The sequence below is a fragment of the Syngnathoides biaculeatus genome, chromosome 2 (assembly GCF_019802595.1).
Source record: "Syngnathoides biaculeatus isolate LvHL_M chromosome 2, ASM1980259v1, whole genome shotgun sequence".
NCBI lineage: Eukaryota > Metazoa > Chordata > Actinopteri > Syngnathiformes > Syngnathidae > Syngnathoides > Syngnathoides biaculeatus.
The window spans coordinates 3,281,150-3,399,207 of record NC_084641.1 but is presented as its reverse complement, the minus strand read 5'-3'; the positions used below and the strand labels follow the sequence as shown (position 1 = coordinate 3,399,207).

General features: G+C 42.7%; 4 protein-coding genes across 10 annotated transcripts; 3 read left to right on the top strand and 1 right to left on the bottom strand.

Annotated features, from left to right (window-relative positions):
* Positions 1–10,956: 10,956 nt before the first annotated feature.
* Positions 10,957–17,903, top strand: commd7 (COMM domain containing 7). 3 transcript variants are annotated; one of them, XR_009795999.1, is made up of 10 exons: positions 10,957–11,124; positions 11,277–11,330; positions 14,037–14,139; positions 15,201–15,257; positions 15,551–15,588; positions 15,707–15,797; positions 15,862–15,944; positions 17,246–17,295; positions 17,557–17,605; positions 17,709–17,731. XR_009795999.1 is itself a non-coding variant. In XM_061826794.1 (9 exons), exons 1-9 carry the CDS (start codon positions 11,041–11,043, stop codon positions 17,783–17,785), a joined length of 537 nt encoding a protein of 178 aa, XP_061682778.1. In that variant the 5' UTR covers positions 10,957–11,040; the 3' UTR covers positions 17,786–17,903. The 3 variants fall into 3 exon arrangements, 2 of the variants coding, with proteins under 2 accessions (XP_061682778.1, XP_061682769.1); XM_061826794.1 differs by lacking the exon at positions 15,862–15,944 and having other exon boundaries at positions 14,037–14,073; positions 17,709–17,903; XM_061826785.1 differs by lacking the exon at positions 15,862–15,944 and having other exon boundaries at positions 17,709–17,903.
* A 579-nt stretch (positions 17,904–18,482) lies between these two features.
* Positions 18,483–78,056, top strand: LOC133504481 (nucleolar protein 4-like). Of its 5 annotated transcripts, XR_009795971.1 has the most exons (14): positions 18,483–18,840; positions 21,621–21,692; positions 21,811–22,142; positions 25,683–25,820; positions 27,042–27,147; positions 29,942–30,066; positions 41,849–42,002; positions 58,780–59,195; positions 59,331–59,522; positions 59,595–59,783; positions 59,979–60,092; positions 61,271–61,526; positions 61,772–62,722; positions 62,806–67,578. XR_009795971.1 is itself a non-coding variant. In XM_061826753.1 (12 exons), the coding sequence occupies exons 1-12, from the start codon at positions 21,683–21,685 to the stop codon at positions 61,987–61,989; spliced, it is 2,250 nt and encodes a 749-aa protein (XP_061682737.1). In that variant the 5' UTR covers positions 21,081–21,682; the 3' UTR covers positions 61,990–67,578. The 5 variants fall into 5 exon arrangements, 2 of the variants coding, with proteins under 2 accessions (XP_061682737.1, XP_061682748.1); XR_009795969.1 differs by lacking the exon at positions 18,483–18,840 and having other exon boundaries at positions 21,081–21,692; XR_009795977.1 differs by lacking the exon at positions 18,483–18,840 and having other exon boundaries at positions 21,081–22,142.
* A 170-nt stretch (positions 78,057–78,226) lies between these two features.
* ptk6b (PTK6 protein tyrosine kinase 6b) lies at positions 78,227–85,971 on the top strand. Its single transcript, XM_061826777.1, has 8 exons — positions 78,227–79,352; positions 80,023–80,141; positions 80,248–80,417; positions 81,047–81,206; positions 81,276–81,437; positions 81,820–82,001; positions 85,072–85,225; positions 85,296–85,971. Exons 1-8 carry the CDS (start codon positions 78,838–78,840, stop codon positions 85,490–85,492), a joined length of 1,659 nt encoding a protein of 552 aa, XP_061682761.1. The 5' UTR covers positions 78,227–78,837; the 3' UTR covers positions 85,493–85,971.
* A 1,431-nt stretch (positions 85,972–87,402) lies between these two features.
* On the bottom strand, positions 87,403–92,882 carry urp2 (urotensin II-related peptide). The gene is made up of 5 exons (XM_061808412.1): positions 92,834–92,882; positions 91,782–92,075; positions 90,760–90,794; positions 89,217–89,361; positions 87,403–88,358 (listed from the first exon to the last, which is right to left on the bottom strand). Exons 1-5 carry the CDS (start codon positions 92,880–92,882, stop codon positions 88,327–88,329), a joined length of 555 nt encoding a protein of 184 aa, XP_061664396.1. The 3' UTR covers positions 87,403–88,326.
* Between the last annotated feature and the right edge of the window lie 25,176 nt (positions 92,883–118,058).

The following is a 118,058-nucleotide window of genomic DNA, read 5'->3' as shown; positions in this document are numbered from 1 at the left end:
GGATGTAATGCTTCACATTTCTATTGACCTCTTAGTAATTCCCTTCTCTTTTCTGAAGTTCACTGATTTATTTTTCAGGAAGTTTCTTGTTATTTTTTCTTTTTGTAGGGATGGGCTTGTACATTGGTGGTGCTGATACAGGTATGGAGCTCGTACACCTACGTCATAAAATCACGTGACATTGCCATATAGCAGGTCAAACAAAGCATTGTTGCAAGTTAATTCCCTTGACACGAAACAAAAATGTGTCTAACAGCATGAAAGAGTTTTGTCCGATATCGTTAAACAATTAGAAGGTAGTAATAAACGAGGGTACGTGGAAAAATTTGAGATTAATGCCGAAGTCAATGTTTTCGCCGATCCGAAATATGACTGTTAATTGGCTTCCGCTTGTCTTGGACAACTGGATCTACACATGTATCTGGTGAGTCTGGACGCACACAAATACTTTGTTGCTTGATCTGTTCTCAATCAGTAATAAATTCCACATAGTGATGGACCCACTCATATTTTTTCAATACAAATACCAATATTTAAATAAACAACACCTAGTTTTACACAAACTCACATTCATTTACCATGATTGGGAAAAAAAAATCTAGGACAGGGAGTCATCTCCTCCATACACGGAAGCCTATTGCTGCCACATGCTTACCTCTGTAAACCTCCCTGTGACAGATGGTTTATTTTCTTTTTTTTAAATGTGCATTGTTCTCAAACTTGGCATTATAAATACTTCTTGAGAATTCAAGCTTGAGAAGAATAATTCCAACCTGAAATGAAATGATCGCTACACAGGTGTGTGTATTTTGTTTGGGCATTATCCATCCCGTTGAATTGCCGAAATCCATCGATCTTTTCTGGTCTTTTCAGCTGGTATTTCGTAGAATGATCTATTTGAACAACTGTGTCGTCTATTGTGACAACCAACAGTACAAAAGATCTCGAGCAATTTGAAAAATCTGCTTCGGTGCACTGCTGAGCAGCCAGGTTTGACCGGCAATATGGCGCTGTGCAAATTGTGACGTCACGTGCGAGAGCTCTTTTGCCACCAGGGCAACGGTGGGCGCCATATTGCCCGCAAGGACCACGTGAATAGGCCACTGGGTTGTGCGAAAAGGAGCTCAGCAGTGACGGAACATTGTGATTACTATGGAATTTTGTTTAAATGATCATCTGAAAATGTAGACACTTGCGGAGGTTTGTATGAATAAAGGACATCATTTTATTAATAATGTTTACCACCTTGGTAAATCCATCCATCCGTTTTCTAAGCCGCTTATCCACACAAGGGGCATGAGAAGGCTCTAGCCTATTCCGGCTACCTTTGAACAGGAGGGTAGAGCCTGAAGTGGTCGCCAGCCAATCGCAGGGCACATATAAACAAACAACCATTCACACTCAAATTCACACCTAAGGGTAGTTTAGAGCCAGCACTGCGGCGCAGCTGTAAAGCATTGGGCTCACAGTTCTGAGAACAGGGGTTCAATCCCGGCCCTCCCTGTGTGGAGTTTCTATGTTCTCCCCGTGGCTGAGTGGGTTCCCTCCGGGCACTCCGATTTCATCCCACATCCCAAAAACATGCAACATTAATTGGACACTCTAAATTGCCACTATAGGTTGTGCATGTGAGAGCGAACGTTGTCTGTCTCTATGTACCTTGCGATTGGCTAGCAACCGGTTTCAGGTGTACCCCGGCTCTGTGACAGTTGGGATAGGCTCCAGAACTCCCGCAACCCAATGGATGGATGGATGGGTAATTTAGACTCCTCAATTAACCTACCGTGTATGGAAGCATATTGCTGCCACACGCACACACACACGCACACACACACGCACACACACACACACACACACACACACACACACACAAAAGGGGTCGCTTCCAGAGCATTCATCTATTTTTTGAGCCGCCTATCCAATTGGTATTGAGAACACTGAATTTTTGTGAGTTTTTGAGTCTTGAAGACTATTTTACTTTTATTGTACTTTCATTATTTGCTTAAATATGACCTAGGACCGGAAAGTTACCATCCCGGCCCAGGATCTGACTGCGGGGTTTGGCGAGGGGTGGGGGGAATTAGCCACTTCTACCATGGACCCATACATACAAAAACCGTGTGTTACTGGGCAGCTTTTGTCTTCTTCTTTGGCTATCCTGACAGAAAACACACGTCTCGTGTGCAGCAGATACCTAGATAACACCCGGACGTCTGTACTGCACATTCCTTTGTAATAAATCCATTTGCTGTTAACTTTTTCTAATCATTCGTCATATCTTCCTCGATTCGTGAACACGCATAGAGTCCAAACTCGCAAATCCCTACAATTTGGTGACCCCGACCGTAAGTCGAGAGAGGTAGACGAGCGTTGGCCGTCGACAGATGAGATAAAGAGCGATATATGAGAAACACAGGAGTGTTATACGAACAAGTCGAGCGTGGTCGTCTGTGCTTCTGACTTCTCCAGGTCGCGGCCAAAACCAAAAGGTAAGCAGGAGCCTGTTTACTGTCAAATTCTGCATATTGGACTGCCTAAATTTGAGAAGTCATTGGTATCAGATTTTTCATGCCTCATATGAGTTATTGAGAATAAGAGATAAAGAGAAGTTGTATATCCCGTCGTAGCTGACGTATATTGTAGACGTACAATTGCACTGTGAGGTTCACCTGTTACACCTAAGGGGGATGGGATCACTTAAAAACAGAGGGTTTGCCATCGGTTTGAGCCTGGGACGTCACAAGGTGGCGTACGAAAAAAAACGAATAGTATAGGCTAATTTGTTGCGTGATAGGAATTCGGTTGGGTTTAGTCGATGAAGAGTGACCACTAAATTAAAGAAATAATCATGGATGGTGAATTTGATCATGAATGTGCTGAATATAATCCAACTAAAGATGAAATATACATTGAAATTGAGCAGCAAATGATGCTTAATGTTGACAAAAAGAAACAAAATAAAGAAAGGAAGTGCGGATTAAAATAATGGCAAAAGCACAACTTGGGTAAAATTCGCGATTCAGACAAACTGACGATGAACTTATAGGACATTGAGAGAGACTTTGTAAATGTAATATAAATATAAATGTAAAAGACTATGAAAGATGTAAGCGACATATTAGATAAGGGCTCATGGAACTTAAAGAGGTGAACAGAGAAAGGGCACTGCGCATTTAATGATGGTGACGGTGACGGACGTTGGAACGGGACCCGGAAACTACCCGGTGCTGATAAGGTGGCATGTGACGTTGAGGGCATCAAGGAGCCCATGAGGAAAAGAAGATGGAGCTGAGAAAAGTTGTATTTGATATGTGGACGCGAGTGAAGGACTGCAAAAATGAGAAAGGAGGCACGTCGAAAATGCACACACGCACGCGCCCTGAATCACACGAAAGTACGCCACACACACACACACACACACACACACATACACACACACACACACACACACACACACAGAGGAAGCGAGAGGCGCTAAAGGGGGGGTTAGTGAAAAACTGTCTTGTTGATTTGATGTGAAGCATCCTCTCGCATTGGAAATAACACAATGATTATATTATATTATGTTATATTATGGAAGCACGGTGGCGCAGCTGGTAAAGCTTTGGCCTCACAGTTCTGAGGTTCCAGGTTCAATCCCGCACCTGCCTGTGTGGAGTTTGCATGTTCTCCCCGTGCCTGCGTGGGTTTTCTCCCACATCCCAAAAAGACGCAACATTAGTTGGACAATCAAGGTTGCCCGTAGATGTGATTCTGAGTGCGACTGTTGTCTGTCTCTATGTGCCCTGCGATTGGCTGGCAACCAGTTCAGGGTGTACCCTGCCTCCTGCCCGTTGACAGCTGGGATTGCCTCCAGCACTCCCCGCGACCCTCATGAGGATAAGCGGTAAAGAAAATAGATGGATATTATATTATATTATTATATTATATAACAAGCAAACAAACGCTACAAGGTTGAAAACTCTTTTTTTTCTCAGGCTTTTTAGAATACATCCACTTTTTGATCATATTACTTGCACTGTATGCGGTTTTAATTGCTTTTTTAAAATATTGTGTTTGTCATTTTTATTGTTTTTATCCTGTTTTAAATGTTTTATCTCTTTGTTCTCAAATGCCTTTAATCATGTAAAGTTACCTCGTGTATGAAATGCGCTATACAAATAGATTTGCTTTGCTTCTCTTTGCTTTGCTTTACAATGATACCTATGACAGAGGCTCTGGCAGGTCCAATATACAAGCCGTTTGATCTCAAAGATGTTGATTGTCTTGCTCGCTTGTCTCATCTCTCTTCTGGTGGCAATGCATGGGTGTCTGGTTTTGTGGAAACTTTACAGGGGTATACACTCTACATGGTAGACTGGAGACAACCAGCATCTAGATCATGCACTAGTATTGAAGACCGAGAAATCGAGACAACTGCAGGTATGCTTAACATACCCAATGGAACCATATTGAGAGCACACTGCGAGCGTCTGGCCGCAGCTATCACTGAGAGGTTCCCCACTCCTGTTATAGCCGCACCCACTTCTTTCCCCTATGTTAAACGACCCACTTGAGCACTTGACTAACTGTACTAAACTTTGGACTGAATCGACTGGACATCACCCTGGACAGTCTGGTTAGGAGGAGGATATGTTCAGGACCGGGATCCTGGCAGGTCTCCCTGAACCAGTACAGACTACTCTTAAAGCTGACCCTGACCTCCTGTCCAGAGATGAGCCTAGATTTAGACGACACTTAGTGCATCACCTCAAAATTTATTTAAGCCAACAACAGGGTGAGGATAATGAAATTACGAAACTCCAAAAACAACTTCTTAACTTAGAAGTAGCACAGGCAAGAAGTAAAGGTCCAAAACCACACCAGATGTAATTTTTTGGCGGACACAACCGCCTAGACAGGCAGGTGGGTTTTAGGGTAATAGCCGGGGTGGATACGCAGGAAGGCGTGGAGGGGCCGGGGGAGAGTGCAACATCAACGAGATCAAGGGTGTTTTGGTTGTGGTTCTCTCGATCACTGGATTAAAGACTGTCTTACAGCTCCTCCACCTCAAGCTCCAATGCTAGAGCGTGGTGGCTGGTCCAACAATTGAGGGCGCCAAGGCGGAGGCAAAAATGACAGCTTTAGCAGCCCACCCTGGCAGCAGAATGGACAGCAGCATTTTGGACAGTACCACTAGGGGTGTCCAGGAAGCCAGGGGTCCAGCGATGCAGGTGCCATGATCTCCATCTCTGTTGCGGGGCGAATGTGAACATTCTTGTTGACACAGGGGGAACCCACTCCTTACTCAACATCTCGCTCCTGGGCACTTTATTGTCACAACACACTGTGCAATTGATGGGCTTCTCAGGGACTCAACAGGCCTTGCAATCGACTCAACCCCTACCGACAATCTTGGCTGGACAGACCTTCCACCATTCGTTTATAATGCCAGCAGCTGGCACCGTTTGCCACTCTGGACAATGGCTTATGACACCTGTGAGTGAACCAACTCCAACTGTGGACATTTATTGGGCCCGACTTGAACCAGAAATACTGCTCAAACCTGGTCTCATACATCAATTTCTGTTGTGGCAGCCCTGGTTAAACACTCTTAGGGCTTACCTGCCTCCATTAGATCCATACCATTACACACTATATTACGACGTCAACCACGATCTAGTACACATGGAAAACTTTGCATGGATACAAGGTGATGCTTGGGACATTACATCCGCACATATATACACAGCAAGAGAGGGTGTAGCAGCATCCTTCTCTCTTACACCAGATAAAATGACATGGTTCAAAATGCAAAAAGAGTCAGTACCCCACATTTCACTCTCTCTCCAGGACACGAGGCCCGGCAGCTAGGACCTATGGCGAAACGACTGACTCAAATGACTGACTGGGAGGACACACCACTCCCTAACGTAAAGATCTCCAAATCTACAGATGCACACTGCATCATTGTTCCTGACGCACCTCCGACAACTAATATCACCATATTAGAACACGAGACCCTAACTAGAGTACACGGACGTGAACTGATCTGACCATTCCGACGCCAAGTCAATGTTGAACAAACTGCCTAAATTAGTTTGGTCCTCCGGACCCTTTGATGTTGGATATTGTACTAACCCACCAGGCATTAAAAGTCTGTTTTTCTAGGATCTCATTTTTACAGACCTCAATATCCTTGACCCGCAGCACCTAACCAGGGGATGGAGGACACTCTCTCTGGCCTGTGGAATTCTGGAGTCTTGGAAACATCCACCTCCTCATGGTGTACACCACTCAAGCCAGTTCTAAAAGCAGATGGTAACACATAGCGTATGGCACATGATTTGAGAGCCGTCAAAGATGTTAATGACCACACCATTGTTACCTCTACCACACCCCCGTAGAATGCTGTGTACCATCACACCTGGTTTGAAATACCTCATAGCAATTAATTTGGCAAATATATTCTTCTGTGTCCCACTCGCACTCAAGTGCAGACACTTGTTTGCATTCAAGATATCAGGGACGCAATTTGTAATACACCAGGTTGCAACAAGGCTTCCAAAATACACCTGGAATTTTTGATCAATGTTTGAACTCATTGCTGCAGGATCTAGATCTCCCAGATGGATGTAAACTCCTGATGTATGTTGATCTCCTGTTGGCAGCCCCAACAGCAGAGTTGTGTTTTTCTCTAACTAAGCTTTTTTTGCTTTGTTTTCACGAGCTGCGATTCAAAGCTTCCAGAAAGAAACTTCAGTGTTGTCGCAAATCAGTGACCTTCTTGGAGGGAGTGGCAACCTCTGAAGGATCCACTATGTCCTCGGAGCATCGTTCTTTTATTCTACAGATTCTATTCATCCATGTGCTGATCTCTCTGTCCAACCTCTGACTAACGTCAGGGTTCTGTTCATTGATGATTGCTGTTACCGTAAGCCGAATGGCTGCGGTGGCTGCCGTAGTGGAGCAGCAGCCCTCAGGTGAATTTTTAACTGTTTCCTCTTCCGTACTAACATCTGTTCCCTCAGCCCAGTCAGTGGAAGTGCTCGCACTCTGTCTCGCAATGGAACTGGCGGTCGGACAATCTGTCACTGTCTATTCTGACTCATCTTACACTGTCTCTGCTGCTGTGTTGGACCTGTCTGCCTGGAAACTGAATTATTTTAAAACAGCTAAAGTTTCTCCTATTGCATATTCGACACTGATCCAACGATTAGAGAAAGCCTTGGCCAAACCTTCGGCGGTGGCTATCGTCTAGGTCCCTGGCCACTCCAAATCCACTTCAACCACAGCCCTCGGCAATAATGTTGCCGACTTACCTGCCAAGCAGGTTGCGGGCTATGTGCCACAGATGCTTGTCCAATTATCTGACAAATCCTCTCCTGACCAGCCCGAACCTCCGTCTCAGAGTAAATTAGTTAAAATACAGCACAACCCCTCTCCTGAACAAAAGATATTTTGACCGAAATTCACTCTACGGCTCATATTGGCCCACAGCCATGCTAACCAAACTTCGCATGTGTTGGCATCCTAAAATGTCTGACTTGTGTCATGCCCACTGTTGTGACTGTAATATTTGCCAGCTACACAATGTTCACCCCATACTTAGACCGTTGTCAGGTTCATTTGACCCACCCACCTGGCCTGGTGTGGAACTGGTCATGGATTTCACAGACATGATCACTCCTGTTCAAGGTAAGCGCTACCTTCTTGTTTTTGTTGACACCTTTTCCGGATGACCTGAAGCCTACCCCTGCGCTCACGAAGGCGCCATCTCGGTAATGAAAGCTTTGGTGAACCACTGGATTCCAACGCACGGTTTCCCTGCTCTCATCCGCTCGGACAACGGTGCACATTTCACATCCACGCACCGAGCTACTGTAGAGAAGTGGTTAGTGTTAACTCACAACTTTGGTTGTGTGTATCACCCCGCCAGTCAAGGCTCAGTTGAACATATGAATCGCACGTTGAAGGAAAAACTGGCTAAAGTATGTACCTCTTCCAGCATGAATTGGGTTCAGGCTCTTCTCCTCGCTCTAATGTCTGTGAGACAAACTGTGTCTAGCCCTACTGTTTTCTGTCCTTATGAACTTCTTACAGGTCGTCTGACGCCTGGCCCTTCCTCCTCACTCCAACCGCTAGAGGAAGGCTGTGTTTTCCAAGTTTTCTCATAAACTGTTTTGGACACAACTGCATTCTTTTGCTTCTAATTTCCCTTCATATATCCAGGACACTCTTCCAACACCACCTCCTGCACTTGATCTTCCTGAGTGGTCATCTGTCTACCTTAAACGACTCTCTCGTAACTGGTCAGAACCCGTTGGTCTGGCCTCCACAAGGTGACCTCCAAAGCCGTCCACTTGGAGGAAAAAGAAAACTTTTATTTTATTGTTTGTTGTTGTTTTATTAGCCATGATTCCTACAGATGGTCCGATTGCTTTTCGGACCAAGAGGGAGAGCAGGAATCTATGGCATTCTTATTGGTGTTATTGTTTTTGGTATTTTTATCTGGGAAATCCCTCATAAATACCCCATAGCCACAGCCACATCAGTGCCAGCTGTTAGCGCAACCCACCCGGAAAATATTTATCACAGAGAAGAGTTTTATTATAAACAAAGCCCTATCTGTTGATGAGTGGTTTGGGTTTTGACAGGTGTTAGTGCAGTAAAGAATAATTGGTTACTAGTGGCAGAACAACCGGAGAATAAAACCCCGAGTGATTGTGTTGTATCAGTGTGCAGAGACCCAGGAACCACCTTTCTTCCAACCTGTCAGCCGTATTGATGTGTGGTGGTGGTGCGGAGGGGACCGTATCTTCGACCGCCTCCCGCACAACAGTACGGGCAGATGTGCACGAGTAACTTTACTTTTGCCTATTTCCGTTGTTCCTCTCACCTAGACGATCTGGCGGTTGCTCCTGAACACTTCAATGAAGCTCTTTGCCTATCACACCGTTCAAACCAAACCTACCTGGCTTGGTGCTGACGACCCCACCTAAATTGACGCTTTTGGCGTCCCCAGTGGTGTCAGGGATGAGTATAAACTGACTGATCAGGTAGTTGCCGGTTTTGAAAATATATATGTAATTTCCACTCTTTCCCCCGTTACTCCTAACGAAAATGTCGACCATATCAATTATATACATTATAATGTGCAACGTTTGGGCGATTCCATCATTGAAGGACTTGAAGCTGTACATGAGCAACTTAAGGCTACATCTATTATGACTTTCGAAAATAGAATCGCATTAGATGCACTGTTGGCCGATAAAGGAGGTGTTTGCTGAATAACACACAACCTGGCAGATGCCTCACTAAGGCCGTAGGTGGACTTTGAACCCTTGCTAAGAAAATGAAGGAACACTCTGGTGTTGACACGTCGATGTGGGATAACTGGATGAATGTGTTTGGTAAATGGAAGGGTGTCATTTCATCAATCTTCATCTCTCTGGCTGTCTTCACCTCTATTTTCACCCTCTGTGGATGCTGTTGCATTCCTTATATTCCTTCTCTTTTAACTCGTCTGATTGAGAAGACGACTGGTGCCCCAGCTGATGGCCGTGGTAATTATGTCCTCATTAGACCCCCGCCGCCCCCTGAAAATGATACTAAACTTCCACCGCTTCCTGATTGTCATGATGTTAACATGCCCCGTGATTACATTGCCCTTCTGTTCTACTGATACTTTTTGCATGATATTACTTTTTTAGAAATGTTTTGCTGTTTTTGAGTTGTCTAGTACTGTCCTGCAGGTTTAAAGCTTATGGCTATTCTGAACCATGAGACTATGCACTTGTTAAAAGGTATACTTGGACTATTAGAGAGGGTTTTATGTTTTCCATATTTCTTGAAGGGTTACTTTGGGAATTTTCGTGATTGTTTTTGTGATCTATTTCATTGATCAAGAGAGGGAATGAAGACTATTTTACTTTTATTGCACTTTCATTATTTGCTTAAATATGACCTTATACATTTGATCAACAGATAAAGTGTTGTCCATTTGCTAATCAGACAAGGATGTGTTGTGGAGTCGGTGGTTGTCCTTGATCTTTGTACGCAGAAAACCGGCTGGCGCCATACTCCTCTCCCAGGTGTTGCCGTGGAGACGAAAGACACCAGATAAGGAGGGGAAAGTTACCATCTCGGCCCTAGATAAGACCCGGACGTCTGTACTGCACATTCCTTTATAATAAATCCATTTGCTGTTAACTTTTTCTAATCATTGGTCATACCTTCCTCGATTTGTGAACACGCGTAGGGTCCAAACTCACAAATCCCTACAGTCTCAACGACTGCAACAAATCATTCCAGTCATAATCACCCTCACACAAAAGAGGGATAAAGACCAATCTTAAAGTAGGATGTCTAGATAACCCTAGTTCACTTTGATTTTCAATGAAATGTATTCAATTTCTCATATATTGCATTTTATCAAATGGGACAGGATAAAACTGAGAGCTATTGCTTTGGTACTGATTAATGTGAATATCTACTAGTTTGATTCATGAACAACAAATTTTCTCAAATGACATTTAGTTATGTGTTATCATCAATAATTAATGCAATTCATTTATCTGAAGACGTAGTTGTTGATAACGTTTAATAATAATCATGGGAGCCAACTGGTCAGCGTCTGCCTCACAGTTCTGAGGACCAGAATTCAAATTGCCTGTGTGGAGCTTTCATGTTCTCCCTGTCCCTGCGTGCATTTTCCAAGGGGCCTCCGGTTACTCTTCCGTAGGATGGTGTTCCTAGAATGGTTAAAAAAAATGAAAACGTTTTCTTTTCTTTATACTTCTGACAACATATTTTTTCATACTTCTGACAACATAACTCCCACATTCCGACTGCCATTTCAGTTGTCATTCTTGTATTTTTCACCGGTTTCGATTACTTTGCCACATCAGATATGGCGTTGAAAATGTCGTACTAATCAGAGGTAAAAGGATATTTTTAACATGTCTATGTACGCAGTGTTTAACCCGGAAGTGGATCTACCGAGGTTCTGTAGTCTATTCCGGGTTTGCAAGCGAAGTGTGGATAAAAAATTGTCTTTAAATGATGCAGCTTCACTTTACGAAAGATGTTTTGCCAAATTCTGTCAGCGGCGACTTCCAAAACCTCAACAAATTCAACGAGCAGGTAAACAAACGCGCGACATTTGAGGGGATGTCTGCCTCATTTCGCCAAAGGTTGAAGGAAGCTAGCGGATGACGTCAATCACTCAACGTTCTCCTACTAAAGTTTCTCAACCGTTTTGATGTGATTTGTCACAAACTTTTGTTGATTTGCAGCAATTTCTTCGTCTGATGGAAATTCTCTTCCAGTTTTTGTTGAACCCAAAAGAGGTAAACGCACAGACAGAAATGATATGGCAATTTGGCTGCATTTTCCCCCTCACTGGATCTGTAGAATATTTCAAATATTACAATTATTTGTATTCATAAACTGGGCTACAGCGAAAGTAGATTGTGCATACTATGGAACCTCAATAAAACGGACCCCGATATATCTTCCTTTAGATAAAATAGATTGTTGGGACGGACCAATGTATCCAAAGATGAGCTTCCATTTATCACTTAAAGTTGCCGTTCCAGAGTGAGCCGCTGTTGCTTACTGGCACTGTGATGCAATGGAGGCATAGAATGGGACTGGCACATAGAGCTCGTGCACCTTCGTCATACAATAACATGACTCGCCATATTGCCGGTCAAACAAAGCATTGTTCAACGCTAAATCCGTTGAGATGAAACGAAAATACGTCTTATAGCACTCCATCTAGGGTTTGTCGGATACCGTTAAAAATTTAGAAGGTGATGATAAACGAAGGTGCGTGGAAAAATGAGAGACAGTTTGCATACGGGATCCATTATTAAAGCCGAATTCGATATTTTCGCCGATAAGAAATTGGACTATTAATTCGCTTCCACTTGTCTTGGACAACTGGATCTACACAGGTATCTGGTAAGTAAGTCGTCGAGATTTACACGAAAAAGTTTGAAAGTGTATAAGAGTCTGGAGGCATATAAATACTTTGTTGCTGTTCTCAATCAAGAATAAATCCCACATACTGATGGACACACTCAGATTTTTTTCAATACAAATACCAATATTTAAATAAATGACCCCTGGTTTTACACAAACTCTCATTCATTAACTATGATTTAAAAAAAAAAAAAAGGAAGGGGAGTAGGCTCCTCCGTACACAGAAGTGTATTGCGGCTATTTGCACACACACCCCTCTAAACCTCTCTGTGACAGATGTTTTTTTTTTTTAAATACGCATTGTTCTCAAATGATTCAATTTGGCATTATAAATACTTCGTAATTTGAGATTAAGAATAATTCCTACTTGAAATGAAATGATTGCTACACAGGCGTCTGTATTTGGTTGAGCACAATCCATCACGTTTAATTGCCGAAATCCATCGCTCGTTTTTGGTCTTTCCATCTGGTATTCAATACAAATACCAATATTTAAATGAATGACCCCTGGTTTTCCACAAACCTTATTCATTAACTATGTTCGGGGGAGAAAAAAAAAAGTCGGCTCCTCCGTACACGGAACCGTATTGCGGCCACACATACACCTCTAAACCTCGCTGCGACTGATGTTTTTTTCTAAAAATATGAATTGTTCTCAAATGAATCAACTTGGCATTATAAATACTTCTTGATAATTCAAGATTGAGAAGAATAATTCCTACCTGAAATGAAGTGATTGCTAGAGAGGCGTGTGTGTATTTTGGTCGGGTACCATTCATTCCGTTGAATTGCCGAAATCCATCGATCTTTTCTGGTGTTTTAAGATGGTATTCTATAGAATGATCTCTTTGAAAATCTGTCTTGTCTGTTGTATCTACCAACAGCACAACAGGTCTCGGGCAATTTGGAAAAATCTGCTTTGGTGCAACGGCTCCTGCAGTCTAGAGCACCTACGTTTGACCGGCAATATGGCGGCGTGCAAACTGTGACGTCACGTGCACGAGCTCTATATCCGGTTCACAGATATACAACAATAAAAATCATATCCAATTTCAGAAGATGTACTTCCTGTGCTCATGTGGAGACCAATTGACGTGGTGGCCTTGTGATGGATATGGTACCACAAAAAGAGAGTGGATAGAAGCAGTGGTAATTGTGAGGATTACAAAACACAAGTCTCTGGAGTCTGGAACATACTTTCTGTGGTACAGTAACATGTATTATGGCGGCAGATGAAGCACTGGTTCGAGCGTTGGGCTCACACTTCTGAGGATCAGGGTTCAAATCCCGCCCTCCCCCTGTGTGGAATTCTCATATTCTTCCCGTGCTTGCATGTGTTTTATCTGGGCACTCTGGTTTCCTCCAACGTCCCTAAAATATGCATTAATTGGGGTCCCTAAATTGCTGCTAAGTTTAGGTGCGATGTTGTTTATCTCAATGTGCCCTTCAATTGGCCGGAGTGTACCCTGCGTCATGCCTGATGATAGCTGGGATAGACTCCAGCACTCCTGCGATACCCTTGTGAGGATAAGAAGCTCAGAAAATGGATGGACGGCGAACATGTTTTGTACGTCAAGGTGTTTGCCCATGGCAACAGATTTGGAACCAGGAAGCACGCTAATTTCTTGTGGCTCATGAAATCAGCTCTCCTACAATGAGTCCTGTACATCAACGGCCCCACGTTGACCAAGCACACTGGTGTGGTAGATTTGGATTAAATGTTACACTTTTGAAGATTTTCAAACTTTAAAAAAAAAATACATTTACAACTTTGTACTAAAAACTTGGCTTTTTAGAACATGAAGAAAACTCATTTTGTACTGTATTGTATGATTATATTATTGTCATTATTATGATTGATTATAATAGTCTGTTCGATTGAGGTTCCCCTGTTTACGAGATTAAAATTAATGCAACAAAAGTTAAAACACAAAAAGCAAGCCCAAGTATTTCAAAACGAACCATTAAGGAATAGATAGTACAATATTGACCCTTACATTTGTAGAATATTACTGCTCTAGATAATTGTGTGTGTGTGTGTGTGTGTGTGTGTGTGTGTGTGTGTGTAGACAGAGAAGTTAATGGAGCAGCTGAGTGACTTTGCAGGTGAAAACAGGATGAGTGCAGGCCCACTCAAAAACCTCATGAAGAGCGTCATCGTCGTGCCACAGGGTGAACTTGTCACACGCGTGCGCACACGCGCAGAACCAGGATCCACAGTTACACCCGTTCCATTCTGGCATGACCCTCGCCATCCTTTGAAGGAGTTTCTAGCCCACACTAAAAAGAAAAAAACATACAGTTACAAAATTTAAAAAATAATTTTGAGACAACTACAACTTCATCCAGAATTTACAACATTAATCCTGAAAATGTACAAGTTTTTACCACGGAATTGTGACTATTTTTTGAAAACATCAAACTTTTTTTTTCTCCCAAGAACTATGTTCTCTTGTCATTTGAATCTCAAAAGTATATAATTTATCTGGAAAATCAAAATATAGTGCTTTATTCTTATAATATGACTTTGATTTAAAAAATATACCACATTATTCTAACTTGATAGGAATAAGTTCTTTTTCCACAAAAGCAATCCACTCATTCTCGTAAAAACAACAATTTTAATCATAGAAAATACACAAGTTTTCATATGGAAAATATCCCACTTTATATCTAAGTCTGACTAAATTGAAAAAATTTAGAAAATGTACTTTTTTTTCCTGAAAATGTCTGCCTTACTTGTAATATTACAACTGAAATCTCAAAAGTACGTCCCTTATCTTGAACGTTATTTTAAAACAAAATATTCTGAAAAAGTCAAGTTTATTCTTGTAATGTGATGACTTTAATTATGAAAATATACCATGTTATTCTTCTAATATATTTTATATATAGAAAATTACCACTATTCTTCCAAATACAAAATGTTTTATACCTGTAAATATACACCTGTTCTTGTAACATTCCATCTTTAATTAAAAACTACTCTCAAATATTCTAACTTTTAATCTTAAAAGTATGGTAGTATAACAATTTTAGTCTGAAAAATGTAAATTTTCATCTTTAAAATAATTGCAATATTTGTCTTTTAGTTTTTTTTTTCCCCAACACTCTTCATTTTACCACTCCTGCACACCATCCAGTTTTAGATGTCGCACAAACATAAAATGAAGTTGAGTCCTATTATTGATTAAAAACCAAAACAAAACAGTTTTTGGTTCCTTTCTTCTTAGGTGCGATGAAGCGAAACCTGACAGCTGAGCAGCTGAAAGAAGATCTTCAGACTTTAGGTATGTCATTTACCTATCATATACCGCGTTATGTTGACCCTGAACAAAGTTCGAAACACCCAAGAATCAATATTTTTGAAATATAGTTTCTCGTGATTAGTTGACTATTTGCCCTTCCCAAAAATCACAGCCATTTGCATTTTTTGGTCATAAAACGCCTTTTGATGCTGCCACAGCTCTCTATAAATCGGAATTAGTGTCAAAGAAGTACAGTATAATGTATAAAATTCATGTGATGGCCTCATGTGTCAATCAGATGTTGTTTTTATTTATTTATTTTTTTGCCGCTGCAGGACTTCACGAGGACAAGGCGGCTCACTTTTCACAACAGGTTTCACTGTTTCTTATCTTGTCATGGACGTTGTGAATAGTCGCAATTTTCTTTGACCTTTGAAAGCCAGTCCGACCCCCAGGGGTTAGTCCCACTGATCACAAGTCATCCCTTCCAGTGGGCGGAGCATCGCACGAAGCTGTGCAGACTGGCCGTGCAGCAGACGCTCACCGTCAACCGACTAGTAGACATGGAATGGAAGTTTGGGGGTGAGAGGAATTGTGAAAAATGACATTTTTGGATAATGATTCATTCATCCATTCATTTTTTGAGACACTTATCCTCACGGGGGTCGTGGGAGTGGTGGATCCTATCCCATCTGTCATCGGCCGCGACGTGGGCTACACCCTGAACTGGTCAGCAGGCAATTGCACGGCACATAGAGACAAACAAGCATTTTGTACTCACTATCACACCAAGGGGCAATTTAGTGTCCAATTAATGTTGCATCTTTTTGGGAAGTGGGAGGAAACTGGAGTGCCCAGAGAAAACCCATGCAAGGACGGGGAGAGCATGCCAAGTCCACACAGGATTTGAACCGTAGTCTTCGGAACTGTAACAACCTGTAAAAGATTGATTTGAAATTATTTTTACATGTATGTACTACATACAGAGGGGTGCAATTTTTTTTTTGCAATACGTTGAAGGGTGCCACTACTAATAAAAACACAGGACTATCATGTTAGCATTTCTGGAATAAGAATTAATATTTCGTCCATAGGCAAAAACCTCCCAAAATAACCCTAGTACAATATTTTTGGGATGGCGCAACGTCATGACAGGATTGGGGGGTGTGGACTTTTTCATGGCCCCCAACCTTCGATTGACAATCGTTCAATTCCCCACCCCGGTAGGGAGCGCGGGAAAAATTAATCTCCCAAAGGGAGGGGCGTTCAAAAAAAGTTTGAAACCCACTGCCCTAACCACAAGTTTGCTGACTCCATCCATCAATTTTCCAAGCAGGTTATCCTCACAAGGGTCACAGGAGTGCTTCAGCTTTTCCAGCTAACTTTTTGCTGAAGGTGGACAACACCCTGAACTGGTCCCCTGTCAGTCTGACTCCCCACGTATAATTAATTGTTCACGTGACCAATGCTAGCCGTCGAAGAAATACTCTATTCTATTGTACTTTAAAAAAAAAAAACTCGAGTAGTGATATCGTTAAATATAATGTCTGAAATTAAAATTAAGATTTTTACTTTTCACATGGGTTAGATGAGTTATGCCCAAACTTTTTGCAGCGCCCCCTTTTTGGAGATGAAATTTTAAGCCCCCACCCCACCTTCAAACAATATTTCTTGGGAATCAACAAAAAAATTAACAGCTGGGTGTAACTTAATCATGACAAATCTTCATGATGGGGGCGCGCCCCACAGTTTTAAAGTCACAAGGTTAGATGAACATTGTGCTGCTCCTTCTATTTGCATCTTGGCCACCTGGGGGCGTTAAAATACAGATATCTTGTCAAATGTCGGGATAAAAAGTACAAAGACGTCAGAAAAGAAAATAATTGAAAAATCTGTAAGTGCAGGAGCAAACTTTGCTTTACTTAACTTCTCATGGTTGTCGTGGAGGTTGTTTGTACATTTCTGAAATATTTTCTTTGAATTGTTGCATTGTTCCTTTGGTAATGTGATCAGTGTTTGTGACTCGACAGTGACCGTCGGCACCAGCGAGATCCACAAGATGAGCAACATCTTTTTACAGGTAGCAACCCACACATGCACGTACACATTTTTATGTCACTTTTGAATGAGTGTGGGTGACCAGAGGGCAAATATTATATTTTCTAGTGTAATGTTATCATTTCAATCTTAAAACAACACAGTTTGATACTCTCTTGTCTTTCTCTCTCGTCTCTATCTCTCTCACTCACTCACTCACTCACTCACTCTCACTCACTCACTCACTCACTCACTCACTCATTAATCAATCCATTAAAGTTTTGTTGGTCTTCCTTGGTTGCAGCTGAAACTGGTTGTCCAAAAGGGGAGTTCCACGGAAAACCTCTACATGGGTGAGGGAATTGTGATGAAGGATATTGAAGTACATTGTGGGAAATATTGGTGTCTTTGGTGTGTGATTGTTTTGTTTTTTTTTTCCCCCTTTGAATGTTTCAGAATTAAGCCTTCCCCAGTTTTACAACTTTCTGCGCGAGATGGAGAGAGCCAAGGCGAGCATGGACTCGTTCAGCTGAGTGATTGTGTGCATTTATGTAGCCTTTTCTCTTTGTGTTTTTATGAATTATGTGTGAGAACATTTGTACAAGCCACAACAACACATTTAAATCTAACAATAAAATTATGTCAAGAATGTGTGTGAATATGTATGCATACTTTATATCTAGTACCAATCGGCAGAGGTGGGTACTAATTTGTGCCAGGGAAGTGTTGTACAGGGATTCTGGTGGACTTCATTGGGGAGCTTCATGCTCAGGAACTTGCTGCTGCTGACGTCTTCCACGGCAGCGTCATTGTTGAGCTGTGTGTGTGACTGAGTCGAGATATCCTAAAGTCTCTGTTTATGTCCTTTGTCTTGTCAAGATTGAGGATCAGATTGTTGACCTTGCGCCAGTTCACCAAGTGCCTCAGCTCCGTTCTTGTAGGCCAGCTGTTTGTCGTCGTAGATGTGGCCCGCAGCAGCCGTCATTCGCAAACTTGAATCAGTGTTTGGAATTGTTTCTGGGACAACAGTTGTTGGTAATCAGGATGAACAGCAGGGGGCTAATGGCGCAGCCTTGCGCTGTAGAGTTGTGTCCCTGATGTTGAGGGTGTTGTTATTCATACACAGGCAGACTGGGTTCTGCTGGTCAGGAAGGCCTGTAGCCAATTACATTGTGGGGGTGCTGGGTACCAAATGACTGCACGCCAGATGCTGAGGGATGACCGTGGTGATTGAGGTTAGTTTAAGACTAAGTCGTCCAGAGGTCCAGTAGCCCCAGGGACAGCTGGGATAGACTCCAGCTCTTTCACAGCTGCAATACAAACAAGTAGTTTAGAAAGTGGATGGACTTGCTTCAGTCTTCTGATTGACTGAACTCAGGGCTTGGATATAAATTTGAACCATGCTGGCGAAAAGAAAGAAGAACCCGACAGAGGAGGAAGAGGAAGTGAGAGCGACGTTCCTCTTCATAACGGGCAGCAGACGATGCTGCTGGGCTGGCGGAGCCTGGACTGCCGCCAGCTTCCTTGCTGCCATCATGTGATTGACTGCTCTCCAAAGTGTTGCTGGATCCATGGCCTCACGCATACCGTACGTACTATACTTTTTTCCCCCCCCCTTATACTACACCGTTGACATTTCTAGCATATGTTTGGCATGGATGGCGCTGAGCTGAGCTGTCACTGGCAGAAGCAGATGATGTAATTTGTGCTACATTTATTTTTGATGCATCTCATTTGTAGTACTTGGCTGTAACTGTAAATGTACTTTTTCCATTTTCCGTCGTACACGGTAAATGATTCAAATTCACTCAATTCATTGGAAAATATTTTTTTTAATAAACAATGTAATTGGTCATCTATCGATGCCAGGACAATTAAATACTCTTCCACTTGATGGCAGACGGTCCAATTAAGAAGTGTTCATATTTACGTGTTAGCTTTCATACAACAAAATAATACAAAAAGTGAAAATCATAACTTGTACAGATTCATACATTCAACTTTTCAGAAGGCCAATTTCAAGCTATTTTCCATGTTAAAATATTTTTTACCTTTTTTTTTTATGTAACTTTCTAACTTCTTGGCATTTGTTAGTTGTAAACCCAAACCAAAATAATACAATTCAGAATCACGATTTCCTCCGTGTGCTAAGTCCAAGTGAGTCTATGAATTGAAGTTCTAATTTTTCGAGTTGCACCAGTAGCTTTGTGTTCAGCTACTTAAGTATGAGAGTGTACAGTATTGTCTCCAAGCGCCCAATTCACGGCGAAGATTTGCAATCTCTTCCTGACCAACTTTCCGTCATCCGCCCATCTGCTTGTAGTTGCGTGACAACTACTTTTGGCTGCTTCGGCCTTGTGGATTTAACCAAATTGGTTTATTTTTCCGCCATGTCAGTTCGTCACTCACTACGCCCCTCACTGTGCCACCTTAAAGGATGTGGCAGGAGCTGCGTTGATTGGATGAGATCGAAGTTGGCTGTAAATGCCACTTCACCAACACTTTGGTACCTCTTTTAAAGACCAAGTGTCATCCCTATAAACATTCTAAAATAGATATTGTAATGAAAGATACATATAACATTATTGACTTCAATGTCTATATGAAAAAATAAATGTGAGCGGAGAGCGTGTCATCCATGCGCAAAGTTGCAGAAGTGTCACTCTACGATATCCAAGTGGTCGCCGTATTAGCTGTGTCCTCCGTCCGTGACGTCACCGGGACATTCGCCACTGAAAACATGCGGTGCACCCTAATTATGGGAGACGAACACATCCCTTCTGACACGGAAGCTCTTTTTCGAAAAGGAGAACACCACACCGACACCCTAACGCACCAACCGAGTTAAGTTAATGGGGCAATATTACACTATTCTTTCAAGCCCTCAGGGCAATATTACACTATTGTTTTGAGCCATATTCAGATAATATGCGATCAAGGCCAAACCGCATCCCCGTCCGATCCACTTCCGAGGCGGAGATGAGCCATTGCGGCTCATCGCAGCCGGCCAGTGTGGCTTATGACTGAGCCGAGCCATACTGCTTTAAGGGGCGTGTTCAAAGAAGCCGCAGTACAATGAACAACACAGTCAGCCGGGGCGCTTTACTGCGCACACGCGGCTGAGTGACGTATTCTCGGCTGGATTCTTCAGAGCCGCCTCCGTCCGCAAAGCCCGATGCGCAGGCTTCGCAGAAGCTGTGACTGCCGAATGTGGCGCCTCACCCGGTGTGGCTGATTTTGAGAGCCGTGCTGCTTTTATGGGGATGTTCATAGCCGCCGGAGTACTCTGTGAACGCCGTCGAGCCGGGGCGCATTACTGCGCGCACGTGGCTGAGTGAGGCATTCTTGGCTGGGTTCTTCAGATTCACCGCTGTCCGACGCGCACATCTACATATTTCATACGCAGATCTTTTGTTACGTTATGAGAGACCAATTACGTGGTCTCCCCCAAATTATTATTTTTTTTAGTAGCTGAATACACACCTACCTGTGATTTGGAACCCACAAAGCTCTCGTCCCCGTGCAATCCATTTTCACAACGAACCGGGTCTCTTGGAAACTTACGAAGGGTAAAACCATCCTCCCGAGTGTTCAAGCAATGTCCAGCAATTCAACGAGCCGGCATTTTGGCTAACACGAAGAAACAACGATCTACCTTCCTGGAGGTAAAGCTGATGGAAACAAACGAGTCCACTTGGGGGCGCCGCTGTCCTTTACATCACTTCCTGCTTCTTCTCGAAAACAAATCCCTCGAGAGGGTTTTCATGGCGGGAGTTACAAAAAGCTGCATACGTCAAAATCATGTTTTGTGGTGGGGAAAAAAAAAAACGCACGGGCCCATATTGGCTGACGTTTTTTCATTAATAACATACTAAAAATCATCCATTTCATGACACTTGATGTTGAAATACCCTAACTGACACCAGTCCACGAAATGACCAACAGCGAGTCTCGCCCTGCCTCCTCACTGAGTGACACCAGGCGTGAAAACAGATGTCTTATATCTTGCTTTGTGCATATACCAATGCAAAACATGGACAGGACGTACATTTATTTTTATTTACTTGGGGTGGCCAACCTCACTTTCCAATGTATGATTTGTGACTTTGAAAGTATGCAGCTGTAAAACGAGGGTGCACCCCGTTGAATGACGAGAGAATGAGAAAATTACATTTCAAAATACTTTGGGTAATCTTAGTAACAGAGATGATATTTTTATTTTAACGGACAGGTGCTTGAGCATCCCCTAGTGGCTTGTGTACACGTGCCGGGCGACGACGATACAGTATACTGTATAGATATTTTTTTGGTGAGATTTGTTTTGGTGGTGGCCCGTGACATTCTTCTAATGACGTGTGCCTTGGCTAGATTGGAAGAGTTGGGAGACAGCGGCGCACACGGCATTCAGCATCAACCCTTCATTTGGGCAAATGACTTTCGGTGAGCCGTGGAAGCAAACAAATGTTCACATCATTTTGACTGCAATTTTGTCCGGCGTCGCTGTCGCGCAACGTGCACGCGCACATTAATGACCGCACTTCGTCTTTCCTCCCTCAAGAGAAGTCAACAAAGTGCACGTGCGTCGGTCCAATCATGTCAACGAGCCGCACCGCGCAGCACCAGGACAGGGACCCCGGCCTGGGCCGGACCTTCCGACAGTGGTGCCTGCGGACGTACGCGGAGTCTGGTAAGACGAAGACGGTGACGCGGCGCAAGTACGACAACATCCTGCATGCTCTGTTGCACGACGACCACCAGCATCAAAACCCCAAGAACGCCAAGTTCAAGGTCTGGATCAAGTCCAAAGGCTTCCAGGTCGGGACGCTGCGAGACGCCTGTAGGACAGGAAGTACCGACGCCAAAGTCCTCCTTGTGCCCGTCAAGACGATGGTTAGTGGACCCGCTTCCTCTTTGCTCTCGCAGTACAGTGAACACCGTGCGCGTGTGTGCGTGAGAGCGACCCAGTCCGCACGTGGTCCAGCAGCCAAAACCAACGAGATGACGCTCATTTATTTTTGCATGTTGGATTACTCAAAAAAGGAAGAACGAAAAAAAAAAAAAAGATAATTCATGTCCGAATTACGTATAGCGTTTATTTCTAGATTTGGTATTTATTAAATTACCATTGATTTTAAAATGTTGTGTGACGTGCTGGATAATTTTGGGGGATTGCAAATCGTGTGACACTTGCTGTTTTTGAAATTAGACCATTGGTTTCTCATTTATTAATTTGTAAATGTTGACAAAGACATTTCATAATTTACTTTTTCCATTTAGTCTCGTAACTTTTTTTTTCGTTTTATCTAACATTTTCCAGTTTAAGAGTAAGAAACGTGATTGTTGAATTAATTTTTAAATGCACAAAATATTTTTCATTTTTTTTGAAGCTCTAACTTATAGTTGAATTTTTATATATACTTATTTCAGTTAACTTGTAATTTTGTCTCTCTTTTGAGCTGCTTGCTTTCCCAACAAATCTTTTACATCAGAAGTGAAACTGAACAATCAGTCCCGAGTGGTGCTGTTATTGGACTTCTGTGCTCGTCACGGGTTGCCCATAACGAACGCCATGTTGACCCGTAAGGGTGGTCCACACATACACATGGCACCAGGACTCCCTAGACCGCAGTTTGATCGACTTTGTGCTTATGTAGTCAGACTTGCGACCGCATATCTTGGACACTCAGGTGAAGAGAGGGCCGGAGCTGTCAACTGATGACCACCTGGCCGTGATTTGGCACCAGTGGTTGGGGAAGATGCCAGTCCGGCCCAAATGTATTATGAGGGTCGGCTGGGAATGTCCGGGAGAATCCCCTGCCAGACAGAGTTTGAACTCCCACCTCCAAAAGAACTTTACTACAGTTCCGGGGGATGTGGGTGACATTGAGTCCGAGTGGACCATGTTCCGTTTCCTTCATTGCAGTGGCCGCTTAGTGGTCAATGCCTGTCGTGGCAGCAATGCCCGAACCCGTTGGTTGGGATGCCGTGAAGCTGAAGAAGGAGTCCATTTCTGGCCTGTGGGACTCCCAAGGCAGCTGGTTGGTACCAGCTGGCCAAGTGGAACGCTGCTTTGCTTGTCGCTGAAGCAAAAATTCGGGTATGGGAGGAGTTCGGTGAGTCTTGGAAAAAGACTTCTAGACAGCTTTGAGGAAATTCTGTTCCACCATCCGCCATCTCAGGTGGGGACAGCAGTGCACCGATGACACTGTGTGTAGCGGTGAAGGGATGCGTCGGGTCGTTATGAGTCGGTGAGGAGAATTCTTTGAAGACCTGCTCAAATCCACCGACACACGAGAAATCAGAGTCTGGGTTCTCTGAGCCGGGCTTTCCTATCTCTGGGGTTGAGCTCACCAAACTGGTTAAAAAGCTCCTTGGTGGTTAGGGATCAGGGGTTGATTAGATTTGCCCGGAGTTCCCAAAGGCTCTGGATGTTGCACTGGGTGGACATCGGGGATAGATGATGATGATGATGATGCAAATTATTTTGATATTTTCCACTTAGATTGAATGTAATTGTTCTTTAGTCAGTGAACTAGTTGAGTGTATAAGCAACGCCTCAGCTGGTTGCAGTAGTGCACTCCATTTTTCTGTCTTTGCATTAAATCATGATTGATCAACACAACTGATCCATTCCTACAATCATGTCCATAATTATTATTTATAATTAGCCTACCCTTGCAAAAAATAAGATAAACATTCGTAATGGAGGACATTTAGCGCAGCATTTTACAAATTCTTTGTACGTTACAGTGTGACCCTGCTGTATCGGGGTTTATAATTTTTCAGACAGTCACTCTAGGGGGGTTGTTGGTTGTCGTGGTGATGATCAGAATCCTTGCACCTTGTCCTTGCCATGTTGAGTCTTTCATCTATCTGAGGGTAACTTATTTGGTCTGGATAGGAAAGGCGGAAAAACATCGGCGACTGCCTGTCTGAACTTTCACATTTTTGGCAGGCGTGGATCAGAAAAAACAAAACACGAACCTTTTAGCCAACGTTGGCCACCTGTTGCTCGGCAGGATTCATCAGGCTCGATCATTTCGTGTTCATCAACTAGTAAGCTACCTAGCGTGGCGACATATAGGGGACACGTTATTAGAAAAAGCCTCCTTGTTATAAACTGCAGCTGGTTACTCTGACGACCTGCACTTACATCTGCGTGTGTGAGTGAGTTTGTGTGTTTGTGGGTCAAAAAGGTGGACATACAGTCTACAGTAATAGCTTGAGTTGAAATGACACACAATGAGGTCAGAGGTGGCCCTGAAAGTGCTCGTTACCACGTGTCTCGTGTCTGTCTTTGATTAACGAACTGACGAATGCGGCAATGTTTCGACACATTTTATCCATACTCATACGCCTAGCGGTTAAGCCTCACACGCATACTCACTCACTACAACAGAGAAAAACCACTGCTCTATTCAAGAGACGTTTTGAGGTGCCACCCACATATGGTACTTTATACTGCTCTGTATTATTTTGTCATTGAATCGCAACCAACATGGCGCTATTGTCGAGGAAGGAGCAGATTGCGCATGTGGAAATTCACGAGAAATAAAGTGCATTCATTGATTGCACTAGTGCATTTCTGCAACGGAGTCTCTCCACGCTTTGCTTTTTAATCATGTGTACCTGTTTGTACAGTCACTGTTGGGCAGAAACTTCTTGCATCCCAAAATGTAACTTCTTGTCACAAATCCATAGTACTGGTCAGTCCCCACGTGGGCCTGTTATGTTTCCACACTATTGTTCCATCTAAAGCATTGTCAAACTCATTTTGTAGTGGGACACATTTGTAGTTACAGTTTCCCTCAGTGGCCCGTTATGAAATCATAAATAAGTGTTTTATCGTAGTATTACATACAACCAGCAAATTGTTGAGTAACCACTGGTTTCGAACTCAGAAGTCAAGGATAATAGTTTGTAAAAATATTGCTGAGGTTACTATACAAAAAAAAGTTCGGTAGATGCTTGCAATATCTCAATATTTTCATTAAATATGAAAATTTCAGATTTGGTACAAATTTTAGCAAATATCACTGAAATTGACACTCATGATTTGCTTTTGCGGGGCACACAAAAGGATGTTGGGCCAGACTTGGCCCCCAGGCCTTGAGTTTGATGCATGTGATCGAAAGTGTTGAAAATGCTGTGTGCCGTTTGACGATGCAATGCTAATCACTCAGTAAACATGCCCCCCCCCGCCAAAAAAAACCCACTGTTAGTCAAATCAAGTTCCAACTAAATGACTCATCTTGGAAAAGACATAATTCAAGACTTTTCGCTTCAATTTTTAGTTCCAAGAAAGTCCAAAATTTCCAACTTCAGATAAACATTTAGCGTACAGTGTGTTTTGAAAGCTATGTGTGGGCTATGCTACATGCTACACGCTGCGTGCAAAAATGCTAAATGAAGGTTTTGTGGCATCTCCAGTGTGCGGACGGGGCATCCCTGAAACGAGTGGCCGTGGTGGAGGATTTCTACGACATCATCTTCGCCATGCACGTGAAGGAGGTCGGAGAACCGGGGAAAGCTCCCTGGCACGTTGGCCAGAAAAAGACCTACAAAGCCGTAAGTTCATTTTGTCCTTCTTTAGCATAATTTGGTAAAACACGCGCAATCATTACTTATCAAGGAGGCAAAAGCGTCTCACACTCATCAATATGTGTTGGAAAACATCCAAGAAAAATGAGCACCAGTAAAGAACATCAAAATATTTTCCCTTGTGGCGGGAGCACTTTGGGAGGAATGATGGACAACTCGTTAGAGCGTTAGCCTCACAGTTCTGAGGACTAGGGTTCAAATCCCAGCCCCGCCTGTCTGGTGTTTCCATTTTCTGCCCATGCTTGTGTGGGTTTTCTCCGGGCACTCCGGTTTCCTCCCACACCCCAAAAAGATGCAACATTAATTGGACACTCTAAATTGCCCATAGTTGTCAATATGAGTGCGGCTGTTTGTCTTTATGTGCCCTGCGATTGGCTGACAACCAGTTCAGGGTGTACCCTGCCTCCTGCCCGTTGACAGCTGGGATAGGCTCCAGCATTCCCCACGACCCTCGTGAGGATAAGTGGTGAAGAAAATGGATGGATGGATGCATGGATAAATGGAGGCAGCACTTTGCACGCTTGACAATTAGTGAGTGAATCTGTGCATGTGGCGCATGCAACGGACGTATCGGCAAACACAAATTTGACTCTTTAATACTGTCTTGGAATAAAATGATAAATCGCAGTGTTTTTTTTCATGAAATGTGAAATATCTCTTAATGTTTTGAACTGGTTATTAATCTTTAAGCCATGATTAAACAACAACCAATTCTATGCAACTTTACCCCCTGACGGATGTATTGGACTGGCATTCTTAACCCCCCTACCAAGATTAAATCTCCTACTACATATGGTGGCCAACAACACTTATCGGTTTGGTTTTGGGTAGAAGAAGCGATGATGTCATCGTTGTGACACTGCCCTCTACTGGCCTCATGGAAGCACCGCAAAGATGATTTCTTTTGGGTGCGTGCTGAGTTGGAGCCTGAACCTTTTTGGGCGGGAGACGGTGCACACCTCAGACTGGCTCCAAGTCAATAATAATGTATAATATATTAGATCAAGAACAGACACTCAGCCGAGATCCAAACTAGAAACTACTACATGGTGCTTTTTCTTCCTCGCTTTCAATCTTCTAAAAATTATTTAAATAAATTTTTCTTCACATGTTCATAAAATAGCGCTAGTTTTATATTAGTGCTGTGATTTGTATTAATTTGGATGTTTTTAAATCCCTTTGGCTCAGATAGCAGAGATGTACGCCTTCTTGCCTCGGGAGGCGGTCACGCGCTTCCTGATGAGCTGCGGCGAGTGTCAGAAAAGGATGCATGCCGGCGCACAAGGCTCTGAAGGTAAAAAACCCCCCCAAAACACATACCTACCATCCGTCCATACATTTTCTTTGCCACTTACTCTCACGAGGAGTGCTGGAGCCTATCCCAGCTGTCATCGGGCAGGCGGCGGTCTGCACCCTGAACTGGTTGGCGGCCAATCGCGTAGCACATGGAGACAGACAATAATTGCACTCACAATCACACTCAGGGGCAATTTAGAGTGTCCAATTATGTTTTTGTGATGTGGGAGGAAACCGTGGTGGCTGGAGAAAACCCATGCAGGCACGGAGAGAACATGCAAACTCTACACGGGCAGGGCCAGGATTGAACCCGGTCCTCAGAACTGTGAGGCTAACGTTTTACCAGGTGAGCCGCTGTGCCGCCCATACCTACAACCAATAAGTAATAGATAGATAGCGATACAGTGGAAGCTCGATTTGACCGACACCAATTTAACAGACTTCAGATTTATCCATCCATTCGTTTTCTTAGCCGCTTATCCTCACGATGGTCGCGGGAGTGTGGGAGCCCATCCAAGCTGTCATTGGGCAGGATTTAGGTTACACCCTGAACTGGTTCCAGCTAATGGCAGGGCACACAGAGACAAACAACAGTCACACTCACAATCACACCTAGGGGCAAATTAGAGCCTCCAATGAATGCATGTTTTTGGGGTATGGGAGGAAACAGGAGTTTCCGCAGAACACGCAAGCATGGGGAGAACATCCAAACTCCACACAGGTAGAGCTGGGATTTGAACCCTAGTCCTCAGAACTGAGAGGCCAATGCTCTACAACTGCTCCCCGCTATCCAGTTACAGTAACACTAATTTTGTCATGTATTAGGCCATGAAAAGAGGGTGAAGCAATGATTTTGTATTGATTTTATACAGAAAGAAAAAAAAAAAAGACCATTAATGGGCTGGGCTTCTCCCTCTTCATTAATCAACATTAATGGCCAATATGATTTAAAGGACTACCACTCATCCCCCATTCGTCAGGTTACAGCATATCGAGCTTCCACTGTATATTGGGCATTCCTCACCCAGGTGTGTTATTTGAACAATTAATTGACCAATTTAAAGTGTTGAAAAGGACTAGTTTCCTGTTTTGCTGATGGTTCAACCAAATTGCTGTCTTCTGGGTTTCCCGAGGAATTTGAAGATGCAAGGATTCCTCCACTGGTCAGAAGTGATTTATGTACAACTGTCATATCACTTTCCGCATGCAATGATCCATAGAAATCAACCATTCTATTCAAAAGATATTGATTTTTTTTTTTTTCCTTTGCTTTGTGTTATTCACCCTTCCAACACAATTCCCTCACCCATCCGAGCATCCTACACCCCCACCCTCCCGAATGGTGCACAGAACAGCCCCTCGTTAAGGACGCCGCCTCATTAAGAGCTTCACACAAAGAAACCTGGCCAGGAAGCGAGCCCATATTTAGAAGGGGAGGAGTGGGGCTAAGTCACAGACGGGCACCACCGCATGGTTTCGCATCGACGCACAAACATACATGACGCAAATATGTGTGTGCGTGTGTGTGTGTGTGTGTGTGTTTGTGTGGACCCAGGCAGGGGAGCTAGGTAATTACTACCAAGCTCACACACACTTAGACACACACTTTCCATGGTGATATGACTTCTGTTAAAGTTCATCAGTGAATTATTAAATGCAATTAATCAGCATGGAGCTGGGGCAGTTGAATAACTGTTAGTATGGGAGGGGGGATGGTTGTATATCTCTGTGTGTTAGCAAGGAAAACTGTATACCGTAAGATGTTGTGTATGGATGTGTGTGTGCGAAGGGGGGGGGGGCTTACGTACATGTATCTACAAGATGTACGTACACCACTCGCCATATCAGGGTTCACTTTTTGCAATTCCCCTTTGAAATCGTACATAGCTAATTTGATATCGCAGAACAAAATTGAAAATATACATACGAGGACACTCTGCCACTACTTGCCCAGCTGCAGCATTCACTTCCACGACTTTAAAAGCCGCAAACATTCAAAGTCACAGATACTACACCAGGGCTCAGCAACCTTTTTGAGGCTGAGGGCTACTTCGTGAGCATCGATCGTATGAAGGGCTATGTGACCTGTTTTTGGCATATTTCTGACTCCGTTCATTACACGTACATAAAATATATTTGTTTTAGTTTATTGTAGTAAATGACATTACAGGTATTTTAAAATTTTAATTCACGTAAGCAGGTCAGAGTCACAATTTAAAGCACAAATAATAATAACAATTTGTGGCCTATGGTATTTTTAGAACATACCTCACGGGCACCTTATATGGTCCTTGCGGGCTACCGTTCGCCTGCGGGCATCGCATTGGTGACCCCTGGAATACACTGTAGAACATGGGGATGACAACCCCTAGTGGACAAAAATAATATTTGTACTTTACATGTAGATTTTGCATTGGTATTATGGATTAAGCATCCAACTACAGCATATAGAAATGATGAAATATGGTTGCTACTTCAAAGATTTTGGTCAATGGAGTGTTAACTGAGGAACTATTGTACAGCAAATCCCTATAGATTTGTAGAATTTGCAATTTTCTTTCTGAAATGTGCCAATTAAGGCCCCGTCTACCAGGGAAGTAGTACTAATCACATTATATGTAAGTGATACATCTTGACTGACAGACAAGCATTTTATGTTAGGGAGTTGCTCAGTTTAGCCTGGGTTGTTAGCAGGAGACGTTACGAGTCTTGTACCTCTGCATGTACAGTACACACCCATTTCTTATGAAAAAAAGCAAAAGGCCTCACCTTTTACACTTGTGGTTTTTCAGGTCATGTGACCATAGGGCGACTCACTTGTGATCCTATCTCGTCGTGCCCCTCAGAGAACGACATGCCCGAGGGCTCGTCGTCAGACGCTGCCGACTGCTGCGATCGACGTGACGACGACAACATTGTGAGTGGAAACGCACACTAGCACGCGCACACAAACTCACTCACTCATTCACACATAGCATGAACTCAACATGTTGTATAAAACTAGACAATTTAGGGCATGGGTGTCAAACTCAAGGCCAAGTGTCGGAGCTCAAGAAAGCAAATCATGTGTGTCGACTTCATGTTCCTTGCTAAAATACCAAAACCCCAAAGTAACTTTTAGTAGCTTGAAAATATTGCATGTATTTTTTTTATTACTAATCCCCCATTTAAAATAAATTAAATAGTATAGTAATATACCATTTTTAAACCAGCTTTTGATATCAAAATAAGTTAGCCATCAATTTGTCATGTGTAACAATATGAGGCAATCTTACTGTTACACTGTACATTTATATGGGTTGAATTACAAATTTTAAATAAGGACTTACTTTTGCTTATGACTTGATATTCACGAGTCTCGAAGTATACGAAGTTTTGAACTTGGCCATTGTTGACCAGACACTGTGCCGTTTTTGTTGTTCATAGTCGACTCCTTTTGTCTTGTGCGATGTGGCCAAAACTGGAAAGCCATCAGTTGGCTCCGATATGAAGTGCAGAGGAACACATGAAACCCCCCCCACACACCCACAAGCACCCCTCTCCCACACACACAAACTGCAGTTTCATCCATTAGTGCTCATCATCAGCCCAAGTCCTCTTCCTCATCTTTCCCTGCACCCCCCCCTCACATCCCAATTCAATAAAGGGAGGAAATGAGTAGCAATGATTCCTCTGTTCGTGTGTGTATGCCTGTGTGTGTGTGTGTGTGTGTGTGTGTGTGTGTCATGTCTGGTTCTAGCACACTTCCACACTTGACGTTCACCACATTGCGTCTTTGCTTTGAGAGATTAGTGGTAGTAATAGCACTCATTTTAGTGTGCATGTTTTTGTTTTTGTTTTTTTAACTAGCACATGTGCGAGCGTGTGTGAGAAAACTATTTGAAACATTAGAAAATTCTCACAGTGTGTGAATATTTTGTTGTTAAGAAAAAAAAAACCTGAAAGCAATTATAATAGCTATCAATTTTGTGGCCCGGACTTATTCTCCACGAGTAAAGGGGAAGGGGTTGGGGGTGGCGGAGTTGTCCACTGCACACCCAGATTTGCAATCCAGCATTCCCAGAGTTACCTTTTGTTACATTTTGGGGGGGGGACTAATGTTGATTATTCACAGAAACCGTCACTTATTCACCGTGGTATTACTACGCCCTTTTGCAATTTTTTAAACACGATTTTCTACTTAATTTGCATTTTTTTCAGGGGTGCACACATAAAAAAGTTCGATTTTAATTGCGACTATAATGAGCATCAGCTATTCCGAGGGTTTCGCAATTTGTGACTCAACTGAAAATAAATTGACGGTTAACCAGTTTTGAAAAGAATTAAAATGGTTTCTTCAAGTATCCATCCATTTTCAAGCGCGCTTATCCTGTACACTTCAGGCGAAAGTCGGACTTTACCCTGAACTGGTTGCCAGTGAGTTGCTGGGGACATTTAGACATGGACAACTATTCAAACTAGCATTCACACATTTTGTGTGTGTACATTATGTCATTGTTTATATATATTTTTTTATTTTAGCAAGAAACATGAAGTAGATTTACACGAGAAGGCCACATAAAGGAGGCCTACACTTCCTCGTTATACCAACAGGTGGCAGTGTTGTCCCGACATATCTGCTCGATGCACTATCACACGTACAATTTATAGAATAATTATTTTTCATTATTGAGTTTATAAACTAGTTTATAAAATCCCACTTTTTAATTAATCGTCATATTAGTGTAAAAAGAAGTGTAGGAGGACTTTTTGAGAATGAAATCAATATTTTACTTTCATTTGCTTCCATAGTTCAAAATTCATCCTTGCTGACATGCACGGCTTGCACGAACAACATAGCCACGAGCAGCAAGGAGCTAGTTGACAAAAGCGCAGCCAGTGTTGCAAACTTTTCCACTTTTCTAAGCAATCCAGTGACAATTTAAATAAGGGCCTTATTGTCTTTGATTTCCGCTAAGAAATCGACAAAATGAGTGGTAGTATTTTGACATTACAAGAAATTCGCCCAGTTGGAGACAATTGCGGAATATTTCCTATTGCAGAACATGCTGCGAATGCTGTGACATCTTGATTTTTAACCTCAGTTATGTGGTTTTGAACCGCAAATATTTTTCTGAGGTCACCTTCTCTAATTTCATTTAAAAGTCATTTTACAACATTCAACCATAAAAATATTTTTGGGGGGCGGTGGAGCATGTAGAGATACATTTGCTGGAGAACGTCCACTAGCAACCCAGGTTAAACTTCCCAACATAGTTTGCCTCTCTTTTGAGAGCTATCATTTTAACATACTTCCTCGAGACCAATTGTTATTTAGGCATTGAGTACCTGTACAGTGTGAAGTTAATGCCAGGGAAAAAACAGTGAGAAAGCTTGCATTTATGTACATAAGATATCAAATCTAAGAATTTTCCTAGAGGAAGCACTTGTTTTCAGGCTATCTCTAAAGAAAACATCATGATTATATTTTGGGGGGAGTGGAAGCAAGCCAATGCTGGCAGGGTGTGTGTGTGGGGGGGTGGGGTGGGGGCGCAAATAGCTTGTTCGCTATTAGGAAAAATAAACCAAATTCCAGAAGGGTAAAAATATAAAAAACATAACTTGCTGTAAATTATTTGCTGTTTTTTGTTATATAAGCGAATGGGGGAAATAATAGAAATCGAAAAAGAGATTCAATATTTTAAGGCCATATTCCTCTCGTATAGAAAACAAATATACAGTACCACCACCCACCCCCCCGCATCGAGAGTGACGCTGGCATGGTGACCACGCCCCCTTGCCAGCCACGCCGAGTGTTGGGGGGTCGCGTGCATCCTCCCTCCTCGCGCAGGCAGCACGTTCACGGGTCGGTCGTCGACTTAAAATCAACGATAATGCACAATCCCCCTCATTATTATCATTATTATTATTATTAATAATAAAAAATAACACTGGAGGAATTGAAGAGGAGCCCGAAGGAACCAGCAGACGAACAAGAAGACAAAAGTCTGTTTTCTAATTTCTTTGTCGTAACGGAGTGAAGGTAAGCACGATTCTTCATCAGCTGTCACGATGTATTCACGCGTTCGGGTCCATCACGCTTGGACGTGTTTTGAAATTATTCTTGTATTTTATTTGATCGTATTGCGATCCTCTGCGCGTGCGTGCGTCACGCACGTGACAACTGACGCTCACTGCGGCTCCTTGTGCGCCATTATTGCTACATATTGTGTTTGTGTGCGCGGCGCCTGGTGCACGTGGCCTTGGGACAATTGTCAGTTGGGCAACCTAGTTTAAAACGGCCATCGTTTTTTTTTTTTTTTTTTTTTTTTAGCAATCAGCACTAGATATCCGTAGTAACAGGACTCGATCTTTCTGTCTGGACCCCCCCAAATCTCACTCAGCAGCGCCCCCTGGAAAGTTAGTTAAAAAAAAGAAAGAAATGAAAGCCTTATACCAGTTTGACTGATTAACTAGAAATTCAGAAGATGATGAACAGAAACATCAGAAGAAGGCGTGCCCCAAATGGAAGCAAATTTCGTGCGTTTTGCTTTGAAGCAGACATTTTTGGCCGCCCAAATTTCAGCGTTTCTTCTTTGCCCGACTTGAAAATTGACCCAATCGGGAGCGTGTATCCTCGCTGTATGAGCGGCGCCGAGTTGACTCGCCTTCTTGCCTATGCGGTCTAATGTGGGCGGAGCTTCCTGTCAACCTTTGCTGATTGTGTCAAGGTTTGAAGCAGAAAATGATATATACATAACTTTGCCGTCTGGTGAGTCGGTGACAGCAAGTCAAATTTGTGACCTGAGTCTTTTTGTTTTTGTCGCATGCGTGAGCCGATGGGTGGGCCTCGTTGAGATAAGAGGCATAAAGTTCAGCGTTCAAGGGTTTAATGGGTCCGACGGCACTAATTTATGGGGTCATCGGTGCTTTATGGGACTTATTCTCGGAAATTGACTTTTTAACTCCTTATCTGCAAATATTTGATTCTCTGGAGTGCCTCGTGCAAACTTCAACAGGCAAATAAATGTTTTGTTCGCGGTGTTCGCCCCTTTCTGACAAGAGCTGTCAACGCACGACCTGCAGTGCACGTTCAAAACTGATAGTGCAATACTGTACATGATAAAGTCTGCTCATGAAATTGGGTTTAGGCTAGACTTAGGTTTAAATTCATTTTAGGTATATAAATTAGCATAAAGCATCCACAGGGATTTTTCGAGTTAGCAATCCCCTTCATTTACTATGCGTGCCGATTCGAATGGTCTGAGGCTTTGTTGTGTCCTTTCTCCCCTTCTATCAACACCAAAACTCTTGAAAATGTAAGCATTAACTCCTTTGTTAGTGCAAGACTGTCAATCAAATACTGAATAGCAATATCTCCAGTATGGATTGTTGTCGGGAAATATGTCAAAATGTGGGAGTGTCTGATGGATGTGACCTGAAAATAGCATCACTCCACTTTCTGATTTGAAAGACTTTTATCTCCCATTGTAAATAGAACATTAACACCTTCAACATTAACACCATTTAGAACAAATATGTAGCTTGAATTATTAGACCAGGGATTCTTAATCAGGGCTATGCATAGTGGTTAGAGTATGTGATATAACTTCAGTACATTAGCAATGAATTTTTCAGAACTGTTTGTTTTTACATGTTTATTTTTGTTGGGATTTTTACTTAATTTTAATGTGCAATCCATATTATTTGAACCACTAATTGCAGTTTATTTTCATATATATTAAAACACAGGGTTAATGGTCAAAATGTGAATAATGCTCCAGTGGCTTGCATTAATACTTTCAAAATGGATGGATGTCCATACAGCATTGACAGCTTTACGAGGGACGTTCACTTAGTTTTGTGTCATACAGCACTTACGCAGTCTAACCTCAAAACCCCTAAGTGCCTCAAACCGCTTTGGGTTTTTCGCAGACCCTCACTGGTTGTGCTTTGTTACCGACTTCATACTCAGGTGGTTCCAATGCTGGTTTTGTGTCCGGGTGCACCGCCAAACCATTTTCCTTGTTGAAAATCAAAAGAACCGGCGGAAGTTTTTGTTGGGGGCGCTCACTTCAAATTGACACTGGTAGGAGCTCAAATGTGCCAAATATTGAAGTGTTTTAATATTTTTGATTTTTTTTTTTTTTTTTTTTTTTTTACATTTTTAAATCTGTATGCCTTTTTATAGCCGAAAGATTGGATTATACAACAAGGGATTTTAATCTACTCTTGTTATTATTTTTACCGAGATGTATATGAAATAGGCAAATCAGTCAGACAGAACAATGTTTAGGAAGAAACACAAAAAGACAGAAGACAGAACAGAAAACAGTGACAGTATTAAAATACTATGTGACCACAATTGCATGGTAAAGGAGATGCATTTTTATCTATAAACAGTATGTATGGTAAAGGCAGTGCTACACCCTGTGGGGAAGACAGACAAAAGGTAGCAAAAAAGACAGGACAACAGTGAACCAGACTGTGCTGCATCCAGTGAGGAATGGATGCACTAAGTAAGAAATAAGACAGGACAATAGCAGTTAGTCAGTGCTCTGCCTCGTGAAACATGAGTGCAACATGACAAAAAAAAAACAAAAAAAAAAAGGACAGGACAGGACCTGACAGTAACGGTGAGCAAGGGAATCCTACACTCTGTAAAGCAGCTCTAATGTTCAGGATTTTCTTTGTAGCTAGCAGATAGTTACGCCAAACCGCTGCTTGTGGTGGCTAACGGCAGGTAGCCACGGCTGGTTGAGTCTAGCTAGGTGGACCAGTGAGCTTTGTCAGGTGTAATCCAGTCCCGCGCTGGAAAGGCAAGAGCTTAATAGTGCTCGGGCAGATTTGGTGACCGACTGGATTAAGGCCCGCTCGGTGTGTCAGCCACTCGGCTAATCTCTGACATACACAATGTGTTAACAAACCTCGCATCGTAGTGTTTGTGTGCGTGCTTGTGTGTGTATGCAGCCAAATCGTGTTTTATGGAGGTTCCGCTGTTGATTCAGCGCCTTTGGCCGCCACTCCTTGACGGTTGAGTCAATGATTAGCAGAAGCTGGCAACCACAAAGGACACTTTTGAGGACCCAACAACTCCCAACATTTGGACCTTTTAGAGCAAAATAATGGCCAAGTATGATCATCATCATCATCATACGTGATGTCATCACATCGGGCAGCTCTCAGCGCCACTCACAAGACTTCGTTCCATTGTTTCTACAAATGACTTTCTTCAGGTCTGTGATTAGCTCAAATGCTGTTTCAGTTCGGGCTCATAGCGCCACCTGTTGTTCTAGTATGCACTTGTATGTGTTTTCAGCCGAACAGAGTAGCAATGCGACATCAATCAAGTATCTATATTGTGAGGTATCATCTCGTTTACGGTGACACTGTAAGAATAAAATGGTTTTGGATGTCGCCTTTGTTCTGTATTGTATCGTACCTTACATTACTGTTTTGATCTTGAAAGGAATCAAATGTCCATATTGGCTAGTAGCTTGGTAGTGTAGCATTTACCCTCGCAATGCAATAAATCTATTAATATTTGCAGCTGGGCATTTGCAAATATATATTTTTTTAAAGTTCCCCTAGTAACTGATGGTGTAGTGGTATACACGCCTCCCTTTGGTGCAGGCAGCGTGGGATCAATTCCCGCTCAATGATTGTGTTGATATCTGCCCTGAGACTGACTGACGACCACTTCAGGGTGTAGTCCGCCTTTTGCCCGAAGTCAACTGGGATAGGGTCCAGCTTTCCCGCAACCCTTGTGAGGATAAGCGGCTTGGCTGATGACAAATGACAAAGTTTGCCTATTTGCTGAAAATCTTGTGTGTTTTTGTGTTCAGCGTAAAGCAATTAAAATATTACTTTGGTGCCATCTGGTGAAATTTGTTGCTCATCTTATTTTCTTAAATTATATTAAGATTGAATACTGACTCAGGAAAGGTCACATTTGATCTTGTTGGATCTCAGTGCGGCTTTTGATACCGTAGATCACAGTATACTGCTAAACAGGTTGGAAACATGGGTAGGACTAAATGGAACGGTCTTTAAATGGTTCAGGTCCTACCTGGAGGAAAGGAGCTACTTTGTAACCATTGGAAATGTTCAATTTCAACAAATAGCAATGACATATGGGGTGCCTCAAGGGTCAGTTCTTGGACCCCTCCTGTTCAGCCTATATATGCTACCCATGGGTCAAATTTTCCAGGACTTTATTTTTGATCATCATAGCTATAGAGATGACACACAGTTATATCTAAGTGTCTCCTGATGACAGTAGTTCAATTGAGCTGTTGTGCCACTGGCTAAAGCAGACAAATAACGGGATGAGACGAAATATCCTTCAACTAAACCACAACGAAACTGAGATAATTGTTTTTGGCAATACAGAGAAAAGGATTGCTGTTTGTAAATATCTGGACTCACTATCGTTAAAAACCAAAGACCAAGTCCGAACCCTGGGTGTTCTGATAGTTTCTGACCTAACCTTCAACAGTCCTATCAAATCAATTACTAAAACTGCCTTTTACTATCTAAAGAACATATCTAGAGTGAAGTCTTGCATGTGTCAAGCAGACCAGGAGAAACTCATCTGTCCTTTCATGTCAAATACACTTGACGATTGTAATGGTCTTCTGACTGGACTCCCCAAAAAGAGCATTAAACAAATGCAGCTCATTCAGAATGCTGCAGCTCAGGTTGTGACTAGATCAAAGCGGTCAGAGCATATAACTCCAATTCTAAAGTCTTTACACTGCCTTCCACTCAGCTTTATAAGTTCTGCTACTGGTCTATAAGTCATGAAATAGTTTAGGTCCTGAATAAATGAAAGAGCTTGACTGACTCCAGTTAAATAGTGGAGCGGAGAGTTCAAAGCAAACATGGTGAAGTAGCATTTAGCTATTATACTGCAAAAAAAAAAAAAAAAAAAGAATAAATTGCCAACAGAGGTGACGTCATCCCCAAGTGTGAGAGTTTCCAAATCCAGATTAAAAACTCTTCTTTTTACTCATGTGTTTTAGAGTACTTCCACTCCACACAAGCTCCTTGAATGCAACTTGTGCCCAGTGAAAGTGAAATTGCATTTCTGCTTCTCTCCTGATGCAGCGACTTACGGTCGTGTAGGTGACTTTGCTTTTACAATTTGCCTGTACTGTATCCCTAACATTTATGAGCCACATGTGATGGTGGTATATGTTGAACAATTTAACAACCGAATATGGTTGTTGTTAAAGGATTAGACCTCATCATGATTGCGGACATGCTAGAGGCACGGTGTTGATGTTTTATGGTCCTCTCTTTAAAGTGCTTTGCTCCCATTGTGGGGCATCTGCACAGTATTACAAAAATTATGGGGGACGGTTATTCTATTTGCAGCAGGGCTCTGTCTTGATTCCTTGGAAATAGTAGATGATTACTGTACTGTGTTGATACAGCAAGGGCAAATATCTTGACTACGATGTATCACTTAAAAATACAGTACGGTTGCAACGGGATTGAATGGAGATATTCTACAGTCCCATATCGTCTTATCTCGTGCTACAGTATTGATCAGCAGATACAATTGATATTGTGTTATATTAGATCCCTAACACTTACGTGACATCATTGATACAGTGACTTATCGTCTCCCGCACAAGTAAACGTGACATTTGAGTGGACGTCTGGCTCACTTTGCCAAGGAAAGTTTTTACAAAAGTAGCAGATTACGTCAAATCACTCGACGTTTTCCCAAAGCTTCTCAGTCATTCATTGATTTGTCACAAATTTTTGTTGGTTTGCAGCAATTCATTAGTCTGCTGGAAATTGTCTTCCAGTTTTTGTTAGAGCCCAAGGAGATACACGCACAAACACACTCGTGCACACCCATGCATGCACACACACACACACACACACACACACACACACACACACACACACTGCCTTTCTCGGCGATCAATAATCTTCAGTGCATCTCCCTTGACCGCTACCCCGGTAATCCCTCCAGGGTGTGTGTGAGTGTGTGTGTGTGTGTATACACCTTTATGTACATTTTTGTGCATGTGCTATCTGGAAGACAGAATAACAACCAGTGTTATTTCTAAAACAGCACAATGCAGTTATTTGCTTTAATGGAGCGTAAATCAGGGGTGGGCAAACTTTTGTGAAAAACACGGATAAGACAGGAAATGAGGTTTAAAAAAAAGGCTTGGAAAATACTCCTTTGCGATCAATAGTTGCAACGTAACAAAGCACTTGTACTGTATCACCCCTCCAGGTGGTTACCTCGCACCCCTTTGTAAACCACTGGCTAGATTCCATTCAATGTCAAAATTAATGGAGTCATGACTGAGGGAGAAGTCGACTTTCTCTGCACAAATTCTTGTACTGTATTTATTTATTTGTTTGTTGGTTCCGACCTGTTTTGGAACCTATTTTTGAGACAAGTTCACTTTTAACACATTCCAGACCACATGGCTCGTCATATGGGATACAAGATAAAACAAAAAGATTGCCTTGCATTTGTCATGTTTTTTTGTTTTTGTCAATGAAAAGGAGCAAAATCAGGTTTGAAATTGTATGATTGATTGATTGTACTGGGCCTTAGAGAACGACAGATGGATGGCCTTTTTCATTGATGGAACTCCAAACCTACATTCAGACATAATCAAAGTATTTGAATTTTTTTTTCTTTCTTTTTTTTTTTTTTTTACATTATTTCAGGCAAAAAAAAAATATTTCTTGAAGTGTTAGTGGAATGAAAGCACTCAGCTCATCTCAACTGGCTGACTAGCTAAGAACTGTCATAAAGTGTCCTTTATCATTTTCACTCTTTTCGACGATACTGCCAAGTTTCAAGAAAAGCACACGCATCCAAGATTTACAGTCATCCTGGGAGGTCACTCAATCGGGCCTCTCTGGTGTTTACGGGCCCGTTTACAGGTTACGTGTGGTGGGTGTGGCCAAGAATCCACGTAGATGAAAAGTGCTTAAAAAAAAAAAAGTGATAATTGCGAATAACACTGAATCATCTTGGTTGTAGTGGCTGGTTGCCAAGGTAACATGGCGACACCGTGACAAAGGCGGGCCAGTGTGCGTGTCCGTGCACGCGGAAGCCGCTTGGAGGCCAGGATGCGTGGAGTTGTCAGGATGAGAGGATGCAGGCATGGGGGAGGGGAAGGGAGGCAAAAGGGGGTGGGGTGGTGATGATAAAGGGGGGTGGGGTGGGTTAGGAGTGGTGATTTTGATGCCAGCTTGAGGGTCCAGCAGCGATGCACCATGGCAACAAAGAGAGAGAGAGAGAGAGAGGAGAGAGAGAGAGAGAGAGAGAGAGACCCCCTCCATCCCCTGTTAAAATCCTAAACCTTTATTCATTATGTTCATAAAATGCACAACCACAAACAGCGTTTGCACTCACTATAATGTTTCATATCACCAAGTATCCTATTACTGCTTGTTCAAATATTGATATCGTTGTAAGTCAGCATTATCATCGTTCCGATCCAATGTTGATATGATGCTGGTCAATTCTCTCTTCCACGACATCGTTGATACGACCAGATCAAAGATCCGTATCGCGATGCGTTGTTTTGTTGTTTTATAGTTTCGATACAGGTGGCTCAAATGTCGACCTTGTACTGCGTTGTATAATTATCCTTGGTGCTACTTTATCAACTACAACTGCATCCGGTATTGATGTTCTGTACCAGACAGGCATCACTTGTACCACACTGTCGACACAACTGAACCAAATGGCGATATTGCAATGGGCCGTGTCGTTATCTGTTACTCTGTAGTATCGACACAACTGAATCAAATATTGATAATGCGAGGTATCACATTGTTGTGAGTTCCACAACAGTATGTTGTATCGTGTCACTATTGCCTACTCTACAATGTTGGTACAACTGATACAAATATCATTATCATGATGTATTGTATGTTATAGCATTACCAGAATGTTTATTTTCTGTCAGTATTGACAGCCTTAAAATATTGATGTGATTTTATCACATACACTAAAGTATCAGTACACCTGTGTTGAATATCAAATTTGGGATTTATCACATTGTTTTCACTTATGCTATAGCATCGCTACAATTGGAACGGATCAAAACTCAATATATGGATATCACTTGTGAATACAGTGATGCTACATCTCCTTCAAATATCAATATTGTCTCATTTTTGATAGCACAACAGTATGAATACAAGTGGCTGTGTATCCATCCCGATGTACTGCAACAGAAGCCAAATCAATACCACATGCAGAAAGAACAATATAAATATTTGACCCAGTCGTGTCAACGCTGCAGCGTAAATGGTAGCGATGCATTAAAATATCAATATTTGATCCTGACGTATTGTGATTAGTGTTAGCGATACATGACAGTATTTCAGCTTTTGTAACGATGTTCTGGTCGTGTGATGAGGGCTCAGAGACGATGATCCTTCCGATTGTCCACGGGATAACTTTATTAGTGTAGCAATGTCATCCGGCTGCTGTTCTGCTCAAGCCACACACACACACACACACACACACACACACACACACACACACTGGATCATAATACTTGCGATAAACGAGAGTTAACTATAGAGTACTTTAAAAAAAGAAAAAAACAACTAAAATCAGTATAAATGGAAAAAGATCACAATGTAGCAGGTTGATAACTTCCAGAAAGACGAATGGTTGGGTGGTTGTATGACCACTTCCTGTTTTGTGTGCGCTCACCCAGGATGACGCGTCAGTGAGCGGCGAGGACAAGGCCGACATGAGCGAGCCCTCGTGGCTGGCGGCCGACCCAGGAGCGACGTCGCAGCTGCGGCCGGCCGGCCGGCCGGAGGCCACGCGCCGCAGCCCCACCGTGGCTGGCAGCAGGGAGGACGACGGTAGGGGGCCACGTTCACGTAAAATACAGTGCATATAAAATCGAATTTTTTAACAAATATTTTCCAGCGGCAAAGTCGAAATAAACAACTGAGATCATGTGTTTGCACAAATGTGCACACCCTTTTACAAACTGGGATTTGACTGTTTTCAGAACAAAACAATTCACACGTTAAATGAGAGTCAGCACACACCTGCTTCCATTTAAAATGCCTCTGATTAAAGTTGAGTTGTTCTTGTAGGCTTTTCCTGTCATTCTTCATGCTTTTTAGCAAGAGTCTGACGGTTTTGCTACTATTCGGCACTGTTCGGCATTCCCCATTACGAGGCTTCGTGTTCTTTCCGTGATAAGTAATGTTCTGTTTGTAATGTAACGTTTTGTAATTTTGACCAAAAAGTTCACCTTTGTTTTCAACATTTTCCCAAAATACATTTAAAAGGGCGGCACGGTGGATCAGCTGGATGGATACATTTGAAATCTTCCAAATACATATTGGTACAAACTGTGTTATGGTCCAATATAAGGTAAACTAAGTTCCAAATGAAAGTTATAGTGCTTTGTGATATCCATCCATCCATCCATCCATCCATCCATTAATTTTCTTTGCTGCTTATCCTCACAAGGGCCGCGGAGAGTGCTGGAGGCTATCCCAGCTATCAATGGGTAGGAGGCAGGGCACACCGTCAACTGGTTGCCAACCAATCGCAGGGCACATGGAGACAAACAGCCGTAGTCACAATCGCAATTTGGAGTGTCCAATGTTGCATGTTTTTGGGATGTGGTAGGAAACCGGAGTGCCCGGAGAAAACCCACGCTGGCACGTGGAGAACATGCAAGCTCCACGCAGGGCGGGTCCGGGATTCAATCAGGGATCTCAGAACTGTGAGGCCAATGCTTTACCAGCTGACCCACCGTGCCGCCGCTTTGTGACATATGCAGCAAATATACGATATACACATACATGTCACTGATCGGAAAGTACCTTACTTGTATGTTCCAGGGTTGTGAAGTGGCAACATACAAGCTAGCCTTCTCACATTTTTGTTACTTTTTTTTTCCATTTCCAAACCAATCAAGTAACTAACTTTGAACCTCATCTTAAGTGTTGTGGGAAGAGCTTAGCCATATTTATGAATATTTAATGAGCTCATTCGTCACAATTAGTCGACATACTTTTCACACATTCAATATTAATGATTGCGCACATTATTGGTCCCACACATCATTAGCGAGGTCTGAGCTAATTCCATCCTCACTTTTTGTTTGCATTTGATTTGCTAATTTAAGCTTTACGTTTGCGCTTTACGGGATATGCCGCCCTGCGTCTGAGTTCCCATCCGTGGTTTTTCTTTCTCTTTGGCTTCACCTGCAGAAAGTTTCATCGCTTTGAAAGCAGGAAACTTAACATCCATCCATTTTTCAAGTCGCTTGTCCTCACAGGGGTCGCTTATAGTTTTAACTAGGGATGGGACTCGATTAAAAAAAAAAGTCAAATGAATGAGAGGCTTTGACATTAATCAGTCTTGATCAGGAGTGGATACTTTTGATACAGATTGTGTATATAAATGAGTGCATTTTGAAACATTATTAGTGACAAAAGTGGACAGGCTGAGTGGCGAAGCTTTTCAATAACTGAGAGCTCGCCACCTACCTGCCAGTTAAGCAAAAAGAACACTTGAGGAAAACAACTACAACAAAAGAAAAACATTCTTACACCTTTTCACTTCCTGTTTGTACAACTGGAATCATGTAATGTGGCAGCATGACATCATTATCTGTTTATTTGTTGCTACCGGTGAAAATTTGTTGATTAACTGATATATACATACAAAAAACCAAGAGAAAACATTTTTAATTCTTAAACACCATAAATATTCAACCAAACCACAGGATTTCATTTGACAAATCTATGTTAAAATTCGGCTATAAAATGGGCTAATGTAAATTAGGATAGATGTTGCAGTAATTATAAACCTTCAAGGCACCATGCCACAAGAAACATTTAAAAAAAACACACCACTGTGAAAAAAACAACTTAAAATTTGGCTGCAATATGTTGAGGATGTGAAAGATGAACCAAAATCTCGAACAAGATACTCAAAGATGTCATACAATGTTTAAAAAAAAACAAGTTTGGTGTGCTAAATGCGCACCCCCGTCACCCATGGAAGTGGTTTGCCACGTGGATCCACAAACGTTCCGCTCCGAATTGATTGGCGGATGGCGTCCGGCAGTCCCCGAGGGCAGATGTTGCCATCTGCAGTAATCCGGCTCATAACTCGCATAGTGACCCGGGTCAGCAATTCAACTATGGAAATGGAGAAGCGGCGCACGTGGCTGCGCCTAATCCCGGGATCACGTCTGCCCCGCAGCATCTTCTCACGACATATAAAAAAATGTACTTAAATATATATATATTTTTAAAAGCGTTAAACATCGATCAGTTCGCGCATCCATCCATTTTCTCTACCGCATATTCTCATGCGGGTCACGGGCGTGCTGGAGCCTCCTCCCAGCTATCTTCATTGTACTTAAAAGTTTAAATGCAACCCAAAAGAACAAAGAGGCCACATATACAGTTACAAGATGCGTTCTAATACGTTTGATTTCAATTTCCGAATTTAAATATACTTTTTACTTCCATAGATCCTGACATTTTTGCAAACCAGTTGAAGGAGCCGGCGTACAATGAATGGTACTTGTACCACACTTTTGAAAACTGCGGGAATAGAATGTCAAGTTTGTGGATCATGGTTAATTGATTACGTACCTTTGCCACCAGGGGGCAGTATAATACAGACACAATGTAAATGTAGACAGTCTAGCCGGTCACAACTCATTGGTAAGCTGCAGCGATATGAGGACAGAATACGCCTGTATTGTAATATTTTCTGTCGGCGTGTTGGTGCACAGTTTGTGTTCAAATGCCCATTGCGCATTGCATTTTAACACCACCACATGGATGACATTCGCCATGTTACGGTGTGTTTCGCATTGTTTGTTAAGCCGACTCAACTTTATTTAGAGAGCGCTTTAAATAGAGCTGCAGCTTTACACAAAGTACTGTCCATGATGTCAAACTCAAGCATAGGAAAACACTATAACATGGGACAATGAAAACAAGAACTTTTTAGCAACTCAAGGCAAAGCTTGGTATTTGTTTTAGTGCACGACTCGTTATTCTCCCTCTTTTATGTTTAGTTTGACAGTAGACTTGGCAATAAACAGCCTGATGGCCACTTTTTTATTTTATTTGTTGAAAGTCTCATCAGTCAGTTTATTCGTGACAGGCCACTTTACTGGCTGACCACCAAATTGCTCAAGTGGTGGCACTAATGCCAGTACTAAAGCTACTACGACTTATCCTGGTGTTAGTAGCTCATGAAATCAACCACTAATGTCATGTGACAAGCATATGGCGCCTCGCCACTTGGTGGTTAGCTTGCTAGTGTGAGCTAACCAAGAAGTCTTTTTCGTTTCTGATTCCTATATTTGCTATAGAATGACAAAGTCTTTGAATGAACACTTTAACAATACAATGTGTAATGTAAATGCACTCAATGAAATGTTCGTATTATTTAATTATTAATCGTTATTTAACTATGAGTAAAAACTGAATTTTCCAGTCAAATGATATTGAGACATTTTTTTGAATGATGAATGAATGATATTCCCCATCTGTCCATGTAAAAAAAAAAAATAAAAAAATGTAAATTTAGGCTCTCCAACCCCTGGTCTACATATATCCACACTAGCATCACAAAAAACAACAAAAACGCAAAAAAATCAAATGCACAATGCAAAAAGTATTAGGACACCTGCATTTTCTGCTTGGAACGCCAATACTCACGCTGACTTCCAGTGAATCTCCTCCTCCTTCTTCTTCTCCTCCTCCTTCCTCTTTTTCCTCGTCCTCTTCTTCTTCTTCCATGTCTCCTTCTTCTCTTGCCGTCATCCTTTCCCTTTTTTCGCAGTCTGAACTGCAGCTCAGCGGCCGTCAAATGACCTCCTCCCCTTTTCCAGCTCGACACAGTGGTCGGATTGAAGCGTGGATGAGAATGAGGAGGGTCATGGTGAAGGATAGACCTCGTACAGTGCATTAAAAAGGCAAAAGAGCTTGTGGATGGAGGTTGGAGGTCTTTGGGCAGTCTTCTCAACTGAGCCGGACGGTCTTCCACGCAATTTTGACCCCCCCCCCCTCTTTTTTTTTTTTTTTTTTTTTTTTTTTTACTAGCAATAATCGATTCAAACTGCTAATGAGCTAGGCTAAGATAAGATAAGGGAAGATTAGAAGAGTGATGTGCTGTCGGGAGTCGAAAAAGAAGTTACCACTTGTCTGCGAGCAGTGGCGACGCTGATTAATCCCTCTCAAGTGTTCGTCTGAAGAATGACATTATGAACTCAGCTGAAGTGAAATAAAATGCATCCACTGACAGAATGAACCAGGAACCAGGATGAAGGGCAAAGTTTATAAAACAGTGGTGAGGCCGGCCATGATGTACGGTGGCTCTGAAGAGACAACAGGAAGCAGAACTGGCGGTGGCATGAAATGAAGATGTTGAGGTTCTCGCTCGGAGTGAGCAGGTTGGATAGGATTAGAAACGAGCTCATTAGAGGGACAGGCAAAGTTGGATGTTTTGGAGACACGATTCGAGAGAGCAGGCTTCGCTGGTTTGGACATGTTCAGAGGCGAGAGAGTGAGTGTATTGGTGGAAGGGTGCTGAGGATTGAGCTGCCAGGCAAAAGAGTGAGAGGAAGTCCAAAGAAAAGGTTGATGGATGTTGTGAGGGAGGACATGAAGACTGTGGGTGTTAGAGAGGAGGATGCACGAGATGGGCTTTAATGGAAAAAGATGACACGCTGTGGCGACCCCTAACGGGACAAGCCCAAAGAAGAAGAAAGAAGACTGACAAATTGTGTATTTATTGTAAACGTTTGTTTTATCGCAGGAATTATGTTGTAGAAAAAAATCATTATGGGTGCCAATAATTCCTTGAGTACCAATAATTCCTTGAGTGATATTTTAATCCACAGTCAATGACGTTCGAGTGGTACACACGCCTGACTTTGGTGCGGGCAGCGTGGGATCTATTCCCGCTCAATGATGGTGTTGATATCTGCCATATGACTGACTGCCGACCAGTTTCAGGGTGTAGACCACCTTTCGCCAGAAGCTGGCTGGGTTTGGGTCCGGCTCTCGCGTGACCCTTGTGAGGATAACCGGCTTGGCCAATGGCTGGATGGATATTTTTAATCCGGTACTGTAGTTTAAATGTAGCAAATCAATTTTAACGTTGATCTTTACTTGCAATTATTTTGCATGTTGTTGTTGTACATTAGCTCGTCATAGGGCTAATTTTAGCATTGTGAATTTTCATAAAACTCTAATTGTGGCTTGCGTTTTAAACACTTTAGGTACTCACTCAAGTTGCTTCACCTGCTAAGATTTCTCAGGTGCATGATTACATTACACCGACCTTTCAAACGAACCTGCGATGCACTGAATCAGCAATAAATGAACTGCAGTATAGCGTATACCTGAGTGTATGTAGTGAATAATTGAAGGTCTGCACTAGCCTGCTTAGCAGCTTCCAGCGTTGTGACACAGAGTAAGTCACTGTACAACATGCACTACGACTTCACACTTGAATTATTCTGAGAGACGCTTAAACTGCCTCGCTGGGTACGGCTACAGTATTTTAGCTGGCAAGACAATTGTTATTAGGGTTCCACCATATACTAGTACCAAAATTGAACCATCATTGGGTGCCCTCGTTTTTAACTACCGGTATTTCAAAATAAAATGCAGCAACAGCGCGCAGAATGATTTTGCCCGCAGAGCCAACCGGGAGAGAGCGCGCTGGGCGGACATGCGAAAGTCTGTCTGGCGGAGCGAGGATGCTGAATTCAGAGAGCTACAGCTTAGCACGTGACACATTGCAAAAAGTTTAAACTTGTGTGAATTATTTTGGGGTAATCATGTTTCGAACTGGTTGCATCTGACAAGGCAGCTACGCACTTTCATTGGTAATTCATTAGCAATTCAATGACGTCGCATTACTTTTTTGATGTGAATCAGAATAAGGGCGCCGATAGGAGTTTTATTTTATTTATTTTAAATTATGAATACGTGGCAGTACGGTGAAAGAGTGGTTAGCACATCGGCCTCACAATTCTGAGGTTGTGGGTTCAAACCCAGCCCTGCCTGTGTGGAGTTTGGCTGTTCTCCCCATGCCTGCGTGGCTTTTTTTCTGTGTTTCTTCGCACATCCCAAAAACATGCGTGGTAGGTTAATTGAAGACTCTAAATTGCCCGTAGGTGTGAATGTGAGTGCCAGTGGTTGTTTGTTTCTACGTGCCCTGCGATTGGCCGGCGATCAGTTCAGGGTGTACCCCGCCTCCTGCCCGAAGTTAGCTGGGATGGGCTCCAGCACACCCGCAACTCGTATGAGGATAAGTGGAATTGAAGATGAATGAATGAACCAAATAGAAAGCACTGTGGGTCGTTTTCACATTTATTGCTAGTTCAACCTTGGTGGAGGGCTGCGATGATCTTCGTAGCCATCTATTTATTCAGTATACAATCATAACATTGCTAAAGCATCTTGATGGCCGAAGATGTTGAGTTCAGTACTGGAACAAATAACAAATGTTCAACCTTTATAAATGTTCAAATGTTTAAAAGCGGTTAGCAATATTCAAAAGGTATTTTTTAATTTTATCAAATGTATTCTCATTTATATTCCTATTTCTTTTGTGATCTAATGAAAATAAAATAAGTGTAGTGTTTTTGCTAGCTATGACTGCACTCCTTCCTCGCTACGCGGACGTTATATTTCAAATGTCTGACTGGCACATTGATCCACAGCACTGCAGTTATTCGTCCTGTAGCATCTCCACAGCATGTAATGTGCTATTCTATACCAGGATGTATGTACTCTGTAACCTCCACACCGTCGTCAAGGAAACCTCTCCTCCTGTCTCTCGTGAGACGCTGCGCACACGAACACTCTTTAAGTGATAATGTACTCACAATGCTAGCTGCCTTATTTATCTATTATTTTTTACTCCGAGGTCATTCTTTTTCAGCAAAGAACCCGAGTAAATGAACCAAGGTCCGTCTTTAGAGAAAAGAATATTCCTCACATTGATATCTTCATCGGTGTTGCAAGCGGACTAACATTTCGGCGTAGGAATGGAATGACGTCCATCAAACGGTGCCAAATGTGCAAAGGCATAGGCGTCTTTTACAATTGCTCAGTTGTTATGCTAACAAAAATAAGACTGAGTCAGTCAGAGTGCCGAACTGGGTCCATGAGAACTTTTACATCATCCGGTACTATTCCCGGATCAGTTTGTAAAGCGTTGGCCTCACATTCTGAGGTCTTGGGTTCAATCCCGGATCCGCCTGTGTGAAGTTTGCATGTTCTCCCCATGTCTGCGCGAGTTTCCTCCGGGCACTCCGGTTTCCTCCCACATTCCAAACACATGCAAGATTAATTGGACACTCTAAATTGCCCCTAGGTGTGATTGTGAGTGCGTCTGTTTGGTTGTCTCAATGTGCCCTGGGATTGGCTGGCAAGTTCAGGGTGTACCCAGCCTCCTGCCCGTTGACAGCTGGGATAGGCTCCAGCACTCAACGCGACCGTTGTGCGGATAAGCGGCGAAGAAAATGGATGGATGAATGGGTACTATTCAATGTATACTCTCATAATTGAAGCGACGTGTGCATGGTGACAGTTGGCGGGAAGTGTTCTGTGATTGACTGATCAGGGCTGAGGCGAGTCTGATGATTTGTAGTGTTCAATGTCCAAAGACATGTAGGTGGATGTTGGATTCATGCGCGTCCGTGCGTGTGCGTGGGAGTGGTGAGGCGAGGTCGAGGAGGAGATCAGCTCAACAGTCTGGGTCTTTGTCTTTCTTGCTTACATTGCGTGCATGCGCGCACCTGCATGCAGCACTTTTTTTTTTCTCTCACCTCTCAAGGCCATACACAGATGGCGTAAACACAAACTGTACAATGCACACTCTGTAGACTCACAACTTGCGTGTGTGTTCGGAGGTTAAATGTGAGATGTAGAGTGCACAATGTCAGACAAAAGTTAGACAGTGTTGGTACGTCACTCAGTCACCGAGCATTATGTCTCTGAGACCTGAGTTTCTAGTTAAGTCCCGCCTCCCTGCAGGGTCAGACTGTGGCGTGATTGGCTGGCTGCTCAATGACCGTGCACTTGAGGCGTCATTGGATGTAGCAGCTGCTATTTGTGTTACCTTCTTCATAACGATATTGCCATGTTGTTGACACCACCATGTGAGTAAGATATTATCACCATACTGTTTATTGCCATTTTGCTAGCATGTTAACACAATCCTGCTGACATGTTATCTCCTTATTGATAACATGTTTTAGCTATGTTCCCGCCATGTTATCACCATCCTTTTTGCATCTTATCACCATGTTGCGAGCGCATCACTCTATTTCTGGCATTTTGTCGCCATGTTGCAAGCCCTTTGTCACAATGTGTTAACATATTATGGCGCTGTTGGTGCCATTTTTTTTTTGCCACACCGTTGACATGTTATAGGGATGTTGGTTGCTCACCTGATTGCCATGTTGCCAAAAAGTTGATGACGTTACTACTTCATAACATGAGTGAAGAAAATAAGTATTTGAACACCTTGCTATATTGCAAGTTCTCCCACTTAGAAATCACGGATGGGTCTGAAATTTTCATTGTAGGTGCATGTCCACTGTGAGAGAGATAATCCCCAAAAAATATCCAGAAATCACAATTTAGGATTTTTTTAAACAATTTCTGTGATACAGCTGTAAATGAGTATTTGAAAACCTGTCCATCAGCTAGAACTCTGACCCTCAAAGACCTGTTAGTCCGCCTTTAAAAAAGTCCACCTCCACTCCATGTATTATCCTGAATCAGATGCACCTGTGTGAGGTCGTTTGCTGCATAAAGACACCTGTCCGCCCCATTCAATCAGTAAGACTCAAACTTGTAACATGGCCAAGACCAAAGAGCTGTCCAAAGACACCACAGACAAAATTGTACAACTACACACGGCTAGAAAAGGCTACGGAGAAATTGCCAAGCAGCTTGGTGAAAAAAGGTCCACTGTTGGAGCAATCATTAGAAAATGGAAGAAGATAAACATGACGGTCATTCTCAATCGAAATGGAGCCCCGTGCAAGAAATAACCTCGTGGGGTCTCAATGATCCTTAGAAAGGTGAGGAATCAGACCAGGACTACACGACAGGACTTGGTCAATGAGCTGAAAAGAGCTGGGACCACCGTTTCCAAGGTGACTGTTGGGAATACACTAAGACGTCATGGTTTGAAATCATGCATGGCACGGAAGGTTCCCTTGCTTAAATCAGCACATGTCAAGGCCCGTCTTAAGTTTGCCAATGATCATTTGGATGATACAGAGGGGGAATCTTTTGTGGTCAGATGACACCAAAATGGAACTTTTTGGTCATAATTCCACTAACAGTGTTTGGAGGAAGACAAATGATGAGTTCCATCCCAAGAACACAATCCCTACTGTGAAGCATGGATGTGTTTTTCTGCACATGGGACAGATCGACTGCACTGTATTAAGGAGAGGATGACCGCGGCCATGTATTGTGAGATTTTGGGGAACAACCTCTCTTTCCCTCAGTCAGAGCATTGAAGATGGGTCGTGGCAGGGTCTTTCAACATGACAATGACCCGAAGCACACAGCCAGGAAAACCAAGGAGTGGCTCGGTAAGAAGCATATCAAAGTTCTGGCGTGGCCTAGCCAGTTTACAGACCTAAACCCAATAGAAAATCTTCGGAGGGACCTGAAAGTCCGTGTTTATCGGCGACAGGCTAGAAACCTGTTAGATCTCGAGAAGATCTGTGTGGAGGAGTGGGCCAAAATTCCTCCTGCAGTGTGTGCAAACCTAGTGAACAACTACTAGAAACGTTTGACCTCTGTAATTGCAAAAAAAGGCTGTTGTACCAAATATTAACATTGGTTTTCTTATGTGTTCAAATACGTATCACACAAATAAATTGTTAAAAAATCATACATTGTGATTTCGGGATTTTTCTTTTTAGATTCTCTCTCTCACAGTGGACTTGCACCTCCGATGACAATTTCAGACCCCTCCATGATTTCCAAGTGGGGGAACTTGGAATAAAGCAAGGTGTTCAAATACTTTTTTTCTTCACTGTATATGTTGTTGCCAATTGCCATTATGTTATGATTATGTTGCTTACGTCATCTGGCATCTTGTCACCATGTTTCTTAATTGTTCCTGCCAAGTTGCCCTCCTAATGTTGATGTGTTACTGCCATGTTGATCATGTTTTAACGGCATGTTCCTGGTGTCATACTGCCTGGCTGCTGGGATTTTGTCCTTGTGAATCATGCTGTCACCTTCTCGTGTTTACTGACATTTCTATGCATCCACAATTGTGCGCCCACGTTGTCGTGTTGCTTCCATCATGTTGCCAGCTGCTGCATTTCTGACAGATTTTCGTTGGCTCATTGCCACAAAACAGTAAAATGTTTTTTTTAATTGCCTAAAGGCAGCCACTAATGTGTCCACATGGCTGTCACATGTCCGTCATCCTCAATTTTGACATCATGTCTCGTTGATCACGATTGATCTCACTTGTGTAGTGTGGCGGGAATTCATTCTCAGTGACCTCAGTGCATTGTGGTCATTGTAGTGTAGAGCCTTTTGGAGCAAGTTCCAAAAAAAGATTCAAATATACAAGCAAAGAAAAGTATTGTTTTTATTTTATTGTAAAAACACAAACTAATTTTTTTTGGGGATATAGTGATGGCCTTGACGACTTTCATCGGGTGAAGCGGGTGTCACTTGTCAATCAATCAATTTGTCTGAGAGTCAGGTAGCAGATGGGACCTCATACTGCTGCGTAGAAAGTAGGTCAGGGGGGCAGAGTCGACAAAATTGCAAGCAGTTTAGCACACTCCCTAATAGAAGATATGCACGTGAGCGCACGCACACGCACACACACACACGCACGCACACTGGCAGTTTTGGCACTGACATTCAAGAAATGGTCGTGTGCTTGTGTAGCTCACATTGATGACATAACCAACACGAGTTTCTGTATCTCTAGAAGAAGAAGGCTAATTTATTACTTACGTTGTAACACGGTCCATCACATGACCTTATGATGTAGATTGTCATGTTAATATTCGACTCACTGTCAGTAATGACATTTATTTAGTTTTTGAGTTTCCCCACAGCCACCCGTCATGTTGCCGTGGTTTCCTATTATCATGGCGGCATGTGGTTATATTGTTTTGGAGCCATTGTGTTATTTATGGTCTCGTGCCATGCACGTTCAGCACGTTCCAATGTTGTCAGTTTGTGTCACTTTGTTGATTTTTCAGACGTGAGTGCAAATGAAAGTTGCCTCGCAGTTACCAACATAACATTTTTGAAAGTATGACATTTAATTACCACCATCATCTGTTAGCTGGACTGAGATTTTGAAAAGGTTTGACTCATACGTTCACTTTTGAATACATCAAAGAAACATTGACTTTCAAACAGTTTCATCTTTATATTTGTGGACTTTTTATGGAACTTTCGTTTATCTGGTTTGTTATATGAAGGGTTAACGTCTAAACCGTACACATTTGTCATTAGGTCAACATGGTATCATATTTTCCACATACTGTACACAGGTAATGCAACAATATATTTTTAAATGTATTTACATTTTGTCACATTTTGTGGAGCTGATTATTTGCGTAAGGAGAAAAAATGCGGTGAATTCCCCCCTAAAATGAGCCATACTTTTAATCCACTTTTTCTTTCGAGCAAACACTCTCTTGTTGATGCGTTTATTCCAAATTAAGAAAAGTCATCAAAATCAGGTCAAATGTACTGTAATTATTACTATTACTACTACATTTCCAAAGTTATCTTCCCAACACTGCAAACAGTGGACTGGACACATCAGTCGCAATTGCAGACAAAGAAGAATGGATGGAATGGACTAAACCTGGTTTTAGAATGAGGAATGGATATTTCCTTTTCCAATGAAGACAGGACTTTTGTCTGATAGTCAGAAACAGTAAGCATCCTTTGTTGGGGAAGAACCATCCTGCACCTTCGCCCTATTGACCGTGAGCGTGGGCGATGAAGGGGGAGGAAGCTGCAAGGGGCGGGCGGTGGGTGCTTCAGTTGCCATGGCGATGCCAGGCAGGCCAGGCAGTCAGGGGAAGGACCGCAATGCCTCTCAGGGTGTGGCGTGGTGGACCCAGCGGGTGCCTGCCAGCAGCTCGTGCTGCGTTTTAGTGGGATAATCCAATGTAATCCCGCTTTGGCGTTGGGGGGTGGGGGTCAGGCCCTTCCCGCACTCGTCTCCCGGGATGCGGCGATGGGGGAAAGCAGTGAAGGAATTAGCATCTGTTAGCACTCTCGCCCCCACCGCTGCCGGGCAAAGGGAGGAGGGGCGACGCCGCAAACCATGCGTGATGGGCGCATGACCCCATCGCGCATCCCCCCCCCCATCATCCATGCACACCATCATCCATCCATCCCTCCTTCTGCCTTCTTCCTCTCTCTCTCTCTCCCTCATTACGGAAGCGTCCATCCCTCCATCTGGCAATCTCTTCTCCCATTCCTCCCCCTCATCCCTTTACATTCCCACATACTGAATCTTGAAATCAGTTTTTCTACACCTCTGTCCCGCTATCATTTATCTCCTTGAATATATCCATCCATCCCTAAATTCCGCCCTCCTTCTCTCGCTTCTGCTTTCGTTGCCACCGTCTTCCCTTTTGTCGCCGAAAGCCTTCGGTGCTCCCCGTTTAAATGCGGTGATGCGTTCAGGGGCCTTTGGGCAGGTGGGGCGCGTTGATGCGTTCGGAAATGTGCTTCGAGTTCGAGTTTCTCCTCGGCGGGAAGACGCTCACGTCTGGAGGGCAGAATGGCGTCCGGGTGACGGCGTGCCGCGTGAACGCAGCGGGTGAGGTCACATGACGTGCGCGCCACTCAGTCACAAACACAGAGTGTCCTATTCGCGCACATGCACACACAGAGTCACATTGTGTCACTGAGAGGCCAAGATTCCAGTTGTAAATGACTGTATGTGTGTGTGTGTGTGTGTGTGTGTCTTTAACAAAGTGGGAGTTTCCACTTTGTCATGTGTTGCATGTGATGACCATCTTTGTCCTTTACACTGAGTGCAAAGCCGCCTACATGCAGTTTGCGTTTTTTTTTTTTTTTTCAACTCCCCAATTTACGTTTTTTGTGCGTTTTCTGTAAGGCTAGAGATTGTTGCAAGATGACACCACAGACCTGGCTCGATAGGAAAGTAGTACAGTCGTTGGTGTCAAGGAAGTACACTCCACTGAGAGGTGAGCTTTTGTAGGCCTTTTTAAGTTTAGTCTGGGTTGTTAGTGGAAGTTACTCCTTTGATGGAATGTGCACCTGGGGAAATTAGATGTTTTTTTTTTTTTTTTTTGCTAATTAATACGTATGATAAGAAGTTTCAAGTAATCTTAATATAGTGGTTACGGAGTGTTTGGGACATTTGCCTCTCAGTCCTGAGGTTGGGAGTTCAAATCGCCAATTTGGAGTATTCCAGTTTCCTCCAAAACATGTTTCTAACCCTTCGGTTAATTATCGACTTGAAATTGTCCATAAGTGTGGACCAGTGCTATAGAAAACGGATGGACAGATCCACCGGTAGTTTTTGAAAAGTGTTCCAAAAATGCCACCAATTTGTTAAGAGCTGTCATCTGTATTTGAGTAAACAATGTGCGGTAATGAGCAAATAGATTTGCACGCACCAATCAGACATTGATGAATATGTTGGTACCTGTTTTTGTTTGTCCTCAGCGAACAAATTTCCAACTTCCGCGGACTGCGACAAATAATGCAGGCTCGGCCTTCCGAAACCTGTAAAAACACAAATCCCTTTACCCAAAACATATTGAAACCGAATTCATTTATAAACATCCATCCATAAGCCAAGCCGCTTATCCTCACAAGGGTCATGGGAAAGCTGGAGCCTATCGCAGCTAGCTTCGGGCGAAAGGCGGACTACATCCTGAGATGGTCCCCATTCTGTCGCAGGGCAGATATCGACACTATCACTGAGCGGGAACCAATCCCACGGTGCCTGCACTAAAGGCAGGTGTGTGTACCGCTACACTATCAGGATTTATAAGCACACTAATGATTAAAGAGAGAAATTTCTGTCATTATAATTTTGAATTTCAAATGAACTCTTCATTGTCAACACAACATTACGGTATGAGTACAGAAGTGAACTCAAACACTTACCATTTTTCCTCCACTGCAAGGAATTAAAATATCCAAATAACCAAATCTTTGCACCCGCCTTAATATCAAATCTACACTTTTCCTTCGGGCGAGCCCCAGCACGACACCACAGTGATGGACTCTGACCATCACCTCGCATCTTCTGTTATAAATTTAATCTCTTCATTTTTGGGGACATCTCTCGCAACTTCAAATCTCCTCACCCATCTGGTAAAATTGCCCGCTACAATGGATACAAATAATCAAGAAAAAAATCTCTTGCGAGGTCACAACAGTGACTGTTGCGAACATTAAAAAAAAAAAAAAAAGAACATTGACATCCTTACTTGTTAGGCAAGTGTAAAAAGAAATCAAACCTCTGCAGTGTGACAAGTGTGACGATGTCAACGTTGTCGTGCAGGAAATCGGTGCACTGACGCCACTGGTGGTCAGAAAGTGTAATTGCATTGTTAGGAGCGGAAATGGTGGCGTTCCTTTGTCCTCCCCTTGAAGTGAACAACACGTGACACCCAGGAAGTTCAAGTGGGTGGGAGGGATGTTTTTCTTCCCCTATCTATCCTAATTTTAATTATTTTAAAAAGACAATTAGTTTCTGTTGTCTGTAGAAGAAAAAAAAAAAAAAACAACACATACGCATGACTATACAGTGCATCGTAGTGCACCATCACATTTTTTTTGGGTTTTAGCGGTGCCATAATGTCATCTTTTTGGGGAGGGGGGGTAACTAGAACATCACGCCGTTGAGCACGTACTTTCACCAGACTTAAGCTGCTAATCAAAGTAAAACCAAAACAAGTAGTGCATCATCTTTGTGTTAGTCTCAAATTCATCATCGTCATCCTTCAGTATCCCCCTCTCAGCTGTGACCCCCTCCCTCCACAGCTCGCCCCTCACCCCCGCCTGACCTCCTTCTTTTTCTTTTTCTCGCTGGCTCCTTGCCCCCTCCCCAGCAGTCCATTTGCCCTTCGTCTCCATCTTTCCTTTCCTCTTCCTTCATCCCTTCCTTCTGTGTCCTTGCATTTCAAATCGTGCTGGAAACCAGCTGATGGCTTCTCTGCATTTTATTTCGTGCAGTTATTATGATTTTTTTTATTTTGTTGCAGCACATCATTTTTATGTTGTAGTTGTGATGTTGGCCCTGACTGTACGGTCATCCTCTTCCTCCCATCCCTCATCTCTTCACTTTCCTTCTGTTGCGTTCTTTGCGTTAGCTCTTTCCTCCACTCGTTTCCGTTATCAGTCCTTCTGCCACTCGTCTGTCATCTGTCCTTTTTTTCAGCAGGCCAATTTTCAGCCCTCCGTTATCCCCCATCTCTTGCCAGCACCCACCCATCCACATTGCGCCCATCCATCATCCATCCACGTTTATGGCCATTAAAGTGCATGATGACGACGATTATGATTGAGAAAGAGAACTCCTTGGTGGCTGAATGTCGTCCCCTGCTGGACATAGTGTTCGTGCAAACATGCGCTTAAAAAAACCCAAGAAAACTTATGTCAGACAAGAATCTTACATTTGTGAGACCTCGAAAAGATACAAAAAGGTAAAATGATTTTAATAAAGCACTTCAATCAGTATGAATGTAATACCTTAAACAGATTAATAGTAAATTTAATATGATTGTCGTCACCCTGTGGTGACCCCTAACGGGACAAGCCGAAAGAAACGTACGTATGTTGTACTGGGATCACGGACTCATGACTTCATGACATCAAACGGTCTTCATGAGTCTCTGTACTCATGTCTTTGTGTCCCAACTTTTATTTTCACAAAGTTTGATAGGCTTTTATCAGGTTTGCAAGATCATTTGGGATGGAAATGCCCAGAATGTCCCTTTTCAAGCTGTTCTAGCGGGTCTTTCCAACCTGGCATTTGAGACAGTTAGATTTCTCGTAAATGTGCAACATCTAAATAAGCTTAACCCTGAATGGATCACTCATGTTCCCCAGTTTAAATATCGATAACCGCTTAGTTCTGAGTGGCCCATATCACTGTGTGTGCTAACATCTAGATTAGCAACGCGACGTCCTTTGTCTTACGTTCAACTCACCAAGCGTTGGCTAGTTGGCCCACAAATAGAGAACACTGTCTGAAAGGGGATGTGGGTGAAAATGAAAAACACATGTAAGTTATCCTCCCATTCATTGGAATATGATGATCATCACTGGTGACAATGAACGCAACCTTTGCTATTTCATCTGTTGTTACATCATAAATTATGAATATAATTAAGTATTGTTGCTAAACACAACATGCATACTTTATAGACTTTATTTGGACGGCTGAGACTCGCTTGTGTAAAATCTGGAAATGGGCGCTAACCACCATCCACAACACTATGTCACAACGACAGCAATTTCAAATGTATTGCTTTTGCAAACCGTATACCGTTTATCCCATTTTATTATTAGTAATTAAATGTGTAACTTTCACTCAATAAACTCTCGTATGTGTTTGCAGACGATTCATCATCTGAGAGCGGCAGCGGCCTTCCCACGCTCACGCCGCCGTCCTCCTCCTCCAGCGCTCTCGTCAGGGAGGTGGAGGTCATCAACGGCAACTGTGGGTCTGCCCCGCTCGACTTCAGCACGCCCGCGTCGTCATCCTCCGAGGACCGGCGGCCCGTGAGCCTGAGCGAGCTCCCCCCTCAGAGGCTGGCGCTGGCGGGCGCCTCCCACCTGCCCGTCACCGTGTCGGCGGCGGCGGCTGCCCTGCTGGGGGCCCTGCATCCCAATGTGCCCGAGGAGCTGCGCAGGAAGTACCCGCTGGCCGCCAAACCTCCACTGGCGCCTCACCCCGCGCTGCCTGGGCCACATGCGCGCACCCCACACACGCACGCTGGCGAGCTGCGATTGGACCGCGACTATGGTGGCAAGGTGAGCCAAGTCACATTTTGCCCATTACAACTGTCTTTGCTCTTCCCTCAAGATTTGCATGTGGATGTTGCATTCCCCAATATGGCCAGCATTTAACAGGATTTTACTTCTGCATTTGTGCGGGTGTGAGCGCAGTCTCCCGTGTACAGTTCGGGCGGCAGCTACGACAGCGTCAAGATGGAGGCTAGCGCCGAGGACCTGAGCGCCGGCCGTCTTGGGGGCGCCGCCGCCCCCGACGACGATGACGATGAGCACGACGAGCACGACGACAGCGACAAGATCAACGACACGGAGGGCGTGGATCCGGAGCGACTGAAGGCCTTTAACGTGAGTGGGCGTGGCCACGAGCCTCTTCGGTACACGGCCGCGAGCGATAACGTCCGTTGTGTGCTCCTCCAGATGTTTGTGCGTCTATTTGTGGACGAGAACTTAGACCGGATGGTTCCCATCTCCAAGCAGCCCAAAGAGAAGATCCAGGCTATCATCGAGTCCTGCAGCAGACAATTCCCGGAATTCCAAGAACGAGCTCGCAAGCGCATTCGCACCTACCTCAAATCCTGCCGACGCATGAAGAGGAGCGGCATGGAGGTACCAGTTCTTGACTCACTCAGATAGTGGACCTGCCTGCATAATTCATACGACAACTGTACAATACACACAAGTACACTACTAAAGTGTCTGACTGTACTGAATAAGCGCTGCAAGTGAATGCTGACTGCAAACATTTCCGCTGGCCCCCGGTGGTGAACCGCGTGACTTCACAACACGGTTTTTGCCCCACAGACCCGGCCCACTCCACCTCACCTCACCTCCGCCATGGCGGAGAACATCCTGGCCGCCGCCTGCGAGAGCGAATCGCGCAACGCTGCCAAGAGGATGCGCTTGGACGCCTATCACGTGAGTCGCCACCATTGCACGTCAACCTTTTGGTCACAAGTGACAGGCATAGCGTAATCATCGGGGTGCGACCAACGAGCAGAACTTTTTTCTTTATTCTCACTACATGACTACATTTTATCCTGACGAAGTATTTGTGGTGGCATGTCCTTAGATTTGGACTTTAAAATAATGTCTACACATAAATAAATAAAGAACCCCCCCACCCCCACCTCCCTAAATAGGCTCAGTTGTAACTTAAGCTTGTTTTATGATATTTGATTTTCAGATCAATTTGCCCCCCCCTCCACGCACACAGACACACACACACACACACACACACACACACACATTTCATCATTAGACTGACTAATATGTGTTATGCGCAGTAATTGTTGCCTATATTGAGATTCTGGATGTGATTTTTAGACAATAACAAGTGAAAATATAGAGGTTGGATGCATTTGAGTCGGCTTGTTTTGTTCAAAACGAGCGCTATAATGCTTCATAAGTGAAGACAGTAGTGCGTTCAAATTGATTTCTGACGATATAAACAGTTATTTCATCTTATTGTCACTTCTTGTGTTTTTTTTATTTTTTTTTAGCAAATTAAATTAGCGAACATAGTTTTGGAGTGTGTTGTATGCAAAGTGTTTGCTGGCAATAGCGAACAAAGGGGTAGAAACTCAAGGAAAATGTCTTTTTCTTTTATTTCTTTTATTTCCTGAAAAGTTGTCATTTTAGAGGTGGGAAGCTTTCATAAAATACAAGTAAATACTGACAGTTTTTAGTGTGGTTGATTTCTATGTCCACACTGGTTATGTAGCAAATTTGGTCTTCAGTTAGTTATTTTCCAATGTCAGAAAAGAATTTTTAAAATGAAGTTCTTTTAAATAAAATACCACATACTCAACAGAGATACTGATTAATAAATGTTATTAAGGTTTATGGATAGCTACAGATGGCTTTTCCTAGTTCTATTGGACTTTCTCTGACCAACTAATCAGAAGACAGATAAGTGCCGACATCAGGGGCCCCCGCTCTGGCCTCATGAGGTCGACTGTGAAATGATATTGTTAAAAGAAAAAGTTGTGCCTGAATCCCCAAAAGTGTGGGTTGCTACTACAATTCAAAGTGAACATCATTTTTCTTGTGGTCAACAAGAGAAGCCAATGTGAACTTTGTGTTGGTGTTTCCAGGATGAACCCAACTCGCTGGATAAATTGTCCGGCGGCGGGGGTGGCAGTGGCATTGGCGGTGGCGGTGGCGGTGCTCTGAGAGAGCCGGCGTCACTTGTTCCCTCAACCTACTCCCTGGCCGCCCCCGCCTTCCCCAATCAGGAGTCGCAGGTCTACATCAACGGTGCCGGCCTCAGCTACGGTTATCGTGGATACCTGGGCGCTGCAGTGCAGCATCCTGTTTCCCTGACGACTGGCGCCGCTCCTCAGAGCAACGGTGAGGATTCTGGGTGGCGGAGCTTGTGCGATCACGTTCCTCCGTGTTGCTGCTGTCTGTTTTTTTCACCGTCTTTGGACCCTGTGATCTTAACTGCGGTTGACCTGACCTCTCTCCATTTCCGTCTTTTTTTCATCCCATCGTCATCTGTGGAAGTTGAATAAAAATAAGCAATAAGCCCATTTCGATACTTTGACACCTCTCAACCTGTGTCAAATGATGAATTGTCTCGTCTTTCTCATCAGGCCCTACAGACCTCAGCATGAAGTCGCTCTCATCCAGCAACGTGGCCGCCACCGCCAACCACTGTCTGGGTGGGCGGGGCGGGGGCGGGGCCTCGGCCCAACTCAGCCAACCGGAGATAGCGGCTGTGCGTCAGCTGGTCGCCGGATACCGGGAATCGGCGGCCTTCCTGCTGCGCTCTGCCGACGAGCTGGAGAACCTCATCTTGCAGCAGAACTGAAGAGCGCAGGCAGATGGGCACACACTTGCACACATTTTCAGCCTTTGCCGGACAACTTCTAGGAGAAAATGTGGCAAACGTATGAAATCCTTGGTGAGCACTTAAGGAGGTTATCCTGTTCTTCTGGCAATCAGCGTGAGCCTCAGAGAAAGAGCGACTTTGGCCCCTTTGGGAAGCCCTCTTGGACACTCCGGCTTGTACATAGAAGCACTTTTCCCCACTGCCCTTCCTGCTACTTCATATGCACCTCGGACGCCTGTTGACCAGAGCAGGAAATACCTCAATCATCCACTTCCTGCCCTGCTGCTGTAAATACTCAGCTGATGATGTGAAGGATGAACGTGTGTGTGTGTGTGTGTGTATATGCGTGCATGATTGTGTGCTAAATGCTAATGACTACTCCTTTATTACCTCCCACGCTAACGTGGCCGTCACGTTTCTTCGGACCTCCTCCGTCTCTTCTCGATGGACCTAAAGCTCCTGCCCCTCCTCGCTGGCGCCTCCCAGAGGACGAGGAGAGCATTGGGATTTTGCTGCTAAAACGAGAGGCGGCATTTCTGCCATCGACACACGCGAGACCTCACAAACGGCGGCGATGACGGAACACCAAATGCTTTCTTGTGTTGCGTGTCTCGTTTGGACTATTCCGGATATTCGGCAACAAGTCGCAATGCCTCCGTTATTGGCCAACATTTGTTATCTGGATCATCCAGTGATTTGTTGCGAGGAAAACGTAAGCCTTTTTTAAACTTGTATTCTTTTATTTAAAAACTTTCATTTAAGTCTGACTTTCTTTTTTTTTTTTTTTTTTTTTAGGTCGTACAGGTAGTCAACAAGTTGGTGACGTTACTGGATTTCAGTTCAGTGAGCAGCTTTGATTAGTCACAAATATGACAATAACTTGTCTTAATATCCCATTTTATTTAAAAAGAGCAACATTTTAAGTCCAACGTGAACTTCGTACACACATCGTCAACAAAAGAACTGGATGTCGCTAATGTCATCTAACATACGAGAACTAACTAGCGTGGTCTGGATTAATCAATGAGCAGCCTCGATTTGTCGGGAGGAGAATGTTAGCTTGGTTTAAATTGTTTTTATTTGATAAATTTTAATTTGCCGACTTGTATAGACTTACGGATGAGCACTGCAGGATTTAGTATGGCTAAGACAAGCTACGTTATGGTCAGCTAACAAGTCAGCAGGTAAAGGGGGCAACAAATGAGCGATTATTTGTGTTGACTGTTGAGCTTTTTGTTTGTTTTTGTGAAAAAAGACAAACTAGTATTTTTTTTCCTCTCCTTGAACTAACGTGTTGAAATGTTGCATTTGCACTTGACAAGTTAGCGTCTTATTTATCTGAACTTTCAGTACAATGATTAATGTTGTCGTGAGGAAAGAGTTAGCTGAGCATGAAATCCTATTCTTTTGTTAAAACCGACATCAACGTTCTTATCACACTTTTTTTTTTTTTTAATGGAACCTGAGGTCACATTAAGCTAAGCTATCAAAACAGCAAATGAAGGTTCTGCCTTTGCTAATCGGTTAGTATTAAAGTTTTTCTTTTTCTGTTTCGCAAAAATGACATTTATGAAAATAAACAAGCTAACAGAGAGGCTCGGCCAGAGGGAATTTCCAAGGCGACTTGTTTCCGACTGTGATGATTTTATTAGTGATGGAAAGGGGGCTAGGTGCTGCAGATTGCACTTTTTTTTTCTTTTTACACGCAATGCAGCTGATAATCACAAAGTCCTCACGATGTTAGGCGGTCTCAAACTGCGAGGGGTTAGCGATTGCGAAAGCAATTTGAGTTTTTGTGACTTGTTGGTTTTGTGGAATATACCCGGTTTGAACTGTGAAGAATCTTTTTGTTCTTGTTTTATTTTGTTGACAAATATGCAAAACCGGGAGAATCAGAAGCGGGTGGGCTCTTGGGAGCAATGATGTCACATGACTTGCGTTTCACTGCATTACAATCAGGTTTTAAAGGTTCTAAGCCAGGTTGTGGGGAAAAACACAAACACCCCGCTTTGTTTTCGAATCCAGCCCACTGATCATTTACGTTATCATTAATTATTGCATTAATTTCAGTTTTCCCCCAAAAATGTATCAATGACCATTTTCATCTCATCTAAGAAAGTGGTCAATAATTCATTGGATATAATATCAATTCATAAATCTATACGTGTGTGTGTGTGTGTATGTGTGTGCCCTGAAATTTACTGGTCAGCAGTCCAGGGTTAACCTTAGGTTAGCCTAGCCTCTTGGCTCATGTTATCTTAAATACTCGTGACCCCAAATCAAGACATACTTACATGGTCCAGCTACTTATTGTATTAGTGACTTTGCTTTAGAAATTACCGTTGTTATTTTTCTTTCGTTTTGTTAATATGTCTGTCTTTAGGATTCCAACTGGGATCGACTCCTCACCCTCACTTCATGCAGTTTCACTCATTGGAAGTGTATATGTTTACATGCGCAGAACTTTAACTTTCTCTGCCACAGTTCCTCATATTCGTGTTCTGTGATCGTTATTCATACTCCCCCACCCCCTGCCCCAAACCTCAAATCGACTGCCACGGCGCAACCCCTCCCAAGGGAAAAAACAACAATCAGCTCGAGACACAGTTGTAATTTAAATTGTCCACTTTTCTTCACCTTTGTTTTTGGTACCAGTTTTTCCAAACAGCTTCTTAACATTTAGCCGTGTGTGACTAAAGGATCCTAACAACTCGTGAGCATCTCACATGACTGAATGAGAGAGACGAACTGCTTTTAACGCTACCCTAGAGGTCCCGAGAAAGATACTCCTACTTTTTTAGCATTTAACTACGTGTGACCCAAGTTTGCTACTGTCTTGCGTAAAGCAGGGATGCTAACAGCTTGCTAAGATTTAGCCAAAGGTCATTTTGTTACCCTACGTTGTGCCAAGGGATTGCTAGTTGGGCTTCGTGTTAAACATTTAGGTCAGTGAAGAGATGCCAGACTTTCACAAGTACAACTAAGTGATGCTAACTCATGTTAGCATTTACCTATTGATTTCTGAAGAGATGTCATTAGTTTGTTAGCATTTCTACGTGTGACTAAGTGACACTAAATTCTTGTTACCATCTCAAATTAAGCTATGTTTATAGATAAAATATCATTTTCAGATGCTCACTGCGAGCATTTCAACCACAAGTTGGTGAGACGATGCCAACTGTTTGTGTGACCAAGTGATGCTAACGTCTTACTCACATCTCGTTATGTGCCATATCATCATGAATGCTAAAAGCTCTTTAGCTTCTTGCCATGTGAGGCTAAAGGATGCTCAGTGCTTACTAGTACTTCACCACAGGGCACTGGAGAGATACCAGCTCCTTATTCTGGACATGAAGGAAACTTCGCCTTGTGTTGCTGTACGTCAATATAAAGTCTCTTCAATATCGCAACATGTAACCAGAAAAGAGGCGTGGCTTCCTACGATTGATAGAAACACCATTTCTTTTGGCTATTTTGCAAGCAACCATTGACGACCATTTAACTTCTGTTGTTTCTCTATAGGCCTGCTTGTTGTGGAGGTCCTAAATCTTGGAAACCCAAACACGATCGTGCTTGGGTTCAGAACATCATGCCGATTTCCTCGCCCACCATTCTGAAGGCTTTTTTCATTTCCCTCTATTGCGAGTGGAAGATGCCAAAAAGTGCTCATAAACAGCGACGCTAATCTAATCCTCCATTGTTCTGTTCAAAAACTCCAGAACGTTGTATATGACGGAACATATTCTTGATGCTAATTGGCTGTTGGGATACAGCATCACACAAATTTGTGGCTCAAGTTGAAGTTTTCCAATTTCAGCAAATAGGCGAAGCTGCAAGTTTTCACTTGCTGTGTGGTGAATAGTTCAGTTGTCACCTGGTTGAATGCACCGTTTGTGTTACTAAGTGACGCTAACATTAATCAATATCTCACATGCCTCAGTTAGGAACTGGAACTGCCTGCCAACATGTCATAAATTACTAAGGTCGTGCCAATTGCTTATTAGTTGCTAAGTATGTTCATAGTTTTAGTGGTCACGAGAGACTGAACAAATGGCAATAGATTTTTAGCATTTGGCCACGTGACCAGAGATTGGCTGCCAGCCAATTTAGGGTGTACCCCGCCTCCTGCCCGAAAATAGCTGGGATAAGCTTAACCACCCCCACATCCCTTGTGAGGATAACTGGCTCAGAAAATTGATGGATGGATGGCCATGTGACTAAAGGAATTTAAAGTAGCAGCTAGCTAGGATCCATCTTTTTTAACCCATGAGGTATTGTAACTTCTTTTTAGCATTTAGCCAAATGTCGCTGAAGGGATGTTGTTTGGCATTTCTCCATGTCACTCAAGGATGTTAACAGGCTGCTAGCATCTTTTTTACATTTGGATTGTAACGGCTTGTTTGCTTTGAAACACACTAATGGTATAGCGTCTCTCCGCATGTCACTAATCGATGCTAACAGATTGCAATCATCTTACTGTACCTCAATTAGGGATGCTAACGGTTAGCTGAGTGCTACATGGTGAAGAAACAAAACTGAGCTCGAATTGAAAATCAAGAAAAAAAACACATTGTCTTAGTACCATTTTTTTTTTAGGTGGAGGGGGTTCAGTTGCGTACACACACACACGACACACACCAATCGGTGTAAAAGAATGAAAAGCCATTGAGACCAATTTTAGTGGTCTACTCGTACATAGGCTGCAGATGACACGTTAACCTCAGGAAAAAAAAAAAAACCCAACACCACAAAGTTTTTGTACAAACTCTCATTTTCTGCCCTCTTTGATACCATTTTCTATTTATTGTCTTTCTTATTCCATACAACAGTGGACCTATTGTGTTCATAGATTTGAATGAGACTTTTTTTTGTGTTTTGTCAAAGAGAGCATATCGTCAACAATTTAATGGTGACTTTTTTTAAAATGTGGTGTCACTGCGGACATTTTGTTTTCTCTCGAGACCTCCTGAGATGTACAACAGCTGAATATACTAATGATAATAAAAAAAAAACTGTGCTAATCACCTCAGCTTTTTTTCTTTTACAAGTAAAAACAAGAATATTGACACCCACCCTATTTTCATGATTTTTAGGAACATAAAAAGGCCATAAAAAAGAACACTACCAGAAAAAAAAAGTCATCACATTCCAAAAAGTGATTTTAGAAAAAGTCATGTGGACTACGCTGGGCTGCCACCCGCCGGGCGTCCGGGCCAGAAGTAGCGGGAAAGAGCTGTTGATTGACGTCAAACCGACGACTCAGCGCAACGCGAAGGTGTCGCCACCCGGAAGTAGGCGCGGCCTCGCTGAAAAGTCCGTGTCGGTCACGCGCACCTGTCAGCGTTCGAAGGCAACGCTCTTTGAATGACGCGTGTTCACGTGAGAGCCCGAAGCAAACCGGCTCTCACCTCGGATGTGCTTCCGCATTCCCAATGAGGGAAATAAAAAACCGGCCGGTCCGGTTTATCCGGAGCCCGCCGCCAATGCTCGATCCCGGCCGCCGCGCAGGAGGCGAGCACCGCGGGGCGGCTGCTTGTGCGCTGCGGCGGCCCTCGCTCCTGAGGTCCACGGGTCATGGAGGGCTGCTGCCGTTCTTGCATGCCGTGCTTCAAGCGGCTGTGGGACCGCATCTGGCCAGACGTCCGCTACCCGAGCGTGCCCAACCACGTAATTGCCAACCCGGCCGCGCGGTCCGCCGACATTCGGACGGTGTCGGGCGCCATCCGCGTGCCGTCGCCCAAAAAGAGGCCGGTGCAACTGTACGCGGCGCTCTTCGACTTCGAGGCCCGCAGCGACGACGAGCTGACGGTCCGGGAGGGGGACAAGCTTTCGGTTCTGGAGCAGCGGGGCGACTACGTCCTTGCCAAGAAACTGACCGGGTCTCTTCAGTCCGGACTCATCCCCGCTAACTACGTGGCGCTTCTCCAGGACGAGTTCGCCAAACACAAGTACGTGCGAGACGGCCGATCTCAGGTCGGTTGGAGCGGATGTCTTCAAGTTAAATCCGAGGGGTTCCGTCAGTTGGTGCTGGGTCAGTAACACGTGAATTGAAGGTTTCGGTGGTTCAGTTCCGGATCTACCCTGCAATAGGTGATATCTGGTTCTGATAATCAATGCACATTTTGAAGCTGTATGACTAAGATTTTAACTCTCAACCATACACTTAGAAAGGCTTTCTATACTCTTTAACACGTTTGTTTCTCTTAAATATACAGTCATGCACAGTAGAATGTACATTTCATTTAGGCCAAGGAACCATTTATTTTTACCACAAAAAAAAAGCATACAGGCCAAAATTTAGATCAGCCCTTTTTTTTTCTTATAAAGATTCAATGCACTTATCAAATTTTGTTTTGATCAATAAATATGAATATCAAGATATACATCCGATTTCTGAGCCGCTTATCCTGACGAGGGTCGTGGGAGTACCGGAGCATCGTAGGGCAGGAGGCGAGGTACACCCTGAACTGGTTGCTAGCCAATCGCAGGGCAAATAGAGACAGGCAACAGTCACGCTCACAACCACACCTAGTGGCAATTTAGAGTGTCCGATTAATGTTGCACGTTTTTGTGATGTGGGAGGAAACTGGAGTGCATGTTCTCCCTATGCAGGTGTGGGGAGAACATGCAAACGCCACACAGGTGGGGCTGGGATTTGCACCTCAGTCCTCAGAACTCTGAGGTCAACAATCTAACCAATTGCAGCACCATGCCACCTATAATATCCATCCATCCATTTTCTTCACCGCTTATCCTCACGAGGGTCACGGGGAGTGTTGGAACCTATCCCAGCTGTCAACGGGCAGGAGGCGGGGTACACCCTGAACTGGTTGCCAGCCAATCGCAGGGCACATTGCGACAAACAGCCACACTCAGAGTCACACCTAGGGGCAATTTAGAGTGTCAATTTAGATGTTGCATACTTTTGGGACGTGGGAGGAAACCGGAGTGCCCGGAGGAAATCCATGCAGTCACGGGAGAACATGCAAACTCCACACAGGCGGGTCCGGGATTGAACCGTGAGGCCAACGCTTTACCAGCTGATCCTCCGTGCCGCCCTAATTAATTCCAAGTATATTTGAATTTTCTTTGTGTTTAAAATAACTCAAAAAAGGTCTCAAAACTCAAGGTGTTGGATTTGTGACTCGACTCGGGACTTGCGACTTGATTCAGGACTTGTGGGCGAAGACGTGACTTAATTGTGACTTGCAAAGACGTGAAGGCACTCGAGTTCCTTGTCGGTAGTTTCAACGAAACCTGAGCCACACGCCCATGCTGACGCACGCACAGGCAGAAGCAAACGATCCCGCATCCTCCATCTTGAACTAAGCCGACCAGTTTGGTGTTTATATTGTCTCTCTTCTGTTTGTGTCTACGCGATTTAATCTCATTTGCACCGACAGAGGAGGGAAGAGAGACAAATGTTTAATTTTGTTGGGTATGGCGGTGCGCGCTTCCAACTCAAGTGGTCGCGTCCCGTGTGCGCAGGTGGTACTACGGCAACATCAACCGCACTAAAGCCGAGAAGCTGCTGCTGGCCCCCCAGAACAAAGATGGCTGCTTCCTGGTGCGCATTAGTGAGAGTCACAGTGACGAGTACACCATCTCAGGTCTGTTGGGGAACAACAGCGTTTCTACACTTTTATCCTCGTAATACGAGGGGTTTTCTCTCTTAAAAAGAAAAACAAGTACATTGGAACCCTGCATACTATTTTACCCCCTGCACATTTACCTGTTCTTGGATTTGATACATTTTGTTTTTGTTTTTCTGTGAGGAACCAGCGTACAAAAACAAAAATATCGTGTAACCCTTGGACTCATTCAAGTGGTCATTTACAACCGCTGATCACAACTGTGGCGTTATCTCTAAAAATCTAAATCGAAAGTTATTGTATTTTTTTTTTTTTTTTTTGGGTTAAAAACTGAAAGTTTAAATGAAAATGTTTCCAGATCCAACTTTATGCTTTTGAAATTCACATTTTTCTACAAATGACTTTTTTTTTCCCCCTCAAAATGTTAAATCCTCCTATTGATTTTTTTTTTTTTTTTTTTTTTTTTTTCTTGGAAGAAAAAAAAAAAGCCATACATACAAACTGTTATTTTCAATAGATAATGACTACATTCTCATATGATCATGACTTTTTTTTTTTTTTCATTTAGCAATTTTTTCTCAAATCAAGGATTTTGTCTCATAAAAATCCTGCTTTATCACAGTAAAATGAATGGCTTTTCACTCGCTGAAATGTTTTGTTAATATAAGAAGAGATCCAAGATTGTCTTTGCATAGTTAACATTATTAGCACATTTTTATTATATAATTATCCCATCTTTAATCGAGCGATTATTTGTAAAATAATCATTTATATTTCTCATAATTTAACATTGCCCCTCCCCCCATATATTTTCAAATTTGAAATCAAACAAATTTATTGTCCTATTGTGATTATTGATAGTCTTTTTTTTTTTTTTTTTTTTTTAAATGTTATTGTCATTGCTATGTCACCCAGTTTTTCTCTTGAGCGGCCTTCTTCCTATAGTCACCCCCCCCCCCCCCCCCTCCTTGCGTGGTCGTTTCAGCCCGCAGCGACGGGAAGGTTCTCCACTTCCGGGTCCAGCGCTCGTCCATCGGTGCCTATTTCGTGTCGGACAAGATCTCCTTCGGGACGCTGGGCGAGCTGGTCTCGTACTATCAGAAGAACCCTCGCAGTCTGGGCGTGCAGCTGGCGGAGCCGTGTGCTCAGCAGGTAACACATCGTGCGGCCAGATTTTAAGACACATGCGCAACAATTTGAATTTTGCATGTTCGCCTTGAGCTCATCTTTTCTTTTCTTTTTCATTTTGGTCCAAATAATCCTTTTTTTTTTTTTTTAAAAGAAAAAAAATCAAAACTTTAATCTCATGAAAAAAAATCCAACATTTACTCCTCAAAAAATGCTACATTTTCTCCAAACTTTATATTCTTGTAGCCTCGACCTTTTTTCTCATGTTCTTTTTTTGTTCTCATCATTCAAATTTTCTTAAATCCACAAAACATTTGAAAAATGTAACAAAAAACTACTTACAACTACTTTTTAATTTGTAAATGTCAAAACTACTTTTTCAAACAAATTGTTTTCAAAGGAAAATTTGTACTCATTTCAATAAATATTTTCTTCAGAGTAAAAAAAAAAAATACCCTTGTATATTCCAGATTATTTTTTTCCTCCCTCATAATTTCAAATGTATTCTCTTAATATAATTTATTCAGGTTCTGTGCTCCCAAATACGCCTTTGTAATATTAGCACATAATGTTGACAAAAGTAATAGAAATGATGATCATCATTTGAAAAAAATAAGATAAAAATCACTTTTGTTGAAATGTAGTCACAGTAATTGTGTGGTGTTAAAATGGTATTTATTTCAATTTCCAAGCATTTCAATGCCTTCTTAATGTTGACAAGGAGAAATGGTGTAAAAGCACTTTTGTATTTTCTTTGTGTACTTGACAAATGTTATTTAAGATCATTGAACATTTCGGTTATTTGTCATTCATTTCCAGAAAGATTTTATTTTTTTTTTTTACATTTTACTGACTTGTCAAAAGGCAAACAATTGCACTGTCCATCATAGTAATCGTAATATCAGAACATAATGATGAGAAAAGGAGCTAATAATGATCGTCATTTGGAAAAAAAAAGATAAAAAGCATTATTCAAATGTAGTCACAATAATTGTTTGGTGTTAAAATTGACTATTTCAATTTCCCACCATTTCAATGAAGTGCGCTTCTCAATGTTAACAGGTAGAATTGGTGTGACAGCATTTTTGTATTTTCTTTGTGTATGTGACAAATGTTATTTAACATCATTTAACATTATGATAATTTGTCATTGAAATATTTTTTCTTTTTTTTTTTTTTTTTTTTTTTTTTTTTTTTTTTACATTTTGGTGACTTGTCCAAAGGCAAACACTTGCACTTTCAATCATGTTTGTGGCACACTAAAAATTAATAAAAGATGATCACCAAATGTGGTCTCGCTTGTCTTCTTCATCAGTGCAAACAAACAAAGCTTTATCTTCATCGTCATCATCGTCAGCAGCAGCAACAGTCCTTGAGGTTCCTCTGATGAGAGTCACCATGGCCCCTCCATCTTGTGACACTGTTCACACACAGTGGCCTACGCACGCGCACACACGCTTTGCGTGTCGCGGCGTCAACTGACCTGCTTGTGCTCTGTGCAGCGGGAGCTTTACGACATGGAGCCTTGGGAGCGGCCTCGAGAGGAGTTCAAGCTGCACCGCAAGTTGGGCGAAGGTCACTTTGGGGAAGTCTGGGAAGCGCTGTGGACGGCGAAGAACAAGCGAGTAGCCATCAAGATGCTCAAGCAAGGTACGCAGCCGTCGCTGACGTGCACTTCGTACACTACGTGTGTCTCCGCGGAGGCCACTTAGAGGACCCTCACGCAACTTTTGTTGACTGTGTTCCTCACGGTCTATCCTCGTTTATTTAATTTCTTTCGGCATAATGACAATCAAAGCAAGTCATCTCACGAAAGAAGCAATTTGGAGGATAGAACTAGTGAGTGAGCTTTTGAAAAACAGGCTTCAAGTCATTTGAAGTTTACTGTCAAACTAAACCTAAAACAAAGACTGACACATTATGTAAATGCACGTATGAGGCTCAAGGTGGCAATTTGCTGGCGTTTGCCACCACGAGTTGAGAGTGGCGTCGTTGTGGTGTTAGACAGCACATTTGAAAAGGGACCCCCCCACCCCAAAATATTCATACCGATGAACAGTTCGCAACTGTATGCAGGAGAATGTGCAGTCATCCTTACTTTGTTTTTCTTGCCGTAAGCATGGAATGCTCCAACAATTTGCCCTCACTAGCTTAGCATCGCCGTAGGCACACAGCGAATCGTAGCATGTTGTAGCTACCTATGGTTCATATGTGAGTCACTGATGGAGAAGTGGCGCACAGGGCTGACTTTGGTGCAGGCAACTTGGGATCGATTCGATTGGCAGTGATGGTGTTGAAATGTCCCCTCTGACTGACTGGCGACCAGTTCAGGGTGTTGTCTGCCTTTGGCCTGAAGTTAGCTTGTGAGAATAAGCGGCTTGCTTAGAAAATGAATGGATGGTTCATATTTATGCTCCCAAGCGGGAAAACATCCATGCTCCTTCCTGGCAGGCGGCGAAGGAGCCTCTTCCAAATTTGGGCATGTTTGCACCGGCGTATCTTAGCGAATAAACATTTTAAGTATTAGTCTGCAGTCAATAGAAATGAAAAAATTAAGAAATTGATAATAACAAGAATTTGTGTCTGCAGCTTTGACTATTTCCTTCAATGTTTCTGCTTGATTGTCAGAGGACACCAAACAGGACGAGTTTGTGAAGGAAGTGCAGGCGCTGAAGAACCTCCACCACCCCAAACTGATCCAGCTGCTGGCCATGTGCTCACGAGGAGAACCTGTCTACATCGTCACTGAGCTGATGTGCAAAGGAAGCCTCAAGTCCTACCTGGCCTGTGAGTAGACCTAAAAGCAGGGGAAAAATGGCATCAGATTTTTTTTTCTTTTTTTTTGTTTTTTGAGGTACTTGAGGCCAAACACTGTACAAAAAGAAACACTGCAAGTAATTCGACAAGTACATTTAAAAATGTCAGTACAAATGATGGATAAAGTGGTGAAAATGAGCCAAATGGTGAGATAAAACCAATAGGCAAAGTTATTTTGTATAAACTGTTGAGAATATGGAAAGAGGGGCGGGGACAAGCCAAACTTTGTTCACACACAAGATGCACTTTTCACATACAAATAGAAGTTTACGCTCACCCTTTGTTGTGCACACTGTCAGGAAAAAGCACACGCTCAGGAAACGTAAACTGAAGCGAAACTTCAGAAAGTCTACCTTTTTTATGTGGATTCTGTTTGTACGTGAAACTGCTGCATTTGAGTTACAATAAGTTGTTTGCTTGAAATCTACCACTAAGTTACATGAGCTTGTCCACGGTGTTTCTCATTCTACTTTAGCAAAAGTTAATGTTCTTCAGACTCAAGGAAGATGTTTTTTCATTGTGGTAGGACCGTTTCTGAAACATATTTGCAAACTGTCATATCACAAAATACTTCAAGGTCAAAGTGTCATCACTATGAACATTCTAAAATAGATATTGTAATGAAAAATGCATATAACCTTATTCACCTCAATATCTGTACGAAAAAATAAATATGAGCGGAGAGTGCATCAACCATGTGGAAAGTTGCTGAAGTGTCATTCGACATCCAAGTGGTCGCCATATTGGCTGCATCTCCTGTCCGTGACGTCACCCCGGATATTCGACATTGAAAACACGCGGTGGACCCTACTATGGGACACGAACACGCCCCTTCAGACACGGAAGCTCTTTTCGAAAAGGAGAACTTCACACACCCGAGTGAAGTTACCGGGGCAATATTACCTTATTGTTTCGAGCCAAAGTCAGATGATATGCGATCACGGCCAAACCGCCTCCCCGTCCGATCCCTTTCCGTGGCGGAGATGAGCCACCCCGGCCGACAAGGCCGGCGTTGGCTCAGCCGCCTCGGCCAGGGTGGCTCATTTTTGGGACCGAGGTGGCTTATCACGGACCCGAGCCGGGTTGCTTTATGGTGTTGTCATCGCACGAGGCTGAGTGCGCCATTGTCGGGAGCGTTGTTCATAGCCGTTGCCATCCGCGAGGCGACGCGGCAGGCTTCGCCGGCGAGGCGACGCTGTCGACGCGCACATCGACACATTTAGCACGCCTGTCATACGTACGCAGATCTTCTGTTACGTTATGAGAGATGGATTATGTGGTCCGCCCAAAACTATTATTTTTGTTTTAGTAGCTGTATACACACCTATCTGTCATTTGGAACCCACGAAGCTCTCGTCGTTTGCACCCGTGCAATCCATTTTTCATGATGAACCGGGTCTCTTGCAAACTTATGAAGGGTAAATCCATCCTCCCGAGTGTTCAAGCAATGTTCAGCAATGCAACGAGCCGGCATTTTGGCTAACACGAAGGAACAATGAGCTACCTTCCCGGAGGTAAAACTAATATAAACAAACGAGTCCACTTGAGGGCGGTGCCGCCATGTACGTCACTTCCTGCTTCTTCTTGAAAACAAATCCCTCGAGAGGATTTTCACGGCGGGCGTTACAAAAAGCTGTATACGTCAAAATCACGTTTTATGGTGGGGAAGAAAAAAAAACCCATATGTCCGTGTTGGCTGCCGTTTTTTTCCATTATCATACTAAAAATCATGCATTTCATGACAGTGGCCCTTTAACAACTTGTCTCCCAACAAACTAATAGCATTCGAATCGTGCATCATTGCCACTCACCCATCTGTGTTGAAAAGCGTACATGTGTGTGCGTGCGTATGTGTAGCTGCCGAAGGCCAGGTTTTGACCTCGGCGCACCTCATCTACATGGGCAGTCAGGTGGCGGAGGGCATGGCCTACCTGGAGGACCGAAACATCGTCCACAGAGACCTGGCGGCCAGAAACATCCTGGTGGGCGAGGACCTGGTCTGCAAGGTGGCGGACTTTGGACTGGCTCGCATTATCAAGGTGTGTGCCCGAAGATGACTTGTGTCCATTGTAAAATGAAGTTAAACAGTAAATAGCATTCCACCCTCCCCTCCTAAAGTTTCAGGAACTTTTACTGCTTGATTCAGTTCCCTCGTCACTAACTCTATTTGGGAATTTTTATGTAGAGCGCAGGTGTCAGACTCAAGGCCCGGGGTCCAGATCCAGCCATTTTATGTGGCCCGCGAAGGCAAATCAAGTGTATCAACTTTTTTGTTGGACATTTTCCAGGACAGCGTGTACACGGCTAGCCGGAACACCAAGATTCCCGTCCGGTGGACGGCGCCCGAGGCCGCCATCTACCAAAAGTTCTCGGTCAAGTCTGACGTGTGGTCTTTTGGCGTTCTACTCTACGAGATGATGTCGCGTGGCAAAATGCCCTACGAAGGTAGGTAACATTAGCCTTTAGCACGCAGTTTCACAATGTACATTTTTTGGAATGAAATACACGTAAAACCATTTTGCACAATACAGGTACGCACTTTTCAACTTATTTAAAATATCACAATTGCTTTTTTTTTCTGAATGTAACACACCAACAAAAATGAAAAATGAGTCGGACAGCTATAGAAATCTACACCAGTTTAGTAACATTTCAACATACATGTGTCGAAAGAACTTAACCAGCGTATAATAAATTACGAAATCACTAAAGTGAAACTGTTTGACCTTTTCCCAATAGATAATAAATATATTTGTACATTTTAATGCTCATCATTAATTTACGCTTTCAGCTACATGTTAATAATGCTAGCATTATCTTTTTGGGAATTGATTCTCATTTAGAAACTGGCTTATTGCTCAGTTATATTTCACATTTGAGCACAATGCCACATGCATTCAATGTTAATGTTTTTCAACACTTTGATCCAATTTTATTCAACATCGAAGAAACATTGTAATTTCTTAAAAGTACTGTTTTTTTTTTTTTTGAGTTGATTTTCCTACATTTGAGGGTGACGTTAATGCGACTAGTTTAGATGAAGTGTGTGGAGTTGCTGAGGTTACCCATTTGTGAGAACCTTTCAGGCAAAAACAACAAGCAGGTGTTGGACCTGCTGTCGTCGGGTGCCCGACTGGCGTGCCCGAGCAGATGTCCTCACAACATCTACCGCATCATGATGGACTGCTGGGCGCCGGAGCCTTCCAAGAGGCCCTCCTTCCACGCTTTGCACAGTCAGCTGGACTCCATTTACTCTCGCATGTACTTCAAGACCGTTGAGGTGTGACGACCGTGCAGCGACGAAGGGGTGGACGACGTTGCCGATGCTGACAAAAATAGTCTGTCAATTTCTCACCTCGCGACAAAAACTTTCTTCAATGATGACTGCAGGCCACAAGGAGACGCTATGTGCAATAACGATCTGCAAGCTGGCGTTTAGCCACTTTAGCTGCCTGACAGGAGTTAATATTATTATTATTTTTTTGTTCATGTTTCTCAAGGAGGACAAAAGGTTGGTGTATTCCCGCTGGAGACGGAATTCCCACCCGGTCGTGAGCGCTGGCATTTGCATTTGTCGAGGGTGAATGTGTGTTCAGACGTGCTCGCTCGCGAAAGTTGTTGTATGCGTTGAATGGTGCTGTTTGCCAGGGGCGGGCAAAGCATCCCTCCCTTTTTTTTTTTTTTTTTAAAATCTGGCCCACCGTGCTCAAGAGTCCTTTTACTATTTTCGGGGGCAATCAACAATTTTGGGGGATATTTGTTGATTTGCTTGTATATAGAACAAAAGTTACAAAAATATTTGAATAATAACCACATTTATAGCCCCACACAGCAAAATCATGAGTAGTTGTAAGCCCCCCCCCTCCTAGAGTTGTTTATAGTTGCCCATCTTAATTGTTTAAACCTTATACTATGAACCTAGAGCAAAAACATGCACAAGCAACGAATACTCTCCGTAGCATCCACTAACCCAGACTAAACTTGTATTCTCCCTGACATTCAAAAATGTTCGAACACTCATGATGTATTACGTATCCTTGCAGCTAAGGAGTTTGTGCTATCTGTCAGCATCTTAGGGCAGCACACATGATGAAACCCCCCCCCCCATGTTTTATGCATACTTAATTTCAGCTTCGTTTTCCAAATCAAACCTGAAAATTTAATAAGAAGTTTGCCCACCCCTCGTTTAAACTCTGCTAATTAATGCAGTTAGCATAGCTTCCTGCACTTATTGGCTGTGGCTTAAGACTGTTAGCCTAGCACAAACGATGAAGCTACATTGAAGCGGACTTACAGTAACCTCCGGGGGAAGCGGGGGGAAGGGGGGCTGTCGCCACGTTTACACGGTTTCCTTCATCCGTGGCGACTTTGACAGGTTGCATGTGATGCAATGCAAGACGACAATGCAACTTTCCTACTTGATGACATTGAGCAAAATCTTGAGCCATAAAAAACAAAATGAACAGCGTGACATGTTTTTACCCAAAATAAATTTTTTCCAGTCTTTCACGTTTGCCACACTTTTACTTGCTATTTTAGCACAATGAAGGAGGACATGAAAGCAGTAATTATGGAATTATTTTCTCACTGATACTTTTGTAGTGTTTTGTATTTCATATATATATATATATATATATATATATATATATATATATATATAATACACACACACAATGTTGACTATGAAGCATTTCACTTTATATGTGACTTTTTTTTTTTCAAAATTTCCATAGGCAGGTGCCATCATGTCCCCCATTATGTATATCATGTTGATTTTGTGCCATATTCTCCCATAATGTCCTCCATTGTCCCATTTAGTCTCACCGTGTTCCATTTCTGTCCCATAGGCTCCCCTATCGAGTCCTATAATGTTCCCAGTTATGTCTGGTCACATCCCATAACCTCACTTGATAAGTCCCATTTTGTCTCATGTCCCCGATTGTTTCTCATCGTGTCCTGCAGGGTCCAGCAAATGTCCCCTCTTATGTCTGCTGAAGTCTCGCTTTTCCTCCTGTTGCAGTGATTCTTAACTGCTGCCGCCCTCGGACCCGCATTTTCCTGCGGCTGTAAAGTTGCAACCCACACATTTCTTTTTTAAATCCAATGTCTCTGAAAACACTTAGAATCCATTAAAGTTTGAAATGTGTTTTCAAATGACTTTGATGCACAATGAGCCACTTTTGGGTCCTGACCACCAGGTTGGCTGTCGTTGCCCTCAGCTTTTCTGACCCGTTTTATCCTTACAAAGAAGGGATAACCTTGAGCCCACAAGGAACTCACGCCAGGCAAAATGCGGGAAAGATATAAACGGAATGAGCGTTTGCGTGGTATAATCTGGCAGAGTCCCCGATCGGCATTCCTAGAATTCCAGCAGCGTCACTACCGGTCCAACAGGTGCCGTCAACCAGTCCCTTTGAGGGCATTTCTTCTTGTTGTGCTTGATCGCCGGTCATTCATGCTCGAATGCCTGCGTAGCGTGTGCCCGGCTCTCTGGCAGAGGCTCTATGGGGACAAAAATGCAAAAGTGGACGGCAAGACTGCCTCCGATCCGAAAGTGTCCCCGCCACCGCGACCGCCACCAGCTGATGAGGACGAGACCGGTAGTACTTATGAGGCCATGTGGGATTTCCAGCGCCGGAACTCGAACGAGTTGACGTTCCAGATGGGGGACCTGTTCAAGGTCCGGAGCCGCAGTGATGACTGGTGGACCGTGGACAGGTTGGACGAGACCGGCAACCCGCTCGACGGCGGCGTTGTGCCTGCAAACTACCTGACAAAAACTAATACCAGTGGGCTGGTGGAACCGTGAGTTTTCAATACAACATCACATTCTTATTATTTACATGGCGATACCGTACACAGTGAACAGTTTTCATGTTCTGATCCAACGAGATGTTTCGGTGCTACTCTGCTATGTTGCATCTTAGTTATGGCACATCTGTGTTTTTGCTACATTGTTTTGTAGCTACTTTGTTCCTTTTTATATTTTGTCACTACATTGTTACAACACCATTTCTTTTGGTGTTACTTTGTTGCAGCGCTACTTTGTTTTGTTGCTACTTTATCAAGGCGATATTTTCTTATATTGTTACTTTGTTATGGCAGTACTTCATTACCACGTCACTTTGCTCCATTGCTACTTTCTCATGCCAACACGACACAACATTGTCCTGATGCATCTTTGGGTTACTGCTGCTTAGTTTCCAGTGTTATGGAAAACTCTGCAAGACATCGTAATTTGTGACCCCCTTGGGTGTTTGAGTGCATTTGAGAATTGGACCGCAAAAGAGGAGAAGAAAAAATACGCTAACAGCGTAGGATTCAAAAATTGTGACTGCCATTTTCAGAGCTCTGGGGGGGTGCGGGGGTTGCCTTCTCAAATGCAAGCCTTGAGCGACGTCACACCCTGGAGTCACAAATTCTGACAGATTGCGAGTTTTCAAAACATCAGCACTCCTGTGTGTGTGTGTGTCAGATGGAATTTTGGGACCATGAACCGCGTAGAAGCCCAAAGTCACCTCATGGCACCTGGAAACGGACCGGGAGCATTTCTTATCCGATCCAGTGAAAACCACGTCGGATACGTCCTTTCAGGCAAGACCGTGTCACATCCGGGCAGGATGAGACAAACGGATAGTGCCCGTCATTTAACGGGAGTCTCTGAGTGTGTGCGTGTGTGTTTGCTTGCAATCGTCAACAGTGCGTTCCAGCTGCCGGGTGAAACACTTCAAGATCACCCAAACTCCTGACGGCCGCTTCGACCTGGATGGCCTGCAGCAGTTTACGTCATTGAGCCACTTGGTGGCGCACTACTGCAACAACCGCCTCCGTCTCAGCAACGAGGACATGCTGGGCGAACCCTGCAGGCCCGTAAGACTTCACACTCACTTGCACGCAGGAACGCAACCTGGACAGCTTCAATTTAAAGTGATTAACCCTAAATAAATGCTGGCAGGTAGGTGTGTGCCAACTCCCATTTACTATATTTTGAATGTTACACAATCTACAAGATAATGATCAAAAAGAGGGTGTCCTACATCATTATTTTAAGCATTTCCCTTTTAAATAGTAAACAATAAAAAAGTGCATGGAAATAATTTCCTAAAATGTATGGCTAGAAAGGATTTTATTTTTATATTTTATATATAGTCCCCTAATTTTGCCAGCCCGACTCACCATTGTGAAAACATTTCATTTTGATTTTAGGTGTTCATTGACATGAGCACGTCTATTTAAATAATTTTTAAAAGATAATTTAACAGCATAAGGGAAAATGAGAAAAATGGGAGAGAATCGCAGTCAGTGTGACAACCTGTATGTGGAAAATATGTCATACTTTTTGATCAATATTTTTTCAACATTGTGCCATGATCCACGTGTGTGTCCGTGTTTAAAATGTCACGTATTTTTTCAAAACGAGGCAGCTCGTCTTTCATGATAATAAGCAGGGAAGTGCACACTTGGATTCACTTACGAGTGAGCTTCCTGTGTGTCCCCAGAGGCAACCCCTGTCAGAGGTCACCTTCCCGGACAATGAGTGGGAACTTCCCAAAGAGGAGTTCACTTTGGAGGACAAGCTGGGAAGCGGCTTCTTTGCGGACGTCTACCGAGGGTGGTGGAAGTCGCACATTCGCGTGGCCGTCAAGATCATCAAGAATGGTATTGGCCGGTTGGCTGGCTCCCAAATTCAACATGGTGAAACGTCGCCGCCTTTGCATTCGTCTTCAGATTCGGAACTGGACCACTCGGAGTTCCAGAGGGAGGTGCAGATCCTCAAGCGTCTGCGCCACCGTCACCTTATCTCACTGTTCGCCATCTGCACTGCCTCCTCACCGTATTACATCATCACCGAGCTGATGGAGAAAGGAAGCCTGCTCAACCTGCTTAGAAGTAGGTTGAGAACTGAATGGAGGAAGCTGGACTCTGGTCCGAGACTTTTCAGCCTTGAATCAACCCCATCTGTCATACTGGTGTCGCCGCCCCCCCCCTCCCCACCTTTCCAGTGGGAAAACTACTGAGTGACATTTGGCATATATATATATATATATATATATATATATATATATACACACACACACATAGAGTGTTGATAGTTTTAGAGGCAAACCTCGTATGCTCCATTCGCTGATTGCACCCGTTTTGCTCCAGTACGTGTGAGGCTCATCTACTATTTTACGCTATGCTAGTTACTGTTAGCATCTGACACGTCACGGCAAACTCGCGTTTAAGGTCCTAAACCCCTTCCGTTTGTTTGATTTGCGTTTGTGTTGAGGTTCCGAGGGTCAGCAGCAGGATATGAGCTCACTGCTGGATATGGCCGGCCAGGTGGCCGACGGGATGTCGTACCTGGAGGAGCACAATTTCGTTCACAGAGACCTGGCGGCCCGGAATGTTCTGGTGGGAGAAGACTACATCTGCAAGGTGGCGGACTTTGGACTGACCCAAATCATCAAGGTAGGTGGAGCTTATGAATACAAATTGTCAGTTGTCTGTTAAGGTGATCAGAGAGACAGGCAGGAGAGTACTTGGTGTGTTTTCTGGTAGGAAAGGGGAAGAGGAGACCTGGTGGTGGAACCTCAAAATACAGGAAGTCATCCAAGGAAAGAGATTAGCGAAGAAGAAGTGGGACACGGCGAGGACTGAGGAGAGACGTAAAGAATACATTGAGATGCGTCGTAGGGCAAAGGTCGAGGTGGCAAAAGCTAAACAAGAGGCATATGACGACATGTACACCAGGTTGGACAGGAAAGAAGGAGAAAAGGAGCTCTACATGTTGGCCAGACAGAGGGGTGGAAATGGGAAGGGTGTGCAGCAGGAAAGGATGATTAAGGATACCGATGGAAATATGTTGACTGGTGCCACTACTGTGCTGAATAGATGGAAAGAATACTTTAAGAAGTTGATGAATGAAGAAAATAATAGAGAAGAAAGAGTAGAAGAGGCAAGTGTGAAGGACTAGGAAGTGTCAATAATTAGCAAGGGGGAAATTCGAAAGGCACTCCAAAGGATGAAAAATGGAAAGGCAGTTGGTCCTAATGACATACCGGTGGAGGTATGGAAGCAATTTGGAGAGGTGGCTGTGGTGTTTTTGACCAACTAATTCAACAGAATACTAGCTGGCGAGAAGATGCCTGAAGAACTGAGGACAAGTGTGCTAGTTCCCATTTTACGAACAAAGATCTGTCGGAATGATAGAAGAATTAAGATGTTGAGCCACACAATGACGTTATGGGCAACAGTAGTGGAGGGTAGACTCAAGACAGAAGTAAGTATCTGCGAGCAACAGTATGGTTTCATGCCTAGAAAGAGTACCACAGATGCATTATTTGCCTAGAGGATGCTGGTGGAAAAGTACAGAGAAGGTCAGAAGGAGCTACATTGTGTCTCTGTAGACCTAGAGAAAGCCTATGACAGAGTACCAAGACAGGAACTGTGATACTGCATGCGGAAGTCTGGTGTGGCAGAGAAATATGTGAGAGTAGTACAGGACATGTATGAGGGCAACAGAACAGTGCTGAGATGTGCCGTAGGTGTAACAGAAGAATTTAAGATGGAAGGGGGACTGCATCAGCTTGGACCATGATGTTCCCAGATGATATTGTGATATGCAGTGAAAGCAGGGAACATGCAGAGGAACAATTAGGAAGATGGAGACATGCACTGGAAAGGAGAGGAATGAAGATTAGCCGAAGTAAAACAGAATATATGTGCGTGAATGAGAAATGAGAAAGTGGAGGGGGAAGAGTGAGGCTACAGGGAGAAGAGATAGCGAGGGTGGATGACTTCAAATATTTAGGGTCAACAATCCAGACCAATGGTGAGTGTGGTAAGGAAGTGAAGAAACGGGTCCAAGCAGGTTGGAAAAGCTGGCGGAAGGTGTCTGGTGTGTTATGTGACAGAAGAGTCTCTGCTAGGATGAAGGGCAGACTTCAATGGTTTGGACATGTCCAGAGGCGAGAGAGTGAGTATATTGGTAGAAGCAAACGAGCGAGAGAAATACGAAAAAGAAAAGGTTGATGGATGTTTTGAGGGATGACATGAGGACAGTGGATGTTTGAGAGGGAGATCCACGAGATCGGCTTAGATGGAAAAAGATGACGCTGTGGCAACCCCTAACGGGATGAGACAACCTGAAAGGAAAAGAAGAAGAAGAAGTTGTCTGTTCGGGGACATATCTAGTTATATAGTCTGAAATAAAGAAGGTAGATTATGGAGAAAGAAGGGAAAAGTAATCATAGAATTGCATATTTTGAAGCGATCAAATGTCTCTTGAAACACTTAACATTAAAAAAAGACATTTTTGGGATTATTGTATTGATAGATATTTTGCTAAATGTATTTCATTAGCTATATATGCAACACTGTGAGCAACTGGTTCGAGCGTTGGCTTCACAGTTCTGAGGACCCGTTTTCAATCCCGGCCCCGCCTTTGTGCATATTCTCCCCGTGCCTGCGTGGGTTTCCTCCGGGCACTGTGGTTTCCTCCCACATCGCAAAAGCATGCAACATTAATTGGACACTCTAAATTGCCCCTAGGTGTGATTGTGAGTGCGGCTGTTTGTCTCAATGTCCCCAGCGATTGGCTGGCAACTAGTTCAGGGTGTACCCTGCGTCCTGCCCGTTCACAGCTGGGATAGGCTCCAGCACTCCCGCGACTCTTGTGAGGATGAGTGGCGAAGAAAATGGATGGATGGCGATATATGATTTTATGTGTATTGTCGTAGTTGTTTTTGTGTTTTTTAACTGCTTTGATGATATTATATGGTCTACAAATATAGATTTTTTTTTCAAATATATCTTATTTATGCTTACATTTTATTTTATATGCGTGTGTGTATATATATATATATATTTTCATTTTGTAATGTTTGATTTTATTATTACTATTTATACCTTTTTAAAAAAATTAATTACATTATATGATCTACAAATATATATTTTTTCAAGTGTATCTTATTTATTCTTTGATTTTGTTTATTTTATATGTGTACATCTACTTTTTTGAATACATCTATTTTCATCTCTTATCATAATATTTTATTTTTACTGGTTAGAAAATATTTTATAGTATGTATAGCTTTATATTAGTTTTGTACAAAGAAAACCTGATTCTCTCCACATGATTTGTGATAATGAGGGACTGTTTATGCGCCTCGCTCTGTGTTACTGTTTTGGTTACCAATTGAGTTCAAACGGACCGAGCTGTTAATCATAATAAATGTTTGGATTCATAAGTCTTCTGTAAACCGGCTTCATTTCACTTATGACAGTTCTTCTTTGGTGCATGTGGTGTCTGTTGGAGGCACATTTTTTGTTGCTGTCGAAAGTCACAATTATTTTTTTTGCATTTTTATTTCAAATGATCAAAGCATATAGAAACAGAATAATTGTAATAATAAAAATCTCCATACGGGATATCACCATATAAAAGTACGAATGAATGAGTCAAAGAAAAGTTAGAATGAAACATAATCTTCCCTCTTCTTCCTCCCAATTCATATCCTTTTGTTGTTTTGCGCTGCAGGAGCCCGTTTACTTCGCGTACCAGAAAACCATTCCGCACAAATGGAGCGCGCCGGAGGTCATCACCCACAGGAAGTTCTCGGTCAAGTCCGACGTGTGGTCCTTTGGTGTCTTGCTCTACGAGATGCTCACATACGGAGGCGTGCCCTACCCAGGCGAGTAACTCGCCAAGTGGTGGATGCGGCTGAGGTTTCCTAACGTGACGACGGGCGGTTTCGTCCACAGGTCTGAGTGGCCAGGAAGCGGACGAGCTGGTCAGTGGGGGCTACAGGATGCCGGCGCCGCCCGCTTGTCCGCCCTTCCTCTACGAAATCATGTGCAAATGCTGGCACGCCGATCCCGCCCTGCGGCCTGACTTCTGGCAGCTGAAGGAGCAAATGTACAACATCTACGAGGCGGACGGTGGCGGCTACATGCCGTGACGTCGTCCCACGCCTTTGAATCGCTCTTTCGTTTTGAAAAAAAAAAGCGTTTCCGCACGCCCGCTTGGAGCCGATCTCAGAGAAGACAAGAGAACCGGGACACACTCTAGTGGTTCTCGGCTGTTGTCACCTTGAGACCCGTTTTCAAAGCGGTTAAGTAAAATAGCCTCTGAAAACAAAGTTCAACCTTTAGAGGCCATTTCAAATGCATTTGCGGTAGCGCCAAAGGCTCATTGCTCGCCACGACGTCTGCCAGCCAGAGGCTGAGCTGCACTGTATTTGTTTGCTGAGTTGGATAGCGGCTAGAGAACAAGGAAGTAACATTTCTTGCTCACGTTCCACCTGTCTTTCTTTTGTTATAGATTTCTAACAATGTACAATTTTATGAGTATTTACAATGGATATTCAGTCATTAGTACTTAACTTGCATAACCTGGACAATTTTTTTTTTGCTTGAGGATGAATTAAAATATGTTGAAAATCGGGTAGCGTGGACCTGGTGAAATTATTTTTCTCTCTTGATGCAATACAGTCTTGTTCCCAGAGTAAGATTCTACACAGTCAGTCAATATTATAGAAACTTTGTGATTGTGTTCAGAAAATTTCATTTTTTTCCAGTGTGCCATGAATGGGACATTTGCTGGTCTGCTCACCATTTTTCTGTTTCCTCTTTTCTTTGCTTCAACTTTCAGTTGCGCACCGTCGTCGAAATGTATAACATGGTCGTGGCTGTAATTCAGATTGCAAACTTACCACCTGCATGATTTATAGGCAAGACCCTGACCTTTGAACTCCTCGAAGCGGACCGAAATTCGAGCGTCGACGAGCATCTCGAACGTCCGCTGAACGTTTCATTTGAGGTGAAATGATGAAATGCGCAACAGTGCGGTCACCATATTGAACACAGATACACACACAACAAACACACATGTACAGACACGCACACTCATCACCGGGGCAACGGTGGCAGTGAAACTCTCTGTATGTAATTACGCGCAGTTTACTCATCCAAACAGCAAACACACTTATCTCTGTTACCATAGCAACAGTCACATAAGGAATGTACTGGTACGCTAAGACTAATAACACTATGTAAAGTCGCAGCACAAATAGAGTGATTGAGTAGTTTTGGTTGGGGGGTGGTTCAGGCTTGGGATATTCATCAATTTAACAAGCCTCCCCACTTGTAAAAGGTTGTTTGGTGTCGCAATAAAGCATCTTAAATGGCATGAGACATTAGTTGACTTCAAAACTCTCATTTGTCAACAAGAAACATCATTGAATTGGTGTCAAGGAAGTATGTCTGCAGTAATGGCCAGATTTCTCTCAAACGAAACTCACAAATTGGTGTGCGTCAAAGCAAGTGAGCGCTTCTGCGTTGCCTCCCGGACGTGCTGTATCAAAATGGCAACTGGACAGTGCGATTATTACAGAAGGCCGCTACAAAATGTGAGGTTTTCCCATGTGGATGTCAAAATACTTTGAGGGAGATGGCAATCAGCATTTCCCTCTAAAGTTCAAAAACAATTTTTGAATTGAATCTGTCTTACCTGTGACAATGACAAAATCAATTCTATTCGACAACAGAGTAGAATCAAATTTTCTAATTTCAAGGAGACTGAGTTAAAATTAAGAAGGCCAATTTGTGAATGACCCTTAATTTCCATTGTTAGCAGCATTGTTCGTTTGCTGGCTGAAATCATATACTGAACTATTTTTAAAAAATTGTCAGAAATTAAGTTTGGAAAAAAAAGTTTGAAAAAAAAAAGTTTGTTTTTTGTTTTTTTTTTTTTTACAATCTGCAGTATAAAGTCACCGGGGGCTGTTGGCATGTTGGAGAACGACTTTATTTAACAAAGGCATACACGTTCAAAAACAATGTGCATCTGTCTTGAGGAGGGCGGGGGGCATATTAAACAGGGATTTTTTTTTTCATGCGCTCAGCCCTGAGCACACATCGTCTTCTTTGATCGGTCACTTTTGTTAATTAACGAGTTGGCTGAAAAGGTCTGCGCGGGACCGCTTGGCGCCTCCTGATGTCTGAGCAACAGTTGCCAAGCACGCAGAGGTCAAACACGAGTCTACAGGAATGATACGGAAACTGCTGGGCAAGATGGACGCAGATTAACAGTTCATTACAAATTTTAGGTCAAGGTTTTTTTTTTTCTTTTAAGGGCACATGGACAGGGATGGGCAACTCAAATGATGGCGGGGAACCCACGGCGGCACAATTTTCCCGGTCAAGTTTTCCCTTGCCGCCATTGCATCTTTCCTCTCGCTAGCAGCTGATTTTCATCATGGCGTCACCACTCTTCTTCTCTGGTGGAGAACATTTGGTGCTGCAGGTAGCGTTGTCTGCTATCTAGTGGTGACTGCCTTTATTACAACTAAAAACGTCTGTTACTATAGAGGAAAGTAGTTTATAATTGAAATAAAAATTAATTTACGGGGGCCACTCCAAATGTGAGCACTGATCACGTTTCTTCTACCATGTGTTTAAAATAAATAAATAAATAAAAATTGGTAATTGGTTAATTTATGAACCCCTTCAAGTGTGGGGACTAGGCACATTTTCTGTATGCCGATTAAAATACTAACAACCCCCCCCCCCAAAAAAAAATCCCTAAAGTTAATTTTTTGATTGATGGGCCGCTCCAGGTGTCCTCTTGGAGCCACCAGTTGTCCGAGGGCTGCCAGTTGCCCATCCCTGCAACAGGTCAAAGCAAAAGGGCCATGATTGATCCGTTGGATGGATGGATGGAGATTGTCAAAGAGAGCAAAGTGAGTTCCACAAATGGGGGAGCAGGGGGGCGGGGTGCTGAGGGGCTGCAAACTCAGTTCTGGGAGCAGTACTTCCAGAAACACACTGTTGAAGAAAGCAAAATAAAACAAAAATCAGATGGAAGACAAAAGAGGAGACAATAACTTTTTGTTTGTTTTGCATTTGCAAACCCTTCTTATTTACACTTTTATTTTTGCTTAATTACTTTTCCCACTGGTAGGAGGGAAAGGTAGGATTTTATATTTCTAATTTATTTGAATTTGAGTGGTCCCTTGAGATGTACGTAAGTTAAATCGTTTTGGTGACCACAGTCATCTCTTGAAACAAATTGCAATTAATCCATTCTGTTCATTCATTTGTTTTTTCCTTTATTGTTTCTAAAGCTAAATTACGCTCAACAGCATGGTGCTGTATAAAACCAAGAATAAGTAAACATTTGTTCTCTGCATAATCTGAAAATATTGGAAAAGTGAGCACAATTTATGACCATACCAAAGGTATCGATGCTGTGAATTTTCATTCTTCTTCTGTGGGTTTGTTAGTGGCTCAATGGCGCTTTAGCACCACCAACTGACATTGTTTTTCCACTACAAGGAAATTAATGTGACTTGATGGTGGTCGGATGATGTGACGTTTGTCGGCGCCATCGAGTTTGGGTGCCTGAGGCGCATCGATACTGTCAATGTTTCGCTCATGTCAAAAAAAAAAAAGGCCAGTTGACAGCTCATTAAAAAAAAAAACATTCAGGGCTCAGAAGCAAATTCATGCTAATTTGCAGACCATGCAGAAGCAAAATTTTTCTATTGTGTACATTTCTTTTCATATATGTATTATAAAAATTCCAGGATCTGGTTGAAAATGTTCTGTTTCTTTATACTTTAAGGAGCAGCGTGTTGATCGCACAGAAGTTCTGTAAGCAAAATTAAAAGTCTTGATTTTTACCTCTTTTGTTGGTCTTCTTGGACTGCGGCGGGAGTGACTTGCGGGGGTTGCGGCCAGTATGGCTGGGCACCAGGACGCCGGCGCTGGCTCCGGACGCGGTGCTGTTGGCAGGTGGCGGCGGGCCCGTGGTGGACGTTGCCGCAGCCTCATTGGAACACCAGCAAAGAAAATTAAAATGGAAGATTTTGACCCCCCCCCCCCAAAAAAAAGCCTTCTGTGAACTTGCAAAACTCGATATGTGTCCCAAACGTTTATGAATGCTTGAGGCTTTAAAGTGCTTCAACTGCATGATTACAAAAATGTGATTCCTGGACAAGCCCTTTCAGAGACAATTTTTCAAAAGTTATTTTAGGTCATCTGAAAACATCTGGGGTTCATATCGAAAGCAGGGTGGAACAGGAACAGTTGGCGGAAGGTGTCTGATGTTCTATGCGACAGAAGAGTCTCCGCCAGGATGAAGGGCAACGTTTAGAAAACAGTGGTGAGGCCGGCCATGATGTACGGATTAGAGACGGTGGCACTGAAGAAACAACAGGAAGCAGAAATGGAGGTAGCAGAAATTAAGATGCTGAGGTTCTCGCTTGGAGTGAACAGGTTGGATAGGATTAGAAATGAGCTCATTAGAGGGACAGCCAAAGTTGGATGTTTTAGAAACAAGGTGAGAGAGAGAGCAGACTTCGATGGTTTGGACATGTCCAGAGGGGAGAGACTGAGTATATTGGTGGAAGGGTGCTGAGGATTGAGCTGCCAGGCAAAAGAGCGACAGGAAGACCAAAGAGAAAGTTTATAGATGTTGTGAGGGAGGACATGAAGACTGTGGGTGTTAGAGAGGAGGATGCACAAGATAGGCTTAGATGGAAAGAGATGACACGCTGTGACAACCCCTAATGGGACAAGCCGAAAGGAAAAGAAGCAGAAGAAGATCAAAACATGAATACGACGTTGCAACTTTTCAATCGCTAGTAGATGAAGAGTTGTGTGTCTGTAGTACATACCTCCTCCTCAAGTGTGAAATGAGACAACTAAATATTTTGTTGGCAGGCTATTTTTTTCCAAATTTGCCAGATTGTGACATAAAAATACGAATATTTACATAATACAGCCCACACACACCGCAAAAACATTTTCTGTAGATTCGAAAATCCAAATGTTTTAGGAACACCTGAGGAATATCTGTGCAACGTTTTTCAAATTGACTTCACATCCCCCAAACCAACAGACATAGATGCCGATTGCATGTCAGTCTGAGAGAACGGGTGATGGTGGTGAGGGGAGGTGGTACAACGCTATGCTTAAGGGCACCTAGCATATCTCCTTTTACAACTTTGTCCACAATCAAAAGATTTAGTTTCCTCTGCCAAAATCGGAATCTTGCTCAGTAACTTTCTAATTGGCTCGTTTTCTTTTCAGCTCATTTGTTGGCGATTTGCCCGCCAAATCTCCCAAATGCTACTTGTGAACATTCTCGACGGGAAGTCCCCTGCAGTCCTGAACAGTGAATCCAATGTAGCGAAATCGATACACAATATTACAAGGCACATACCATTTTATTTTTGCGGCCTGAATTTCTGGCACTTGCTGAAAAGAAGAGAGAGAGAAAAAAAAGAACATGAATCCAAAGCAAAGTTATTGTTGGATGCCATTGTGCAGTTGTTTTCATACACATCCTGACATTTTTTGTGATCTGTTCCAATTGGATGTTGATGTACGCGACATTTCATCAAATCCCCGATTAACCAACATTTTCAAAGGTGATTGTAACACTAACACAAGGTTCCATGTACAGTCGATTTAAAGCACTGTAGTTTATTAGCAAGAACATTGTGAGTTAGAAAATTACCGTAAGAATATCTGGGTAACAACATGTTAGGAGGTTTATCATAGAAGTCAGTAATGTTGTCACAGAAGATATATTATGAAACGCAACAGGGAGTTTTTTTTCCCTTGGAAGTAATACTCCCGGAATCAAACGCACTTCCTGCACGGCCATATTGTTGTGGTCCACGCCTTCTAAACGGTCCTCTTGGCGACCCACGTGTGTTTTGGAAAGAGCGGAGAGAGAAAAAAAATCACAGGGAGTAAGAAGAGCAGGAAAGCTGCTCGAGCAAGGCCATGTTCTTCTTGGCCGGAAAGTGTCAGATGCTCACGGCATAGTCACACAGATGTGCGTTGTCGTGGCTCAACTCTCATTTTTTCTCAATCACTAAAGTAAGCAAAGTTTCTTCTTGATGGTCATCGGTCGACTTTGAGGCCAAATTTGTACTTTGAGTTTGAAATATCTTTTGTGGCCCAAATCCTGGAAATTTTCTCAAATACCTCGTACGAACCACAGTCCTGCATGGGCTTGATCCAAGTTAGAATTGCTTTGACAGTGTAGAGCCACACTGGTTGAATTGACAAATATGCCAATTATTCGTGCGATATTAGGCCGACAAAAAAAAAAACATTCAGGCGGTAAATAAAACTGATGCGTTGACCAAATTGTGAAAAAGCTTAAAACAGCAGCAGTCAGGATGGTTGCGAAATGAGGATCGAGCCGATGTCGGTAAGTGAGAGAAAACAAACCTCGCGGCAGGAAGGCGATTCTTGCGTTCAGCGTGCTGTTGAATGTCCGCTGCATCCCCTCCAACACCGAGATCATCTTCAGCATCTGGACTCGCTTCTCAGAGGCAGCGGTCCCAGACGCCCAGCGCCTGCCTCCGGCGGCGAACGTCCCCAAGGTAGGTCCATCAACCCGTCCGGTCGCTCTGTCGTCGGGAAGACGGCGTTGGAGGAGGTCGCTCTGAGCCAAGGCCGAAGACCTCGGGGCTGCCGATAAATGAATAAGAGCAGGGAGAGGATTCCGAGCTTTCGCTAGATCTAGAGATATGAAAACGGACAAGAAAAGTCATGGTCAAGGTTGTTGTAATATTCCAACGTGAGAATCTTGTGAATTTAGAGGGGAAAAAACAACTGGAGCTGTCATAGTATGCTGTTGACCTGCAAGCAAGCTAACCAACTCCAACCGCCGCTTTGTGATGCGTCATCTTTTGTTCACCAAAAATTACAAAGCCATGATAGACTCCAGATTTTCCTGTGCCAAAACAGGATCTGCAGTGTAAAGAAATGAGACTCGCCTCTCCCCCTTGCTGCCGGCCTCCTTGTTGCCATATTGATGCAAGAGCGTCCAGCATTCTTTTCCAGACTCATCTCCCACTTTCGCTTTTGCCCATTCCCGATGGGCACCGCTCTGGTTGTTCTGAACTGCTCACCCGTTTGACCGGGTCCTCTACCGTTGCCTCTCCCTCACCTCCATTACTTGCGACCCAGTCTGTGGGAGGCTTTCGCTCCCAGTGTTGAGACGTCGGAAAGCATTCCAGTCACACGGAGCCTCCGAAAGTAAACGCTCACTCTGAGTTGCCAAGCCGATCTTCCTGCTCCAAAGAACTGTACTTAACCGACTGGTTGTCAAAAAACAGAATTCTGTAGCTTCACAAAACATTCAATTGGGTTGCTCTGACTTCTGCAGATTTGCATATTGGTATTTTATCCGCATCTGCATCTAAAATAGGTTTTGGGGGTTAAAAATTACAAAAGAAAACATATAGTTCCTGCGACTTGGAAAAAAGTTTCTTTACCTCTCTCCGTGGGTGCCGCCTGGACTTGTGCGCTGACAATCAGCATCATGACGGGAATGAACGACAACCGGGCGACAGAGCTACAAAACATCTTTCAAATTTGGATTTGGGGAAAGACTGAAAAATGAAAAGCCAAATGTGATTTTTGTTGTTTCTTTGGTTTGGTCTTATTTCGAAGATAGTCCATCGGTCGTCATCGTTTTGCGTGGTTTAAATTTGGATGTTCAAAAAAAGAGAAAAGAAATTCAAGCTTTTAGGTAAATAAAAGGAGAGTTTGAAACCCAGAGCAGGTTTTTGTCATCTATGGGGAAATTAAAAAAAAAAAAAAAAAAAAAATATATATATATATATATATAAAAATTTTGCTGTCTAAGTGAATCTTTGATGTTGTGAATGCTGCTTCAAGTTCCGGGATGCGCCTCTTAAAGAAGAAGGCTTGTCAAGAGTTTGTGGGCGCCTCTCGTCTCCCTGATCCTCGTCGACGACTTGTCCTTTTTTAAAATCCGGGCCGGTACGACCGAGCCGCGGCTAAATCTGCAACCGCCTGGCCCCGCCTCCTTCTTCTCAACCGATTGGTGACATTTGGGCGCTTTGGTAGCCAGCTTTGAGTTTCAATATCGTTTTGTAAATGTGTGTTTAGGCCTTATTGTGTGTGTGTGTGTGTTTGTAATGGGGGCTGGCAAGACGTTTGGGGGCCTTTCGTCCGAGGTCAAAACGAATCCCGGATAGTGTGCATTTGTGTTCAAGTTGTGTTTTAAAGCTTTGAATGTACTGGATTTGTATTTGCTCTGTGTGTGTGTGTGTGTGTGTGTCCTCATGCGTCAGAGGGTCTTTCTGTTACTGTGGTCCTGAGCAAACATATTAAGAACTAACTCATCACGACTTCCACAGCCTGAGGCCGCACATGGACGCATGCACATGCACGCACATGCACACGCACGCACATGCACACACACACACACACACACACACACACACACACACACACACACACACACACACACACACACACACACACACACACACACACACACACACACACACACACACACAACACACACACACACACACACACACACACACACACACACAGACTGTAAAAAAAGACGTGTGATGCACATGAGAAGCCAACTTGTCCAGAAGACACAAAAGACAGGAAAGGGTGACTCTTTTGTGCTGATTAATGTCACAGATCGGCATTTGAACCGAGTGACGATCGTGGTTCCCAAAATAAGCCTTCCCCATGGATTAAAAAAACATAAATGATTTTGATTAATTAAACATATGCATGCGCCAGTGTTGTGTGTGTGTGTGTGTGTGTGCGTTTCAGTGTATTCTTGCCTCTGACTTTTCTTTATATAAATCCTTAAAAGAGGATAATAGGATTATGAAACCCAAATGTGAAAAAAGCATTTTTTTTCTGAAATACATTTGGCTATAAATTGTATGTTATACCTTTTTAGTGCTTTGTAAATCTGCAGCAGTCACTTAATCCATTTTGGTAGAAATTTATTGGAAATAGATTGTACATATTTGAAGACTAGACTCAATTGTGTAGCTATCCCGCTAAAATGATTATCAACATTTCAGTTTAACTGACTTTTTTGAGAAGAGGGGAGGGGGGGTGTCATGTGGTTCACTTGGAAGTTCGTCAAGCATCCTTTTTCCAGGACTAGTCGGGACATTTGCGTCACAGTCGAGTGGGGGTGTGGTTTCAGCACATTCGGCGGAGCGCAGAGAACATTTTCACCATTTTGAAGCCTCATTTCATATACTGGGAAAACTTTTCAAGGACTCAAATTGGGTAGGGTTGTTAACAACACTCTCCTTTTGCAATAAGTCAAATTCAGAATGTTTATTTTTAAGTAGACTTTTGCTTTTGATGGGTTTAAAAATTGTAACGCTTTTCCCAATACAAGATGCTCGGGAAGTGTTTAAGTTGTAAAATAAATGAAAGAATTAATAAGAATGTAGTCTACTTTGTTTGAAGGGTGGTCCTGCACCTGATAATTTATCCTTGTGACGCTGAGTGTTGTGGAGTAACTAGTTGTTGCTGCTTTTTTTCACCCATCAATTGCATTTTTGAAAGTCTATGCTTGTAATTGTCCCATTCCGCTCTAGTCGCAAAAATAGCATCCGTCCATTTTCTGAGCCACTTATCCTCACAAGGGTCACGGAGGTGCTGGAGGCAATCCCAGGTGTCATCGGACAGGAGTCAGGTAAACCCTGAACTGGTTGCCAGCCAATCACAGGGCACATCGAGACCGACAACAGCCACACTCACAATCACACACATGTTGTAATGCAACAAACATTTTTTAATCATGTATTTTGATTTAATCATGTTTTTTAATCCACTTTTTTTTTTTTTTTTTTAGGAAAAATACCCTGTTAATTGAAAAAAAGTCATCAAAATGTAATCAGTTGTATTACTTTGAGAAAGTCATTGCAATAGTTGCCCTACTACAATGACATTTTCAACATCATAAATTGTAATATTAACCGGCCACATTTCCAAAGTCATCTTTGCCACTCTGAGGAGATCGCATAAATATGAATGTGACACATTTGTTTCCCGTCACTTCCCGCTGACACCTCGGCTTCCTTTTCAGTTTAAGAGTGAATCTTCACAAAAAAAATTCTCTTCCCCCAGCAACTGACACGCACACACACACACACTCACACACACACACACACACACACACACCACACACACACACACACACACCACACACACACACACACACACACACACACACACACACCACACACGCACACACCACGCACGCGCGCACACACGCATACGCCACACGCACGCACACATGCGCGTAAACACCACTAGAGGGGAGTCTTGTCGTTTTTATGTCCTCGCCACTGACATCCACTCAAGCAGTCTTGTTTTTATTTATTCACTATCAGCACTTAAAGGAGGACTTTGTCCAAAATTTCTAACTACAATAAACCCTCCAATCTGAAGTAATGTTATTATTATTACATATATTTTGAACATTAATTGAAAAAAAAATTTAAAATCGTCTTCTTCTTTTTCTTACGGCTTGTCCTGTTAAAGAACATTTTTGAAATCCAAGCAAAATCTGGATATGTGCCGTCTTTCACAGCCAGACCCGCAAGAAATGTCATTGACCCCGCCCCGTGATGTCACCTGGTCTTAGCATCCGTCTGCCTCAGAATATCCCCTAGAACATTGCATCAAAGGAGAGACCAGAAAAGGACCTGATTGTGTCATTCTAAATAAACTTCGATCACGAGTTTATGAGTGTACAAACAGATCTAACAGGGTATTAGTCTTCATGGAAATACACTATCAATATATGGCTTTGTGATATCCTTTGTTAGCACCATCTTCGTCAAGGAAACCTTTTTTGGATGCTTTTCAACACATAAAATGGGATATACACTGTATATTCTCTACATCTGAACTAACTCCTCAGAAAAGTATCAAACACATCGGAACATCATAAACATAGAGCGTCATTAGCTTTAGCTTCATAGCCGTTAGCTGTATCGTCTTGATTGTTCATCTTTGTCTGTCTTTCCACTTTTCTTTTGACACCGCACACAATTCTGTTTACTCCTCATCGCTAAGGTAATGTTCGTGTTCGAAGGAATTCAGACTTAGGGCTGTTTAGGAGGTTAGCTGCTGCTCCATGACCACTCACTCCCGAATGCTCCTCATACGCATCAAACACATCGAAAAATCATACACATCAAACGTCATGCCACGATCGTTACAATAAGTAAATTATTTTGAAACAAGCCTGTCTGAAAAATCTCTGCGGTCCATATATTGCGACTGTTGTTAACGTGCCAAGGTCCAACTGTCATGATCCTGCCGCTCCAGCACGAGCTGTGCGGGTGCGCTGATAGGGGCGCACACCTGCGTCTCATGCGGGCTGATTATCCTGTGTGTATATATATATATATATATATATATATATATATATATATATATATATTATATATATATATATATATATTATATATATATATATGACCCCGATGACGATTGGTCCCCGCCAGTTCGTTGAGCTTCATGTCCCGTTCGTGTGCTCCGGTATCCCTGATCGAACCTGTGTGTACCGACCTTCGCCCGTTCTCCGACGACCCTAGTAAGCCTGACTCCTTTGATACTTCTGCCTGCCTTGATCGTTCTCCTGTGTACCGACTCCTGCCTGCCCGCTCAACTGCTCTCTTCGCCCGACGTCCCAACTACCGCTACTGCACCGGACTGCCTGCTCGATCCCCGACCTCGGCATATAATAAACGTTTCTCCTTGAACTACCTGGCATCTTCCGAGTCCTGCATTTGGGTCCTACCCCCGCTCCGATGGGACGTGACACCACCTGTGTGTATTCTGGCTCAAACACATTGTACATTGTTATTTTGGTTTTGTTTGTTTGTAATTATTTTTCACAAAAATCGGCCACAAAATGCCAGATAGTGCACGTTCTCTGTTCGGTGAAACATATCCACGAGCAATGGAGGATCAGAACAGGAAGCACTGCAGGCGTGGCAAAAAAAAAAAGTACTTCTCCAACTCCTGCACTTGAAAGTAAAAATGTGCAGCCTATAAAATGCATGACATTGAGTACAGTACATTACAGTTGAAATGTAAAAGTTCTCCATTTACTTTTTTTTTTAACATTGTGTTTTCATCTGAAGAGGGTAAAATAAGTACCAGGCACATTTTGACTGAATAAGGTGTAGCGAGTACATCCATTTGTTTTCAAATTATTTGTCAATAAAATGTTGTCAGAAAAGCAAATGCTCAAATACAGACACCTGAAAAATGTTTTTAGGTACGTTTGTGACTTCCCAACACTGATAATACTTGACCACATTTTGTCTTATTCTGAATATTTTGTTGCATTCAGTTAAAAAAAATGATGCAGTCAGAAAAGGGACAGACTTCCACAAAAGGACGACAAAGTTTATCTTCATGATGACAATGGCGTGTCCCATCAAAATGAAGTGAACGGGGATGTGATCAGACTCAAAGGATTGCAGGCCAAATGATGGCGAGGAAGAAGAGAACACCCCTGGGAGATCGAAAAAACGGAAGGTCACAAATCAAGAGTGAGTGTGTGTGGTGTGTGTGTGTGTGAAGGAATGAGAGCGAGCGGTGTGAGTGAGTGAATTGTTTTCAGTGAAAGGTGAGGCCACTTAGCCACGGCGTGGGCCCACCGCCGAATCTATTACAGCGTGTCAAAGGAAACACGAGAAGGGCACGAGCCACTGAGATGATTAAATACATAAAATAGTGCAGAGAAGCGTGATGGCGGCTATTTCAACACAAGTGGAGCAACACATGTAGACAGATAATACAACATATTTCCATAGGCATATTTTCTGTTATTCCGGCTCTGTCCCCTTTTCTGTATTAAACTGTTGTCGGCACAGCAGAAGGAGCAGCACAATGTCCATTCGATTTCAGACTTAAAATGCCGTTTTTGGGTCATATTAAGGAATGAGAGAGAGAGAGAGAGAGAGAGAAAGCTGAAAAATGATTTAAAGTTGGCACGATGACGTTTAAAGTCAACCGGAGGCCATTTAAAGTTTTGATAGGATTTTAGCTCACCAATCGAAAGGAGGATCCTCATTAACATAGAATTAAGATTTAACATCACCAATTGACAGCATTTTAAAAGTCTTAAATTTGGGAATGTCTGGCATGAGGCCAATTTGACACATGATGAGAGACACGGGTAGAGATTCGATTCGATATGGGAGTGATACGATTCTCAATCGGATTCAGAAAAAATATGATCGTTAACACGTGACATGTGCTAAGAACCTTGACCAAATTCTTTAAAATGCTGTGTTTAATCTTTTTTTTTATAAAGTTGAATAAAAGACCACTCACCCCTGAGCATTGTTGCTTTATACCACTGTAACTTGTAGTAGTACAAAAAAAAAAAATCATCCTTTTTCTGCATGTGTTTAAAATAAGTTTTTGTCAGGATGAAACAAAAGAAAAAGTCATAATATTACGATACCAAAGTCAAAGTAGGGAATTAAGTCATTTGAACAAGTGAATTTAAAAAACTCAATTTTTGTAATATCACATCTTTGATTCTGGAAAATGTAGTGGATTGAGTCAGGGGGCGCAAAGCCCACCTGATAAAAGTGGTGCCAAACAGAAGAATGAAGGAGGAGGAGGAGGAGGAGGAGGAGATGTCCGTAGATGGATGCGAAAACAGGCCAGGGGACCGACAGCCGGGGGAGCCATTGATCCCGATCAATTCCTTCTAATCCTTCTTCCCACTGGCAGAAGGCAGATAGTGTTGAGGTAGCCACCATTGAGCGCGTCGCTTAACGGTCGGCCCGAGACGACGAGGGAAATAGCAATTTCAACTGGAAGGTGCATCATCATCATCATCATCATTACAGAAGGACATATGGTTTATCCATAAGGTGGCCCATAATCAGTGTCATCATTTTTCGGTTATTATTATTAATATAATATAAAAACTAATAAAACAAATAAAACAAAAAAAAATGACACTTTTGAAGACCAGGGGTTTCAAATTCCGGCCTCGCCTGTGTGGAGTTTGCAAGTTCTCCCCATGCCTGCCTGGATTTTCTCCGGCCACTCCGGTTTCCTCCCACATCCCAAAAAACATGCATGGTAGGTTAATTAAAGACACTAAACTGACCCTTGTGAGGCTAAGCGGCTCAGAAAATGGATGGATGATGGAAGCGTTTCTTTTGTTTGTTACTTTCAGTCTTGTTTTTTTCCGGACTTTGTTAATATTTTTTTTCATCATTCTTGTTAACCTTATTGCTTTTTTGAGAACGTATGTATATATTTTTTTGTCTTTTGTACGCATGTCTTGCTTCCCTACACTCAAGTCCTCCACATCACCACCACGAAAAACACAATTGTGATGTGGTTCAAGTTAGCCATGGCTAGTGTGGAACAGATCATTTGTCAATGAGGTTCAAAAAAAGGTTAAAAAAAATAACAAAATGTATAAAAGTCTCACCAGTGTGTTGCCCTTGGCTATCGTGCACGGGGTGATTCTCAAACAAGGAATAGAATGAATATACAGATTGAGTGTTGTTATTTTTACACTAATGTTGTCAGTTTAAACTGTTTTTAATGGTCATTTTAAATCCATTTAAAATAAAAAGAAAGAACACGTTAACCTGTATCACCTGCACGTGAAGCGCAATGTCTCAGCCTGAGGCCAGTGCGCGGAAAATGATTGACACCTGGTCAGCCACGCACTCTCTGTGATTGGTTGTTTTTCTGGGGTGCGGTGGTTTCCTTTTCTTTTTTTGTTAGGGGGCAGGGGCTCAGTTACTCATGCTTTTTTTTCTTATTTGCGGCCAGTCTCGGCCCCAACCCTGATCACCGTCGCCAAATTACTCGAATTTACCCCGCCAAAACTCTGGTTGTTCTCACACTCTGATCATCAGTCTTTTGCTTACTTGACTAAAAAAAAAGGCTAAAAAATCGGCCCCGATCATCTGATTATCCTGATGCATCTCCTTATAAAAACTTGAGGTTATCCAAGGTCACCACCACTCTAGCTCTAATTTGGGGGAATGTGAGCGGGACGTCATCGATTTCACTTACTCTGCGTAATGGTTTATCATCATACAGTGTGCGGCTTATGGGGATTATAGGCGGTAGTGGCCACCGACTTTAATGAAAACAAGTAGCATTATTAATAATATTAAAGTCAAGCATGTCGCGTGGAGATGTGTCCTCTCCAAAGGTCAGACCAGAGACGATATATATTTCACTGCAGTGTGCACACTAAAACATAATATCGGCTCATACATGGATATAAATGTAGGTTTTATCTTCAAATGTGCCTCAAAATTGACTGTAGCAAAATCAGTTTGCCACAAATGTTTTCAGTTCACACCACCGAATGAGGTACAACAACAACATATCTATTTTAAGCCATTAAGACATAAAAAAAACCTTGTAAAGTTCTGTATAATTTTCTTTTCTTTACTTTTGTGTTTTTTTTCGACCATAAACGTCAGTTTCTCTTCCGCCCCACATTTAGTTTCTGTGAACCTCGCCAACATCACCCACAGCCTTATTCCATCATCTACCATTTTTCGTCATCCATGGAGGAAAATTAAAAATGTAGATTTAATCAGAGTAGTGGGCAGGGCTTGGGGTTGTAATGTGATCAGGGTGACGGGGGATCAATGGTAACTGTCAAACACACACACACACATCTAGGGGAAGATGGGGGGTCTACGAGGAAAGGGAGGACATCAGATGCCCGTTGCCCCGCTCGGTTGCAAATCTAGAGAACGTTTTCGTACAAATCTGAAAACGTGCAGTGACGATTGCTGTTGCTTCAACAAATCTCTCTCCTCCTCTCATCAATTTATTTCTAAGCAAACATTTACACATTTATCAGAACAGTAAATCTCACACTGATGAAAGAGCGGGTGGAATTTTGAACCTCAAACTTTGACCTCTGAAGGACCGAAGTAGGCGTAGCCCCACTCCACAGCTAACTGCACATTAATTATTAAACCAAACGTATCACACCTACGTGAGATGCATATATTTCGGCAAGGGTTAAAACAAAAAAACAAAAAATAGGAGAAATAAAAAGGGCTGCAGCAAAAAGAGCACTTCTTTCCAACCTGGGGGGGAAAAAGGCAAGTGCTTGAGCAACACTTGTGGTCGATGTGTCCACGTGCCTGATTGCACATCATTCACTAAGAAAAAAAAAAAGAATGGTGACGGCATATAAATTCACGGACAAAAAAAAAACAACAAAATAACATTTTTGTTGATTGGCTTCAAGTTATAGCAAGGAACTATGTAAATAATACCATAAATGGTTTAGCGATGAAGTTCCACCCACCCAACACGCACACACTGGTCAGTAAAAAGTAGGTCAGCGCTCGTGAATGTACAAGTTAGATCTGAGTCTGTTTCCAACATTGTCCGCTGAACAGGTTAATCGCCATCGCAATCGTCAGGGGGGTTAAAAATCGGTGTGGACAATTTTAGAGTCTCAGAAAGGGAAAAAAAACCCCACAGGATGTCACAAATCAATTATGATTCACAATTAATATATGATGCTCTTCTGTTTTACTGAAGCGAAAACATTAATTTGCGAGCGTGCGCGCAACGCGCGCACGCGATAGGGGAACATCTTTTAGCATCATAAATGTCATTGAATGAGTCACATGACTAATGCGGCCATTAGTGAAATGTGCCGCCAAGCCACTCACGTGGACACAAAGTCTGTTTTCGTACCAGCGTGAGGATTTGACTGCAGACTTAATTATTTCTTTGAATCAATCGCCGAATAGAATGTAAAACAAATAAAATCTGTGAGGCAAAATGAAGATAAGGATCGACACTTCTTTATTTTTTGCCACTAAAGTGAAGCGTGTTTTAAGAGTCTTACTTTTAATGTAACAATTAGACTGGTTAACGTCTGCTCATACTTGTATGATGTATTGAAAGTGTTACTTCAATCATTAGTTGAAAAAAAAAAAGTTTTGTGATGGGTTCATTTTCAATCGTTGTTCAGCTCAGGAAAAATGAAACCAACATTTTAAAAAAGTGTTACTATTTCAAAATGCAGTATTTTCTAAATATATAGGAGCTAACATTCCGAAATCATTTCCAATGCTACCAAGAACATTCCGAACCTCACTTTTTGTGTCCTTTTTTTTTTTTTCAAGTGCATCATGTTCGTCTTTTCAGAGTCAACAGCACAAGGATCCTCCGCTCCCTGTCGGTATTTAATGGAAATCCTCCACGCTGTTGAGCTGTTAGCTAAAGATAGCTAACAATCCGCTGGCTTTGGAGGGGCATGGCGTTATAAAAAAACACAAAAATGTAGTAGTGAAGAGACAAATTTGACAGTTGGTAAGTTTGGGTTTCATGGTAAACCGGTGGGGGCATAGTTAAAAGTTGCATTTTTCTTTAATTGTTTCACAAAAAGTGTGACTAATTACCCGTCTGGTGCGTTAGCTTCCTGAACTGTGAGTTCTGGCTTTAACCGCGAACCAAATCGCGGCAAGCACCAATAGGATCGCTTACGCGTGGAAGGCGCCTTCGTCTCTCCAGACAAGGTCAAAGCTTGTGAACCGCACGTTTGGATTTGGAAAAAGTCCAGCTCATTACACAGTCTTGATGGCATTGTCATGTCCGAACTGCGTAAGCTAAAGTCTCCGCCCGACAGATTTGACGTGGGCCCATCAGAATCGCACGCACACACTCACTGCATGTCTACAATAATCAGACATCTGATGCACCTTCATTGGAGCAGAGCTAAAATCAAAAGCGCCCATCCGGGATCCAAAGTCCCGTCCAAATCCAATCCCTGCTCGATACTTGATTGATTTGCTTCCACTCCAATTGCGCTTCTGCCGGTGGGGGGCGGGGCCATTGCGGAGACAAAAGCGAGATGGCAGCAGAAGAGAAGTAATTGAGAGAGATGGACTATTTGCAGGCTGGAAGAGGAATGGCGATGGAGAAGGATATGCTGCCGTTGTGCGCTTGTGTGTGTGTGTGTGTGTATGAGTTTATTTTCCAAAACATGGTTCTTTGAAGCCGCCATTGTCTCTGGGCTTGGCGTTACTGTTTTCACAGCAATCCTTTTGAAGTGGTTAAAAAAGTGAACTAAATGGATTAAATACAGGACAATATTTGACAAGGTTTAAAGATCTAATCCAGAGGACCAATATTTGATTTTTGTATCACACAAATGTAGCTATTTTTTCATTCAAAATATTTAAAAAATTCTCAACACAATAGCTAAGAAATAAATTAGCACCAAAGAGCAACTTTTTTTTGTAATCCGAATCCCTCTGATGTCTGTTTCAAACCGAGGTTCGGTAGAAGCTGCTGCCGTGTGACGTCACATCTAGACAACCCCAGTAAAGAAAATGGCTTCCAATACAGACAATCATACACGCTGCGAGTGGGATCTCGAGGAGATAGACAGCAGTGATGAAGAAGTTTTTATGGAATGCTCTGTGGAAGAGATGGGAACTGAAGAGGAGGAATTTACATGCATTTAGCCCGTATTTTAAATAACGCACCCAACACTTGAGAGCACACTGCCGTAGTCGAATTTCAGGAAGACCTCAGCGTCAACAGTACACTAAATTTATACAGTGTCAAAATTTCATCACCTCCTAAACATCACATGAGTACGGATATTAGCTGACATATATATCTGTATCGGTGTTGTACTTACATTTAAAACGAGGTAGACACTTGTCAACACTAAACAACTGAACACGTATGTACTTACTTGCTACTGAAGCCAAGTGAACGCCGTACCGGGTTTTCAAAACAGTCCTTCGTGAAATCCTTTGAACATATTACTGTCCACTTTGATTTGTAAATCCAATCCGCACGCTTTGTCTTCACAAACCTGGTCCATAACCTGCCCATCTGTTCATCTTTTGGCCATTCATGTAAGCTGACTCCGGCCATATACTACACACGTCCTCACCGTCTTTGCTAGCTTTTCCACTCTGTAGCTAAATTTTGTCTGGATGTGACATCATATTCCGGGGAGTTACAGAACTTGCCAAATTTAAATTACATTTTTAACAAAATTTGGGACTGACTTTGACGCTAATTTATTTCATTTCTGTTGTGTTGAAATTTTTAAAAATATGTTTATTAAATATTACCGACATTTGTATGATAAACATAAAATACAGGTCCTCTGGATTAGATCTTTAATGCCCGAGCATTTAAACGTTTAAACTTGTCGGAATTGGAACTTATTTATTACATATTTATTGACACAAATTTGCATTCACAGGAATGTTCTTGAAAGACGTGCCATGCTTCTCCTTCATTTTTGTCTTACATTCATGTTAGTTATGCTACCTAACCTTAAAAAAAAAAAAAAAAAGGCCGTGGTAAACTTGGCAGGGAACATGAGTGAGCTTCGATCAAGTATTACAGACCAGACCTGCAATATCATTTCAAACTCAGAATATTACCCTTAAAAATAAAAAATCATTATTATTATTTTGTGTGTGCTTTCACATTCCATCTTTCGTTACTGTTAAAATCATTTTCAAAATTTGTGGTTATTCTTAGCAACTGTTTCCTTCTTTTGGATCTCGGGTTTGGTTCCTTAGATTGTAATATCTGTCTCCAACTACCGGGGACAAATTCTTTGTGACCGAAAACTGGACAGCTGGACATTTGATTTGATTTGCCATCTTGTACAAAATCTCTCGTGTCCGTCCAATCAAACAATAACAAACAAACACATTCGTGACTAATACGAAACTTGAATGTTCAAAATTGTTGATGGTTCAAAGATGTCCCAACTAGCTTAAAGGAGTTCGCTGTTTTAATGAACTTTTAAACCAATCACAGACATTTTTTTTTCTTTCATTGCATTAAACAAGCAAGCCACCTATTTCTATTTTGTCCAATTTCTTTACGTTGGAAACCAAATACATTGTGAATCATGACTCCTTTTTTTAATGCCCCAGAAAGGTTTGCTGCCTCTAGATAACGTGATAATTTTAAAGCCGTAGCGATTCATTTAAGTATCAAGTAGACACCTTAGGGCATTTAAAACAGGTCATTTCCGAGTGCGGTAATATGCTCAAGCTGTCACTGTAAGACTGGACGTCAGCCATGTTGAAATGTGCTGTTTATTCCGCTGCCTCTTCCCACCCGCGATTCCCTTTTGACCACAACTGCCTGCCTGACAAACCAAGTGAGACACAGACCTGAAAGGAAGAGACCACCCAACACCCCCAGCATCCCCCTCAAAAAAAAGTTGAGGTGAAGAAAGAGAGAGCAAGCCACAGACCACATTCGGATTGTGGCATCACTTGTATGGTTAATGCTTGACCATAGAACAACTTCCAATGAAGCAAAGAAAAAAAGAATCAGCCTTATTTCTTTTATATCGTATTGACTAATAGACCATTCAGTCGATGAATTAAAAGAAAATATTGGAAAATGGTGGTCTTCAACACTGGCAAGGCTAGTCGGACGTTTTCTCCCCAAACTGTAAATGTTATCCACCCTATGTCACACGTGCACTCACAGCTGACAACGAGGCACTCTAACGCGATCACAGAATCAGAATCAGCTTGATTGCCCAAGTGTGCAAAAACACCCAAGGAATTTTTCTCCGGCAGTCAGTGCTACCAAGGTACAACATTCAGAACAAAAGAAAGAACAACAAGGCAACAAGAACAAAGAACAAGACATTTATGTTTATAGGAACTATTCCTTATAAGAGTCGTGCAAAATGTAAAATCTTCTTCATTTGGAACAGGTAAGAGATAAGTATGACAACGTCCCACATTGTGTTAAGCTTCTACAGAGTCAGTTTACCCGTTTGCGATTCCCGTCATAGACCAGTGCAATAACATTTGTGCAAAGGCAGCAGTTTAAAGTTACGAATCGTGCGATAGTCTATAAAATATATTACTAATACTAATGCTGATTGGACCAACAGGATGTGAGTGAGTGTCCTAACATGGCACAACGCAGAAAAATAGTAGGTTCGCTGATCAAGAATTTCATGACTTAATTGCCAGAGGGGAAAAAACTTTTTGGGGACTTTCATTGATATGCAGCGCTTTCCCGACGGAAGGCGCTGGAAGAGCTGGTGGCCAGGATGTGGAGGATCCGAAAGGATCCTGCCTGCTCTGGACCAAGTTCGCGTCGCGTGCAAGTCCTCAATAGTGGGTAGCGTGGTGCCGACAATCCGTTCGGCGTATTCATATTTGGGGTGCAAGTGTAGCTAGCTAGCTAGCTGCACACCGCAATTGCGCTGGATGACTGCTGATGCCAATGAAGGAACGCCAGTTACTGAAAGTAACAAACATGACCGAGCAAAACATTAACCGCTTCCATCATCCATCAATTTTCTGATCCTCACAAGGGTTGCTGGAGTGCTGGAGCCTATCCCAGCTAACATATGTTTCCCATTGGTCTCGGATACCTTCCAGGCAAGGTCTCCAGATTACTTAGAGTCACCTTTGATCAGGATTTATCTCCCTCTTCCTGCATAGAACAAGTGTCAAGGACAACTTTTTTTTGCAGCCTGTGGTTACTGAAAAACATTTATTTTTTAGGTATAGTATAAACTGTATACATATGTATATTGCCAACCAATCGCAGGGCACATGGAGACAAACAGCTGCACTCACAATAACACCTAGGGGCAATTTAGAGTGTCCAATTAATGTTGCATGTTTTTGGGGATGTGGGAGGAAACCCACGCAGGCACGGGGAGAACATGCAAAATCCACACAGGTGGGGCCGGGATTTGAAGCCCGGTCCACAGAACTGTGAGGCCAACGCTCTACAGCTGCACCACTGTGCTGCCCATAATATATATATATATGTATTAATAAAACTCTTGGAAAAATAAACGGTCAATCTTTAATCTGTTAAAAAGATTTTTGAGCAACTGACTATGCTACTGCATTTTACTGTTGGTCGTTATGTTGGTACGTGGAGACCCGAGCCTTTTTGGAGGTGCTACGTTTAGCTTGAGAAGCACGAGTTGAAATGAAATTTTTCATTCACATGAAGTGACTTTTTGACGTGTTCATCCAACATTTGCCTGGAGACCATGCCATAAGATAATAATAATAAAAGGTGCCCTAATATTTCTCAGCTCCATTCGAAAAAGCTCCTATCTCATATACTTGGACTTTTATGCTGGGTCCTCCAGCCATAAAGATTAGACGCTTCCACAAGTTGGTCTAAAGTCCAAAGGTCACATTTAAGTGGTTAACAAGACCCACAGCAGATGACAAGCTTCACTCCCGAGCAACCGCACAAGGTGAGTGTGAGCCACAAGCTGATTGTTTCAAACTGGTACAGTATACCTACTGTTGCTAGTCGTACAGTATTTGCTAGCAGGTGCAGATATTGGATGTAAAGATGTCCAGGAGCTGTTGCAAGGTTTTCACCCGAGTGCGTTTGTACTTTATGTATAACTTGTACCTTTGTGTAACTCTAAAGTAATTTGTCATTCACTTGGATGTATCTATTTACTACTTTCATTGCACAAGATGATGAGATTATTTTTCTCCAATGGGACCAATTCCAAAATATTTTCTTCTCCAAAGCTGTTTATTTTTTTACTCTGCTGGTTGCAATTTGATTTGATCATTCTGAGAAGTGTTTGGAATATTTTCACCTTCTCATTGGAACCAAATGATTGGGATGGACACAGTACAAATGACAAAACACAAATTCATACAGATTGACCATATCAAATCGAAATCGCAATTCTTAATCCAGATTTCCTAATGGATCCCATCCGATTCTGAAGATGTGCCTTATGTTGGTACACTGTCTTAATATTTGGGCTCAATGGAGAGCCTGAGCGCCCCGCCTGGCCAATTTCGCCTTTTCAAGAAGCAACCGAGCACTGATGGAATGTTTTGCTTGCAAGGAGATGTTAGCAGATGTTAATGCAGTCAACATGATCTCAATCCAATAGTGCAGCGCTGCTGCTAAAAGGTCCAGTCTGAGCACGCGGGCGAGATCGCTCCAATCTCTGCCCAATTAATGAGATTGTGTCCCGGACACTCGATACACTGAAAGTGGGGCGGTACAGAAACATTTCATATTCTTTTTTTTTGTTTTTTATTCTTTTGCATTACTGTAAATGATGTGTTTGCTTCAGTCATGGAAAATGATATATTCAAAAGCCAACATTTGCAGTAAAAAATGTTTGTAATTGCATCTACCATTATATTTGGTACTGAATTTTAACAACCTTTTCTCTATTTTCAGGTGTTAGTTGCACGTCATAAACAAATGACAATTAGGCCTTGAGCCTAATTAATAATTCAGCATTCACCTTGTGAATTATTTACCTAAATTGATGGTCTTCCTGCATCCCAGGAAACAAGCAGGGTGACAAATAGATTCTCTATTATTTTTGGTGCTTCATTCTATTTTTCTGAATTTTTAGTTTGTCCAGTAATCTTTTAAATGAAGAATAGAGTTAAATGTCTTTTCTTTCGGCTCTTTCCCTCAGATTGCGGCAAGCCCTGCTGTCCATCTTTCTGCGTGCCATCTTCTTTCACACCAGCTTTCCTCGTGTCCCCTCTCAAAGTCTCTTCTACCAAAATTTCACCACGGGTTGATAAAGTGTTGCTCGGACCTCTCTCATTTGGTTCCAGAACTGTGAGTTCTCCGACTTTTTCCACTTTCAATCCTCGTCAGGACAATTAACCCCTGCAAAACTTGCCGACCTGCACCCATTCCTCCTTCTAACCTCAACATCTTGTTTCAACTCATTTTCATTCCTCTTCTTTGTAGGGCCCACCTTCTTGATCTCTCTTCATTTTTTTTCATCTAGAATGATCGTAACTCAAGACATCGACAGAAAATCATCTTCCATGGTGATTCTTGCCTCACTTCATCTGTCAGTACATAAGAAAGGGCTCGGAGACGATCCCTGGTGCAGTCCGACCTCCATCTTGAACCAACTGTTACTGCTAAAGTTAGTGCTCCAGTGATCTTGCACTAATACGTTTGTGTCACTGCAGACTTTCTCATGCAAAATCACAACTCCTCCGTTGGCACCTCATTGAACACTTCCACTTGTAGTTCCCCGAAAATGCGATGAAGCTTTTGTGTTAACTTTTTACATCTCTTTCTCTTGGTCTGCACGCTTTGTATTCTGCCTAGTGGATTCCATTTATTTTTTTTTTTGCAAAATTAATTTCGACTTTGCATAGTTTCTGCTGTGTTCTTTCTTTCCTCTTTCTAGATAACCTTAGAAGCACATTCCTTTCTGTATCCCAGCAGCATGCTACTCCTCTTCCAGTCCTTTAAGACCTCTCAGAGAATGTTTTAGCTTATCCCTGAAATCTTCCATCAATCGGTTCTCCCTTCTGTCTTTGCTTTCGGGCCCGTTTTCCCTCCCAGTACAGAATCATCTGATGTCGTCAGCTGATGTGCTCGCGAGTCTCCATCTCAGAATTTCTGATCGCTTGATCGCTCTGATTGTATCTTCTACACAAATCACAAGTCCTCCTGTGTTCTTTTTTGAAAATATACCTTCACTAGAAACATTTGCATTTATTTTTTTTTCAAAAGCCACTAGCATCAGTCTCTTTGTGATTCTTTCATTTTCTTTCTTCCAGTTCATCACTTCTGTTCATTCCCATGCCCAACATGCCTATGAAGCCTCTGCCAATCACCGAGCTCTCTTTCCTACCCGGGAATACGCTGTATTGATCTAATGCACACCTGGATTTCTCTTTTTCTTCTAGCTCACTCCTCCACAATATTCAACGTGACGCCTTCCATTTCCAGCTTCAGGCGATTGAGCCCGTCAGACACTCGTTTGACGTCTACAACGTTCTGGGGTCCGTTTTCTTCTGGACCACCCCTTCTCCATTTCTCATTTCATCCACACTGAGGTGTAATAGTTTGAACCCACACTCCAACACTTCAAGCCTGCCAGCAGGTTGCATCCACTTTGTTTTACTTGCTTGCTTAGTTTCGTGATCTCAAATAAACTCTCATGTTGTGTTCGTGTTAGTATTAAAATATGGGCAGGGTCTAAACTGGTAAGAAAAAACAAATAAAATCAAAACAAAAAAAAGACCATCAGGAATTGGATGTGAATGTGATGTGTCATTGTCAGTAACAAGGATTCATCCTGTTTTACTGCTGCAGGCCGACAGGAAGTCATTGTTACTGGAAGTGAGAGTCACACAAGCGCACACCCAACAGTAAACATACCTTCAATTAAGTTAAATGTATATTTGTCATATTCTTGTCTTTGTGTTATGATTGTTTCTACCAAAACCAACAACAACAAAAAAGAAAACAATGAATATGTACATTAACTTGTACTTGTATGACAAAATACGACTACTGAAGCTGAAGATCCAACGCCGGATACGGAAAAAAAGCGGGCATCATGATGACCTTTAACCTCAGCGAGCACAAGCATCGTGTGTGATCTGAGGCCGGCTGACTGGAACCCTGACCAACCTGCAAGCTGCTCGGGATGTACTGACCACGTTCCTCCCACAAACTGTATCTGAATCTGATGAACTGGAATGTAAGATTCTGGATTTTTTTCATTTCGCATTACACTTGAGTGCCTTTCCATTCCCTCTTCCAATAATCTTGCTGTACGATTATTTATTATTATGATGGAAAACTGGGTTACACGGTTGTACATTTGGCATGCACGACTCCCGTACAGTTGAAGGTTTTGGGTTTGTTCAATCTTTTTGATCATGTCATCAAATAAATTCAACACAAAGGCCATTCCCAAAATTTTTCATTTCTTTAGTTTTCTTCTTTTCCTTTAGGGTTGTCCCATCAGGGGGTGGCAACAGCAGGTCATGCTTTTTCCATATCAGCCTTCTGCGTCCTCCTTTCTCACACCAACAACTGAACATCCACCAACCTTTTCTTTGGTCTTCCTCTCGCTTTTTTGCCTGGCAGCTCCATCCTCAGCACCCTTCTACCATTAAACTCACTCTCTCGCCTCTGGACATGTCCCAACCATCAAAGTCTGCTCTCTCTAACCTTGTCTCCAAAACATCCAACTTTGGTTGTCCCTCTAATGAGCTCATTTCTAATCCTATCCAACTTCCTGACTCAAAACCTCAACATCTTCATTTCTGCCACCTCCAGTCGTGTTTCCTGTTGTCTCTTTAGTGCCACCGTCTCTAATCAGCACATCACTATTTTATAAACTTTGCCCTTCATCCTAGCAGAAACTCTTCTGTCACATAACACACCAGACACCTTCCGTGAGCTGTTCCAACTTGCTTGGACCCGTTTCTTCACTTCCTTACCACACTCATCATCGCTATAGGTTGTTGACCCCAATTATTTGAAGTCGTCCACCCTCGCTATCTCTTCTCCCTGGAGCCTCACTCCCCCCTCCCCCCCTCATTCACACACATATATTCCGTTTTACTTTGGCTAATCTTCGTTCCTCTCCTTTCCAATCCAGGCCTCCATCTTTCCAACTGTTCCTCCACCTGTTCTCTGCTTTCACTGCAGATCACAATATCTTCTGAAAACATCACAGCCTGGTATGGTCCTTAGGAAAAAAAAACAAAAATATTCCTCAGTTTGAAATGTGTGACAATGCATATCAATATACCACTCAGCTGCATTTTTTTTTCCTTTTTACACAGTTGCAAAGTGATATTCACATCAATACAGGGACTTGCAATCAGATCCAGTATCCCAAACCTCCATTTGTTAGGAGCTCACAGAGTTAGGAGCTTTTGTGTTGCAACACTCACACAGACACACACACACCTCTTCTTTGCCTTCATCGAGTTGGTTTCACACTGGTAGTTTGTAGACAGATCCTTGTGCGTGTGTGTTTACCTGCCACACTGTGTTTTCAAAGAAGCAAACACTTCATTCTGGCCCAGGGGAACCTGCGCTTACACGTACATAGAAACAAACAACAACAAAAAAAAAAAAGTCTCACGCACCGACCCTGCGAGGCCTCCCGTTAGTGCCTGCTTAGACATCCCGTCGTGACACTCGGGAGGAAAGGCAGCCCAGCGGAACCGAGCAGAAGCAAACACAAACAAAATAACACGAGCCAGATGCCAAAACAAGAGCAAAAGAGCAAGCGATACGAGTGGCACTACTCGTTGGTTGGAACGTCGGATCAGCTGGACCTTTTTTTTCCCCCCTTACATTTGAAACAAAAAGCAACGGTTGCGTTTACGGAAACATTTTCAGAATGAGCATGACAAGTGACATGCAAATGTGGAACGCAAAAGAGAAATGCACTAACTGCACCAACGCTGAACAACTCAGAGGCTAATGATTCTCAAGGTGGGGTAGTTGGACCCCAGGGTTCGTGAATGGTAATAGGCGCGAGGGGAGGTGGGTTTCCACTTTTTACCCATTGTCCCCACACGTGTGTGGCAAGAACTGTCGTTGGAGCAGGAAAATGTACTCTCTCACCCTGAGTTCCTCCACTGCTTGACATATCTGACTATTATGCTCATTATTGTCTAAAAAAACCTCCAGGGTTTCAATCTCGAGCTGACTTAATGCCGCACAGGTCCCACGAAATGAAGACGTGGACATTAGCTCAGTTCAGCGTCGATGTAGCCATGCCGGTCAAAAGAGGCGTGTCGTATTTACATAGTCATAGCTATGGCTGTTGTTTATGGGAGTGGCCGTTGTGTCGTGTCTCTCAAACATTCTAAATTGTTTTTAGTACAGTTCCCCTTTTTTGTTTTTGTGTGTTTTGTCAAGTCCTCTTTTCTTTGGCATTCATTGGTAACGGAGGTGGGAAAAGGAAGTCGTATTTTCACGGCACTTTCACCGCAGTATTAGCCGAACACAGCACAGCTACGTCTTGAAATAAGGTCAACTTTAAAACATTTTGACATTTATTTACAATAGGTTTGTAGTGACATGTCACGTGAAAAAGTCAGTGCAATTAACAGACGACCCGGCCACCTCCCTGATTAGTCCGTGAAATGGAAGTTCCACTGCATGTGCGGCGATTGCAATATTCATGGCGGGGTTGACGATCGGCTGAATAAACAGCCTACAGTTAGCAGAGCAGAGCGTGGCATATCGTCCTCACCAGAAATATTTTAGAAGTGACCCTAGAGATTTATGTGGACCCTCTCTGTCTCTTAAAGATTTCTGCTCATGTTTCCCTGCATAAGAAACTGATATTATCACACAGCAGCCAGTGCTCGTGGTCCCCATAGAGCCCTTTCCCTTAAACAACCCCCAATAATGATCATCAAGTTACCGGGCAACAAGGTGTACCCACTTTCCAACGACACAAGAAAGAGAATTCTCATTTTTGGCAGCTCATATTTAATTTGATCTTATTATTCTCATTTATCAGCAAATGGGACTCATTATTGTAACTCAATAAAACAATGGACCAACATATATAACATTGCTTAGCAGATATGACAGTACATCTTCATATCCAGTTTTATTCTTATTTGTGTCAACTCTGAAAAATTATTCAACAAATCAGGATCTTAAAGCGTACTTTGTTTGTGGTTTGGATGACATGATCAAGAAGAAACTACATGGAATAATTGCTGGCAGCCCATGAAGACGTTGGCAAGTATGTCAACAAGGATTTCTGCCGATCAACATGACAACTTTCTTCCCATTGGAATCCATTCTGGACGTTTTTCCTCTTCACTTGATTTTTGGCAAGGACTGAAATTTCTCTAGCACAGATTCATTTTTATTTCCAGTATGTATGTACAGTGGAGCAACCTTCAAGTTCAAGAAATTTCACTCAGATACAACCAAAAAGACTGTGCATCAAGCTTTCATTCATTAATTAATTCATTCATTTCATTCCATTCCATTTATTATTTTCATTGTATTAATTTAACTGGGGCGGCACGGTGGAACAGCTGTAAAGCACTGGCCTCACACTTCTGAGGACCCGGGTTCTATCCCAGCCCCGCCTGTGTGGGGTTGGCATGTTCTCCCAGTGCCTGCGTGGGTTTTCACCGGGTACCTCCCTCATCCCAAAAACATGCAACATTAATTGGAGACTTTAAATTGCCCCTAGGTGTGATTGGGAGTGCGGCTGTCATCTGTTTCCTTTGGCCCTGCGATTGGCTGGCAGCCAGTTCAGCGTGTACCCCGTTTCCTGCCTGTTAGGCTTCAGCACTCCCACGAACCCTTCTGAGGATAAGCGGCACAGAAAATGGATGGATAGATGGATGGATGGATGGATAATTTAACTGATTGAGGAGGGTAATGTTCTGTCTTGCTTAATCCTACTGATTGTGAACCATTATCATCACATACGTAAAACCGGATCTGGAGTTCCATTCATCACACTTACATATTCGGGTTGGAACAGTTTTCATACAAGTCAAAAGTGGTATTTTAGATTTTCTTTACATTTTACTGTTTGTCTTTTAACTCAGTCACTCATATATATACATTTTAAGTACTTTGTATTTTTGCTGCTTTTGACTCACAGATGTTACTGAGTCCCCGAATATGAGTTGAGGAGAAGGAAAACTCCTCCTTACATATGGGCGCCTCCATCTTGTCCAGTTGCCAGCAGGTGAGGAAGACGAGCCCAGGTTCACTCAGACCTTCTGGTTAAGTGCGTGTGAGCTTATGAGTTCCTTCAAGTCCAATGTTATGCACTCAAAACAAAAACAGGACCCAATTCATTTGGACCAATATCATTCCTTTTTCTCTCGTGCATAATCCTCTCTCTCTCTCTCTCTCTCTCTCTCTCTCTCTCTCTCTCTCTCTCTCTCTCTCCCCTAAAGGTTCGTCCAAAGCGTGGAACGCAGATGGAGTAAAGCAAGGTAAATGGATCCAGGGAAGATTTTTCTGTCATGCGGAAAAGGATTGAAACTTCTTAGGAAACGTCTTCTAGTAATTGATTACTAAAAAGGATACAAATGAGATTTCCAGTATGTCTTTTCTCAAAAAGGCTTACTGTAAGACTTAATTGTATAAAAGAGGATGATTGTCTCTGCCCTTCATTTTTTTTCTTTTTTCCTTCCATTTGTCCAAAATGGACACATTCCGTTTTTGTGAGTGGTCTGAATTCATTCACAGCCGCAATTAAATATTACAATCCTCCTCAAGCCCACGGAGACTTTAAACCAAGTGAGCCTTGGAAGAAATAATGTTTGTCTACAATTCCTACACACACACACACACACACACACACACACACACACACACACACACACACACACACACACACACACACACACACACACACACACACAAAATAATGGACAATTTCAGCAAATTAAAAAAGTAAAAGTCAACATTGATTTCCACTTCAGACCGCATAAGATTTTCAGATGATCAAGCGTCTCGCTTGGCAAAAAAGCAGCTCGGCGCAAACGATACTTCCTGGCTATCGCATCTCCGTGGCGATCTGCTATAATTAGACATTTGGATGCAGCGATCTATAATTGCAATTGCACAGATTAGTCATTTGACAGGCAGGCTCTGCAACATGCGAGTGGAAGCAAGTTGACATTGTGGATGTGACGCACAATTGTGAGGACCACGAGTGGAGTTTGCTGGCCGAATGTGAGCGATTCCCTCACGCGCGTCCTTCGACGGGACGGACACTCCGCAGGCATCGTCGCGACATCCAAGAGCTCTTTTTATCTCCATCCATCCACTTTCTGAGCCCCTTATCCTCACAAGGATTGAAGGAGTGCTGGAGACTCTCTCAGCCATCTCTTGCATCAAAAATTAACACCTCTCCTTGATCTTCTCATGAAAGTTGTCGTCAGAAGATATAAAAAAACAAAACTTAAATGTTAACAAAAAAGTCCTTGTCTTTCTTTTTTCAAACATTGTTTATTGTGACCAATTGTCAACAAATGAATTTACCATTGTTTATAGACTACTGTACTATATTGTGATGGATATTATTATTACATTTTATGACATGTTTTTTTTTGTAAATGTCTATCTCAGACTGACTTACTGTATTTCCGCAGTAGTATTAGCACACATCATCCACCCGTAAGAATGACATTGACACTGGCTCAAAAAGTTATGATAAAATTAAACAAAGAATTTTACAGGCATGAGGAATACATTATTATGACATCACAGATTTTTTTTGCGGGATGATCAAAAGAACAATTCTGCGTTATGAAAAATGATGATAAATAGAGAAGAGAAGAGAGCAATTTGAATCTGAAATGGTGTGTGAATCCTGAGAGGTGCTGCTGCCAAACTAAAATGACAGAGGAAAAAAAACTATCTATCTATCTATCTATCTATCTATCTATCTATCTATCTATCTATCTATCTATCTATCTATCTATCTATCTATCTATCTATCTAATCTATCTATCTATCTATCTATCTATCTATCTATCTATCTATCTATCTATCTATCTATCTATCTCTATCTATCTATCTATCTATCTATCTATCTATCTATCTATCTATCTATCTATCTATCTATCTATCTATCTATCTATCTATCTATCTATCTATCTATCTATCTTTTGTGAAAGATGACTGAAGGAGCTGTGATCTGAAATTTCCCCCCATCTGCGATTAATAAAGACACATTCAATGCTTATTCTCATACATTTTAGATTTGTTCCATCATCTGATATTGAACCCTTCTCCATGAATTGAATATCCTAATTCTTGGAAGAAAAAAAAAAGAAACATTAAATCCATCACTTTTCCCCATCTCGGTCTCACTTGCCCTCAGCCTCTCACCCGGTGTTTGCGTCCTTTGCCCGCTGCGGTGGTCTCCGGTTTCCTTAATGGTTCCCAAGATGCATTGTGGCTTTGTGGGAACGTGAAGGCGCGAGCGACTGTGGGTGTGTGTGACCAGCAAAAGGTGATGCGGTCATTTCTGACACATGAGAGGGATTCTTTTTTTTTTTTTAAACCACCAGCTAGAAGCTGAGTGAAGTGGCTCAAAGGCACTTTATTATCAGAAACTAATTTGCCGTTATTGAAATACAACCACGTTTTGTACATATTGCTGTTGGGATCCCGCTTGCCAATGTGAAGTCTCATTGTCCGCATTTCGCATCCCAGCTCCTTAGACTAAAAACGAAATCGGATATGAGTTGGAGTGAAAAAGCTGGATTTTCAGAATCCTGTCAAAACACATCTTACAATATCATACTACTTTATTGTGACAAGAGTTGCAACTGCTGTCACACAACCTTACTTTAGAAAAAAAAAATCGTAAAATATTTCACAAGTTTTAACCTGTTTTCACGGCAAAGACCATTTAGACTTCATGCGCTTTGTTTCTGTGCATGTGCACTGTTGTACTTCATTCTTGCAGTTGATCGTGGGTCATGAGTGCAAATAGCGAGACAAGGATTTCTGCAGACGGAGGCTTCCAGTAACTGAGCCTGAGGAACTGTAAAAAGATGAGCTTTGCATGTGGACAGATTTTGAGGAAGATTTAAAGTTCATTAAATTCAGAAATATATTTGCGCTCATGCGCGTCGTGATGCGTTTTGCTCCGTCATCTGTGACACGCTCGAGGTTGCTTCATCGGCTTCTATGCACCCCGAAAGTCGATTCTTCTTCTTCTACACATGCTGAAGGTAAAGTTTACTTCTTGTACATGCAGTGGAGGTTGTCTTGTTCTACATGGCAGAAGCATCTGCGTGTGCCCAAACCCGAGTGGATTATAAGGAACAGCCATGTTTTAAGCATTACGTTCAAACAAATTTTTGTTGAACGTTTAAAGTGGTGAGTCCA

What these genes read in the sequence shown, in the direction of transcription:
- ptk6b (XM_061826777.1), top strand. Translation starts at nt 78,838, where the DNA reads ATGCGGGAAAGATATAAACGGAATGAGCGTTTGCGTGGTATAATCTGG. An exon ending in CGTCGGATACGTCCTTTCAG is followed by an intron (nt 80,142 to 80,247) that starts GCAAGACCGTGT and finishes AATCGTCAACAG; the next exon opens with TGCGTTCCAGCTGCCGGGTG. An exon ending in TGGGCGAACCCTGCAGGCCC is followed by an intron (nt 80,418 to 81,046) that starts GTAAGACTTCAC and finishes GTGTGTCCCCAG; the next exon opens with AGGCAACCCCTGTCAGAGGT.
- commd7 (XM_061826785.1), top strand. Translation starts at nt 11,041, where the DNA reads ATGATGCAGCTTCACTTTACGAAAGATGTTTTGCCAAATTCTGTCAGC. An exon ending in CGTCATCGTCGTGCCACAGG is followed by an intron (nt 14,140 to 15,200) that starts GTGAACTTGTCA and finishes CTTTCTTCTTAG; the next exon opens with GTGCGATGAAGCGAAACCTG. An exon ending in AGAAGATCTTCAGACTTTAG is followed by an intron (nt 15,258 to 15,550) that starts GTATGTCATTTA and finishes TTGCCGCTGCAG; the next exon opens with GACTTCACGAGGACAAGGCG.
- LOC133504481 (XM_061826753.1), top strand. An exon ending in TTGTGCCCGTCAAGACGATG is followed by an intron (nt 22,143 to 25,682) that starts GTTAGTGGACCC and finishes TGGCATCTCCAG; the next exon opens with TGTGCGGACGGGGCATCCCT. An exon ending in ACCGCGACTATGGTGGCAAG is followed by an intron (nt 59,196 to 59,330) that starts GTGAGCCAAGTC and finishes GTGTGAGCGCAG; the next exon opens with TCTCCCGTGTACAGTTCGGG.
- urp2 (XM_061808412.1), bottom strand. Translation starts at nt 92,882, where the DNA reads ATGATGCTGATTGTCAGCGCACAAGTCCAGGCGGCACCCACGGAGAGA. An exon ending in AATCGCCTTCCTGCCGCGAG is followed by an intron (nt 90,795 to 91,781) that starts GTTTGTTTTCTC and finishes TCTTCTTTTCAG; the next exon opens with CAAGTGCCAGAAATTCAGGC. An exon ending in CAGGCCGCAAAAATAAAATG is followed by an intron (nt 89,362 to 90,759) that starts GTATGTGCCTTG and finishes TGTTCCAATGAG; the next exon opens with GCTGCGGCAACGTCCACCAC.